A 138,909-nucleotide genomic window follows, 5' to 3' on the forward strand; every position below is an offset into this window, starting at 1 on the left:
ATTATAATTCAATTTACCTATAATATTATTTTTGTAAAAAACTTATTTTATATTTTATCATCTTGTGTTGCTATTCAAATTTTTTATATTAAATTTTGTATATATATCGTAGCTATTTTCAGGGTTGGGCAAATTTTCAGAAAATTGTATTCGGATACAGATACTTTATAAAATTTTGTATTTAAGATACAAGATACTTTAGAAAAATTTCAATAAGATATGATACAAGATACTTGTATTTTTTTTAAAAAAAAGTATCTAAGATACAAGATACTTTTTAAAAAAACTTTAAATAGTTAAAATCAAAATGTATAAAGCTTTATTTCTTATCTATAATATAAATTTATAAAAAAATATTTAAAATAAATTGTTGAAAATAACAAATTTATTATAAAAGATAATGCGATATTCCATTTAATAATTATATAATTAGTAAATAATAATAAATCAGCATCATAAATCAGCATTATTTTTTAATATTATTAATTTTTCAAATGATTTATCGTTCAATCTTTGACGATTTGATCTATTAACCATATTAGCAAAGCTAAATAATCTTTCAACGGGGGCTGAGGAGGGTAATATTGTGTTATATTTAATAAATATTTCTTTTATATATTTATAACTATTTAACATATTTATACTCCGCATGTCATCTTTCATATAATTTAGTACCTCTATTTCAATATCATTTATTGAATTATTAGAATTGGATGTGGTACTATTAAGGCAAAAGTAATCATCATCTTCATCAATTGAAGATTTTGTTGAAGTATTAATTTCAATATTATTTTTAAAAACAATTAAAACTTCATGTAATAACAAATCCTGAAGGTATTTTTTTTTCTTTTTCACCATCAATCCAACTATTTTTAAAATAGGGATGAGAAATAGTTGCCAAAAATGCACTTTTAACATTGTTATCAAAATAATATATATTTTTAAATCTTTTATTTAAATAATTTTCTATGGCAACAGCTAATGGTTTGCAAAATTGTAGATTGGTTTGAATTAAAATTGTGATTTTATTTTAACGACATTTAAAATTGGAGCTGATTCTCCATAATAGCAGTTGATTTCACTCTGTATTTTGTCAATCGCTATAGCCAATGGGGCCATTATATTGCAATATTCTTCTAAATATTGAATTTCAATTTCTCTTAATTTAGGAAATTCTAATTTTTGACATAATTTAGGAAGTTCGCCTTTAAATTTTAATAAACTATGAAGACTATCATACAAACTATTCCATCTAGTGCAACAAGGTGTAACTAATTGTATTACTAAAACTGCTTTGATAAGTTCTGCAGTTTTAGGCCTATTATTTGCATTCCATAGCTTAGTACATTTAGCTATTGCAGGATGATGAATTTTAGAAATGTTAGGAGAATCCTTAATAGCTCTCTCGACATCTGTTGTGGCAATTTTATTGTATGGCACAAACAACGAATGTGTTGAGGCAATGTTATTGAGGCTTCTTTAGACCCTTAAATAAACAAATAAATAATTTTATTTGAATAAAATTTTTTACAAAATTTACAAAATCATAATAAATTTTAAAGAAGTATTAAATAATACTTTCAATGATTTCGAATTCTATACATTCATTATCATTGATGTCAAAGTCATTCTCTACAGCTTCCATCTCCTTGAAAGCTTTCTTAAAGTTAGAGCCGTTATCTGTATGCTATAACTTTTTCGTCAATACCAAAGTCACGTTGAATTTCTTTATTATGATCATCTTGAAGTACTTCAAAAAATTTCCCAATAAGTATGCTTAGTTTAAATTTATTGTTATAATTTTCGGTTGAAGAATCATCTGAAGACGAAGATAAACATATTATTCTATTTTCTTCTTCCATAATTTTAAAATAGACAGATATAAAAAGATTCAAATATGGTAGTTTTAATTGTTAGCAAATTGCTATATGACGACCAACGTCGTATATCAAAAATTATCTTAAAATATCTAAATTTTGATTAAATTTTTCATTTAAATCTTAAAACAATATCATTTTAAATTTTAATACTATTTAAATTAACCAATATAAATTTTTTAAAGTATCTGTATCTTTTTGAATACAAAGTTGGTTAAGATACAAATACTTTTAAATAATATGTATCTTAGATACTGGATACAAGATACTTTCCAAAATTTTAAAGATACAAAAGTATCTTGTATCAGTATCTTGTATCTTAGATACAAATATCCGCTATACTGCCCAACCCTGGCTATTTTGTAAAATCATTATAATATATTTTAGAAAATAAAATAGTATTATTTATTTTACCTTTACCTTCTTTTTTTTTACCATCATATTAGCACTAGAATAATAATAGTATATTTTAGAAAACAAAATAGTATAATTTATTTTACCTTTACCTACCTTTTTTTACCACCATATTAGCAATAGAAGAATAATAATATTCTATTTTATTATTATATCATTCATAAAAAACAGAGTTGTTAAACGCTACTTTTAAAAGTAGCGTGCTACTGCTATCGCTATTTGTCAAAAAAAGTAGCTCGCTATTAGCTACTACTTAAAAAAAAAAATTTACAAACTTATTTTTTGCTTATAATGTTATTGTTTAGTAAATATATAAAAATCAACATTTATAAATATTAAAATATAGTTAGTTTTGATTATAAAAAAATTTATGTAATAAAAATAAATATTTATGGTAGTTTGTTGCATTTTAATAAATCATTTCAATATTATCATCCCCAAGTCTAGAGCGACGATCAGAAAGTATAAGTTTTGCCTTATTAAATAATCTCTCGACACTAGCACTTGAGGGTAAGGGCGTATTTAATCTTATATACATATTTTTAATATAAGATAGATTATCTATAATTTTATTTGTAAGTACATCGTATGTCTGGCATCCTATTATCATTTTGAGGGCTAATGCCACAGATCTTCTTTTTAAAGTTCTATGGTCTAGCCAATGGCCTGATTCCCAAATAGGCTTAAAAATATTTAATCAGATCAATTTATAAATATAAATAAGTTTTTACCTTCTGTTATGTGTTCAACTATCTTCCGTGGTACACATATATGATATCTCTGATAACTCTACTATTAGAGCATCTTTCGTCATTTTAAAGTTATCTGCTATTTTATTTTATTCGGGAGATGATAGACTTACGCCAAATGGCGTATTAGCAAGATATAAAAGTTATATTTTTTCTTATTTATACGCATTTTCCGAATCGATAAAAAAGTTACGAAAATTTAACGAATCATTTAAAATTTGTGTTTATAATAAAATGGATGTATAAATAATATCGTGGACAAAATTTAGTAAACTATAAAGCAATATAAAAATTTAAAATACATAAATCTTTATATATCAGATTTTAGAATGTCATCAAAAAGTACTACCATAGTAATACCTTACTTATTTCCCAATATTTAGTTGACCCAAAAATAGTTCATACCAAAGGTAAATTGTTGATATAAACAAATTTATAAACCTTTTTAATAGATTTAAAAACTCTTCTTTTAAATATGAAAGAAGGAGATATATTTTTATCCTATAAAGAACAAGATGCTATAAAGCAATATGAAAATTTAAATTACATAAATCTTTATATATCAGATTCAAAAATTTTAAAATTACCTCTTTTTGAAAAATTTAGATATAAAAGCATAAAATTTCTTTGTATATTTGGTGGAAAGTACAACACAAAATTTACAGGTCTACGCAATTACATGTCTATAAAACAAGGATGTCAATTCCATTTGCAAATTACATTCATGAAAAACAAATTATTTGTCAAGGATATGCATGAAAATCACAATCATCCCCATAATAAAGGCACATAATCTTGAAATTATTAAGATAAATATATAATTAAACTTAGTTATATGGATACTGGATAGGCTTATAGGGTTAATTTATTAAATTTTGATAGAATATATATAAGATAAAAGTATGAAATAATGTTTTTAAAACAAATGAAAAATGCATTTTTTGATTAATTTTAGATAAAAATTTATACCAATCATTACCCAGACAAAGAAAGCTTAATGAAGCACAGTATAAATTTGTAGTTGAAGCTATAACTACAGGAGGAAATAAATCCAAAATAAAAAATAAACTATTTTCTGAAGGAAAGTTTATAACCCTAAGAGATTTGCATAATATAGACAAAAATACAAAAAAAACTTATGATAATGATTTAATTACAATGATAGATAAAGTTAAAGAAGATAATGATGCTAATATGGAATTATATACTGTAAATGGGAATCTAATTGGTATATATTATCAAACTCATCAAATGCAGTATATTTTTTCAAAATATCCTGAAGTAATATGTGTGGATGCAACATATCGATTAAATAATAGGCACATGCCAGTGTATATTTTGGTATCAATTGATGGAAATAATAGATCACATATTATATGTGTATGGATTGTCAAATCGGAATCATTTGATGTAGCATCACAAATGCTTCAAATTTTTAAAAAACTGAATTCAGCTTGGACAGACATAAAGGTCAATGTTAGTGATAAAGATTGTGCTGGGAGAAAAGCTTACATTGGGGCATTCCCTCATGTTCATGTAGGAAACATGTAACCAGAGCTTGGGATAGGAAAGTTACCCACAAAAAAAGGAATATTCCTAATGATATGATTAATAATGTGAAGCATCTGTTGTATAGCATGCTAGATGCACAGTCTTCTGACGTATATTTTGAAAATTATCACAAATTAACTAATTTAAATTTAGAATCATTAAATAACTATTTTTCTGGCTGGCATCATATTAGATATGAATGGTCCGATGCTTAGAAAAGATATCATTTAAACTTTAAACAATATACAAATAACAGGGTAGAGAGCATTAATAAATATTTAAAAATTAACATAACCAAATACTCTACCCTTCCAAATATGTTTACTGATTTAATTATGTCAATTAAAATGTTAAGTGCTGAAAAGGAACATGATAATTTAATGAAAAAAATTAAAATCTCATTTATAAATGAGGAAGATCAAACATTGGCTAATTATAGAAAATTGTTAACAGAATATGCATACAAAGAGTTAAAATATTAATATAATGTTGGTGATAACTGCAATCTTGTTTGCCAATCAAATATGTTTTATTGTGATTGCCCCCTTTTTTTAAATATGCGATTACCATGCAGACATGTATTTATGGAAAGGAAAAAAAATAATAGTGATCTTTACGATGAAAAAATATGTCATCAAAGGTGGCACAAAATCCATAGACATTTATCAATAATAATAATATAGATATATTAAATAACAAAAAGGGGATTAAATACAAAAAAACCCTTTTTAATGACCAAATTTCATCCTATAATTATTTTAAAAATCAAAATATGCGTTTTCACACCATATCATTATTACCACCTAATTTGAAACATGGGTTTGCTTAGGCTTTTGACAAACTACATGATTTTGCTATGAAAGGCATCAGTGACCCCTACACTTTTTGAGGGATAGAAGCAGAATACCCCCCTAAAGTACCCCCCCCCCCCATTGTAAATTGTTTTTTGACACCAATAAATTTCAAAAATAATTTTCAATATTTATTATAATATAAATATAATGTAAAAAATATATGCTTTAAAAATATTATTTTTAAATTAATAATTTAGATAAATTAGGGGAAGAGAAAGCAAAAGAATTTATAATTTCATCAATATTTAATTGTTTAAATAAATTATTTTCCATTGATAAAATGGTTAAATTATTAAGAAATGGATTTTTCATGACACTACGAAGTCTTGTTTTAATTAGTTTAATTTTACTCATGACCCTTTCGGCAGTACATGATGTAGTAGGAATAGTTAATAAATATTTATATAAAATTGTTAAATTTGGGAAAGCAGAAAAATTTATAAGCAGACTATAAGATAAAATAAATGAATAGTTTCTCTAGTCTGAATCATTCATCTCAGAATTATTATCATCATCAGAAGAAGCTAAATAATGTATTAGTAAAAATATTTTAATTAAATAAATTTACAATTCTCAGAATCTGACAAATCTTCTTTAACCTCTAGGTCACGAGTAATAATTACGTCCCCCGTTTTAGCCATTTTATAAATATTTCTAAACATCAACATTTCATCAAAAACTTGACTTGTATTTAATTTATAAAATTCACATATATCCTTGATATCATCTTTAACAATTGCCTTTTCCGCCATTCCCTTTGGGGTAAAAAATGATGTTTGAATCAAAAATTTTATCGATTCATCGTTAAATCTTTCACTAAACTGCATAATAATTAAATCAAGTGCAGCATAAAACACACTGATTTTAAAGCTAAAATAAAATATTATATTTAATGATGAAAGTATATATATACACCTCTCCTTTTTGGATTGTAATGTTTGAAGTCTTGAACTTTCAAAATCAAAAGGTAAATTTCTCTTCTTCATAACATCTTGGGCCTTTGAAAAGACATCCAAAAATTCAGTGTTATTATATATTTTAGGATTATAAAATAATAAAAGATAATAATTTAAATTATACTTCTCATATTAATCAGGCAATCTTTTGCCAATTGAATTTGATTTATTGCACCCTATATCCTTCGAAATGGTTTGCAATTTTGTACAAGCCAAGCTTGTTATCAACAATATTTTATCCAAAACACATAGTGATAAAATAAAATCAAATTTTTCTATTCTATAGACTATAGCACTAGCCATAGTGGAAGTGGCAGGATCTTCAGAATCCTTTAAATTTGCCAAAGCTGCCCTCAAAGCATCATAAAGTAGGAAAAAATTTACAATCACCTTATATGATGTTAGCCAGCTTCTATAAATATAAAATAAATATTATATATCGAAACAATTAAGATAATATTACCGAGTGGTATTCTTGATGCGTAAAAATCTATGTGATTTTGTCAGCAAATCACTCTGACATGTTTTGAGCACTTCATATCTTTTAACACCATTAAAATATACGTAAATTTCGTCTAATATTCCTAAGACATTTCGCAGCTCTTTTACTGATTGGCATAATTGAACAACTATTAAATTTAAACGATGACAATAGCACCAAATAAAAGCTGCCTTTGGCGCCTCCGCTCTAATCAAAGCCTGCACTCCATTAATTCTTCCACTCATGTTTGAGGCGCCATCATAGCTTTGCCCCACTAGGAATTCGAGGGGTAGATTCATGAAGCCAAGCTTGGATATTATATTCTTTTTAATATCGAGGCCCGTTGTATTTCCTGTACAATAAATGTCTATCAGCCTTTCAACGGGCTTAGGTGTCTCGCTATTTTCAACATATCTCACTATCAAAGCTATTGCTTCTGATTTGATACATCATATGTGCCATCAACTATAATTGAATAGCACCTGTTGAATACAATCTCCTTTTGAATTTTTTTTATATCCATATTTTTCATTGTTTCAATAAGAATATTTATGTTATTATATGATAACAGATTTGAATATAATTTAGATTTTAATCCCTTAATTTTTTTCTCACTTCTTCTTTCTTCATTATCTTTTATATACATTTTAAGAACAGGCTCAGAATCTGCAATAAGTTTAATAAGGCTCATCATATTGCCATCTTGTTGCCTGTTCCCCCAGAAGGCTTGATTGCGAGATAAGCATTTATATTTTTTTTGGTTAATATTTTTGGGCATATTTTGACAATGATCTAAAAATTATAAATGATTATATATAAGATTTAATATTTAAATTTTTACTATTCACTTTGATAAAATTTTAATTTTGCGTCAAATATTGAAAGTGGAAAAATAATTTTATGATAAAAAATATCTTATAACAAACTAATTTGCTAAACATCGACCATAAATATTTTTTAAAAAATTTTAGAATAAAAAATTAAAAAAAAAAAAGTACCCCCATAGAAATTTATAGAAGCAGTTGCTTCGGACCCCCCCCCCCCGTTGTAGGGGTCACTGAAAGGCATACTACCAATTATTTCCTCAAATAATTTCAATACAAGCTCAAATGAAAATAATGGTCAGATATTCTCCAATGATAGTATAGCAAATGTATTAAATGAGGATCTTACACACTCAAACGTGGATCCTAATATACAGTAAAATAAAAATAATGTCCCATTTTTTTAAAAACAGATGTTTATAATAGTCAAGAAAATGAATGTAGAAATAATATCATAAAAGAAATTCAATTACCTAAGAAATTAAATAAAAGCGGGAGACCATTAGGATTTACAATATTGGATTCACAAAAAAGTACATTGACTTTATTTATTGTTAATAGTATATTATATAAAAAAGGCATACAAATCCAAAGAAAATCATATAGATAAAAAGTTAAAATTTCAACAAGACCTTAATTCCCAAAACTTTGTTGACCCAAAAATAGTTGATACCAAAGGTAAATTGTTGATAAAGACAAATTTTTAAACTTTTTTAGATTATAAAAAATCTTCTTTACACCTTTTGAAGGATCTTCAAGTGAACTTAGTAGACTTAGTAAACTTTGTATACTCAGACTCAAAGTTCTAAATTTGTAATTTTATAATTATATACAGTTAATTGTAATTCTTAAATATCATGATTAATTTAATTTTATTTTATTTATATATTTAAAGCCATAGATGACCCACTCGTTAAAATCATTCAACATACATTTAAACATTTTTATAATCCAACTACCAATATTTGGAGGAAATATCATGCTAGTCGCTTAAATTTAGCGTCAGCAAAAAAGAAAGTCTCTCAAAATATAGGAAGGGTGCTAACTGCTCCATCACGATTGGAAACAATTGAGCTAGATGGGAATTGTTTTTACCGGTAATTTAAAAATTTAAAAATAACTTTGGTTGTATTTTTTTACTAATATACATAGAATATGATTTTGTTTCTTTCTTTACCTTAAATTTTAATGATTATATCCTATATTAATTCATAATATTATTTTTTTAAAACATTGATAGGCTTTTAGAAACAGTAACATGATTAAATTTTTTAAAAAATAATTAGATGTATAAGTATAGAGATAACAGGAAAACAAGACTCCTATGGTTTGATTAGATCACATATGGTCTTACTGATGCTGCAAAAAATAATGATAAAAAATATATTAGATTATACTCAAGGTCAAAATACGTGTGAAGATGATGTGCAACAGTATATAATAGAAAAGGCAAGTAAGAATGGTGAAAGGGCAACGGATATTGAATTGCGAAGTGTTGCCACACTTCTCAATACCCCGATATTGGTGTATGCTAGGTATGGAGCTTCATTTTGCTGGCAAATGTATCCACCATTTAAATATGATGATGGAAATATAAAAAAATTTGACCAAAACATTTATATTAACAATTCTGAATCCCATTTTGTAAATGTTATTGATTTTGAAGATTAATTACAAATGTTGATATTTTATATTTTTTACCAAAAGTATTTTAGTTGATTGTATTTGTTTTGTTTTTATGCATATTTTTTATTTATTTATCCTATTTTAACATATTATAAATAGATATATAGACTACAAAGATATCTTTTTTAATCATACCATTTTTATATATATTTCATTACAACACCAACACCATATAATCATCCCAATTATTATTTTACTTGGATTAATTTGTATTGCTAATACAATTTTTACATTCTAAAAATAAATTTGGAGATTTTTTTAAAATCTGAATTAATCCTCTTTTTTTAAAATCATCAACTCAAAAAAGACTATATAAAAAATTTAATATATAACATGAATATCATTTTTTTAAATAAAAAAAATTGCCATCAAATAAGTTTTAATAAAGTATTAACACTGTCGGGGGGGGGGAGGGTATATTATTTTTATTTTTTTTATGGTTTTTTTTAAAATCTTTTATTTTTGCCTATAAATTTTTTATGGTAAAATATAGGAATTTAATTGCGCATATTTAAATTATATTTAGGAGAATTTTGCATACAAATTTAATTTTTTTTGTGGTAAAATATTTAAGTTATTTTTTGGAGAATTTTTCCTACAAATTTAATTTTTTTGTGATAAAATATAGGAATTATTAATTCTTATATTTTAGGTAAATTTTGCCTACAAATTTAATTTTTTTTGTGGTAAAATATTTAAGTTATTTTTAGGAGATTTTGCATACAAATTTAATTTTTTTTGTGGTAAAATATTTAAGTTATTTTTAGGAGAATTTTGCCTACAAATTTAATTTTTTATTTAAATCTAATTTTTATTAATTTTGCATTAGGGATAAAATAGACCCCACCTTTGAAGTTTAAGTGATTTTTAACATTTCTAGTGAAGGGTTAAATCGAAATATAGTATTAAATGACGCAATTAAATATAGTATTAAAATTTATACACGAAATATAGTATTAAATAAATTTTATTCATTAAATTGAAATATATTATTGAAGTTAATACAATCATTTATAAAATGAATAAAAATGTCCAATCATAAATTTTTAAAATTAAATTAATTTAGGTAAATTAATTAAGAACATTATGGGAGCTCATTAAGAGAAATTTATTTTTTAAACTCTATTTAAAAAAATAATATCAAAAGATATAATTTATAAATTTCAACAAATTCAATAAAAAAATTTATATAAAAAATGAGTAATTGTTTGTAAATTTGAAGCTTGCTAGGGATTGTTGTGTGCCAATTTTATAGAATAAGTCATCACAAGGTAAGATCTTTAATGTTTCCAAGTAACCTTTAAAATAAAACATACATTATAATTTATAAATTCAATAAAAAAAATTATATAAAAAATGAGCAATTGTTTGTAGATTTGAAGCTTGTTAGGGATTGTTGTGTGTCAATTTTATAGAATAAGTCATCACAAGGTAAGAACTTTAATGTTCCCAGGTAACCTTTAAAATAAGACATACAATATAATTTATAAATTTCAACATAAATTTAATAAAAAAATTTATATAAAAAATGAGTAATTGTTTGTAAATTTGAAGCACAAGGTAAGATTTATTCTTTACTCAATCATTCTAAATTTCTTAATTCATAGCCATCTTAAGATTTATGTAATTTAAATTTCCATATTGCTTTATAACATCTTGTAAATCTTTATAGGATAAAAATATATCTCCTTTTTTCATATTTAAAAGAAGAGTTTTTAAATCTATTAAAAAGGTTTATAAATTTGTCTATATCAACAATTTACCTTTGGTATGAACTATTTTTGAGTCAACTAAATTTGGGAAATAAGTAAGGTATTACTATGGTAGTACTTTTTGGTGACATTCTAAAATCTGATATATAAAGATCTATGTAATTTAAATTTTCATATTGCTTTATAGCATCTTGTAAATCTTTATAGGATAAAAATATATCTCCTTCTTTCATATTTGAAAGAAGAGTTTTTAAATCTATTAAAAAGGTTTATAAATTTGTTTATATCAACAATTTACCTTTGGTGTGAACTATTTTTGAGTCAACTAAATATTGGGAAATAAGTAAGGTATTACTATGGTAGTAATTTTTGGTCACATTCTAAAATCTGATATATAAAGGTTTATGCAATTTAAATTTTCATATTGCTTTTTAGCATCTTGTAAATCTTTATAGGATAAAAATATATCTCCTTCTTTCATATTTAAAAGAAGAGTTTTTAAATCTATTAAAAAGGTTTATAAATTTGTCTATATCAACAATTTACCTTTGGTATGAACTATTTTTGAGTCAACTAAATATTGGGAAATAAGTAAGGTATTACTATGGTAGTACTTTTTGGTGACATTCTAAAATCTGATATATAAAGATTTATGCAATTTAAATTTTCATATTGCTTTATAGCATCTTGTAAATCTTTATAGGATAAAAATATATCTCCTTCTTTCATATTTAAAAGAAGAGTTTTTAAATCTATTAAAAAGGTTTATAAATTTGTTTAAATTTACCTTTGGTATGAACTATTTTTGAGTCAACTAAATATTGGGAAATAAGTAAGTTTGGTGACATTCTAAAATCTGATATATAAAGATTTATGTATTTTAAATTTTTATATTGCTTTATAGTTTACTAAATTTCGTCCACGATATTATTTATACATCCATTTTATTATAAATACAAATTTTAAATGATTCGTTAAATTTTCATAACTTTTTTATCGATTCGGAAAATGGGTATAAATAAGAAAAAATATAACTTTTATTTCTTGCTAATACGCCATTTGGCGTAAGTCTATCATCTCCCATTTTATTCATTAGTGTCTGGCGACATAAAATTGTTGTACGTGGATAGATTTTTAATCATCATGGTAAATGATGGATTATCAACTAAGGACATTGGCTGAACTGTATAAATTATAAAATCAACAATAACTTTATCAGCCAATTTCTGAGAAATATTGTCATTTGCATTATTAATTAATTTGGTTTGAATTGAATTAGTCTTTTTGGATGTAGAGTCGCTTATACCAAAATTATTTAGATGTTTCTCCATTTCCTTAAAACTCATGAACAGTCTTATAAAATAAATATTATTAGAATGTAAAAATGACAATTTACCTTTAGGTGTTTCTTGAGGTTATAGCTACTGGATTGATTTGAGGAAATATTTTTTTTGGCATTTTAAACAAATAAATTTGAAACCAGTTTTGGTTATATATTTATTTAAAAAAAATTTCAAATCTAGGGAATGGGAAATTTGTATTATAGCTATTAAGAACATTTTCTTCCCTGGTATCTTCCATTTCATTAACATCATTGTCTGAATCACTTTCAACGATTTGGATATCCATAGGCGATGACATTTTAAATTATTAACACGTGATTTAGGTTTATAATACAAATGAAAATATAAATTACAAATTGAAATTATATTTTAATTTCAAAATTAAATAATAAATCATAAAAATTATATTTAATTATGATATTATATTTAAATTTTCATGTTTACGCTTACCTTCATTATATTTTTCAAAAAAGTAGCGCGCTAAAAAATTAAATAATTAAAAAAAAAGTAGCCGCTATTAGCTATAGCTACTAAAAAAGTTAACGGGCTAATTAGAGCGCTACAAGTAGCGCGCTACTTTAACAACTCTGATAAAGGACAATGATTTTGGAGATTAAAGAATATAAAAATCATCTGCTTTTAAATTAAAATAAATAACAGAAAATATAATAAATGACATTCATAAATGTTGACATCTTAAAAACACCAGACCCTTCAATATGTCAGATTTAACTGACATGTAGCTTTGACAAATGCCTGTCCACATTTTTGGAGAACGGCAACATAAATTTATTAAAAATTTTTTTTTTAATGCTAGCAAAATATCCATGGATATTTGTAGACCTGAAAATTTATATAAAATATCACATAATTCTAATCTTATTCGAAATATATGCCTATTAGCTCATGTAGACCATGGTAAAACTACGTTTGCAGATCACATTATTGCAAGTAATGGCCTTATATCAAACAGGACAGCAGGAAAACTACGATATATGGATAATAAAAAAGAGGAGCAAGAAAGAGGGATCACAATTAAATCCAGTTGTATTTCATTGGTTCATAATGTCAATAGCATGATAGGAGTCATTCCAACTTTATATCTAATAAATCTCATAGATTCTCCAGGCCATATTGATTTCAGTAATGAAGTCTCTGTAGCTGTCAGATTATGTGATAGTGCAATAATTTTGGTAGACGTTATTGAAGGCATTTGTCCCCAAGTAAGCAATACAAATAATTTAAATAAATTATTATGCATAATTATATTTATTGGTTGCAGAAATATTTCTTTCTATACATTTATATATAATTTTTTAAATATTGTATATAAGACTCAAACTGTGCTTAGGCAAGCTTGGAATGAAGGCATTAAAATTCTTTTAGTATTCAATAAAATGGATCGGCTGATCATGGAAATCAAAATAACACCAATTGAAGCTTATGAACATTTGAGAAAAATACTAGGAGAAGTTATAATTTTTTAGTTTTGCTATTTAAATTTATTAATATAAGTCATTTTAGGATATGGGATTCAAAATCTATCAATTTTGAATCCTTTACTAATTGGTGATTAAATTAATTTACATAAATATATGTCCAGCACCATAATTTGTATGAACCATTTTGCTGTTAACTTTTGTACTATTAATTTATATTAATTTTTTGAGATTATTTATATAAGTTAGTAAATACAACAAAGCTTATAGGAAAAAAAGTCTTCAATGCATAAGGTAAGAATTCTAGAGTCCTAAAAGTTGGCTTTAGGTGTGGACCAATCCTATAACTAAATTTGGGTATATAATTTTTAAAATATGAGTTGGGTGCATTTGCTTAAAATTAAAAAAAAAATTGGGCCAGATGTGAGCTTGAAAAATATAAAATAATATAAAATGATGTATTCTCTTGTTTTATCAAAATAAAATGATAATTATATTTTATCTGTGATAAGGATAAGGCAATAAATGATCTTCACTTCACTTACCTTAAATAAATTTAAAATTTTTGGCAGGTCTCTGACCTATAATAATTTGGATGATGTAGTCTCAGACCTAAAAATAATAAAATTTTCTAGTCAAACTTGGGCCTAAAAATTAATAAACATGTCGGGCTTTGTTTCTTTAAGCAGGGCTTTAAGGTTCACTATACATGCTGGAATATATTTTTATTTAAATATTGCCCCATTTAAAATTGAAAGATTCCATATCTCCATGGATTCATATCCTAATAAAACCTATAATATATCAATATATTATTTTAAAATGTTTATTTTAAAATAATGATTTTTAAATCATAATGATCATTATTTAAATAATTTCTCTTTGGATCATTCCATGTTAATTCGACAGAAAAAAGGTAATATTTGCCTAAATAATTTGCATGACAATGAATTATATTCAAAAATTTACACAAATAATATGTCTATGGCATTTTAATGCAGCCAAAGGCCTTTTTATTTATTTATTTATAATATTGAAAAACACATTAATTGATTTTTATAATTTTTTTCATCAATCCACATCATATTACCCATGAATAGATTATTGTAGTGGTGTAAACATTTCTAAAAAAATCGAACGCGTTCAACGTTCATTGACAAAATTTGAACGCGTTCAAGTTCATGTTCAAGAAAAAAGGAAGACGTTCACTTTCACAAAAGGGTTCACGTTCATAAAACCGTTCAAAATTTTGTGATAAATTTTTTTAAAATTTAATTTAATATAAATAAACTTATATTTTTTAATACAATATATTTTATTTAGCCATGTTAAAAAATAATATAGTTTTATTTTGATAATATAATTATAAATAAAATATAATATAAATAAAATATAATATAAATAAAATATAATATAAATAAAATATAATATAATATAGCGAATAAAAAGATATTTTTATTTATAAAAAATTTTTCTTATTAAATTTTAATAACAATTGTTTTCAAAATATTTATCTGATAGACAGGAACACTTCGCAGTTAATACGGCATTAGCTATACTAAAAACGCATTCTACAGGGTCAGATGAGGGGATTGCGGTATTATACTTAATAAACAGCTCTTTTAAAACGTGGATAATTAATTAAAAACATATTGTTTTGTTATTTGCAAAAAATTGAAATAAGTTATCCTCCTCCAATCCATTCTCTACTCTCGACAAAAAAAAGGATATCTCTAAATTAACAGTTCTCTAGGGTTTTCATAGCATTTTTTTCAATGACGCTATAAGTTTATTTTTAATAGGTTCGTTCTGTGGTTTATCCATGGCCATTGAAGTTTGAATGCTGGATGTATAATTGCAAATATATGTAATTAATTGAGAGTAAATACCATTTATTAATCCCATTTAATACGGCGTCTATCAATGGCTGACCATATTTGAGACCACTAATTTTTTTGATTTTAAAATAACTATCGTTATTGTTGGGGTCAAATATCCCAAATGCATTATTTCTTCAAATTTAATGATTTAACTTAGTTATATCATATAAAATCAAATAATTAATATTAAAATCAAATGTCGTTTTAAATTGGAACCTGAAGGACAATATAATACTTTTTGGACACATTTTACACTTGGTAAGCATTGGATTAGTTCCTTTAATATAGGATGTTAATGTAAAACATTTATCATATTTGACCATAGTAATGATAATTCATCTTTTTGGATTTTCAGAATCAGATGATGAGGATTAAATAATAATATTCATGCTTGTGATAATCTATTAAATTAAAATATAAACAACAATATTCAAATTAATAAACTATGTGTTAAAACAGTTGAAATGTGAAAAGGAAATACACAGCCGATTAAAAATATAAAATAATACATTTTTTTAAAAAATTCGGAAATATTAAATTTTTCAAATAAATAAAAAAATTTTTTTTTTAAATTGAACGAACATTAAATTCGAACGCGTTCATCATAAAAAGGAACGCGTTCACGTTCAAAGTTCGTCAAAAATAAAAGGAACGCCGTTCATCATTTTTTTCAAAAAAACGAACTTTTAAATCGATTCCAAAATGATTGCTCTTTAATCCTTATTATCTCAGGTAATATAAAAGCTGGCATGTTCAATTATTTATTCTATTTATAATATTTATAACCTTACTTAAATTTTTTGCTGAGAATGAAGAAGGTAATTGATGATTAGCGATTTGATATGGGGAGATTTCATTTTTATTTATTTTTAAATCATTATTCAGTTTTTAATTTCCAATAATAACATTTTATTATAAGTCATTTTACCATATTTTTACTTTATAAATTTTAATTAATAAAAGATTTTATATGTTCTGCTAAAGCTCTAATTTTTTTTTGGTATATTTTATAAAAAATTAATTTATTATTGAAATTTACAAGATCGAGTTTGGACGCATTATAAATGTGAAATTTTTTGGAACCACACCCATAGAAGATCCATATATTTTTTTATCCTGTAAGATTAATTTGGGTATAGTATATAACAGAGGTCGACCTCAGAGTCCAACTCAGTACTTAGGAGGAAATTTTCAGACTGAACTGAAAAACTTGTACAAAATATTTTTATGGGACCAGGTCAGAAGTTTATTATTTTTTATCTAGGATGTTAGGCAAATTTACGCTTTTTTTTCCATCATAAAAATTATTATGGGCTGGGCCAGCCAACTTGTATAACATTATTTTACAGGATGGGCTGAGCCAAAATTTTTTATGAGGCCAAAAAACCTTTTAAAAAATTTCCTCGTGCCAGACTGGAACAACATTTAGTTCCTGCTTAAAACTTGTTTTAAAATAAAATATTAATTTTGGTTTATAGGTAATAATTAGACTTCTATTTTAGTTATTCATAGTTAAAATACTTTTTAATCAATTCAATATTGCCAATTTGATAATAGTTTATTCATATAAACTAATATCCATACATAAAACTCATGATAGTGATCAGTATAGGTACCTGTTGATACTTAAAACAGATGCCATTGGCCAGTGCTGTTAAACGCTACTCTTGAAAACAATGCACTACCGATACTGCATTCTTTAAAAAAAGTAGCACACAAAATTATATATATATATATATATATATATATATATCTAATCTATGTCCACAAATAAGAAAAATAGTGGTATAAAAATATGACTAAAAAATTTTAAAATATACGTTAATTTTGTAGCATTTCAATAATATATTGTCATCCCTAGTCTAGAACGACGAAGATAGTACTACCTTGCCTTACTAAGTAATCGCTCAACAATAGAATTTGAGGGCACAGCACTATTTTTAATATAAGAAAATAAATGAGTTTTTTTTAGATTTAAAAAAGATGTCTAAGGGATTTTCTATTGTATTTTTAACATTTATTTCAAAATAATATCACTTAGGTGACATTCTTGATGTATATCCTTGTTTGGTATAAAATTATTCAATATTATCATTAACCTATATCTAGTTGCCCTTTTGATCTTTTTAAAAGCTGTTAAATAATATAACATTATCAAATTACCTTATCTTCACGAAATAAAAAAAATATAATAAAGCTTAAAGGCTTTGAGAAAATTGGATTCATTCTATTAGCATTTTGCTAACCTTGCTCTGAATTTTAAAAGACCTATGGATTCCTAAAATAATGTTTGTAAGCACATTACAGCAATCATTCTTTTCAGAGCAGATGCAGTATATCTCATTTTTAGTATCTTAGGATCTAATATTGGCCAGTTATTCCTAATAAAAATTTTAATATTAGATTAGAAATGAGAAAATAAATACTTATTTTTATCTTCTATCATGAGTCCAACGATATGCTTTGTGCAGATGTAGGAGATATCGAAGATCAAATATTAAAGAGTTTCATTTAAAATTAGCCAAAATTACTGCCACAATGTCTGCTTCCAAAATATCTTAATACCTGGAAATAATGTTTATTAGATTGAAAAATGATGTATTATCAACCAAGGAAATTGGTTGAATTATATTAATTATATTATTGATCATGACTTTATCAGCCAATTTTCGTGAAACACCTAGTACTAATTTTGTAGAATTGATTAATTTAGTTTTAATTAAATTTGATTTTTTTATTCTATGTTTTCCTTATGAAATTTACTAGTAATAATTGATTTTGACCAGTGTCAGTCCGATAATGGCTGCCGTAGCTTCCCTTAATAACCAAAATTATTAAAATGTTTTCAATCTTTCCGAAAAAACATTAATAATTTTAATAAAATTTGTATGTCTTTTCATTTTCAGGTTGAAGGTGGGATGATATATTCTCCAACATTTTTTACATATGAACTTAAATCCTGTGCTAACTTTAAAAAAAAAGTAAGTTTAAAATATTTCCCAAATTTAGGAAAAGGAAATTCCACAATATCATTTTACAGGGAAATTTCGAAATTTTATTTCTATCTGTCTCTAAATTCTATTTCAGATTATCCATTGGTGGGATTTGATATAAATTTAGATTTCAAAATTAAATATAAATATTATAATTATAAAATTAATTTTGAAATCATAAATGGATTTAGTAGTAATTTTATAGTGTATTAATATTATAAAATTTAAAGCAGTGAAATAGCGCATCACTTACCGCTATTTTTTAAATATTTGCTATGAATTTATAAAAAAAATTTCTAAACCAAATTGGTTCAATAAAGAAAGCAAGAAGGTGCCTTTTAATTTAATTTAATGAATTTCATAAATTATTTTAAATGATAAATATAATATTACTAGCTAATAACCCGTCAAGAATGATGGGGGTTGATGGGTAATTAGTTAGTTTGGTACTAAATATACTTTATTAATATGTTTTATAAAAATATTAAAATTTAGGAGGAAAAGAGGTAAATTTGTGAATCACATCTCATAAGATATTCTTAATTTCTGATTCATTTATCATCGAATAAGGGAGAAAAGTATGATGACTCGTATTTCTTGATGGGCAAAATGAAGAGTATCTGAGCTCCCGTCTGAGCCCGTCAAAAATGACGGAGAATGAGAAATTTCTCCTTACTTTTATAATAGTTGGTACCTGTTATTTGAAAATAATATCCAATTTTTATTCTTTTTAACCCCCTCCCCCCTTCAGGTTAGGTCCAATCCATTAAAACTAAGTGTAAATGCTATGTTTTGAGTCAAAATATATTTAACTTTTTTACTTGATACCCATATCAATATTATTTGTTAAGATCACCTATATCTAATATTTAATATTAAAAAAATTCCCAAGCAAGGATTAAGACTATAATAATTTTGAAAAAATTTTCTCAACCAGGCTTGCAAAAAAATTTGTTTTAGGTCAATGTCTGATCCATAGTTAATAATAAAAAAAATTCCCAAGCGTCCAAGCTGATAATAATTTAGAAAATTTTTCCCCAAGTCTAGCCCAATATAATTCATAAAAATATTTTCTAACCCGACCCATAATAATCTTAAAAGATTTTTCTCAAACCTAGCCACCTATGATAATTTTGAAAATTTTTTTTCAAGCCTGGAAATAGGTAAATCTTTAAAAACCATTTTATTCTTTTTAATCCTGACCAAATCTACTTCAGACCAAGGCCAACCCATTAAGATTAAGTGAATACTATTTTTGAGTAAAAATATATTTAAGTTAGCTTTTACCTGAGGCCCATATAAATATTCTGTGCTATAATTATGCCTAATATCTAATATTAAAAAAATTCTCAAGCCAGGTTCATGCACATAATAGTGTTGGGAAAATTTTCTCAAGCCCACCAAAGTAATAATTTTGGTAGATGAGAACTGAAATAAAATATATGAAAGTCATAATTTAAAGATACAATCAGAATATGCATGGGACTTGATTTTTTGATAAAAATTTTTAGGTCAATGTCAAGCCCATATTTAGAATTAAAAAATTTTCAAGCATCTCTATTTTAAATTTTGCCCAATATGATTTTTTTCACAAATTTAAGTTTTATTCTAAATAAAAAATTAAATTTAAGACATTGTTATTAAATTACAATAGAAATAAATGGCAAAATTTTAAAAATATCAGCTATGCTAACGGCAATTGAGTTGTATATTAATATATACTAGGCCTATTCAAAAATAATTCGATTCGATTCGAATAATTCGAATCTAATCGAATAATTACGAATACGAATAATAAATTATTTGTTTTATCTGAATACGAATAATCATTTATTCGATTCGAATAAAACGAATTATTCGTAATATTTAATAAATTGTTTAATAAATCTAACATTTGTCATAAAAAGAATGGGAGGATCTTATAAAAATTAAAGCTATACTATTGCCTTTATATGAAACTACAAATATGGTATGTGGGGAGAATTATCCTACTTATAATTTGGTTATACCTTATTATATTTTAATTCTTGAACATCTAAAAAATGAAAAACCTGGTTTCCATAAATCCTTTAACAATAGTTTCAAAGTAGCAGTGATAAATTGTTGGGCTATTATAATTTAACTGCCGATGATGCAATAATAACCACAATATTAGATCCCAGGCTTAAAGTAGTATATTTAAAATCAATATCTGTTGATTATGAAATTGATATATCCAAGTTAATGGACAAATTTGAAGAGATTTACAATAGATATACAGGTATTTAATTTACCCCCATTTAAATATGATTTTATTTTATAAGCTCATAATTATAACTGTCAAACAAATAAGGATAAAATTCAACAAAACAGGCTATACATTGTTTTTAAACAAAATAATATTCAACTGTGTGAAATAGATTTTTATCTGAGTGAACCAAGAGCAAAGAGTGATACTGACCCGTTAATGTGGTGGAAGGCAAATGCATATCGGATCCCCATACTCTCGAAAATGGCAAGGGATTATCTATCTATACAAGGAACATCAACTGCTTGTGAAAGGCTTTTCTCAGTTGGAACTAATTTATTGTCAAAAAACCGCATGTCATATAAGGAAGAAAATATAAGAAAAACTCTTTGCCTTAAAAATTGGCTTAAATTATAAATTAAATGAATAATATATAATTTAATTTTGTTTATAACTTGATTATATATTAAATATGAATAATGCACTATTCGATTCGAATTCGTTTTTGAATAGGCCTAATATATACATAATAAATATTTTAATGTAATTATAATTCAAGTTGGTGCATGCGTAAAGCTGAAACGGAAGGTTTGTGGTTTGATGCTGATAGACGGCAAAAAATTAACATTACACTATATAGTCTCCTTAAATTTTAATAACGTTAAGATGATACGAAAACGATCATATTTTGATTATGGAGATTTTATATATAGGATATATCTATTTTTTTCCCCAATATATATATAATATAATACATTATTTTTGGTATTAGTATCAGGTCTCAGTAGTAGTGTTATTTAAGGTTCGATTTGAGTCGATTTTTTAAAACGGCTAGCTCAATATTTTATCCAAAAAAATATAATGCAAGCCTGAAGATTTTGTTCATAGATGCCACAAAGGTTTGGGAATATATTTACGAAATCTCGAGGATAAGACAATATTTTTATGGCAAAAATATTGAGTTAGCCGTTTTTAAAAATCGGCTCAAATCGAGCCGTTTAACAACACTAGTCAATAGTATCAAACCAATAGTATATTTGTACGAATGGTATCAGTTAGGTTGGATTTTGGCTAAAAAGGTGGTATTGGTATATTTCTGTTATTCGTTAATTCCACAGGACAGATGTGACACAATAAAATGAATACATGTTTGACTAATAACTTTCCCTCTGGGGCTATTTACCTCCGAGGGTTTTGTTAAAAAAAATTTTTTCATATTAATCCTGATTTTTGCACAAACTTAATATAATATATATATATTCATTTTTTTTATTAGATAAATTCGTTTTACAGTGAATTGGTAGCTTCAGCTTTGTTACAAGAGGAAGAACAAGTTAATTTAATTATTTTCATTGTCGATAATAATAATATACATTTAATTTAATTACCTAATCCAGTATATATTTAATTTCAGAATGCAATAGACCTTCCTGATGAAGATGATGAATTTATTGAAGAAAAAGTTCATTTTTCACCTGTTAAAGGGAATGTATTATTTGCAAGTGCATTAGATGGATGGTGTTTTAAGTAATTTTATATGTTTTAAAATTTATAGCATATTTATTTATCGAAAATTTAGTAATCAGTAGGGGTGTACCACCGATACCACTTTTTGGAGGCCGATCCGCATTCCCGATATTAAATTGATATCGGCCGATTACCGATCTGATATCATATCTAATTCTGTATTCTGTAAAGATACCAATGGTTTTAATTTTTAATATACTTTTTATTAGTATAACATCTATAATTTAACTATACCATAACTTATGTCATTTAAATATAATATAATGATCAGTTATAGTTTGTGTATTCAATCCAATAAAATATTTTTATTATTAAATCATTTTTATATAATAAGTAATACATTAATTATATACATAATAAGTAATAAACAAATATATATGAAATTAGAAATGAATATTTATAGTGATATATAACATTAATATATCGAAGATTTCTTTTTAGAAATACCATAATTTCCAATTTATCAAAGGTCAGCCTGCGGCGATAGTAACTGTTAATATCACCAGCTTCACTAAAAACTGATTCTGAAGAGATTATCGCACACTTTTATAAACAGTAGGCGCAAAAAAAATAACAATATGGCAGAAAGTTTATTAATTAATTATTATTATTAAAAAAATATATAAAAATGGATTTCGATTTTATTTATAAAAATAAATGATTTTAGATATAACTTTTAAAAAAATTTTTATAACATTTTATTTTTGTTAAAGACGCCATTTTATATCGGATCGGAGCGGAAAATTTTATAATATTAGCCGATCTATATTTTAAAATGGGTGAAATATTGGCCCAATCCGATAAAAAATATCGGTACATCCCTAGTAATTAGTATAATGATATATATAGGAATAGCCAGGATTTTCTCCTAAAGTGAGTGAGCTTTGGGTGCCCCCCGCCTCTACAAATGTTATTGAAAGACTTTAGGTCTACCTTTTTATCTATTTACTCTTTATAGCCTATGTCCAAAGCTGGGTTTTAACTTTTCGTTAGTTTAATAGGAACATAGAACGGAACTCGGGTAAAATAATGGAACGTTATTGGAATAATAATGGTGTTTGAGAACGTTCCCTGAACAGTTTTAAAGAATCATATGGAAATTTTAATTTACCACATAATTATATATATAATATTTATACTGGCTCAATCATTCATAGATATTCATTTTTCTTCCTTTTATTAGTAAAGTGGAAATAAATAAGATATTTTTTTTAGAAGCGCGTTCTGAAACGTTGAAAAAATTGGAAACAGAACATAATTTTTTGGCCAGAATTAGAAAAGAACAGCAACGCGGAGATGATTTGTTCTGAACCCCTGCCTATAATATATTTTTGATTCAATTGTTTTAAGTATCAGTGAAAGTCAATAGTCCTGTTGGGTTTAGACTGCTCTGCAAACCGAAAAAAAATTCAAAAAAAATAAATTGCTGGCGGCAATTAGATCGAGTTAAAAACCAAATGGAATCAAGTTTTTTGTCTCATGGATCGTTCACATTCACTAGTCCTATGTTATTTGTCGAACAGTTTCGCAAAAATTGATTAGAGCTAACGAAAAATAAAAATTAAACCAGCCCTAGCATAGGCTAAAAAAATGTCCTATGTCGTATTCATTTTTTTTTCAGAGTAGGGGATGGAGAAGATGCACGGTATAATTTTTATAAGTTAATGATATTTATAAAAACATAAAAATTGCCAAGGGGTGATGATTTTTTCATGCCCCCCCCCCCTCCCTGCTACGCCTATGTTGAAATATATAAAATAGCACAAAATAATTCAAATTTTACATCAAATATTTTTATATATTAGTCCAATGTGTTCTGTTTTTTCTATTCAATGTGAGATTTTTAACTTTAAATAGTTTATTCAATTTAAGTGAAAAAAATAATATATTGTTTGGCAAAGACACATTTACGCTAACATATAATTAAAATATTTATTTGTACTTATTAACATAAATTTTAGCTTATCAAAATTTGCTTCTATATATTCGATCAAGTTGGGATTCAATGAAAAGTCTCTCAACAAAACTCTATGGGGTGATTATTATATTCATTCCAAAGAAAAACGAATCAAAAAAGGGGCCATGGTTTGCATTTAACTATTTAATTTATTTATGATATTATAACGTATTTGCTTTGAACCAACCATTTAAATAAAGATCTTAGGAACTTTCTAAAATGAGGATTTTCTGAAAAATGAAATATTAGTAATATTTTTTAAACAATTTGGTTTTTGTCATAGGATTTACTATTTATTGCCATAAACTGCTTTACCCTGAATTCACAGATAGCGCGAATTCGCGGTGAAGTTTACAAAAATTAGGGCTGCGCCGATCCACATATTTTTCACCGATCCGATCCGATATTTTCCGATATTGGTTCAAAACATATCTGATATTTATATTGATTTTTCACCACCCCCATTTGAACCAAATGTAAATAATAAATTAATATTTTTTATGCAAAAAATCGAATTAATGAATTTTCATTATTTCTCCTCGTGAAATTAGAATTCCGCAGATCTTATTTTGCAAATTATCCTTGTCTTTTGTAAAATATTTCCATAATTCAGATACCATATTTAAAAAAATTCTTTTATTTAAAGTATAAATAATAAAATTAGCTTTATTCTTTAAGAAGATTTGAAATAAATAAAATTTTGGGTGTTCCTTTCTTTTTATAAAAAACTTTTAAAATACTATAAATCTATTTAATAAAATAAAAATTTAGGGGATTTGTGCATTTACATTGTTTAAAAAAAAATATTTAGAAAATATTATAATAATGTAAAATAAATATACAAAACATAAAATAACAAAAAAAGATCCGATCTGTTTTTTAGAAATATCGGTCCTATCCGATATTTTTTGAAAACACTAAATATCATATCCCATCCGACCCTATATTTAATATCGGCACAGCCCTAATAAAAATAAATTATGTATTTTATTATTTTTTTAAAACTATTTTTAATTATATTTAGTTTGTTTTTTTAATAATTAATAAATATAAAAAATTAAATATCAATGCTTAAATTTAAATTAAGTCGCTATTTTATTGGATCGGTAAACGAAATCGGCCCTAACGGATAAAAAATATTGGTACATACCAACGATTTTAAACAATAGCGTCATGATAGAAAATAGTGATTTATATAAATATATCGGGTTTATACTTAATAGATAGCCTCGTGAAATTGCAAGGGGCTTATTGAATTACGATAAAAAGGGTTATTTTACATATTATAAGATATATTTATGTTTTATATTGATTATTTATAGCTTTTATAAAAAAAACAATTATTTTTTAGAGATAGCGTCCTCTATATTTGGTTTTTTCATTTCCAAAATTATGAAAAACAAAATAATTTTCCTCAATTCTAATTAGTGTTGTTAAAGTTACTTTTGAAACATAACTAGTTATTAGTTACCGTTACTTTTCAAAAGTAACTAGTAACATTATAAGTTACTTTATACATCATTCATATAAATATAACGCATTTATTCACTGAACGAATTTATTTAATATAAAAAAATTATGATATACAAATTATAATCATTTCTTTAAAAAAAAATTTTTTTTATATAAAAAAATAATTAAACCGAAAAAAATATCAGAAAATAAGATATTTATATTTACATCGAATAAAAATATCCTATATTTATTTTTCATAAAAATTAGAGTTTAATAAATGTTTATTTGCTTTTAACAACAAATTGATTTCAAAATTTTTATCTAGGAGACGCGCTCGTTTCTCTCCAAAAATGAGCTTCCCTAGACTGAATAAACGCTCTACAGAAGCACTTGATGTAATTAATAACAACATTACATTTAATAAAGAGTATTTTTAAATTTGGAAAATCGTCACATAAAGATAAGTGTTGTTATTGGATTTAATAAAATTTTCTATAAATTCATTATCAATAATATTTTGCCGCTTTAAGTCAAAAAACATTAAATGATTTTTGTTGCGAACATGAGTCATTTGTGTTAGATTCACCGTGAGGTATTAAAGTATTTATTAAATTTAAAATTTCCATCTTTTTTGATCTATTCTTTTCTTGCCTTATCCAAGCCCAATCAGTTTTAAATAGTGGATGAAGAATAGTAGCAATTATGTTATCATTATCATAAAGAAAACCCATATCATTATATTATTAATTTATAAATAATTATTTAATTTAAGTTACCTTTTTCCAATACTAGCTAATATAGCATCCTTTAAAGGTTGACAATATTTTAATTCTTGAACACCTTCCAGACGGATAAGTATCTGTGTTATTGTTGGGGTATAATAACCCAGATACATATATATTTCACCTTCAAGTATGTCAATAGATTTAGCTATTGGTTGCATAATCTAATTTTTTAATTGTAAATTATTTATAAGACATTAATTTAAATTTAAACTACAATATTCTTTTATAAAGTCACGATCTTGTGATGTAAATCTACACAATTCATCACATAATAAATCGAATTCCAAAAGCACTTCATTTATAAATGATAATATTTTAGATAGAGATGTATAAAAAAACCCATCTTGTTACAATGGGATATGGCAGCTGAGAATATAACCGCCTTTTAATTTGTTCGGCTGATGGCCCAGATTTGTTTTGTGTATTCCATAAACGTTGGCATTTAGATATAGCAACCTTATACACTTTCCTATAATCCTCATTGTTTAAAAGTATATAATTGGCATCTTGTGTTGTCACTAAGTTTAATGTTTGACAAGAACATCTTCGATGGGGAAGGTAGTCGAAGTCATTTATATTATAATTGGTTAGTCCAGAGGAAGACATTATATCTTCTATTGAAATGTATTCAATACCTGAATCATTATCTTCCTCAATTAAAGAAGATGGGCAGCTAAATATTCTAAGAAAAATATAAAATATAAAGTAAATTAGTTACGCAAACCGAAACGCTTTTGAAAAATTGCTTGCTATTTTTATTTTGAATGTGGTATTCCTTAAAAATAGCAGTTAAGGCTTTGTTGATAACGTCATATGTATGCCTACCTTGTAGTCTTTGGCAGGCTAAAATAGCTGAACGCCTCTCCAATTTAGCCATATCATTCCATTGTACTGTTACACCAATATAGGAGATATTATTTATTTAACAAAAGATAACCAAATGTATTGTGTGTTTTAGTAAAAAATAAATATAATATTTACCTATTAAATGCTGTCCAACAGTCAGCTGATGAAACAAAATTCTCTAATAATTTTTCTATCAAAATATCCTTCATTTTAACAAAATATTTAGATATTCTTGAGGTTAAAATTTGTCTGCATATAATCTTCAGATTAAATTGCAGAGTGTTTATTAGCTCAATAAAATCTTCATCATCACAACTTGAATAAGGATGATTTTTATTTATTATATATTTAATTATTTGTGAATCAAATTTGTCTTGGCTGATAACTTTAGTATTTGATTTTCCACCAAAGTTTATTTGAGTGCTTTAACTTTTTTGATGTGGGTGAATTTTTCTTATTAACTATGGTTTGTTTAATATTTATGAATTGGTTATGATGCTTTCTTTATAGATTTATATTTTATATATAAAAATATTTAATTAATATTAAATATTCTTATAAAGTTAGTTCAATTAATTATTCTATATAATATTAGGTAAAACAAAATCATGTTACATATTAAAATTTATAACTATTTAATATAATTTTAAACTTACAGAGATATGTTTCCATAGATTAGCTATGGATGACTTAGATGCTGACATATATTTTTTATTTGGAAGACAAAGAAGACATTTGACAATAATATTAGTTGTATCCTTTCCTTGTGGAATTCGAAATATTTTTCAAAACTTGGCCAAGACAGATCCATTTTTTTTGCAATTCTTGTAGAAGGAGAAGGTATAATTTCTAAATCATCCTGAACCATAACAATATCATCCTCATAAAATGATAAATCAGACTCAGAATTCATATTGTATTCTGTTTCTATCTAAGAAATAATAAATAACACCTATTTAGATTAGGAGGAATAGAATAATCTATTAACAGGTGAAACAGCAGTTCTAAAATGGGTCTAATTTATATTAAATTTAATTATAAATAAAAATTCAGGCTAGGCCAAAAAATAAATTTCAGGTTGGACTAAATTCTTGGAATTCAAGATGAGACTTAAAAAAAATTGAATGCAGTTCTGCTTGACAAAATTCAAAAAAGTTGTTCTTAGTTCTTAAATCTGATATATGTTTTCAAGGTTTCTAATTCCAAACTCTGTTCCTTTTTAAAAATTTGAGCAAAGCGCTCTTACTTTAGTTAGATCTAGTTCTTAAATATTAAAATGGTATATTAATTCTAAAAATGGAACTGTATATGCAATTTTTTTTGTAAATGTGATAATAAGAATAATAAGGGAAAGGTATTAGAAAATTTATTACTTATTTAAGAATTTTAATTTTGTAAAATTAAAAAAAAAATACATTTATTACTTATGAATTCCAGAGTATAAATATTGCCATCAACTTGAAGGAAAAAATATGAAATATATTGTACTAAATTTGTAAAGACAATATTAAAAAATAGGTTTATTTATTACTTGAAATTTTATTACAAATATTTAAAAAAATTATTTATTTTAAATAAATTTATCGCAATATATTAAAAATAAAATGAATTATTTGAATATATTATTTAGACTTATACATACATATTTTTAAAAGTAACTAGTTACTTTTGGCAGTTACATTGGTAAAAATATAACTAGTTACAGTTACCCAGGTGAGATTGTCCCAAAAGGGGGCAAGCTCAAAATAACACATGTTGATACAGGAAATACGATTGACAATGAGGTTTTAAAAATATATTTATAATTTCTTAAGGAGAATTTTAAACAAAATGGTATATAAATTTAGAACATAAAGTCCTTTGCCTGATGTAGAATAGTGGGGTTGGTATGTATTAATTATAGACGAAGGCCTGATTTTGGCCAGGATTTTGCTTTAAATGTTTAAATCTAAATTTTATAATTTTTTAAATTTGTTTTAAATATATAATATTTATCTCATCAGCTCTATTCCTATAAAACAATATATGAGGTAGGATTAGTTTTAAAATAAAAAGAAACCATATATATATATATATGGGGTTTTAGGTATCTTTTTAGCATATAGCCAACAACTTCTTATACATTTAGACCAAATATTTTCAAGTAATTTGAGATTATTAAAACTGAGATCGCACATGTATTCAACTTTGAGAATTTATAATTCCTGATCCATTTGAACTAGAATTTTAAAATTTTGATTCATATTATATTTACAACATATATAACTAACTCGTCAAGTTTTATTAATTCTAAAAAAGGTTGTCTAAATCATTAGTAGATTTGATATTGAATCACTTCTTTTCTAAAAGCATTCTAAATATATCTCGTAAATATGGAGTATTTCTGTCCAGTGCCCTCCTGCGTTATATTATGATTACTATAATTTAAAAAAGTTATATACTTGATGTCCCAACATAATTAAACGGTAGAAAAGTGTCCCCAGCCCATTTTGCGAATCACGTGGTATCTTTCGTTAAATAAATCACCTATCATGACAGAATGGTTATATAATTTATTTAAAATTTTTATCGAGAGACTAGAAATTGAAGAAGTAAAACCCGAGAAATATTAGTAAATTTTAGGGCTGTGCCGATCCACATATTTTTCACCAATCCGATATTTTCTATATTGGTTCAAAACCGATCCGATATTTATTTTTCTTCACCCCCCTTTGAACCAAATGTAATTAAAAAATCAATATTATTTAATTTTTTTATTTCTACAATAATTAAAAAAAGTTTACGGATATTGGTAGTATTAAATGAATTTTACATTATTCCTCCCCATGAAATTAGAATTCCGCAGGAAACGCATTTTGCAAAATTTATTTTGTAAAATATTTCCATAATTTAGATACCATATTTAAAAAAAAATTCTTTTATTTAAAGTATAAATTTTTTATTCTTTATTTGAACGTTGGTCAGACCTGCCCAAAGGTGAGCGTACGTGAATTATATGAAGGCCCATCCTTCATATAATTATGCGGATTTTTTTTCTCAAGGATACTAACAAGCCTTGTAACCCAAATATGAGGTTATATGAGGTTGGAACACCTGAGCCATATATATATGCTTAGTAATTAGTATAGCAAAGAAAGAAGTAGAATATAAGAATTTAAAAAGAAAGGCTCTTCTTCCAAAAAACTTATAAATTTTAATAATTATTTTAATTTAATAAATTTAGTTAGAAATTTGTAAATATTAAATTATAAATAATAAAATTGGCGTTATTATTTAAAAAGATTTAAAATAAATAAACTTTGGGTGTTCCTTTCTATTTTTATAAAAAAACTTTTAAAACTATAAATCCATTTAAAAAAATAAATAAAATTTAAGGGGTGTTGTGCATTTACATTGTTTAAAAAAAATTATTTAAAAAATATTAATGTAAAATAAATATACATAAAATAACAAAAAAAGGAAAAGTAAAAATATCGGATCGGGTTTTACAGGTATCGGCCCGATCCGACATTTTTGGAAAACGTTAAATATCGGCACAGCCCTAACAAAAATAGAATATATTTTGTATACTTTATCGCGAATCTGTGCTAATTATGAATTTAGGGTAACAAATCGAAAAAATGGGGCGCCGCATTGATTTGCTTTTTACATAATTTAACATCTCAAAATATAGGATTATTTAGAGCCCTGCACTGAATTATCCGATACGATTGGTTATCAGACTTTGACAGACATTTTCTCTGTTTCAATCATAATTTTCTATTCAAATCGAATCGGACTAGGGCCAGAATTTTTCGGACAAGGACCTATTTTAGAAAAAATAAATTATTTTACGAATTATAACAAAATTGCAAATTTTTTTTTGAGAGCGACGGTAATATCGCGAAGCTAATTCAGCTAATTCCCTTTTCCGCCAAACATTTTTACCGAAGCCAATATCGCTAACCATCATCGTGAACTTATTTCCGCGTTTACTGGAGTGAATCTATTTTAGCTAAACTTTTATGACGAACCCTTTATAATGGTTTTTTTTTTCACCACGATTGTATTTAAGTGGAGCCATTATCGCGAGAGACTGTGAAACAATGAATATATTGCAAATGCATTATTAAAAGAAAAGAAAAAATATTCAACAATAATTTTCCCACATAATTTCTTAAATCATAAGCGCAAAATGTTTTAAGGATATTTCGTCACTTATTGTTTTAAGTAAGCAAAATAATAAACAAATAATTATTATTGACACATTGAGAATGAGCCCATTCTTACAAAGCATCCATTCCACTCTTCCCCTTTCTTGCTCTTTGAATATTCCTTCTTGCATATAAAGATTTAGGAAACTTTAACTCTTATTTTTTTACTAAATTATGTGCAAATATTATCTAAAAATAAATATTAAACATAAAATAAATATAAAAATTTATACAATTAAATCCATAACTAATTATCTAACAGATAATTCAAATTTGTAATTATAATTAAAAATGCTTTAACATATTTAAAGTTTTGACTATTATAGGCTAAACAACACGAATTTAACTTGTATTATAGAATCTTTTAAAATTTCCTCCTGAGGTTTAGTGAATATTAATCTATTTGAATTCCATTTCCCATATGGGAATATTACAAAGTTTACTTGTATTTCTGCTTTGCTATAAAGTTATTTTATATTTCATATATAAAAATAAAATCAAACTATACCATACCATGATAAAAAGAGATAAATATTTTACACATGTTACATCATAATCTATAATTGAATCTTCAGTTTGTTCCTAGTACTTCTATCACAATCGCCATATGATGATATTACATTATTTGATGATAAAAAATCACGAATATCAGCAATTGAGTTTAAACAATCATGTTTTTATTTTATTCATATTATTAATTAATGGCTTATTATTTAAAATAAATAAATTTGATTTTGGAGGATGTAAAAATTAACCAGTAATATTATTTCAATTGAAATCTACACAGCATGTCGGAAAGACCCATTAAACTATTGCCTTATCAAAATTTAAAAAATAAGTATTTTGCGTTTTTTAGAAAATATTTAAAACGCAACACTAGTTATGAATATGATTCCCATTGATTAGCACATTTCTATTTGGTCAGTGAGTTATATTTATTTTAAAAATTGAATTTTTTATTAAGATTATATTTAAAATTAATTTTGTTACCTTTGATTTCCACTTGAGATTTTAAAATATAAAAATAATTTTTTTAAAAAAATTAAATCGAAATCTTCATATGCGGCAGACGAAAAATAAGAACCCGTTATTCGTGACCTTGATTTTGGATAACATTTGGAACGTTTACCAAGCGATATTAATCGAAAAGTTTATTTTAAAAATAATATTTTTACTGAGGTTGTTTCCTATTTAATAATTTTTTATTTACAAATTTCGATACTGAAATAAATAAGGTTAAGCATTTTTTTAAAAAATAAACGTGTTCAAAACATATTTCTAAAAATTTAAAAAATTGAACATAGGATTTCATTAAGATATCAAAATTTGGGAAAGTTTTGAAGTTTTAAAACAGGTTTTTGACGCAATCTTTAAAAAAAGTAGAATTAAATTTATGTAATTTACTATTGAAACAAATCTATAATTCGTTTTACAACTTTTCGGGTCATAATGTCAAACTACTTCTTGGGGAGCTATTTTATTTTCGCAATTTTTTAAAATCACATTGTTCTTGTAAACTTTGGCAAAAAAATTGAACATTTCAAATAGTTTGCTAGGACGTAGGTAAATTTAAATTTCGGATCCTATGAGAGTTATAAAATGGATTATATTTTTATCTTAAATCTGAATATTATCATGTCCACGACCATCTCATTCCCTCTATTGCATGATGATAACCTGAGTTAACATTTTAAATAGTTTGCAATAAAAATTATAATAAATTATTTTATTCTTTAACACACTTTGAATCCGCTAGTTTACATATCAAATTTACGATAAAAACATCACTCACTAACATTTTTTATTTTATTTTTTTCGAAATGATAGATTTGATAACTTTTAATTATAATTCAATCTTTTTAAAAAGGATCATTGAAATATATTGAAAAACTTATAAAAATAATATTAATTTGTAGATTTATTAGATTTCTTTAAGTATTTATATATAAAAAACTAATCAATATAATATTTGTTTATTAATTACAGTTAACATTGCGCAGATATATAAATTTTAAATAATAAAATATGCCTAGAAAAGATCGTTAATGACAGCCAAAGCAGTTATATATAAAAAATTAACGCCGGGGGAAAAACATTTGGATGGAAGGGCAAGTAGTATCCTTAAGCGTCAGAATAAAATGAAGCAATATAATCACCAGAAACCCAAAATTGGCGCTTTAAAATTAGATTACTGCAGGGCATGAGGAGAGTTTATTAAAAAATATATTTGGATTCTACAGGCTGTGGTATATCTGATGGTAGTGCCAGTAGAAATGCTATTCTATAAAGTTTAAAACTTTGATTCGATAATTGATTTTCAGTATAATTTACAAGTGATTTTGGCACAGAGAGGAATTCAAAATGCCCTCATTATTAGCACGAATCGACTAAAGAATCGTATGTATTTAAAGAAAAGTCTTGGCAGTATTATAAAAAACGGACTCATATCAAATAGGGTAAAATTAGTTACTGAAGTAATCTGATTATCGTCGATAAAATCTACTTAGCAGCTATGTAGGGACAAATTTATTAGTAGATGTCCAACGTTTTCCCATTAAAGCACGAAATCATATTTGTTAAATCCCCCGCTATGCTATAGTTAGGCGTTACAATAAATATATGGATGGAGTAGACCTTATGGATTCGTGCACATATAAGGTCCCGTAAACTAATTGATATTATACCAATTACTTCTTGGCTATTACAAAACGAGGAATTTATAATGTAGAAATAAATCTTCTATATTAAAAATTATCCTTTACAAGTATAACTTGCAATCGAGGGTTAAAATGTTCATCTGTGATTTAAATTATAAAATAAAATACAGAAAATTGTGTAGATGATTTTTTTCCCCTCATTGAAATATTATGAACTATATTTTGTTTGCTAGGTAAAACCCAGGAGAAACCCTTTTAAAACAATAATATTTGCTATTTGGGTTCTTCCTTAGTAAAATGAACAAAAGCATATTATATTTATAATTATTAGGTCTGCAAATGGCAAATTTTTCAGGCCCAGTCTGGTTGGAATGTAGCTTTTGCCCGGCCTAGCCCCTTTTTTTTACTAAAGTTGCCTGGCCTGGATTTTTTACATACAAGGCCTAACCTGAAATATATGTAGTTGAACACTAAAATAAACAACTATTAATAATATCGAGGAGTGGTTATATTAAAAATACTACACTTTATGGATTATCACTTCTATCTAATATCAGAATTCATCAATGATCCATCCCAATAATTTATGCCCAGCTCGACCCTTTAATTTACCGGGCCGAGCATTGCAGACCTCTGATATATATTATTTAACAATTTTTATTTAGAAAACAAGAAAATACGCTTAAAATATTTAAAGCACTAAACCTCAATTTACCACCGAAAGATTTCAATTATTACGAACCTCGACATCTCTTAACTTCCCTTCTCATGCAACAATGGCTACCAATATCCACCATATTTTTAAGTATAAAGTAAAAAAATTTAATATTCCAAAATAATTTGAAATTATTTTTTCTAGACGCTGTTTGTTTGCACTCTCCCAGTCCGTTAGAAATTTCCAACAAAAGACTCAAAGCGTTGTTTGTTCAATCTTCGAATAATTTAATATCTCATTACCAACATTGTAAATATATTTTAAATAGATATAAAATCAAATTTTTCCAAAAAGGTGAAAAGTCACCTATTCATATTATATAAGTTTTGTAGTACTGATTTAATAAAAATAATGATTGTTGATAAGAAACGGCATTAAACGATTTAAATTGTTCTAAAATTAATGATAAGAAAATTATTGGTTACGCTTATTAGTTGTGCGAAAGCCATCATTCCACTTGTATAAGGATAAAATCTTTACTTACCAATTATGGGAATATTTGCCATTTTTGTTTAGGGCATTATAGGTTAAATATAATATATCGGTATATAAGATAATGGCGTAGTGGGGGGGGGGGGGTCAAAAATTAAGGAGCAGTGTTTTTTGATTTTTATTAAAAAAAATTTACTTACCACGGAGTTAAATTTAATTTAATCAAATATTCTTTTATCAGGTATTAAAAATTGCTCAGTGAATAATTTTTCCTCTTCTACTAAAAATGATAATCTTGCAAGAGATGACCTAAAAAATGTTGAAAATGTTCCGACCATAGCGTTTGTCTGTAAAATGTTTAAAAACGATACCTTAATTCTGCCCGCACCTTACATTCCAAATTCTACGAATGCCGAAGAATGTCAACAGGAGGATGAGACAAATGGAAAGAGTTGCTTGGAAAAAATCAAAGAGCGTAAATTGAAAATTCAGCGGTATAAGTTACGTTTTTCAAACCCAGATAACGCGAAAGGTTGCATAATTATACTGTATAAATTTTCTAACCTCGTTTTATTCTGGAATTGAATATTGAGTCAAAATCAAAATTGTAACTTTAGGGGTCTCCCCACTCACTTTTACAATTAATTTTAAGAAAGATTAAATATACTTCCTTTATGATAATATATAGAATATAGTTCTTAATTCACGCTGTGCTAATCCACAAATTTTTCATCGACCGGATGCAATATCTTTCTATATTCATATAAAACCGATTCTATACCGATCTGATATTTGGGTTGATTTTTATTTACCACTTATCTTTAAATTCAAACCAATGTCGTAACAATGTTTTTATGCAAAAGAAATAACTAACTGTAAACTATGAACAAAACATGAAGCACTTTGAAATTTTCGGTTTCTCATGGCCAAGGAGATACTTGATTCATTATCATGAATGATTATGTGCATCTTGTTTTCTTTATTCCCTAAGGTAAACTATCTCATTTAAAATATAGGCAATGTTTATGGCTGAATATTATTGGTTAAATATTTTTTAAATATTTTTAAAATTTTTTTGTTAACGAAAAAAAATAATATTACATATTTCTTTAAAAATTACATAAAAATTGAATCTTGGTTCTTTTGATTCATTTATTATTATTATTATTATGGATATATAATTATATATACAAAATGCAATCATACGAAAACCAATAATAATATCAGATTGGATCGGTTTTTTCAAAATATAGGCTCTATCCAATTTTTTTAAAAACGTAAATATCAGCCAGATATTTATTACCGGCACAGTCCTAGTTCTTATTATAATATTAAATAGATGGATTCATGTTTTATTTTTTAGAATCGATATAGTAAGTGACAGCTGAACATTGGAAATTTATTTTAAAAATAAAAAAATTAACACAAATGCACTGAGTAATTAATTACGTTTTGTTCACACTTTATAAAAACGCTCACTTTTTAATAGGGCTGTGCCGATCCACATATTTTTCACCGATCCGATCCGATATTTTCTGATATTGCTTCAAAACCGATACCGTTCCGATATTTTTACTTATTTTTAATCACCCCCGTTTGAACCAAATGTAATTAGGAATCAATATTTTTTATGCAAAAAATCGAATTATGAATAATTTAATTTTTTTATTTCTACAATTAAAACTATAATAAAAAAATATATATTTAATAATATATCTTATGTTGGAATTATAAAATTGTAATATTTTATATATAAAATTATAATATATTAGATTTTTTTAATAAATATGAGATCTAGATTTTCTGGAAATAAGCTTCTACGATATGGACTATCTATATCTCCTGCCGTACTGAAGGCAGACTCAGATGATTTCGCAGATAACGCATTTTAATTATCTTTGTCTTTTGTAAATTATTTCCATTATTCAGATTAGAGGTCTGCACCCAATGTTTTAAAAAAATTTAACCCTCCCACCCAGCCAGCCCATTGTTTTTAAAAACATATATACCCACCCACCTATTTGTCTAAAATTCCTTACCCGCCCGCCCATTAGTCTAAAATTTTTTACCCGCCCGCCCATTATTTATAAAAAAATTTTAACCCAAGCTCGTTTATAAAATTTAATTATGGTCATTTTTTCATTTTTTTAAGCATCTAATAAAAATATTTCAGCATTACACCTCTACAAAAAGTTTATAATTTAGGAAATTAATATAAATATAAAAATAATTAATTTAAATTATGGACAATTTATTTGATCAAATTGAATATTTATGAAAAAAATATAAATGTAAAATTAATATTATATGTAATTATAATGCAAAAATAATATTGAATCGACATTTTCTGGATTCAAACACGTTTTTCTTTGTTCTAAAAATCTGCCAGTAATGCTAAATCCGCCTTCGGAAGAAGCACTAGAAAAGTTTTATTACATTCCCATAAAAGGAAATTTTTAATAGACAAAAATGTTTATTTATTCTAAGAAAAAAGTTTTATTGTTTTACATAATATAGTTAGGTAAATGTTCTTCACTTAAAAAAACGATTGGTACAATAAAAAAATTAATATTGTTATATATCATTTAAACAATTATTTTTTTTAGTTTGTTTTTGAACAAAAATTTTAAATTTCCTTAACCCGCCCGCCCATTGTTTAAATTTCTTAACCCGCTCACCCAGCCCGCCCATAGTTTTAAATTTTTTTAACTTGCCCGCCCGCCTGCCCATTTTCGAAAAATTTTTTACCGTGGGCGGACGGGCCAAAACCCCGCCTAATGCAGACCTCTAGTTCAGATACCATATTTAAAAAAATTCTTTTTTTTAAAGTATAAATGAAAAAATTGGCGTTATTTAAAAAGATTTAAAATAAATAAAACTTTGGGTGTTCCTTTCTATTTTTATAAAAAAAACTTTTAAAATACTATAAATCTATTTTAAAAAAGAAATAAAATTTAAAAAAATTATTTAGAAAATATTATAATATTATAATAATGTAAAATAAATATACATAACATAAAATAACAAAAAAAAGAAAAGTAAAAAGATCGGATCGGTTTTTACAGGTATCGGCCCGATCCGATATTTCGGAAAACGCTAAATATCGGTACCGATCCGATATTTAATATCGGCACAGCCCTACTTTTTAATATGTTGCATAAAAGCATAAATTTGTTTTAACATAATTTAAGCAACACCTTTTTTTAAAATATGCATTCATTCTTTAGACATCAATTCAAAGATCCCTGGGGATTATAGGCCTCAACTTCTAGATGGTCATCACGTGGTTGGACTTATCAAAGATAAGGAGATATCCGAGGAAAGCGCTTCAGAATCATATAATAAACATGTAAATTCATCCAATATAACACTTGTACACGATAATCTACCACTGCATTCCATTATTCAGAACAAACCTGAAAATCAAGTTGATATTGCATTGGCAGTCAATAAATCGCCTGATCTAACAATGCGTGTTGGTAAGTTATCAGACAAACACGTAAGCTTTTTTGACCAAAATGAATCTATAAATGCGTCAGTTAAAACAATGGGTTTACGCAGCGATGATCATATATTCGAAAATAAATCAGGTAATGAGACTGATATTGCGGAATTTTCAGCTAATGATGATAAAAATGGCGGGAAAAAAATTTCAATAGCTATAAAATTGCTAGAAGAAGTCGATGTCCAAGCCAGGCTTTTAGCGCTTTGCAAGGTATACAGTGGTGTTATTAAACCAGGGGCCTCTTATCACGTTATACTTCCGCATCAAAATTATTCCAGCCATGAGGACGATGATTCCGAAGATAATTTTGGTTTTAACAAATTTGACGATTCTATTCATAATAATATAAATGGCAACCGATCGATAGTTAAGGTTAAACGCGTTTTTCTATGTTGCGGAGGCAATGAAGACCTGTACGATATTACCCGTTTGGTAACCATAAATGGCAATATTGGAGTCACGCCCGGAAATATTGTGGCGCTTGAGTTGGATTACGAGAAATGTTAATATATCCATTTTATATATTTCTTTGAAATGTAACTACAGATTATATAGGTCCTGGTAGAATATAGAATATAAGTATCCTCACCGTCACACCAACGATTTGATATTAAAAATTTGTCTATTTTAGAAATTATGGATCTATTCAAACTTGTCATTTTGGGTCTAACCTTCTCGTCCATTGTTTTAGAATTTTTGGCCCGCCCATTTTATTAATTTTCAAAAAAAGATAATTATTAATAAATATAAACCCGCTCTGCTCATTTCGCCTGAAAAATACTCAATTTACTCGCCCGTCCCTTATTTTAAATTTTTATTAACCTGCCCGTTGCAGACTTACACCTGGCATCGCCTACTTCTGACTACATAATATGCCTGAGTATTGATCATTTATTTAAGTTATAATGTAATTCGTAAGATAACCAAAAAAATAAAATTTTTATCGTTTTTTGAAATACCCTGAATATGTCAAATCATACCTTAAGCGTTGACTTGATACTTGCCTGGGGGATACTTTTTTATAAAATAAATTCATAACTTTTTGTTAGGTAAACTTACAAAATTAGAATCAAATTATACTAATCAAATAATGGTATTATTCGGATTTAGTTTTAAGAATCAAATAATTTCACATATGTTAGGACGAATGATATCATTATTCAATTCGTCGAATATTCGATTTGTAATTTTTATTTTTATAATAATCAAAAAGAATAAAAACGGATTATTAAATTAAAAAAAAAAGATTAATAGATGTGGAGATAAAGTAAAAGAATTTTTTATTAATATTCAATTCTATATAATCCATTTTGGCCGGACACGTGAAGGTAGATCAAACGTAAGGCTCTAGTTTAAATAATATAATATCATAAATCAAATGACGTTATTTGATTCACAAAAATGATATTTTATATATGATTTTTTAAAGAAAAATAAATCTTATTAATATTAAAAAGATGATGGTGCTCTGAAAGGAATAATACCGAAATTCATGACATTATCATCTGATCCGAATTGTCCTCCTTTGATGGGCCTTTATTACTATGCTCAACCCTTGTTAGAAGTGGCCATTGAGCCTAAGAGAATTGGACAATTTGCGAATCTTCATAAAGGTTTATCTTATATTTTACACATATAATATATTAGCGATTATAATGAATTAGTTTGAGTTTTTTATATCCAAATCAATTTCATATCGGACTAAGCAAATCATGCGTTGGGCGGTGAAATCCTTTTTTAACCTTTTAAATTCTTTTTTAGATTATTTCTTTAAAAGATTTATGATTATATATTGGAATGAAACTAATTTTTAAAGCCCTCAGAATATTATGCAATTCTGACCCATCAGCCCGCTACCTTTTAGCCACCACTGGACAATTAGTATTGAAGGTGATGGGAGAAGTTCATTTAGAACACTGTTTATTGGAGTTATCCCAAATTTTATCTTGGCTCAATCCCGAGAACCCCCAAAATAAATCAGCGAATGATGGACTAAATTTCTTAAATACTAATAATCAAGATTTGGCCGAATTTTATTCTCAGTTTTCCGTGTCCGACCCGATCGTACCTTTTCGCGAAACCATAGTCGGATCTTACAAATTTAAACTATCTCACAACAAAGAGTGAGTACTTACGCCTCTTTTTTTTGAAAGTTAAAAAAAAATTTAAAGGTGCTCCTTTCTATACCAGCTAGTGCTCGGAAAAACAAAGAATTGAGTTTTTTTTTGTTTCTGATTTTAAAATACCCTTTTTGTTTTGGGATTATAAGTTTTATTTGGTTTTTTAGTATTAAAAAAGAGAGTGTTTCTTTGGTTTGTACCGAACCCTAACATCTGCAGGAATTTTTTTTAATCCTTACATTTTAAAATATATAATGTTACAGATCAATATCGGCTGAACACCACATAGCTACACTCACAAAATATGAGACCATTTTACGCGATTTGGGAATTTTGCTGCCCATTTTTTGTGAGGAAGGCAAAGAAGGGAGAAGTGAGGTCAATGGTCTAGTAGATTTTGCCGTTCAAGCTCTTCCCATCCCAGAATCTATCATGGAATGGATATCTCTTAATCGAACGTTCCTGAAACACTTGTTCAAAATCGTCGATAATGAAGTAATCGACTCCAACCAAATCGATTTCGGGGAAGCTCTTCGAAATTTTGCGGAAATATGTGAATCCCTTTGCCATTGCAATCGGGCTAAACTTACCCGCAAACTAAAATCTCGCACGAATTACGCTGATCGGGTTGCCAAAATAAATATGGACATGGTTAACGTCCCCGATTTAAGCGATCTGAAGGTGATTGATCTTGACAATAATAATAATTTTAACGAAGACGAGACTTCTTCCGTACATTCCACCTTTTCCAAAACATCTTCGGGACTTAACTTAATAGCGCATAAGGCGAATAACGGCAAAATGAGTTTCAAATCGACCACTGGAACGACCGAGGCTCCTCTCAAACTCTTTGAAACGCAATACCAAAAAAGCCCGTTTTGTTGGTGTCAAGTTACCCTTCCTTCTTACGATGCAGAAACTTGCGTAAACGATGTAAACGAAAAAAATATGGTCACAAAATTTAAAAACAATGTTAAGGAAAGTCTGGTATGGTCAATGGGCCTGGATATTTCTGCTCCTAACTTGTTGATTAACAACCTTCCTTTCTATATCCAAAGTGCCAAAATGGAGCTATCTAATCCTAAGAAAGATGGTTCCAATGACACTGGGCCAATATTATTGAGGAATATGGCCAGGAAAAACATAGACGGATGCGTTTTAGGCGCATTCAAGCAACTTTCTCAACGTGGACCTTTATGCGAGGAAGCGCTGAGTGGTGTTTGCTTCGTCCTCAACGATATTTACATTCGTTTAGACGCCGTTAAACGTCAGCAGAGTGACTTACATTTAGAAACATATTATCCTTATGTGTCGCTCGACGAATTAGCGCTCAGGACTTCTAAGGTAACTCTGTTATCACCAGTTCATCATACTACCAGTGATTTTAATAGTGATTTTTCTGCACAAACGGAACCGGTAGAGACTCAAGCTCTCAGATTCTGTCTCCAATCCATAATCAACAACACCTTTAACAATTGCGTTAGTTATAGAATCAACCATCAGGAAATAGAAATCGATCCTAAAGCTGATCAGCAAGATTCTAATATTGGTTCAGGAAATGGTGATGGAAAGAATAACAATGAAACTAGTGGACCCTTATTCCACCAGAGTAATTTTATTCGCCATGATATTAACGACCGTTTAGAAGGAGAAATCAACCCTGCTGAGAAAGATACTGATATTTATTCACCGGAAAGTAGTAATCCTTGGCTTAGTAAGAAAACGAGTGGACTTTTATCCGGCCAGATCTTATCCGAAACCAAGGAGCGATTTGTGAAAACATTTTTGCATTCATCTCCTCGTTTAGCGTTAGCCATGTATGCTTGCCAGGTTCAAACAAAAGTCGAGGCATTAGGTTTTTTAATTTTCTTTATAACTATTTTATTTTATGGGCCAACGGAAAGAGAGGAGAGCTAATTACCAGGATAATTTAAAAGAAAAGCATCTTGATAGAATTATTATATACAAATCAGATAATCATAGTTAATTGTTTGAACATTTACCTCTACATCAATAAATTAAACTTAAAATAATATCAGGTAAAATGTATAGTGTTCTTAACAAACGTTATGGAAGAGTTCTAGGCGAAGAATGCATCGAGGGGACTCAGCTATTCAATGTCAAAGCCTCGTTACCCGTGATAGAAAGTTTTGGGTTTAGCCAGGAGTTAAGAACTAAGACCAGTGGGCTGGCCAATCCTCAGCTAACGTTCTCTCACTGGGAAGTAACGCAATATTATATTAAACACCCCACATTAAAAAATATTCTTAACGAGAAAATTGAAATTGCCTTCAAGAACTCGGGTGTAACCCTTTTATTCTTTGATGTTTTTTATAATATATATTTTTTTAAATTAACATATTGTTGGGAATATGCTATTTGATAAGGCCAGGATTATAACATCCTTTTAATATAGAAACAAGTTGAAATGTCTTGAAAAGTATATCGACATCAGTCACTCACCATCATTACAGTGTTGGGGTAATATCCGACAATTTTAAAATTACAAATGATATTAATCCGAAATATGTTAATGTCAAAGTCAGTAAATAAGATCATATTACATAATATATTTGTCACTAGCGTTAATATAATTTTCAGTGGTGTATTACTTAAAAACTTGGCTGGGAGGACTACAATTTTTATTTATTTATTATCAAAAATATTTTATATATAATCGATTTTTTTATATTAGGTATGAATAAATTCTTTATATTATATTTTAAAAATAATGCAACAAATTTAATACCACCGATATCCATACAAATTAAAATATGTATAAATTTACTTCGATTTCTTTGGGCTGTATTTTTCTTTGAAAAGATTTCATCCACCAGCGAATATTCCTTTTCGATATTTTGATACATAGATCCGAATCCATTCCGATATCGAAGGTCTATTAATATTTATGAACATATAAGTATCCATACCATTAAGGAATTTTAAATGATTTTTATTAGGAATATCTTCATCAACATATTGCTAAGCCAATCATATTCATTTAATTTGAATCTTTGGCATATTCTTTTTATTTTTTTTTCGCCATATAGCGCATCTAGGTTTTCAGACCAATCTCTTTTATTTAATAATGTATATATCTGAAAGAATTTCAAAAATAAAAAAAATAATTTTATTAATATTTATTCAAGTTATTTTTTACCCTCTTTTTCAAAATTATTTATTAGACGGAACTGCGGGATACTTTCTAGAGAAATTATAAATTAATCTATTTTTAATCTTTCTAGTTTTGGGTTTTTAAAGTATATTTTTAGATTAGTAGAATTTCTAAATCGAGCGACATCTTTAAATATTTAATACATACAAACATTAAACATGGGGCTAAGAAAATTTGCCTCCAATTTTTAAATTGGTAAGGCAGTGGGCAGCCAAAGAGGGGAAAGGTAAAGTAAAAAAAATTAATATTTGTAGATTAAAGATAAAAATGACTGATAAAAATGTTTATTCTCATTCATTTACAGATAACATTTTAGTACAGTTTGAAGTTATACACGCTTGTGGCTAATATTTAGAATACGTAACAACCAGTTGAATATCATCAACTAATATCTTGTTATTCTTAGCCTAAATAATCACGAGGCCTGAAAGAATTTAATCAGAATTGTTTTGAGGTTATAAATAGTGGCTCATTATAAGATTTTTTAAATTAATATCATGAGGTTTTTAGACAATAATAGTGGGTAAATATCGCCACCTAAAGTCGCGCAAATTTTTTAGGGGAGTAGTAGATTTTGGAGGAGACTTCCTCCGATGAATTTTCTGTCATGTAGACGCTACCTACTTAATATTTTATGGTCAACATGTTCCTAATGTTTTATTTTTTTATATAACAGTCAATCAATAAAAAAATGATTAATTGGGAAAAGGGCATCGAAGAACCTGATAAAAAAATATCCCGATTTATTATTTCTTTCATAATAAATACAACATCCTACCTATTAGAAAATTTATATTTAAACATTTAAAAGATTTTGTTGAAATTGGACTATTTCTTGCCTGTAATGTTGTTAAATCGGCTAAATCGTAACTAGACAAAATTTACTAACTCTTATGGCAAGAGTATATTATTTTCAAGATATAGCTATCCTTTAAGTTTAACTTCGAGCTAGGCTAAGATGATAGTTTTCGCTTACAAATTTCGGTTAGCCTTTTTAGAGTTGGCTCAAAAACTATTAAAAATGGATCTATTTATCACCAATACTTGTTGAAGGTGAAACTCACTTTATACTTTAATAAAAATAATGAAAACTATAAAAAAAAATTTACAACATAAAAATTAATTTTTATAATAATGCAAAAAGGAATTCTAATTTATCACTTTTGAAAGGGTGGATGGACGATCCTCCTCAAAATCTGGAAAGGGGGTTAAAAAATAGCGGAGGGGGGGCCTTCTCTCGCACTACACCCCTTATAATTTTGTACTTTCTCTTATATACTATATAAAGTGAAAATTTCAAACTTAAAAAAAATAAAATAATCCAATATAAATTTTTTGAAATATATCACAAAAATATAAAATCGATTTTTTTAATTTATAAACAACTATATTATTCCCACTCAATGCATACAAAAAAACCTAACACCTCCCCTTCTCCTAGAGGCCAAATTTACCCATAAATATTAAAAAAAAACTAATGCATAAATATCTGATATACAATTGAACGTAATATACATATTTTTTTATTTAATTAAAATAATTTTTTTTAAAAAAACCTCCATAAAATTTACGCGCTGGTTTATTGATAATCATATCCTCCAGTTCGTTTTGACTCTTATTGTCCGTTAAATATCCTCCTTGGGTATAATGCCCCAACTGCCATTTTGAAAACAACGCATCGCTTCTTGTCTCCTCGGAACTATTCTCGAATTTGTAACTTGCTGTTCCTGTTGCGGCACCACATTGCCTCCATCTCTTGTCATCATCATCATTTTTCCTCTTGATACCGGACGAGCAACTGCCATGATTCTCCGGGACGGTTCATTCTGTTACCATCTGTTATGCCCATTTGTCATCCATGATGGTGATTGAATTATTCCTCTCGGACATTCTACTAACTTGTGACCAGTCCTCCGCATGTAAAGCAGGATAAATTAAGTCCTCTATATTTTTATATTAATTCCCTTTATCATCCCAAGGTTTTTTCCGTATAACATAATTTTATCAAAGCCAATTCCTTGTCTTTCAAAGTACATTCTTGTAGTAGGACTACCCTTTAAACCCCACGTTATGCACGAACCAATGCTTCTTCACCAGATTTATCATCCACCATAATATAATTAATTATCTCTTCACCAACTCCTATTCTCGATAAAATGTCAGGTGAATGATTTTCTTTTCTCTCCCTATACTTTAATTCCAAATCAAAACAACCCACTAACAATAAGCTGAAGTCATGGTGACATCATTAATTTTTTATTATCTTTTTTAAACAAATGAATGAGAGATTGGTGATCAATTTATAACTTAAATTTCCTATCAATCAAATATTCTCTACATTTTGTCAATCCAAATATAATCACCAAAGCCTGTTCTATCACTGAATATATCGTTTCCACCTCCTATACTATCGAAAAAAATATCAATGGTTTTTCCATTCTTTCTATCCAATGTAATAGAGCTCCTCCCACTCCTTTGTTGGATGCAGCTACTGCTAAAATTACCTCCAAATCGGTTCTTTACTAATTTCTAATCTAAAGTTTTCAAATAATATTCTTGAGCATCTTTTCATTCAAATTGAACATTTTTCTTCAATAATTCATATAAAAAGCGCAACGGACGAGGAGATTCAAAACGAACTGGAGGAGATTATTATCAATGAACCAGCATAATTTTTATGCAGAAGGTGTTTTTTTTAAAATATATTTTATCAGATATTTATACATTAGTTTTTTTTTATATTTATGGGTGAATTTGGCCTCTGGGAGAAGGGGAGGTGTTGTAGTAGGTTTTTTTTGTATACATTGAGTGGGAATAATATAGTTGTTTTTATAAATTTAAAAAATTTCGATTTAAATTTTTGTTTGATATATTTATTATTATTATTTTTGTAAATTCGCGATATATATTTTTTTTGTGAAATATTTGGTTCGAAAACAAAATAAAATATAAGAAAATATTGTGTATAATTCTGTCCAGCGTCCAATTCTATTTAAGTAAGCATTTTAGAAAGTATCTTAGTCAATATCAAGGAAGTTGATAATATTCTTTTATTTTATTTTCGAACCAAATTTTTCACAAAAACAAATATATATCGCGATTTCTTTTTAATTTTTAAATATATCAAACAAAAATATAAAATCAATTATTTATTTATTTATAAACAACTATATTATTCCCACTCAATACATACAAAAAAATCTACTACAACAATTATCTCATTTGAAAAATAATGGTGTAGATTCCTCACTTCAACACTGATGTGGCATACTATAATTCTTTAGCTTATAAAGTTTAACATTTGATATAATTAAGCATATTTTTATTTATTCTTAAATTTATAAAAGTTATTGGATGAAGATCCTTTATCCGCTTTGGTACAAACCAATTTATCGGATAATGACCACAAAGGTTCCCAATATAAAAGTTCTCATAAGAGTGCAAAATGTTCACTAGAATTGGAAGCGAATAAAGAGGATGACGAAACAACTCCCGTCAATAATAGAGCCCAAAATTATCTGTACGGAATTCGTAGAAGGAAAGGGCTAACCATCAAGGAAAAGTTGGTTGAAAAGGCCGAAAAGCAACGTACACTCAAGAAAAACAAATGAGAAATAAATTTATAATATAACAATGAAGTTCTGTTGCGAATCTTATCTTCCAGAGAGAGATTTGAGTCATGTTATAATGTTGCCGCTTTTTGTATTCCATTAAAATTATTGTTTGATTGAATGAATATTATAGGTTTTCTATTTATCTTTTTTTTGTACAATATGTGTTTAGAAAATAAAAACCGGTGTTATATTTGTATTATGGATTAAATGATTTTTTTAAAAAAATACTCCCATTATGAATTAATATGAGCTCAGTTTTTTTCTCCATATTAATTTAAAGTTTATGGCAAATGCATAACATTTTAATTTAAGTATTTTTTTAAACAAAACTTTAGTTTTATTTTCAAATATGAAATGCAAAAATAAAATTTAAACGGTTAAAAATTTCAATGCATCCAAAATTTTAAGAAAAATTAAATCAAAATTTATTAAAAAGTTATAAATTTTTTTCAAAATTAAAATATCTGTTGATTTAATAAGTAGTCTATCCACTTTTTATAAAAATTGATTTTTCTCAATAAATCAGTTCTTCAATTATATTGTTCCATGTCTTAATTTGCTTCATAATAGTATAGTATTATACTATTACATATCCTATAAAACCAATAATGATTACAAATGTCCAGTAATGTGATTTCTAAAATGCGGCTTTTTCAAAAAAAAATTATTATAATTTTATAACTAAAATATACCATATTCATTTTAAACTTGAATATTTTTCTTATCTTTAAAAGAAACTACTATTTATAATGCAATTTTTTGGATATGCTTCACTTTATTTATTGAAAATAAAATTAATATTTTATTTTATTTCCATTTTTTTGGTAATAAAAACAAATTTTCTGGGAATACTATTTTAGTGCAAGCTAAGATAAGTTTCTTAAATATCATTTCATACATTATCAATTTGGAAATAAAAATTTATACGTCTATGTTAGCTGAAAATAGACTATGTAAATATTTAAAAATTCTCTCCTGAACAATTATAAAAAATGGATATGGAACACTATAATCCTTAGCCAAAGATATTTAAATTCAGGTTAGCATTCACACTGAGCAAATTGTGCAACAGTCCTTATCATATATGGTAATATATGAGGTGACGATTAGTAAAGTAGAAAAACAATGAAACAGGCAAGAAATAAATTATGATGTCATACATTCATTTAATTTTTTTTCGATATAATTTTCATACATTTATTTCTTACTTTGTTATTATTGTGGTTGTAAAAATTGGAATAAAAACGTTTTCTCAAATTTAAAAATCTTCTTCAAAAAATATTACAACGGTGGAATATGATTCTTCTTACTGACATCCCATTTCGAATTGAACTATGGCAATGTTAAGGTTCGTGTAACAAGAAATAAGAAGAGAACCTTTCATATTGATTGTTTAAAAACTAGAAGGTTCGTGTAACAAGAAATAAAAAGAGAGCCTTTCATATTGATTGTTTAAAAACGAGTGTTGTAAAATGGTCAGTTTTTTCTACCCTGACTCCCCCCTAATTGGCAAAATTTGCTAGGGCGGGTCATTATTAGATAGGGTTTTCTCCCATCAATTTTTATTGGGGAGACTTTAGATTCACATAATGCAGGGCTTTGGCTATGTTAAATTTTTATAAAAATAATTTTAGTTTTTCACTTTTTTAAATTTTTCTTTCAAATTTGTTTATAGTGATATATTATATTTGGGCGAATGGGGGATGTGTAGGGTGAAATTTTTTATTAGCTTAAAACGAACGGACAATATTCCGAAAGCGGATTTCCCTTGCCTTATCTCCACCCGCTACGTCTATACGCCTTAAGCTAGAGTCGAAAAACAACCACCCATCGAGTTACCAATAACCAATTCCTAACAACCACAACCCAATTAGTCGGATGAGCCAACCTATCGGGCTGCCAATATACCTGCTAATGTCAAAAATTTTAAATAAATAAAGTAATAATTATACAAAATTTAAAATATATAAAAAATATTTATTTTATAATTTGGATATCGTATTGAGATTTGAAATCTCAATTTTAAATTATTTAGTGAGAGGTATTTTAAAATGTTAAAATGGGATTTAACTGGAAATATGTTTCAGATTTTAAGTAAAATTTATTTCTACTAAAATTACTAGTATGTTTTCAAAATAATTCACCCTTTAATTCATACAATTCTATCTTAAATTCTCTCCTGCGAAAAAACTTTCAAATTATCAATTAATATATTAACTGAATCGTTCCATAGTTTAAAAATTTCACACAAATAATAGTAAAATTTATAGCTTTACAAACCCATATTTATTCTGGCGAAATTTTAAAAATAAATTATTAATGCTCTTACCTATTATTTAAAAATGTCTAAATTTATCGATAAAATTCTTAATATTTATTTCGTAACAATAAAATTTTTCAACATTTCTAAATTTCCAAATACAATTATTTATGTTATCTCTGTAACAATTAAATATTTCTATACAAAATACCCCTTTATGCTCATTTGAAATCTATATATCTTGAGAAATTTATAAATTTACATTTATTCATTCATACTGAAAGCAATATTGAAATATTATATGAAATTTATTAAACAGTCAAAACCGGATAATTTAGAAAAAATTTATTTTTTCGCAATTATAAGATCAAATATAATTTTTTATTAATATGAGCCAACTTAGCTTTATTTTTAATAATATATTATTATATACATTTTAAGCATTAAAGCTATCAAATTTGACATCTTTAATGTATACATATTATGTTTATTAAAATAAATTCAAAATTATTAAAAACATTTTTTTCCAATTTGTGTCTAATCTGGATATTACCATTTGTTTTTTTTAAATTTTTTTTAAATAACAGAACTAATACATCACCACTTTCATACTTCTACCTCACTTTGTTAGCTGGCTACATAGTGGTACCGTCCACTATAATAAAACGGGTAGGCATCATGTATGCGATCGATATACTAGTGAAAATAGGTTAATGATGCTTACTACCAAGTGAATGTATGGAAATATTCTAAATACCAACCTAATTTGCTAAATACTGACCAAAATTTATTAAAATGTAATAAGATCCTTATTATTTAATATATTAATACGGAATCACGTGGTCGAGTCCGGCCTCCTATATATTATCCCCCCAAGGATGGAACCACCAAGTTAGAATAAGAAAAAAAACATGATCATTCCCGGGATTCGAACCCGGGAGCATGGGATAAATAAACCAAGCTGTTGCCTACTAGGCCATAGAAGCTTTCTAAAAATCACGATTTTTCAAATATATATTATAAATATATTTGATAGTGCCTATCCAAATGAAAAATGAACAAAATTCAAATTTGATAGATGGTACCTTAAGGTACCAAGCATCATTAACCGTGAAAATACATGATGCACGCGTCAACTCCTGGTGGGTGATGAAATTGCACTTCATGCAATTTACGTGATACGTGATATATAGCGCTTATGCCCCCTAGTGTTGAAATGCAACAGAGCTACGCTAGGTTTTCCTCATTTCCATCTTATTGGAACTAATTTAATTTGGGTATAAAAGTCAAAATATGAGGAGCCCTCCACACGTTTGTGAGCAAGCCGCACGTACTTGTAAGCGCAACATTTCAAAAAACATTACTTAAACCTCTATAGCCTTATTTGAAAGGGAGTGGGACAAAAAAAGAGCCTATACCCTAGAACTACAGTGAAAGTTAATTACTTTATGGTGGGTTGAGGACAATTTTAAATTAAAAATCTTTACTATATTAGAACAATTTTTAGTAAGGAAATTCAAAAGAAAACTTATAAGAGGATTTAAATGTTTGTTGATATTGGAAATATTTGATAATAATGAGTTTAAATTTTTGAAATTTATTACGATAGGAAATATAAGATAGGGATTATTAGATAATGATAGTGAACATTGAATTCTGAGATGTATTTTATTCTTATTAGAGGTAACTTTTCTTGATGCGAAACAGCTTTTTAATGGATCTTTTATTGTTATTTAGTTTAATGAATTGTTTCTCACGTTTAAGTCCATTATATTTTTTAATGTTTTATAATACCATAATGTTTTGTATTTTGTGTATTGTTTTCCATTGTATGAGTACAGCCATGTTATGGCATCATGGACTAAGTTATTATCTGAATTTCTTATTATGTGGCCAAAGAACTGAATCCATCGTTTTTTAAGAGTAATATTTATTGGTGTGTGAGTTGACTTCCTCCAAAGATTTGAGTTTGAGACTTTGAGATAACTCTTGGATAGAAAATACCGTGTATAGTGCGAAGACAATTATTTATAAAAGATTGAAGACGCCTTATCTCTGTTTTATTTGCCTCCCAGATATCCCCACCATATAATACAATTGGAACTATCAACGAGTTGAATATCCTCAATCTAGTAAATACTGAGATTTGTCTAGCTTTCCATATTTTCCTATATCTATAGAACGCACCTCTAGCTTTTTGTATTCTCATCTTTACAACTTCCTTTATTATCTAAGATTACACCTAAGTATTTTATTTTCTCTACGATTTTTACTGTATTCTCTCCAACTGTAAAATTTTGAATTGAAGGCGTGTTTGGGGAGGGAAGAATAACAGTTTTGTTAAAGTTGATCCTAAGTCCAACTCTATAGCTCACAGTCTCAATTAGATAAAGTAGATTCTTGGTTTCTTCAATACTTTTCGAGATTACTGCAATATCATCCGCTACATTATCCTATTTACAAAAAAATCTTCTCATTTGATCCTATATCAACTAGATCAGCAGCTCCCAGTACTTCTTTTATTATTTTAATGATTATTATGTTAAAAAGGAGAGGTGAGAGGGTGCAGCCTTGTTTTACACCTTTTTTTATCCTGAAGAAGGGAGAGATTTTATCATTAATTTTGAAACAAGCAAATAAATTTGAATAGTGATTTTTTAAGATTCGAATTATTTGGGTTTCAATATGGCATTCTGCTAGCGTTTCCCAAAGAGCTACATGGTTAAAGTTGTCAAATGCTCTGCTAAAATCAATGAATGTGTAGAATAAGGGTATCTTGTATTTATGACACTTCTGCATTACTGGCATGATAATGAATGAATGAATGATATTTGATAATCCAAAATATATAAGAAGATTTCTTTCCAAATTTTAAATAATCAATATTTTTAGAGAAACATTTAATAAATATATAAGAAAGAAAAATATTGTTTGTCTTACACCTTTACAATGTTAGGTATATTTACATCTTTACAACACTAGATTCTTATAAATAATTATAACAAAATTTGATATAGAAAGGTACATAACTTAAAAGTTGTAACAAGAAATAATATCTACACCTAATTTAAAACATATTAAGATAATCCTTTAATTTATGTAAGTACATCCTACTAATGCTAAATAAATCAAATGAGTGAATAGTAGATAATTTATTTTACTCATTAAGAAATGTTTTTAATTACTTATTTGAAAAAGCTATTTAATATTTAATTTATGAATTGCTAAATTAAAATTACACATATGATACTTTATTTTTCCTTAATTTATGTAAGTGGACCCTGCAAAATATATCAGAATCAATCAATGATAAATAAATCAAATGAGTAAATTGTAGATAATCCACCAATTTTACTCACTGAGAAATATTTTTAATTTCTTATGTGATAGCTTTTTAAAATTTATTTATGAATTGCAAAATTTTAATTACACACATTATATTTTAATTGTGTTATATTTCAGATCTGTTTTTATCACTTTTTTTGAATTGTGTTTTCGAGATCTCTTTTTTTTCATATTACTTATTTTTGATATTTCTTACATGCTTCTTTTACATTTTCCTCCCACAACAACTATCTTATAAACGTTCTTATAATACATTGTTATTATTTTTCACACGGCCAGTAGCCCCTAGAGACTGATCAAAACCAGATTAACGCGAGAACATAAGATTGTTTCGATCAAAAATAAAATATATATAGCGAGGATAAGATTACGAATTTTTTTTATGGAATATGTAATAAATACAAATATCTCTTCATTCTTTATCTTTTAGAATTTCCTTTATATTCCAAAAATAGTGCATGCCTTTTGTTCTGCTCCGCTTTTTAAATTCCTTGACATGTATTAGATTTGTACCTTAAAGTTAAAATCTCTCTTAATCAATACTTAACCTTAAATTCTTGCCCAGTTGCTGTATGAAGCCGCTCTCTCGTGCAAATTTGGGGTTAGATGCTTCCCCTGCCTCATTGAGTATTGCAACTTTTCTCTCATCATACACCAAGAGTCAAAATAATTACTAACATTATTACCACCTCTCTGGATCCCCATCAGAGATTGGCACTAGACCTATGGAAGTCGAACGCCCCAAATGCTCCCTTACCTTTATCCTCCATTACATTTTTTAATATATATCATTATTTATGTATTTTATTTTTATATAACTTGCATCTTTTATTATGTAATCGTTTTAAAATCGAATTTAAAAAAAAAATTTAAAAAAAAAATTGGCCTAGTAAAAGGACTTGATTTGAATATTAAATAGTGATTTTTACGATTATTTTGTTATTTCAATAAAAATCCACGGGTAGCGCCATGTTGTGGTACAAACCTCTCCTTGCTAATAATTACCCAAATTAACCATATATTTACCCCACCACTTTTAAATAACGTGAATAATGTCCAATTCTGGGAAAAACCATGGGTTGCATCATAGTGCGGCTTAGGCTGCCATGAGTTAAACCCCCTTTTTCTTTCTTTTACCATTTTATGAATTCAACATTGATTAATGTCAAAGCGCCCTCACGAAAGTCTGGTTGCCAAGTCCTCGCCCTTGAAAATCTCGATGGAACAATCTTGATCGAACCTTTCTCCACCTCAGTGCTCTGGAAGCCTGAAAAAACGGCCTCAAACATTTTAATAATGTTCTTGACTTTAAAAAATTATTTTTTTGTCTCAGAAATTTTAAAAATAAACTGTGAAATACATTTTCGAAAAGGTACCAACACTAACTTAACAAAACTTGTAAAAGAAATCAAAAGTTTTCAACCTAAAGCTGGCTTTAACCAGATTTGTATATTTGGTAAAAATATTAGCCACGATCTGTTTGTGTTAGGTTCAAGGCAAAATAATTTAATTGAACTCGATGCAGGTTCTGTTTGAATTTGGGTTTGATTCCGGGTTTAGCTTGGGAACAAAATTATGAATATAAATCAGATAAATTACAATTCCTTTATTTAAGATAAAAACAAGTTTGAAAATTTTACTAGTTGAATTTTTTTTAGTAATTTATTATGTTGCTCTCCACATAATTATTTAAAAAAATATCATATGTCTATGACATAAAAAATAAAATATAATGAAATTTTAAGATTTAAAATAATTAAGTAAAAATAAATAATGATTATTTGCACTGAAAAGGTTAAAGAAAATATTGGTAGACTATATTTAAAATGAAAGTAGCATTGTAAACTTTGTAACAAAACACTGATACATATTTTCCTTGAATATTTTAGAATTTCTTCTACGTACCGATGACATGACATCATGAATGACGTATGATGATATCAGAAAATTATAATATATATCTTTATTTATGTTATATAGAGATAACGGTGGTGAAAGATAACAGTGGTAATTTTTTATTTATAACAAATTTATTCCAAAACTAAAAAATGATACTAAAAATAAATATAAAATAAGACATATATATGTATGTATTATAAAAAAACAATTTAAACGAAATTTATAGTTAAAGGTTATAAAAACAATTGAAGTTAAAATAAAAATCTCGATTAACAATTTAATAATAATGCTTAGATAGATTTTATAGTTAGATATATCTAAATTTTTATTAAATTTAATTTGCAATTTTGACGATTTGAAAAATATTATATAAAACAGCTGATAAAACTCTATTCTCCAGTTAACCTGATTAATGTTGTAATGTGTTCTAAATTTATCATACATTCATTTTATTTAACTCATTTGGATTTATTTTGGATCCATGACGGATAAGTTCTATACTTATAAAGAGAGTTCAATTAAAATTGAACCAGAGACTTATGAACATGATAATTTATCACAAGCTAGTAATTCTCTTTCATCATTTGATCCTGATATTCAGCATTTGCTAGATAATTCCTCACAGTCAGAGTATAAATATTTATATTTATTTATATATTTGCGCTATTATTAGATATTTATTTAAAGAAACCTATATATTTTATAATGTTCTTTTTAAATAAATCGATTTCATTGTTATAATTATAATGGTTATATTCATGTCTCATTTTAATATTTTCTTAAAATTAGAAGTAGCCTGCATAATAAAGTCTGCAGTTTTTGCTATCTAGGAGAAAACAGTTGGTTGGGACAAGGAAACCTTTTAAAATTTGAAAAATCTAATGATGATTTTGATGTTTCTAAAATGGATATTAAATATAAGATGGAAGATAATATTAATAATTCAAATTTATCTCAAATATCGACTAATCAAATCCTCAAATATTCCAGTGAATCTAGTGGATCAGTAATATCTGTTGGTAATTCTCAGCAAATTTTAATGTCATCTATTAGAAAATCGAAAGGAACAAATAGGTTTATTTTATTTTAGAAAATTATTTAAAATTATCCTTGACTCTTATTCCAAATAATGTAAATATTTTATAGAAATAACCCTAAATGCAAAAGAAAAAATAATTTTTCTCAAAATGTCCCTGGTTTAGATGAATTGAATGCAACAGGGTTTCCTATATTTACTGAAATATCCGTTTTGTTTGATAGCTCAGGTAAATATTATCGATATTTTTACCTATGCTAATTACTCTAAAATGTTATAATAAATAAAATAAAATATATATTCTTAAATTTATCGTATATTATAATATCCATATTATATCATAAAAAAATATAAAGGAGCAACCTGGGCACATGAACTTTGTATAGTATGGTCAGAGGGTATTATACTAGACTCATCTTATAATCCTGTCAATGTAGATAAAATTGTTATCAAATCCATGACCCAAGTTTATGATAATGAATTTAAACATTTTCTTTAATTAGTGATTTTAATTGATAGAAAAATATTCATTTTTTGAGAGGTTTACAGCATACAAAATTAAAAAATAATTTAAAATATTTAGATCTTTACTATATAATGGGACCTTTTTTATCAACTACATAGCTATTCATCAAAATATATTACAAAGAAGATAGTTAAAAAATTGCTTATTCTTTAAATTTTTTAAAATGAGTAATCAAAAGAGTATGTTTACAAACATAACAGTTAAATTTAATTAATTAATCCAATTAACAAGTCGGTGTTATTAAACAGCTCGTATAAGCCATTTAGCATGAGTAGAGTTAGATTGAGAAGAATAATAATTAAATAGAATTATTTGGATAATAGTTAAACCAAAGATGGTTAACTTACCAAATTTAAAATCTAAAATTGTTTAGCAATGTTATCTATGCAAAAATTATGGGGCCAGTTTACCTTGCCAAGTCCATGGTTGCAGCAAAAAATTTCATTTTCCTTGTGGAACTAGCTTTGGAACAATCTTGGACATACATAATAATCGTCTCCTTTGTCGTGATCATACACCCTTATCTGTTTTAGAAGGTAAAATTTTATACCATTATTGCTAACATTATAGTAATGGATATTTGCATTTTCTTAAGTTTAAATTCACATTTTTCTCAATTAATGTAAGACCTTTATTGGTATTTTCATAAAATACTCAATTATTAATACAAAGGCAACATTGTTTGTTTAACTTCCAGATACTAAATAGGTGAATACTAGATTAGATGTTACCCCATTACTTGAATATTCAATTTATTTGCAATATACTACATAATTTTTAATTATCTATATATTGTATATTATAGTTTAATTTTATTTTTTGAAATTGATAGAAATGTATTTTTTTGTATTGAATGTACAAAATTCACTGCACCTGACAGTCCAGGGTTCAAACAATTGGAATTGATTTGTTGAGAATTTTGTACACACAAAACAGATCCATTTTTTGACAACCATTCAAATTAGAGGTGGGCACGGGCCTGATTTTTTACAGCCCGCCCGCTCATGGTGGCAATAAAAAAAATTCACGCCCATTCACGCTTACCACTAAAAAATTTTCGACCCAACCAGCTTGCTCACGACAAATTTTGATTCACGCCCGTCACGCCCGAAAATTTACTGTGTTTTTAAATTTTTCCAAACTATTGCTATAATTACTTTTGAATTCATTCTATTTATTTCTCTAATTTCATAATCCATATTAATAACAAAAATAAATACAATCTATAAATTGAAATTTATTTAGAAAAAGAAGAATGTCCATCTTTTTTTATTTCAATTGTGTACGCCTTTCCTCTTATAAGAGATTGGCTACAGAAAATAACCTTTCACTAGAAGTCAAAATTGCAGCTGACAAAACTTTACTCGATTTCTCAAAAAAGGAAATGAATATCCCTGCTTCCAAAACTTCAAAATATTGTCTTGTTATTTATCTTATATGAATTTTTTAAGTTCATCCTCACAGCTTTCATCGATGATGTTGATGCTTCATCAGAACCATCTAGAAATTCTCTAAATTTTTTATTTAGAATATACGGTCTTTTATGAGTGTAGGATGAATTAGGAAAGTGATAGTTGGTATTGACCATTTAGAATATACGGTTTTTTTGAGTTTAGGATAAGGAAAGTTATAAATGATAGTTGGCATTGACTTATGCATATCATCTAATTCATTTTTAAGATTGTTTTATATATATCATTTTCTTCTTTTATTAAAAACTTAAGCCTTTTGAAATTCGGATCTAGAATTAAGCCTACCTTATGTAGTGGCTGCATAATAATCTTTTAAAAGAAATCTTGTTCTGTATTTTAAGGTTTTGATTATTATTGTATCACGTTCAGAAGGTTAACAAAATTTTATTAATTTTTGTTTCCATAGACAAACTTCATTTATTGTGGGACGAAAATCTGCTCTCAGATTATCCGAGCATTCTTTAAATATTGATAAAAATTTATCTAACTCGCGTATGATGCTGATAACAATTGTGGCTTCTATTTAATTCTTGCTTGCTAAACATTTTAAGAAACTCTGCATCATGATATATACAGAGTTCCATCTCATTATTCTCGCTATTACATCTTGTTTAAGGGTGTGGCTTAGTTTGCTATGCTATTACATCTTGTTTAAGGGTGTGGCTTAGTTTGCTATTAGCTGTAGATTGTTTGAAATAATGTACTATTTTTTTTACACCATTTATATTTATGGCTATTTCAGTTAAACAATTGTCAAAAATATAATGCATAATATTATTTAGTATATGGCATATACATGCAAGCATGAATCCACTTATAAGATTTGCTCCAATATCACTCACAACACATTTATTTAAGTATTTTCTACTTCTGTATATTCTCCTAAAATTGAATTGATTACACTTTTATTTTGACGTTTTTTTCATCCATTGCCCTTGTGGCCAAAACAAATGTTTTTAATTTAAAATCCTTAATGATAATATGTCTTATAATGGTTAAAAAACTTAGATTTTTATAGTCATCCGTCCAAATATCAGTGATTATGGACAAGTAACTATTATTGATCATGCTTTTAATTTTAAATTTTATTTCATGGTATATTTTTGAACCTATAGTATTCATGAGAGTTTTCCTGACAACTTTTATATTTTGTTATCCATATGTAACACCAACATTTATCTCTTGGCCTAGCTTGTAAAATCCTTCACTTTCTGTTGCATTTAAAGATTGAAGATCTTTATAAATAAAATATAACTGACTTTTCTGTAAAAAGTTTAAGCAAAATTTAGCATAAAGTCTCACGACAAAAAACACCTAAACATAAAAAGAAAATAGAACTAACTAAATGAGACTGGATGTTGTTTATAAAATGCGGAATGTTTTTAGTTTTCATAAATTATTCTTTTTTAAAAAAGAACTAAATTAAATAAGAAATAATATAATATAATTATAAAATTGCAAATTTATATTTATAAAAAAACAATTTAAAAAATTTAAATTTCCGTGATTCACGAGAAATTTATGTTCACGCCCGATCACGCCCGGGGAAAATTTTGGGAAGGCCCGTCACGCCCAGTCACGCATTGGAATTCAAAAATATTCATACTCACGCCGTGACCCACCGTGACACGATGGGTCACGCCTAATTTCACGGCCCGCGCCCACCTCTAATTCAAATCCAGCTTATTTTGGGATTTAACCGGGTTCTAATCCACTTTGAAAAATTGGTGATATTAAAATATCAGTTCCATAACAAAACAATATCTAATTTTTAAATCCAAAACAAAAATAAAAGATTCATAAATTTATTTTTTAAAGTTCTTAGATTCTTAAACATCTAAACTAAGAAAAAGTTTATCAGGGGGAATATTTATAAAATTTTCAAAAATTAAATATAAATGATATTATTCATTTTATTTTTATTATAAATAGAAATTTTAAACTACATTTTTCAAAGAAGAACCCCCCCCCCCTTCTTTTAAATAAATGGATTTTTTATATAACAATTTGAAATTGTTTGCTGTACCAACCATGCATACATCACAAATACATCGATTTCTATATAAGATGATGCCTCGATATGTAAACTATGCCAGAACCATATTACTAATCTTTCCCATTTACTGACTTGCCTCAACTGTGGAAGCCATTGCCATAGCACATGCGTCAAATCTGGTCATAAAAAAGTCGCTAACGATGCCAGAACAAGTTTTTTTTAATTCAAGAAATATAGTGATTATATATTTAATTTTTAAAAGGTACATTTACCACTTTTTATGTAAACTTACAAATATATTTCAACTCTATAAATGATATAAGACCATTTTAATCTTATTCTAAAAATTTTTTAAATTGTGATTACCAGAGGAAGAAGTAATATGATTTAATTTGGGGTAGGCTCAAAATTTTTAAAAAATCAGAAATCCTATTGGGCCAATTTTTTAGAAAATAAATTAAATTATATCAATTAATCAGTAGAAAAATTTGTAATATTCGTTTACTGCTCATATTTCCAATTTCCATTAGAAATAATTTGAAAAATATCCCAAATTATTCAAAATTACAAAAATTTTAAAAAATCCAGGCCAGGTTAGGCTTGAAAATGGGAAAAAAATTTAAATTCTTGGTCGATTGTAAAATTTTAATTCTCTACAAGTTATGTTGATAATTACTAAAGTTTATGTTAACATAAATTGATCTTTTATAGCATTTCAAATTTAATTAAAATTAAAACTCATCATTTTATAGCAAACAATATGGTTGCCTCGATAGAAAATAGCGCCGATAATGAAGGAATTCTTGTTTTAAAGCCCCACTTCAAGGCCGGATGGAGATGCACCGATTGCAAAACTTGCCAGATTTGCAAGTAAATAAATTATTTAATTAATTTATATCAGCCTTACCCCATCACTTTTGGTATTTAAGGAGAAATGCCCACCAATATGTATCACTTTAGATATTCTGTAATCCAATTCGTTTATCGTTCTTAGCTAAGTGATTTTATAAGGAAAAACGCTCTTATACAAAACATATAATGACCATTTAGGGTTCCAAATTGGAATGAACTCCAATTTCGGAGCTAACCTTTATAATTTCCCGAACAATGATCGAACCTTTGCAAAAATCTATAAATAACGACCTTAAGCAACATAAATATTTGTAAACCGGTTTATAGCGGTTTCTATTTTAGAATTTAGTGGCTTTTTTTAAAAAAATTTTTTGTTATTTTCCTTAAAAAAAATATTTATCCTACTTTTGCTTTTTTATTGAATATGTAGTATTAATTATAGGTTTGTATATTATATAACTATCGTCTAGTGTTGTTAAAAAATCGAGTTCATCCGATTACGACTCCGAGTCGAAGTCGCAATAACTAGACTCAAAACTCAAGTCGAGTTTTGAGTCGATTAGTCGACTCATTTTTACGACTCGAGTTCCGAACTTGAGTTTTTATCTTGAGTCATGAACTTGAGTTTTAATCTTGAGTCATGAACTTGAGTTTTGATCTTGAGTCATGAACTCGAGTTATGAACTTGAGTCGTGAACTAGTCATAAACTTGAGTCGTGAACTCAACAGGTTATCTTAAATTTTATGAAACTTGATTACTTATATTAGTATTGTTAATTGGTTGGTTGTGTAATACCCAGACCTGGCGCTTGGCTCTAAAATTAGACTAAATCTGCTATGAGCACGAGGCCCATGTATCTTAAGTTATTTCTTATTGAACTTATTAGTTAAATATATGGTTATTTATTACAGATAAATCGATAGATAATTAAAAGACCTATTGAATGTGCAACAGTTCAAGCGCCACTTTTTGAGTGAAGCTATTTCGACGTAAACGGAAATTTTAATAACATGAATAGAAAAAATAATTCCTAAAATTATATTTTGAATAAAGAGGTTGCTCGTAGCATAAACTCCTTCCTACAAAAATTTATTTTATTTTTATACTGTAATTATAAAATTTAACTCATATGATTTATAAAGATTTAAATAAATAAAATAAAAATAATTTCAAAGCGAAGTTGAAAAAATAAAATAAATAAAACAATGAATTAGATGCAAAAAAATTTAAAAAATCGCCCACTCCTTAATTAGGTGCCAGATAGGCGATTTGGTTTTTTTATTTTATTATAAAATTAATTTCTTTTTTTTTATTTAAGATTTTTTGAAATATTAAATAATTTTTTATAAAAAAATGTATAATATTGCCTACAAATTTTTAAAGGAGATGGAAATGGAAGTTAAATTTAGGGGAAATGTTATTAGCCTCTTTATTTCCAAACAGGATTAATTTTAGGAATTGATTTTTTCCATTCATGTTATCAAAATTTCCGTTAAAAAGAATTTAAAAATCTTAAAACTTAATTTGGTAATCTAGCAGATATTTTTCTCTTAATATTGTACAAAGTTAAAAATAAAATGTTAAGATCCAGACATGCCCATTAAGTGCAATGATAAAAAATATTTTCACGAACAAATATGAGTAACCATATTTATTTTTTATTCCCGTTCAAATTAATATATACCATATAAAGGTAGTTAAAACTATATTTATTTGATACCCATCCATTATCATATCAATATTTGATTTTGATAAAATTATTCCTGACCTACGTAGAAATAACTTCACTCATTGAGAAGTGGCGCTTGACTTTTTGCCTATTCAATAGGTATTTTAATTATCAATCGATTTATCTCTAATAACCATATATTTATATACTATAATAAGTTCAATAAGAAATAACTTAAATTAAAATATATGGGCCTGAACCACGGATCTGTGATCGGGGTTCGTGCTCATAGCAGATTTTTAGAGCCAACCAACCAATTAACAACACTATATAAGTAATCAAGTTTCATAAAATTTAAGATAACCTGTTGAGTTCACGATTCAAATTCATAACTCGAGTTCACGACTCGAGTTCGTAACTCGAGTTCACCATAACTTGAGTTCACGACTCAAGTTTATGACTAGTTCACGACTCAAGTTTAGTCTGGATCTTAATATTTTATTTTTAACTTTGTACAATATTAAGAGAAAAATATCTGCTAGATTATTAAATTAAGTTTTAAGATTTTTAAATTCTTTTTAACGGAAATTTTGATAACATGAATGGAAAAAATCAATTCCTAAAATTAATCCTGTTTGGAAATAAAGAGGTTTCTAGTAACATTTCCCTTAAATTTAACTTCCATTTCCATCTCCTTTAAAAATTTGTAGGCAATATTATACATTTTTTTATAAAAAATTATTTAATATTTGAAAAAATCTTAAATAAAAATAATGAAATTAATTTTAATTAAGGAGTGGGGGATTTTTTAAATTTTTTTGCATCTAATTCATTGTTTTATTTATTTTATTTTTTCAACTCCGCTTTGAAATTATTTTTATTTTATTTATTTAAATCTTTATAAATCATATGAGTTAAATTTTATAATTACAATGAAAAAATCAAATAAATAAAAAAAATTTTTGTAGGAAGGAGCTTATGCTACGAGCAACCTCTTTATTTCAAAATATAATTTTAGGAATTATTTTTTCTATTCATGTTATTAAAATTTCAGTTTACGTAGAAATAGCTTCACTCAAAAAGTGGCGCTTGAACTGTTGCACATTCAATAGGTCTTTTAATTATCTATCGATTTATCTGTAATAAATAACCATATATTTAATTAATAAGTTCAATAAGAAATAACTTAAGATACATGGGCCTCGTGCTCATAGCAGATTTAGTCTAATTTTAGAGCCAAGCGCCAGGTCTGGGAATTACACAACCAACCAATTAACAATACTAATATAAGTAATCGAGTTTCATAAAATTTAAAACCTGTTGAGTTCACGACTCAAGTTTATGACTAGTTCACGACTCAAGTTCATAACTCGAGTTCATGACTCAAGATCAAAACTCAAGTTCAAGACTCAAGATCAAAACTCAAGTTCATGACTTAAGATAAAAACTCAAGTTCGGAACTCGAGTCGTAAAAATGAATCGACTAATCGACTAAAAACTCGACTTGAGTCGTAGTTAAACCGACTCGGATGAGTCGTTTAACAACACTACTATCGTCAATTAAAAATAAATCAAAATTTATAAAATCTACCATCACATTCCTAGCATCCTAGTAAAGTGGCTTCATTTTTGAATTTAGTATTTTCTTTTAGTTTTTTTTGAAATAAATACTATATATATTTTAAATCTTAATTTTAGGAGCAGAAATGATATATCAAAGCTGGCTATTTGTGAAGATTGCGATAAAGCATTCCACACGTTCTGCCTTAAGCCTCCCATTTTAACCGTCCCGAAAATGGGTTGGAAATGCAAAGTTTTTTTAAAAAATAATAAAAAGAACATTGATTGTAATAACATAAATAGAGTTGAATACCAAAAATTTAAGCCCTGCTACTAGACCTATTTTATAGGTCCAACATAATCTGAGAAAAGATTTAGAAATGTTTGTGACTCATTTAATTAGAATTTTTTTTTGAAGATCCGAGGATCCAATTTTATTTGAGAAATCGGTCCATAAATTTTTTTAGATTTGACTTTTGAAAAATACGATATTTAAACGAAATCAATAAGTGCAGAAGTATAATATAAATAAACAACCTTGTTATTTTTTAAAAATAATTTACATAATTTTTAAAACATACTCAAAGATTTAATTTTTATAAATTTTTTTTAATTATTCAATTTACGTTAGAATTGTCGGATCTGTTTAGATTGTGGTACGAGGACACCCGGGGCTGGGTTGAGCAGCCGATGGCACTCCAATTACACCCTTTGCGACAGTTGTTACCAGCAAAGAAATAAAAGTCACAAGTGTTCCGTTTGCAAAAGGGTAGTTGTTCGCATTGAAAAGGCGATAAGTGTTAAAAACGGCGGAATTAACAATCAAACGGAGAGAAACAATGGCGCTTCCATGGTCAAATGCGGGAAATGTGACAAGTAATTACAAGAAAATTAGCGATAATTTTAGTTGAATGCCAAATTTGTTCAGTACTAATTAAATACCATATTTTGCACGAAAATTTATAATTTATTTAAATGGGGTTAATTGAATTAACTACTCCAAGAGTGTATAAAGTAAGGACTATAATAGGGCAGGAAAAAGTATAAAAACTTGTAAGGGACTTTTCCCAAATTTCTTATAAGTTTAGGAATTTATCAGGCAGTTTTAAGTTTAATTAAAAAAAATTAAAAATATAATTTAAATCTACTTCGCTTCACATCCTTTAACATCAAAATTATTTTATTAAATATTTGTTTGTTATTTTATGAATTCTCTTGTATATCATAAAATTGTTAAAATATGTTAATATAATATGTGGCAATGTTATTTTGACATGCTTAGAACAATAAATAAAATGTTTATGTCCAGTTTATTTTCATTTCCCATTAAATTTTAAAGATTTGTTCATAACGAATGCGATACCAAGGCGGCCGAGCACAGTGATTTCTTGCTTAACAATTTAGCCACAAACACGGAGGAATTTATTTGTTCAACATGTTGTAGCGAAGCCCACAATTTTTTTAAAGTTTCCAACAGAATTAAAGATGGCGGCCGGCATGCTAAAAAGATTGGGGTTTCTTGTCATAATAGCAATATTATTCATAGACCCACGAATAGTCCCGATGGGGATATTGGAATTGTGAATATCGGACCTGTAAGTATTGAAGTGAGTGAGGTTCAAAGATATCAAGATAAGGGTAGTGGTGACGATGATTTATTGAAAGTAAATGTATATAATAAATTGTTTGAAAATTAATTTTTGATTGATATTAAATATAACATGATGCGATTGTGAATGATCCATATTTTACAATGATTTATTCAAGCATTCTTGTTTATAATATATAAAAAAATTTTGTTACTTTTTGAATGTTGGGGATGTGAAAACTCAGAATAACACGACTGAGGTGTACTAGGTTTGAACCCAACTGCCATTAATTTTTTCTGAAAAAACCTCTTGGACATGTGTTAGCTTTAGCTTAGGAAAAGGGAAGATTAAAAGATTAAGAAAATATCGGTTAGAGTTAGTCCATAGTAATAATTGGTTGTATATATATTTAAAAAAGTTTTGGATGTTGTCTAAGAAATTGATGTTAACCTTGTTATAATTAATAAATCAAAATTTATTATCAAGTGTCATGTTTTTAAAATTTGATCTTTTAAGATATTTATACACCCTTAGAAAACAATCCATATTTCACAAGGTAGCAATTTGTCGGAATGAAAACCTATTTTATTATCCATTTAACATAAAAATCTTAAATAGTTTGATTATTCTCATTTGAAATACATTAATTTTAAAACCCGTTTTAAGACAATCTCATAAACTGTTTCCCCAACCGAAAATTTATTGATTGTCAAAAGTGAATTTTTTATATAAATTTTTTTTATATAAATTATTTGTATATAAATTTTTTTAGAAAACTAAATCTTCGAACAATCGCGATTATATCAGCCCTCCCGCTCTAAAATTAACTCTTAAAAAACATGTGGAAAACAACCAATACACTGTAGTGGTTCATGACACGGCCATCAATACGTTAATCAATCAGGTGGTGGGTCAATTTCGACAAACACCTGTTCTTATTCCTAGTGGAGGTTATTATATTTGATATGATTTATTTCTGATTTCTGATTAGAAAGATGGTTTATTTGTTCAATAACAACCGAATTATATGTGATTTATGATACTTCTCCTAATTAGATTAATTTAAGATATAAATAATAAATTGGCATATCTTTCACACATACAATCAAATGTTGTTCTTACCATCTGCTGACTTCCCTCTCCGCTATACCATTTATGAAACCATTTCCCATTGGATACATTTGATTGAATTTCTAGTAATTTCTTTGCTATATGCATCACATTGCCAAGCGCCTGTTTCTTTCATATTTAAATCATGCTCTAATCATCACAATAGTCTACATTTTTTTTCCACACCAATACCAATCTGTCATCTAAGTATCTTATCCTTAAATCCCTTTCACTTCTCGTCATTAATATAAGATCATCTTTATAAAAATGTCAATGGTTATCCTTCACCCATCACTTTAGCCACACCCTCATCTGACCTTTCGAAAATAATAATGGATCGATAGGATACCTAGTATTGGTGTTGTTAAATGGATTAAAGCCAATTTTTAAAAACGGCAAACTCCACATTTTAGCCAGAAAATTTATGCCTAAGCGTCGAGATTTCTCTATTTGATGACAAATCTTTGATAATATTTTTTTGGATAGAATATTAAGTTAGCTGTTTTTAAAAATAGGCTCAAATCGAGCCGTTTAATAACACTACCTGGTATATTCCCAACACTTCTTCTGACTATCAATGTTAAAATATGTCATTTCTCATCTTAACCATAACCTATCAAAGAGTAAATCTAATTATCAATAGCCAAATGAATGGTTAGGTTAAAACGGTTTTAAATGGCTATAAACTTTTAAACCGGCTAATAAATATGGTAAATAATTACATTTTAGAATGAACCGTTTTGATATTGTCTAATATTATATTTGAAAAAATATTTTGTTTTTATTTCTTTTAATATTAATTAAAATTCAATTATCAATGGATAGAAAATTCTAACATTAAATTTTTCAAAAAATGGATGGTCTTCTATGTGTGTTCCCATCGAGGTAGCCTATATAATTGGCGTTGATGATGAACCTCTATCTCCAGAATAGGGTTTTCAGTAAGCTTGTGGGTGCAAAGAGACGACTTCCCAAAAATGGTTAAATGGTGTAATTCAAATAAAACGTGATCTTCCGAGATTTCGAAAAAATTGACATACAGGTTTGATCAAAATATTTAGCGTTTGGTTGTTTGGAGCCAACGAGTCGTTAAAAAAATAGTTTCAGATTAGAAATTGACGCCTCTTCTAATATGATATCACCTAAGCTTTTCTGGTTACATCTAAGGAGGAGGCCATATAGTTTAAAAGTTGAGGATATTTGAGCTGGTCTAAGAATCGAGTTATATTGGTTGTATCTAATGATTTGGTCATTACAAGAAAGCGAATGTGTCATTATTGAGTCGACAAAAAATGTTCATATAATTAAATTAATTAAAATATCAAGTTAACAATCATAATCCTCACAATATAAATTATTTATAAAGGTAACGAAATTGGAACGGTAATTGAATTTGATACAAAAACTCTCAATCCTACAAGTGGTGAAAATCTTAAATATTCCCAAAACACCAAAAACAACCAAATTCTCGAAAATAACAGCAATACATCAAACTTTTATAATGCAAGTAATAATGACAGGGGAGGTGGGGAAAGGATAAATAGTTTTAGCCAAAGACAGGATGATGACGTAATAACATTTTTAAAATTCACTTATATTATTTATTTATGTAATGATTCGTTCTTCATCCAATTGATTTATTTATTTAATGATTAACAAATATTTATTACCGAATTAGGCAAACAAAAGTCCCATAGTATTTGACCCTCCTTCAGTTGAAGATGATGATGACGAACCGGCTTACGTTCCTATCCTTTTCTCCAAGCAGGATAAATTTACTTATTATAAAGTATAATTTTGATAATATATTGTTATAAAATTTGTTTATTTAACCATAAAATCTAATATTTAGATATCACATCCTAGCCCTGAATTCAGCCTATCTCCCCTTTCAATTTATTCCACACTTTTTATCTCCACAGAAATTATATTAAATTTTACTAAAAGAAACGTGCCCATTTAATAAATTTATTAATTTTTATATTTCATAAAATTAAAATGAAATAATTTACTTATGGATATGTACATTTTAAAAATACATTAATAATTTAGGATGTATGTGCGTGTTGCGGAAGTTTTGGCGCCGGAACAGACAGTCTTTATGTGTTTTGTTTTCAATGTGGTCAGAGTTATCATCCTTTCTGCGTTTCTGTGGAGGTTTAATTTTATTGTGTGTAAATTTTTTGAAACTCTTTTCTTTCTTCCTTCTTTTCGTTTCTTTCACACATACGCCGAGATATACACCCATCATATTTTATCTTACACCATTTTCTGGAACGGTGCATAAATTTAAAAATTAAATTATTTTTTTTAAAAATTATAAAAAACAGTTCGAGTAAAAAAAGTGATCATTTTAATTATCCCATGTAAATTAATTGCAGCACTGCTCTTTATATAGACCGCCATCTCCTTAAATGTAAGAATAAAAGTAATACTAATGTATGAATTCATATCTTTCAACTTAGAAACTAACGATAAAAATGTTGGTGCATGGCTGGAGATGCTTTAAGTGCATAATATGTGAAATATGCGGTCGCGCAGATGATGAAGCTAGACTTATACTTTGTGATGATTGCGACATAGCTTACCATACATATTGCCTCAAGCCTCCTTTATCCAGTATCCCTAAGGGAAGTTGGAAGTGCCAAAAGTAAGACGAAACATATAATCCGCATTAACAACCCCATTTTTTGAAACCTTTTATCACTTTAAATTTCTTGTCCTTTGAAAAACATGAACATGTTTTTAATTGAACGGTTGCTATGATTGTGAAAGATTTGCAAGATTTATTTTATAGTTTTTATAAGATTGTATCATACATTCAGGTTAACTCATTAAGACTTATATGGCCTTTTATAAGCTATCAGTTTGATCATTTGAATTGAATACTCTAATTCATTTCTATAATATAATAATAAATGAATTCATGACTTATATGGCCTTTTATAAGCTATAAGTTTGATCATTTGAATTTAATACTCTAATACATTTCTATAATATAATAATAAATGAATTCATATATTTTACATTTATCTTAAAATATGGTTTTAAATCGCATTTCCATTTTTTGATCCAATTGTTAAATCGCATTTTACAGAATCCATAGCCTTGGAATGTGTCATTACACTTTAAATAAATGTATTATACCACCACCATTCACTTAAATTTTTTTTTTACAAAAATAAATAGCTGCATATGTTGTGAAACATGCCTTTCTACTTCCCCTGGCAAAAATTGCTCCTGGATAACATCTAAATCTCTTCCAAATCCTCCTTCCAATATTCCCATTCATCTTTCTATTAATATTCCCAACACCAGGAAAAATAAGAATAAGAAAAGCACAAAACAATCATTGTCCAATACAGTTGGTTATGAGTGCGGACCTTGCTCTAGCAGGGAAACCTGCCCGGCGTGCAGAAAGAAATACTCGGAAATGGATATAATTATGGAATGTGGGCAATGTGAAAGGTTTTCTTTTTTTTATTCCTTATATTTGAAAATTTATATTAATATAAAAGCATATAAAAAAATAATATAATTAATAACATTTCAGATTATATTTTGTTCTTGTATAAACTAGGTTTGGGCAAAACTAAATTCAGTTGTAACTGCCATTATTTAAAAAATTTAAAATTTACTGGCAAAATAGGGATTATGGAAAAGGGACCGGCAAAAGGGATTTTATACATAACCATAAAATAAATATAATATAAGGGGAGGGGAGGGGACATGGGTCGGTAATTATAAAAATATGTATAAGATAATGCTTATATATATATATATATTAAACAACAAACAAAAATATAATAGAAATAAAGGATTTTATGTATAAGAAATTTGGGGGAATATTTTTTACAATCAACTAAACCTATAATGGTAAATATGAAATATTACTTAAAAACACCTGACTTGGCATAAATCTTCGGATCAAATCTCGAAATCTAAATAGCTTCCTAGGAATTTCTGTTCTTTTATCTAAAATCGATTAAAATTTAGAGAGTTAATAGCAACTGCTGACCTTTAAGCATTTGCAAGTCTCAAAGTAGTCTTTTAAGTGTTCTTTTAGTTTCTAATGATACGGAATGTCCATATGTGTGATTGATTCATGTTTTTTTTCGTGGGAGGTTTAAGAGATTTTTCCTGATGATAATTATATTAATGGTTTAATTAGACTTCATAGCACAGATAGGACTATGCAGACACCCATCATTTAAAAAAAATATTATTACTTAAAATTCTTATATTTTTGTCTGGATTTTATAATAGCTTAATATTTTTAGGTAAATCTTGATTTTATTTGATAGTTCTTGAATTATTAGGGTTTTTTGTGGCTTGGGGTCATAGGCCCACCTATCATGTGTGTTGCTTTTTTCATCTGTTTTAACATTGATATATTAAACATAAATAAACACTTTTCTATATATCATTTTTATTATTAAAAATGATATTATATTAATATTTGAACCTTAGATAAACATTTATACATCATCAAATAAATTTTTCGTTTTTTGACTCTCTTGCCAAAAAATGTCATAAAATTTTGAATAAAATTTTAAAATAACGATTAAAATCAAGATTAAAAATGAATTTGATTCTAAAATATAGCATATCTAAATTGGTGTTCAGGGGTCCCCATCTAGTCTTTCTGTTTTTTTCACCTATTCTAGGAAGGGGCTTAACACTTCTATTTTGTCATTATTTTTAATTTTTTTATATAAGGGTTTCTATATTTTTTACATTTAGTAAACATTTAATCTCAAATATAAGTGACGTCCAAAGACTGTAACCGGCTCAAAATAAAAAGACCGGGTTGAAAATTGCTCCATTTATTTTTCTGGCTCAGATCGTTGATTTTTTACCATGATAACTCAAAGACTGGGCTGACCTAATATTAAAAGACTTGAACTAAATTCCTTTTTTTAAACTAGTCTTCGGATCATTGGCATTCATTATAAAAATTATCATCAACCTAAATTTTTTAAAATATCAAGCATTATAAACATAATTTTTAATATTTTTTCGCGCTAAGTTATCTAAATCACACGCATATATTTCGAATGAAATTTTAAATGAACAATAGTAAAGGAATGCACCGGTTAGGGTATTTCTCTCACCCCTATTATAAACACTTAATTTAAAGGAGTGAAATTTTTCCACTTTCTTATAAAACTTACTACATAATACCTTTTATCATTATTTGTAGGACCCCAAATTATGTTTGATTATTTAGTCTCCACATCTCAATCCATTGTTATAAAGAATTACTATATATTATATTAATTTAACTCAAACTTAAATTTTAATTGTAAAAAAAATGCATGTGAAAGGTGGATACATGGTGCTTGCGAAAACATAAAGGACGAGTGGGAAGCGGGCCACGCCCTGGAAAAGGGCTTTACTTGCAAGCTTTGCAAAGCTCTTATCAACAAGCATTCATCGTCCCACACCAATTCTTACCATCAACTATGCAGCGATAGTTGTCATATGACAGGCAAAATTAAAGAACTAATCAAAGAATTTAAAGATAACAAAGGAAATAAAGATAATAATTGGATGTTTACACATAACAAACCCATAAAATCGACTATAGAAGAGGTGAACCAAGGCATAAGTATTAAAGGTGAAAATATAAACCAAAATAGTACTTTAAATGATAAAGAAATGGCAGGGATTAAAGAAGTCAAATGTAAAGAGTACAATAATAATGATAATACGAAGGAAAAAAATGAACCAGCCGTTTTAATTAGCTCTCAAGGGGCTTCAGAGACTTCAATATACACATTTCAGGCAGATACTAATCCCCTAATCACTAAAAATAACGATATTGGTAATCCTATCGTTGCGAATATATTCGTTGATTCCAGTAGAATGAAAAATGTTCATAAGAATTACGATGTTAATTCAATGACGTCATGCTCTTATAACACCGAAGTTGCTGTACTTTCTACCCATAGTTCTAGTTTGTCCCCTTGTGTGTCTCAAAATGTTTCCCAAGATTTCGAAACCACAACTATAAAGGACCCATTCGATACCACTAGTCAAATTGATATACTGAAATCGGTTTTGAAAAGCATGGAAATGTTAAACCCCGATTCGACGGGTTCATTGAATATTCCATCATCATTGAGTGTTAATGATAATATTTATGGTATATTTATAAAATCATCAGAAAATAATTTCTATTATATTTTATTATTCACTCCCCTCCCCCTTCATTAACGATTTTATAAAAGAAGAATTTTTTAAATATATTATTTTGTCTAGCATTGTTTTTTGAATCACTGCTGACATCTTATAAAATTTTATAATTAAAATTTTTTGTTTCAATAAATTAAATTGCTTTGCATTACTTCTAAAATCAATCTTTTCCTTTTATATTACAAGTTATAAAATAATTTGAATAATAAATAAAAGATAAATGATGCATGCATACTAACTTTATTAATTATGTAAATTATAGGTGGCGGGAAAGAATTTGATGTGAATATTAGCGGAAATTGCACCAGATTAGATATCATCTCTAACTCCTCAATTAATAATTTTTCGAGGAAAGATGATTTTGTTCTCTCTCCCCAAATTAAGACGCTATCAGAATTAAGTGAGAATTATATTAATCATATGATTATTTACATATTACTTAAAAATAGGAAATTAGGATCAGAATATAGTACATTACTCTGATTAAAAACCTTTAAATGAGAATTTTTCAAAATACGATAATAGTAATTCGCTAATTATTTGTATACATTTTTCTGGTTTATTAAAATATTTCATACTGGAAATAAACGCAAATATTACTTATAATTTATGTTCGCATTTCGCATTAACTAAACGCTTCCCCTCCTTTTTTCTTTTCAAGATTTTGGATCGACTGACATTGCAATATCAAAACAAATTGGCGGCGACTATCAAGATGACCATCACGTAACAACAAAATCTGCCCGTCGAAATTCTAACAAACTTGGTTCAGGCGTGGGCGGTTTCTACGTCAGACCTAAGAAGCAAACCCCGATATTTCCACCCAACGCTACGCTCCAGCATGAGCCAGAAGGTAATCCATCTTCCATCCCTCAAGATGACCACAGTAATACATTAATGGGTAGTGAACTAGATATGAATGCTTATTACAATAGTGAGGACAAAAGTGGATCGGGTTGTGGTGGCATCAAGAGGAAAAGAGCACCCAAAAAGAGGGGGTACTTAGCAGAAAATTATCCTTACTATTTGCAGGTTTTCATTCTTACTCGAATTCCTAAATTAAAAATTATAAACATAGGAAAATAGTTTTTTTTTTTATCTATCATGAAAATATCACATTACCATCTCCATTAAATAAACCTTTAAAATTATTTTACACAACTTGGACAAATTTTTATTTTATCCTCTTGTATCACCTAGGTATATTATCATTTATAATTCTATGCCCCACTATTTTACCTTAAGACAACATTCCAAATAAACTTAAACTCTCTTTATTTTTTTAAAACCCATTTCTAGTTATACTCATTACATTTTTACCTGCATTATAATATAATTTCAGGAATTATTTTTCGGCGAATCGCTTCTCAAATGCCAAGATCTAGAACGACGCCTTCTGATTTTTCGCTCCATAAATCCAAATTTCCCCTCCCATTCTGCAGGGAATCCCAATTTTTCCATCTTTTCGCCTTGTTCGGAGGATGGTAATTATAATTTATCTTCCCTAGAAAATTTCTTTCTAACACACCTTGAACCTATTTCGAAAAACTCATCCAACGATAGCGAAAATAATATCCAAAATACGAATACCCTCGACATTGCCTTAAAAAAAGTGAGCAAACTAACGCTCAACTTGGAGGAACTTCTCGCATTGGACGAAGATGGGAAAAGGCGAGAAATTCAAGATAGCCTTGGAGGGAATTCCGACTTAATGATGATGTTAGCTCACGATTGCTTGCTCGAAGGGGAAACCGAGGATTATCACAGCTTTCCGTATATACCTGGGTGGAAGGGACTCAAAAAGATCATGAGTTTAGGCGACAAGGTTTATTTTAGACTGAATTTTTTTTTGTAAATTAATATTACATTGAATATTGGAGCCTAGTCGTCATTTTAATTTATTTTTGATTTCGATTTTAAAAAAATCACATTATATAAACACAAGATTAAGAACTATATTGTATTGCATAAAAGTTTTTTATGACATTCAATTATTATCAAATATGAAGTTTCATGCACCAATGGTTAATCATTACTAATAATGAAATAAAATTCTCACTACGCTTATTAATTTATTAATTTTACGCTTTTAATAAAATTTTAAGGATTGCGATAAATAAATTAACAGAAGGTATTTTAAAATAAAATATAATTAAAAATCTGAAAGAAAGAAAAATACTAAAAATTTCATAAGACTTAAATCACCACTAGTCTAACTAAAAACAATCAAATGCATTCAACCAGCGTCTACATGACAAGATATTCACTGGAAGCAACCCCTTAAAAACCTATATCTGCCCCCCCCCCACTTAAAATGCAGGGAAATTCTTACATTATAATTATTATAATATCCCCTTCATAGTTTTTAAAAAGAATCGCTTAGATTATCAATACTCTACTACCATAAAAAAAGTGAAGATAAAAGAGTTATTATTTAGATATTGAATATAATTGAAAACCCCCTCATACACAATGAATGCATAATTATAGTATATTGTTTGACATAAATTTAAGTTTGCTGAGAGAATGTCTAGCCCAGCAGAAAATTATCTAGATAAATTTTATTTGAAAATTAATTATTATGTATAAATTGGTCGATGTTTAACAATATTTTTATATTATTATAGATCTATAATATAAGTATGAAATAATTTATTACAGCAATATATTTTGCCCTATTTAATCTAAAAATTAAATCGATAAACCCACCCCCACCTGCTCATATAGACGCTGCACTCAACTAATGCTAAAAACATTAGGTAAGAGGAAAATTTTTTAACTATGGTAATTTGATTTAAAACACTTAGGATATAACAGAAAAAGGAATAATGGATATCATTTTTCACACGAACACAATTTCCGACACGAAAACGAAAGTTAATCGTCAAATTTTGAAGCCCTCTGGTTATTTCGAAATAGCGGCCGTGCTAAAGAGGTTGTCCCGGCCTAAGTTCCCATTCAAATTCCTCCTTCCTCCACAGCCGACAAGAATCAACAAGTCTAAATATATGCCAGAAATAGCCGAAGACGCTAGTATAATTGCAGTGAACGGTAATGTGATATACAATATAATGATTTGATTCTTTTCTTTGAAATAAATTTTTAAAAAATAAATATTTTAAGCTAGTTTGGAATTTGGGGATGAGGAACCGGAAACCCATTATAAAATGAGTAATGTTATTTTTAGAATTTGATAATGCAAAAGAAATACTAATTTGAAAATTATTCCCGTTTGGAAAATTATTAATATATTATAAATAAATGCAAATAAATGGTTGTTTTTTCAATGACAATTTGTGGGTTGGGAGTTTAGTTTAGCCGTTTAAGTCAATTTTTAGTCGGTTAAAAAATTGGCGAAACCGAGTTTTTAGTCGGAAACTATCACTTTTGCCTCAGGGGTTTTCTTAAAAATATAGCAGCTAAAAAGTATAAATGAAAACACCTTAACAATTTTCTCCGATACGCGCATATATAATGTGCTATATTCCGATATTAAGCCATTACCCAACTCTAGCTGATATCAAATGAATTAAGGGATTGGTCGACTTCTGGAAGAGTTATTATTTTATGACCCTTTTTTCCCAACAATTTACACTAGATTTCTCTGTGTAACGAGGTTAATATATAGAAGATACGGGGTAGGGCATGATTTGGGGGTAAGGGGAAACCTCTAAAAGGATTTTAATTGATCCTAAACCAAACCGTAAATATCATCTTCCTTATAAATTTCAATTTTTTGAACTCGCATAAAAAATATACTATAACTATAATAAAATATTCAAAGATGATAAAAATAGTAAAGCCCTAAACCAGAAAGACACTAACGTCGAAATATCTAATAAAGATGACCACCGCAATATAATCGATTCTATCTCTCAAAACGCCGAAAACTCGAATACAGATAGCAACCATCACATTACTATCACTAAGGATCACATGCACCTACCTAGAGGAAGGGAAAGGTATCCTTACATCTCAATGCAAAAGCGAGAAGATGAAGCTATGATTGATGTTAAACAGGTGTAGCTTATGGTTTATTAAATATAAAAATATAAGATCTAAAAAAGTCCTAATTTCTACATTTTCAAATGATATTTCAACCTTTGCTGAATTTCATCTCTTATATTTTAAAATTATTATCAATTATAAAATTGATTATTTAAAATATATTTGGAACTTGTGGCCTAGGTAGAAAATAAGCGCTCACATTATACATTTAATTTATAAAACTACTTAATTTTTTTTAGAAACCTGGACCAGAATCTCTTTTTTTTAAAAAAAACCTTTGGAACCAGAACCTTTATTACGAAGTTTGTTTTAAATTGGCTTAATTCATATTCTTTAATTTTGGGCTAGTCTCGACCCAAAAAATATACATTGCGATTATCTCAACAAGCCCATTTTGATATTATATAATACTTTTTTCATTATTCTTTATATTAAGTTAACGCATAAACCATCTTATCACCAATACCTACAACCCCAACATGCATCACCACAAGCGGGATACAAATTAAATCAACAGACCAAACTACAAATCAATAATAATCAGGAAAGACCTCAGGCCTCCTCCTTTGTAAAACAAATGCAGCCATCTCATAACATGTTCGACGGCGAACCTCGGATTATTAATAGCTTTATCAAAGGGGAAGGGATAATGGAAGGTATTATTGATTCTTGTCTTACTAATTTTATAATAAATGATTTATAAAATATTATTCTTTATCTAAATGAGTGAAGGAAAGGATAAAGAATGAAGTAAAGAAAGAAGATAGAGGAATTTTTTTTATATTGTATATTTTAAAATAAAAATGGTAGCGTTACCTCAAATGAACAGTAACGACGTGGAGGAGTTATTAGGGCGCGAACCAAATTTCGATAATGGCAAGGAATTAACTTCCAACATCATCTATCCTCCGAATAATTATAGTTTGCCACATTTTATCATCTTGATTTTTTTAATTCGAAAACATTTTAGATTTTCTAAAAGTGCATATTCATTTGGAAAATAATGTGTATGAAAATAATTTTATTGTTTAATTTGAGGGCTTAAATTATGTTTTATTCATATTTGAAGTGATCAAATTATATTTAACCTAGTACCAACAAAGGATCATGAACATAAATGCTTAACTACCCCAATAAATTTTCCTAATTTTGAAAAACAGTTACTTCTTTTGCAAAATAATTAATGACACCTCAATTTTTACTATCTTATAAGTTAAAACAAATGATATCTCCTTGTTTAGGTCTATGCAACCAAATTTACGTTAGTCATGCCAATTTAAGTCAGCGTTATTCGTCGATGTTCAATAATCGAATGCAAGCAACAAAAGAATTCTCCACCTTTTTTAGACAAGATGTGCCTCCCCAACACGCCTTAGCTGAGTAAATTAAATTAAAAATTTAAAGTAACTTCGGATTGGAATAGGATGGGAGAGTTCTCGATAGTAATTTTCAGAGTTTTGAGTTAATTACAAAAAAATATCTAGACCAGCTTGTAGTATACAGTTATGACGCAGAAAGTTTAATATACAACTCGAATTCATGTTCTCTAGTTTACTTCGAGCCTTTTTTTCTTCGGATGTATCGTTTATTACAATATTGACTAATATCCTGGTAAAAACTTAATTTTGATGGAAACGCGATAAAAAAATTTTAAATCCCCTTGGTAAATAAAATATGAAAAGTCACTCATTTTTTCAAAAAAAATAATTAGAAATTGAAGTTTTAGGAACAAAAGGAATCATTTTTTAATCAGGTTTGAGTCCGCCCGAGTTTTAAAAATTGTTTATATAGATCTTTATACTCTACATATTATTTTGAATAAAATGAACGATCTTACTGGTTTAACATAATTTAACGGCTTGATATTTGAGTAATAATAAAGGCAAGTTTAATAGAAAATAGTTCTGTATACGTTACATCTGAAAAAGGAACGCGTTACCATTACCCTTTCCCTTGTGAAAAAGGAACGCGCGTTACTGACTATTCAAAAAAGTACTTTACACTATTATATACAAACAAGAATAATATATTATAGGATAAGATATTTTTTATAATAGTTTATTCTTCCTATATATGATATAAATGGAATTATACAAGAATAATATATTATTTTATTACAAGATGAGATACATATTTTTATAATAATTTTAATTTATTTTTAACAATTGATTTTCAAAATTTTGATCAGATAAACAAGAGCGTTTAGTGTTCAACACAACTTTCACAGTGTGGATGGGAGGGTTGTGTTAGTGATTTGCATCGGGCCTAATTTTTAAAGCCCGGCCCAACCCGAGTTTTTTATAAAGTTTGGCCCAACCTGAACCCGAAATTTTTTTAAAAAATTTTGCCAGCCCGACCCGAATTTTTTTAAATATAGAAATTGATTTTTATAATTACTCAAATAAACGATATATGTTATATGGCGTCTACTTTCTATAAATAAAGTCAATAAAAAAATTCAACATAAAATGGATAAATTTAGATATATTTTAAAAAGTTTCTAAGGCCCAACCCGACCCTGCCCGAATTTTCTTAACGGGCCGGGCCTACATTTGCAGAGCTCTAGGTTGTATTATATTTAATAAATAAGAAACTTAATAGAGGGAATTTATTAAAAATTAAAGAATGATCTTTATTTTGAAAAAAGCTTAATAAATCATCTTCAATAAAATTTTTATTCAGATCCTCATCGAAAATGAATTTATCTTTATTCAGAAAAGTATCTAGTATGTGTTTTGTTTTTAAAGGAATCAAACCTACTTTTTCTTTATCAAATTTCTCAAACTGAAATAAGTTCAATCTTTTTTCTTTCTTTGACCTTTAATTTTATCCAGCGCCAATCCAATTTAAATAGCGGGTGTATTATTGCTGAAAGTATATTAATCTTTATAGAAATTGTAAGCACCTTTTATCTATTTCTTGAAGGATTGCATTAATAAATGGCTTAAAACATGTGAAATTTTTTACCATTTTTTAACTTATATTATAATAGTGAGAGTGAGATATCCCTAAGCCAAATTTTCTTCGCAAATCGAAAGAGTCGTAGCAACAGGTCCATAACCTTTAAAATCAATATATATATATATATACATATCATATTTTTTAATTGACAATAATAACCATATAATATTCATCTATGAAGGACTTGTCATTACCTGAAAATATCTGTAATTTGGATTTATTATTAGATTCGTCAAATTTGTGGCCATTCTCCTTAATTATTTAATAATTTAACAAAGTTATAAAAAGAGCTCCATCTTGTGTAACCGGTTTAATAAGATATCTTCCCACTTTTCCTTAAAAATAGCTGAACAATTTGCTGCCCATGTTTTTAACCACAATTGAGGTTGAAATATTTGAGTGTGGACACAATTTACACTTACAAAGTGTAGACTTTGCACCCTTAATTTTCTTTATTGATGTAAAAAAATGGTTAATATTAGGGACAGGGCAGAGTTAAATCGTCTCCATATGAAAGAATTATGTACAATTGACATAATATACTATATAAAATATAATATTAGAGAAATATAAATTAATATACCTTGATTGATTCAATATTAATTAGATTAACAATCTTATCTGAAAATTTAACAACTAAATTTAAAATAAAATGAAGGAATTTGATGTTTGATCTGAATTAAAAACTCAGCTTACATTATTTACAAAATTTAAAAAATAAATAAAAGTAATTTTAAAATACAATAAAATATGTTTTTCCATATTTAAAAAAAATTTTTTAAATGACATTTTTTGCGTTACCATTACTCAAAAAAAGAAACTCTTTATCTCTAGAAGGTAACGAATGCGGTTCCTTTCAAAATGGTAGCACCGTTAGTAACGACGTTACTTTTTTGGCTTTACTTTACAGCACGAATAAAAAATAATTATTAAACTAATAATATCACAAAGTCCCTATAATGTTCATGGCCGTTCTATCAGACCCCCTAAAAATGTTGACCCTCCTCCCTGCCCCACGTTTCTTCAATCACATGCTTCCGCAATTTTTTCTCGCGACCTCGATGAACTGTGCGATAAGGACTCTGGGCCCAGTCACACTCAGAGGAATTTAGCGAGATGGCAAAGGGACGAATCACTCGGTATTATGGCAACTATATCACCCGTCCTCTACGCTAATCTCATGTATCCGAGCCTTAAAAGGGAAGTTCCAGGTAAATATTTTATCCGATATAATTTCCAATTCACTATCCAGCTTAAAATGCTTTTATTGTGATTCGACATTTTTTTTCCACAAAAGATATTTTAGAACGTTCTAAGCAAATGGCCAAACTTTGGAGAAACGTTTTACCAGAAGACAGAATTCCTTATTTGGTATATAATAATCTTATACATATCTCTTTTCACCTTGTAGATAAGTCTCTTTACAATAATCTAAATTTCATTTTTTTATAATAGCAAAAAGCTCGCGAAAATAGAGCCTTTCTTAGACTCCAAAAATCCCAACAAGTATTATTACTATTCAATATGATTTTTTTTTGAGAAGTTTTTTTTAATATCTCCTCTAAAATTGCTTAGTAATTAATCATTATTATTAAAGTATTAGTCTTTGTTTTTTTAAATTTTTCATTTCACTTCTTGCATTATTTCTTTTTTTTAAAATTGTTTTATAAATATATAAATTTACCAAAAATTATGTAAACGAAGCTACAAAGGAAATCAAAAAAATGAATTTCTTTGAAAATGAATTTTATGACAAAAAAATAATTAAATATTAGAAATCGTTGGAGCATCAATCCATAGCTAGCGTCACTACTTCAAATAAAGTTTTTATACATTTTTACATTAATTTTATAAATATTCTTCAGAATTAAACCAAATGTTACCAATATCAAGTTAATATTGGCAGATTCGATTTAACATATGAAAAATATATATAGTGAATATAATAAACCAAAAATATACCAATAAGTATATAAATTAAATGGGCGAAAATATAATTACCACATCTAAAAAAAAAAATTCCATGATTCAATATTTTATAAATAATTTTTTATCCCCCATTTTGAAATATCTGGTCAACCTATTTAACTATATCGGCCAATTCGGTTCATCCCTAATTAAAAAAAATGTATAAATTATATAAATAAATCTTGCATTTTTTTTTCCTTTAATTTAAGAATACGACATCAGAAGATCTCATTACCCCTTCCCCCATTTTCGTTCAGCCCCAAACATCGAGCAAGGTAACGCATTTAGTAAAGGATAATGGCGACGATGGTCTATTTAGATTGGAATCAAGTCTGCCAATAAAAATAGAGAGAGAAGATGTTAGTTTTTATACTTTTATGTTATATATATATATCAATTAATTTCACTTGACCCTCCGGACCATTCTTGGGATGTTTAATTTCATTTAGATGATGCAATATTAACTGAACGTTCACTATAACACGGTGGTGTTTATTTTAAAGTTTATGTATATTTTTTTATTGGTTAATCAATTTTGTGATTGAATTAATTGATTCCAGGTTAGAGTTGAAGAATTATTGCATCAAGATGTTAAAATTTATGTATTTTTTTTAAAGTTATAATCAATTTTGCTATTGAATTAGTTGATTCAGATACAGTTGAGGAGTTATGACATCAAGATGTTGAGATTTATTTTATTTATTTTGAGACTTCATCCAAGTGAGCGAGAGGCAGTTAAATGGCGACGATAATGTTATTTGGATTTAGTAATAAAACCACGTCTTTCCCTTTCATCTTTCATTAAAGCCTTTAACCACTCACTCAAGTCAGCTCTCGTTTGATGGGGATATGAATATTATTGGCAATCAAAATTTCAATACCACCTCTTACTTTAAAGAAGATAGTATTGCGATAACCCCAATCCAATCTCACACAAACTCTAATCACGTTATCAAAGGTATACCGATTATATTTTAAGGCTAATATTTTTTAGCTCTAGAAGTAAAGAAGTACAACATGGCCATTTTTATAATAAAGAATATTTAAAAAATCCTTTTAAAATAGGGTAACCATGGCAGAAAGATAATTGCTATTAATTGGAATTATCAAAAACTCTAAATTTGTAGTGACCATTTATATATTTTAATATTCATATTTATTGTTTTCCCAGTCGAAATAAACTTGGATCCATCTCTCACCACAAATTCTCCTTCTCGCACAACTAATTCAACTTACGCGATAAATCTACCATCTGCACCGTCAATTCATATAGATGCAAGTGATACGCTAACAGAATGCCCCTCCATCACTGCTGCCTTATTATCATCACCCCGGATATCTGAAATGTGTTCTGACATAACAAATTTAGCCACGTCTCAATACCAGAATAATTTTGATGAACACGATTCCTTATTTCTCTCAACCAAAATTATTTTCGATGGAGAAAACTTCAACTCTAGCGATATTAACAATAGCAATATCGCCCTTTATGAAAAAAATAACCAAAACTTAGTCGAGGATCCCGTCATAACGGCTTACGAAAGTGACGTATTGACTGGTCAAAATCTTGAAACAGCTGATAGTCGTTTCCGTTACGATGACTTTTGCAATGTAAATAAGAGATTTTTCACAGTTATTATCTATAAAATGAACCATTCGAGAAATAGAAACCTAAGTTATCACCAATACAAAGTAGGCCTCCAAAAATGCAAATCGAATAGTAATATTATTTGTATGAGTCAAATAATAATAATTCGATTGTTTAAATTTATTGATTTTTTAGTATAGATTTTATGCTTTATTAAGCATATTATTGCCAAAGTTTCTAACCGTTATGTTTAACGGCTTAGTAACATGAATTAGAAAATGACAAATTAAGTAACATTACATAACCACATAGATAATATCTGTATTATTACTTTAAATTATGCAATTATTTAAAATAACTAAAATTTAAAAAAACTGAACTTGAAAGTTTTTATGACTTTTACTTACTAAGGTTTTAGTTTTCTTAGTTTGATAATAATATTTTAGGTTTTATAGGATAGTTTATCGGGGATCAAGCAAGATATAAACATAGAGATTTCTTCTATTTTATGGGAGAAATTGGCAAGTGTTGTATAAAGTTTTTAATGATTTCATTCGTGTTTTTTGAGAAAAATAAATAGAATTTTACTAAAATACATCTTCATTTTTTAAACAATAGCTCTATTTTTGATAATTATAAAATTGTAATATATTAAAAAAAATTTGCACACATAATGGTTAAAAATAAATAATATATAGCCTAAAGAGATAAGATAACATTAAAGAAATATTATTTATTTAATATTTATAAAATCAAAATCTATATGAGCCTATATATACAGGTTTATTTTTAAAGGTTTCGGTTAGCTTCTTTAAATTTAAATTGCATAGGTTAGATTCATTTTCGGTCTGACACTCTGGTTCAAACCCGGTTATCGCGTAGACACAGCTAGGATTTTCCTAAAACACGGGGTTTCTTTTGCGTGACTTCCCCCATAAATTTTAAGGGGCCTACTATTTTCAGGCCCTTAGTCATGTTATTATATTATCTTATAAAAATAATTTGCGTTTTACAATTTTTTTTATTTTAAAAGACTTTTTTTTAATTTATATTGTCGTCTTCGCTAGCTATTAAAAATATTCATATTCACACATTTTTTTACAGGCATTAATAACAAAGCATTGTTTTTAAAAAATGATCGCATTTTTTAAAACTCAGTCTTAGTCATTATTTTAAATGATTATTAACCTATTATTTAGATACTGATGATGATTCACAAATTGGGGAATAAAATTATTTCAATTTAATTTTTACTAAACATGATATATCCTTAATTTGTATTTTTAAATAATAAACAACATAATAAAACCAATATTAATAATAATATTTATTTCTATAAATAATTCTAATGAGTTATAATATAACAATAATAACTAATAAATAAAATATTTTTTATTAATCAGAAGACTTGATCATCAATAAACACCTCTCACTGTGACCTTTTATAAAGCATATAGAAATTTTGAAATAAATTTTTTATTTTCTCTTTCATCTAAGAATATTACATCCGAAGATCTCAATACCACTTCCATCCGCCTCGTTCAGGCTCAACTTATAAACAATACACCGGATTTAGTAAAAGATAGTAATGCCAATGATCAATTTAGGACAGAATCAAATTTGAAAATTGTAGATGTTAGTTTTTATATTTTTATGGTTATTGCTAGAATCTCCTGCTAGAACCCTCCAAGGGTAGCTGATGTACATTTTATGATAATTTTGTTTATAAATAATGTGGTGAGATTTTAAAGTGTCAGTTAAATGTTATCTATAACTAGGTGGTGTGTATTTTTATGTCTATGTTATTTCTAATCATATGTTTAGTTTTAAATGACCCGATTAAGATTTTAGCCAAAATAATATTACGCAAACCTCGAAATTTGGCAAATAGAGATCCAAACCTTTTTGACATATATGAGCAAAATCTTCGGTCGGTTAATAGAATATTATTTTATCTAAAATCTTAATCTGTCCGTTTTAAAAACTCGACCCAAATCGGGGTCTTTTAACAACACTAAATACGAATTAATTATAGGATGGAATTGGCGATGTCAGTTTTAGACTTGTATTGTTATTTTATGAAGATTTTATTTATTTTGGATTCACCCACATGGAATCAGTTAAACTAATAATGAAATTAAAAAAATACTATAGTCCATTATTTTCCAAACGAAAATCATTATATTAAAGCATTTAGCTACTCCATCATGCCAACCTCCGTTTGATGGGAATATGAATATTACGGACGATCAAAATATCGATACCACCCATGATACCAAGGAGGATAATATCGTAGATATCGCGGGAAACCAACAAATCCAATCTCTAATAAATTCTGATCACGTTATCAAGGGTACGATTATTATATTTTCAAGCCAATATTTTAAGAGCAAGTGTAGAATATTTCAACATATATCACTTTTTGACTAGAATATGCCACATTTATAATTCTTTAAAATAAAAATTTAACTTTGATAATAAAATAATCAGGGAAATGGAATACGGTTTCTACTAATAATATTAACAAAAATAACGGATAAAAGCTATCTTAATATTTTTTTATTTTATCAGTCGAAATGAGTTTGGATCTACCTCTTATTGTTAACACCTATTCCTCTTGCACAACAATGTCAACCAATTTGATAAATTTGCCATCTACGTCATCAGATCATATTGGCACGGCCGATAAACTACCACAATATTCTTCTACCGTCACCCTATTAGCGATGGAGGAAAAAAATGTTAGTTAAAAAAATTTTTTTAATGCTTATACAAAAATTTCCCCTGGTGAACCCTTCAAGGGTGATCTTGGACAATTATTTAGGTAAATATGATAAAATATTAATATGGTAACTATAACAACAAGATGCTGTTTAGTTTTTAATCTGGGCTCTTTTTAAAAGGTATCTTAAATCAATATAATGATTGAATTAAATGATGTTAGATTAAATTTAAATAATCCGACTGTTTAGATTTATTTATTTTGAAACTCATCTACCTGACTGGGATGTAGTTTAAAGGTTTTCTAAAAAGATTACTTTACATCTTTCTTTTTTTCCCAATGATATCATATATAATCACACATTAATTTATATATTTATTAAAGCCTTTGGCTAATCCTTCATGCCAGCCCTCTCTTGATGGTAATATGAATTTTAAGGGCGATCTAAATATAGATACAACTCATCACTTTAAGCAGGGTAGTATTGATGATGTCCCGATAAACCAACAAATTCAAATCAAGGGTAACGATTATATTTTTCAAGCCAATATTAATTATAAGCCTAGCTCATATTCCATGATAAAATAATATTTTAAACTCTAATTTATCTTGATTTAATATTATTATTTCTTGTTTTCTAAGTCGAAATGAACTTGGATTCGCCTCCCACTGTCAATACTTCTTTCTTTTGTGCAACAAATTTAACCAATATGATAACTCCTCCAACTACGTTATCAATTCTTATAGACGCACCACCTCAATATTCTTCTATCACGGATACCTTATTATCGCAATCCCGGATAAATGACATGGATTCCAAAATAAATAACATAACAACGTCTCGATATCAAAATAATTTTGATTCGTATGATCAACACACCTCTTTTTTTTCAGCCAAAAATATTTTAGATAACTCTAAAGATATAAATAATAGATTCGCTCGATATGAAAGAAATAACCAAAATATAGTCGGAAATATTCCCGCCATAACGGCCAATGAAAAGTACCCAGGGACTATAGTCGATAATCGTTTCCTTTATGACTTTCGCAACTTAGATAGTGAGAGGGGAGGCCAGTTTAATGACCAAGACGAAAGCATGTTTATGGGTGCTCAAATAGGAATTGAACAGCAACCAAAATACCCTTTTAAATCCCCCGTGGCACACTTCCATTCTCTCCAACACAGTGGATTCCCGGCGCCTTCGTTATCTATCCACCATTCAGCTGTTTTACCGATTGTACCTCCCCCTTCTTTTTCTCAACATATTCGCCAATTTTACGAACATCAACAACCTCCTTTTTATTCGGCTAAACATAAAAACAACGCGTTGTCCCTTAACCACCAACTAAATAACGTAGCAATATTCGATAATAACGCTTCCGCCAATAATAATATGCTATACGGTACCGTTAACATTGACAATCTTAATTCGACGAATAACATTATCAATAACGAGCCTCTTAATCTGACTAATAATATACTTAAAAATAACATTTTAATGCATATCAACAATATTAAGACGGAGGAGAGCGAACAATTCGAATACAACAAGTATTATCATTTCTCCAACCGGTCTAGCCAATTGTTAGATGATATTCTTAGTAAAATTATAATTACTTTCATATTTTTTACCTCATATCTTAAATCTTAGTTTTTATTTAGGAAATATTCATTTAAAAGATAAGTTCATATTTCCATAAATTTTCAATTTTTGAAATTATGTTTACCGAAATCCACAAAAAAACAACGGAATCTAGTTTTTTACAAAAAATTTTAGCTTAGAAATGTCTAAGAAATGGCATAACCTTCTAAAAAAAAATTCACATCGGAAGGCTTAATTCGGCACATATCTTAAGAATGAGCCGATTCTAAGACACTTTAAAAAATATTTACATAAATAGAAGTTATTAATTTTTTATACAACCCTATTAAATTTTGAATTTGTTTTGACATTATTAATATATATTTCTTTTTAATAATTTAAAACGTAATTTTTTAAAAGGCGATTTAAGTTCTATCGAAGAAACTAAATCTATATTCAAAGACGTTTCCCAAGAGCCGGGTCCCTATAATCCTGGCCCGATCAATGACAACAACGCTTACAACCTTCAAAAACTTCCCCCTAACCCTTGGGCCCCTACTTCTTTTGATCCTCCGCCCGTCAAGAAAATGGCCATTGGGGGAACCGCTTGGAACAACCATAGTCCTTACAATTATAATCATTACAACATGGGTGACGCCCCCCTTAATTACGATAAAAATAATGACATGCTTGATACAAATAATAATTTTTACAATAACCCCCGAGGGCAAGTCTTAGTTGGGCCAGATACAAATACAAACTATCCCTCTGATTTCATTCACCCAAATTATACCCATCCTTGTGTTAACCCTAATAATTCTGCCAACGATAAATTCAAAGAGACCAAACCAACAGTCATTTATAATGCCGGGATCAAAAAAGAGTTCCTCCAACAGCCCCAGCAAGAAGGGATGAGCAAGCTAGATGACGAGAACATAATGGGTCAGATTGATTTCGAAAAATTGAACGAGGCCTTTGCTACTCGGTCCTTCGCCACTCCGCAGGGTTAGTTGAATTACTTAATTTGATCAAATAATGGTTTTTTATAAAAAATTAAGATAGAATAATGATTTGATATGTATGTATATTAAAATTTAGGTCTGTTTAAAAATATATATATATATGATTGTTTTCTCAGACCGATCATCCCAAGACTCTTTTTCCATCCCCGGAACCCACCTCATGCTAAATCAATCTTCACCCACTTTCGATAGCGACTCCCCCCAGAAGCACCACCGGTCGAGCGAAGAATACCGGTCTTGGTTATATAAGAAGGATCAGACTTTACAAAATTCACTATCCAATTTATCCTCCGATATCGCCAAAGTTAATAATTTTGTATGGCATAATAATCTAAAGTCTAATGTTTATGCAAAGGTATTTCAAATTTTAATCATCGGTTACATTATATAAAAAAATCCTATTTTTCAATGGGCCAATAATGAGCTACTTATATAATATTTTTTACTCGTTAAGATTTAGCAACCTGAATAATTTCACTATATTTTATTCTTATTTAGTTAAGAAAACGCAAAAAGAGCTTGGCCTCCAAACAACGACAACTTAAGAAAAGTGGGGGAGGTATTCCCATTACGCTTCCGCTTCATGAGTCCCGTGAACTTTTGGCTCTTGTTAATGACATAGGCGGGATGCAGAAACGAATAGAAGGATTGAGAAAAGAGATGAAACAACACAAGTCTTTATTGTCCGATTGGCAGGGCAAAAAGGAAACTAAGGTATTTGAAAAAAATTAACAAAGAGTCAGAAAGAAACGAAAGAATTCTGGTAAATCAAATTAAATTGTTAGTAAGAAAATGAAAATGGTCATGTTTGCTAAGAAGCAAAGAGTGAGAAAATCGAAAGTTGACAATTTATCTTTAATATGTCAACTTTAACTCAGGCGTTTTAAAAAACAACTTAATTATTAGTGTATAATATATAGTATAGGATATATTTCACCAATCAAATAATATATATTTATAAAGCCAGAGTATATTTAAGAGGGGAATATTTTTCATATCATAGTTTTAGCCGAATTAGTAATTTGTACCCATGTAAAATAATTATATACAAGTTGTCCAGCTTGGCCCATAATAATCATTTATTAAAACTATTATATATAATAGTTTTAATAAATGATTTTTCCAGCTCCCCTGTAAAGATATTTTACTTGTCTGCCCAGCTTTGCCGAGCTTCCAACCAAGCCACGCCAAACTCTATTTTGTTCACGTTTAGCCAAATTGATGTTTTATAAACTTAATTTAGTGTTTTTAAGACCTATCAGGCAATTAATTATATTGCTCTATCTCTCCTACAAAATTAAATCGAATTATTTCTTCATGTTCAATATTCCCTAATAAAGCTGCACCAGCCTCGAACCCCCAATCCTAACCTGTTTCCTCCTCTTAATCCTAACCCTTTCAACACGAACCTCGCGAATAATCAAAATAACGAAATCCAACTGGCGCCAGTCAATAATATCCCTGTTCAATCAAGATCCGATATAATTATCGATTCCCCACTCGTGGAAATTCCTTCTAATCCTATTAACCAAAATCAAATAAATCTTTCTCCTCATCAAATGCTGAATATGCAAAATATGCAGCACAACGAAGCTATTGTGAGAATGCAACCTCAGCCTTCTTTCCAACACGGAATCAACTCAAATTTGATCAGGAATACTTCCTTTGTTCCTTCCGGATTTGGGTGCGGAGATAAGGGTGGATTTATAAGGTTTTTATTAAAAAAATACCTATTTTAATATTTCTTTATTTTTAGTTAAAAATTCTTTATATAATATTTTTTATGATTTGAATATAAAGTTATCATGTCTAATATTATATAATAATGTATTATTGTAAATTAGTTATAGAGGTCTTTGTGAATTGAATAACTTATAAATTATCGTTTATATATGGAGAGAATAATTATTAATAAAATTGGATTGTTTTAGAATCTTAGAATATAAAATAGAAATATATATAAAATATTATACATAAAAAGCATAAGAAATAATTCAAAAATTAATAAAATTTATACTGGATAAAAAAATTATTAGAATTTATAAAATGTGCCAAATTTATCCTTATTTATATATAATTAAAAAAAATAAATAGCTATTATTTGCAAAGCAACAACCGTTTTCCTCTTTTTTTAAAATTCCGGTTTTGATTTTTTTAATTTCTTACTGGTTTTATTGTCCGGTTCTTTAAGGTGTCTATACACGATTCGATTATAAAGTTATTTCTTATTCTGTCTTTAATCAATATTGAATAAAAATAACCTTATTTGTTACATTACATTGAAATCTGAGAGTGTTTGATAAATTTAAATAAATATATATTCAAACAAATCAAATATCGGTTATAGGTTCAACAATCCTGTTAACGCTCCTGTGACGTTGGGAAGAATTATGGATAACACTAAATCCCTTGCTGGAGGCCCTCTTATACTCCCGCCCCACTCGGCTTCCACTTCTAAACAGCTCCAGCAAAATATGCAAAATCTCCAACATTCACAATATCACAATGATCAAACCATAAAGGAGGATAGAAAATTTCTTAATTTTCCTAATATTCCCTCTCATCTTAATACTCATATTTCTCACCCTACTTTGAATAATCTCATTAATCAAAACATAAAACGAGACACTCATAATAATAACAATACCAGTATTACATCGTCCATTTCATCGTCTCTCAAATCTCCTTCCTTCAAGAAAAGTCATAACCTCCTCTCTCCCTCATTCGTCAAAACTTGTGTCGGCGGAGGTTTTAACAGGATGATGGTTATGGAAGGAGGTGCAGGAGAAACGATGCAAAACTCTCAAATGCTGCCTCGCAATTATATCAAAATTATGGATGGAGGAATGCGCTTGGAAGGAAGGATGGGGCTAATGAGACCGCCCGTGTTTAATAATAATGCAGGTACGCTGCTTTTTTTGAGTTTATTTAAATATATTTATCGACATCTGAAAGTGACGATGTCTTTAAAACTCGAGAAGTATATTCCTTTTAGCTTTAAAATTGGTAACTCATGAAAAAACTTAAGTTAAGTTGATGTTAGCAAAAAGGGTGAAATAATCATTATTTAAATTCAATATAAAGATATACGATTAAATTTAGTATATTGTGCCCAATATCTCGAGTTGTTACGGCAATGCAATTCATCGAATGTTCTTTAACATATTACCTCAATATATCTTATGATTACTTCTTAGTACCCAAGCCCATAACTAATATTTTTCGAACAGAACCAGATCTGAAAGTGCTAAATTTTTTTTCGAAAACTTGTAATAACAAAGTGGAAAAATCTTTGCTATTGAAGAAAAGAGATTTTTGATCAAAATATAACCTAAAAATGCCCAAATCTTTTATTAATAAATTTTTGTTATTTCCAAGCATAAAAATTTTCAAAATGAATCAAAAAATTTTTGAAGATTTTTGTTTCAAATTTTGAAGTAAAACGGCCGATGACATCGTTGAAAATTATATAAATTTTTGAAAGTGCTATTTTACGGATCAAGTTTACTGATTTATTATAAAATAATATAATACACATACTTCTCCTTTTTTCTGGAAATTAGTCGGACCCCGTTTTATGCATCACAGCAACCATAATCAATTACAATTGCAACAAATGAATTTCCAAACCAATCCGCATCAACAGTTTCACCAATATTATAAAAGATTGCCACCTCCTCACCAACCTAAGCCATTAATGCACCAAGTCCAGAGACTTCCTAGTAATCCTATTCACAGAAACAATGATAACACTCCCAGAAACACTAATGGTGGGGTTTCAAAAGGCTTAGGTAACTTCAATATGGGTGCTGGAAGCGAAAGATACCTGACCAGGTTGCCAGCTGCTTCTTACACACCTTTTGGTCTGGGGAATGTTGATAAAAGTTTGTAGAGAAAACATTATAGTTTTATGTTTATAACTCTTTTTTTTCCACAAGACATTGAGTTTTTCATAAGAAAGAAAAGGAAAATGAATGAAATATAATTTAAAAAAGGAATGAAAATAAAGTTATTTAGATAAAAAAAATAAGATTATTCTTAGATAAATTTTTACTTCTATATAAAATAAAAAATTGTAATAAATATACTAGGTCTACCACTATTAGACAGGAGATTCGGCCGTTTTAAGCTAGCCATTTTGCCGGATTATTATGGAGAATTCCCTTATGGTCGTTACACTCTCCCTGCTTGTCATGCTATGTTGACTGCCCGGAATCAACCGAAACGGGACTCCCTCTTAAGGGAATTAGCCAAAATTCTCCCACTTCCGGGCGATATTTACCAGAGCGTTCAAGATAATTATGGTAATATAGGAAAATCTTCCTTAATTATCTTAATTTTCTTTCAAGGTCTAGTATTCTATTAATCTTATTGGCCCATTACATTTATTAAATCTTTCCTTCCTCTCATTTTTTTCTATCTCTTACATTTTTTAATGACATAACAAGCAATGTTGTTAAAAGTTGCGCGCTACCACTACTTATCAAAAAAATTACGTAAATTCCTATTTTATATTTAACCTCATAAACATAAATTATTATTTTAAACTGGTAAAATATAATTTCGAATTTCTAAGGTATCAAATTTAATAAAAAAAACTCATTTTTATATTATCCTCAATTCTAGCACGGTTATTTCTAATTATTGTTTTTTTTTAATTATTTACCTAAGGCAATATTTAATTTTATAAATATATTTTAATATAAGAAAAATTATCGAAAACAATGTGTATTTTTTTGATGAAAAAATAAGTTTCTAAGGAATTTTCCAACAAATTGTATAATTTAAAACATCTTCTATAAAAGCGAATCTCTTTGAAGTCCTAATCACTGAATTTTTGTTGGCTTTAAGATTTTTAAGCCTTTTTGAATCCAGGTCAATAATATTCAATTAAAAATTATAATTATTCCATAATTAAAAAAAATGATTTAATAATATTATGAATATAATAATTAAAAATACCTCTGTAAACTCTGATAAAAGTGTGCTCTTCATCTTAAATCCAGTGGATTTCAACTTGTCACCTAAAATACAAAAAAATTTACCTCTTATCTTTTATCCTTAAATATTAAACAGCTTCATAGCATTTATATACTGAACATCTCATATTGTTGAAAGTTAGTAAATAATTTCCTACCATTTTGGCTTTTGAGCGCTTATTGTTAAAAACAAGCAAGCCGAAATATCGTTTTCTAAAGAATTTTAATATTTCGAATGTTTGCACGTAACAAATTTATTACCGGCTCCTAATAATTTCTATTATGAAATAATAGGTGATATATAATATATTTAAAACAACTCTATATTATTTATAACTATATGTATACTTAATTTTTTTCTTCTAACGTCTACCAAACCGTCAATTTTTCGAACGCTTTAGTATGGACAAGCTTTGTTGTATTGATGCCACGAATCTTAGAATTTAAAAATGTGAATTTGGACATCCTCTTGAACTCTTCATTCATTAGAGATTCTGCATCAATAAAATAAACATGCTGAATATTGATTATATTATGATATTATTATTCTAAAATTGAACTCAAATATATAAATAATTACAATTTCTTCCAAATCATTCATTTCCAAATGTCAAACACAAAATAAAATTTTAAAAGTGCCTGCTAGTTGGGGAACTAACTCCAAACAAATTATATGAAACTGGTGGTGGCTTTGTTTCTGGAAGATAAGAGATTTTTTTATGTGATAAATTTGAAATCCAGTGGATTAAAAATAAAGAGAGTAAATACTTTTATCAATTAGTATAACATATACAACGGTAATTCTGGTTAATATTTTATTATAAATCATTTTTAAGAAATATGTCGTTGTTAATTTAAATACTGTATATCGAGGGGAATATCTAAATCGGGTAATATTTTCAAAATTAAATAAAAGCATTTAATCTAGACCCTAAGTTGCTTAATAATGATAAAACCACTAGAATCATAATAGGATATAATTTCCTCCATCTTAAGCATTTAAATCTCAATCTTATTAAAAAACTATATATACTTACATATTACTCATTTTTTTAAAAGTTGAATACAAAATGTTTGAATTTCAGAGAAGGAAAAGCGATATACTTAATGTTATTATCAATATCATCTCCTTTCAAATATATAATCAGCCTTATTTTTTCAACCTTTTTAAATATTTTAGATTTATATTTAAATAAATTATTATGAACAAATTATAAATTAATTTTTATATTTATTATATTTAAAAAGTAACGAAGGAGTAGCGTGCTCTTTAGCAACTATTATAGATTGTTTTTTTAACTTGATTTAACTTTTTTGATTCAATATATATATACAACTTATTTTAAAAAATTTAGAATAAAATACCGATTACTATAAAATATAAAAATTTTAATATTATTCCCCTTTTTATAGAAGATTCACACCTACTTGACAAAGAGATTGCTGCAATAACTAAAGAACGGGATTTCCTAAAGATTTTCGATATGTCGCCCCAATATTCGCCAGAGTATATAAAATTTATACAAAAATTGCTCTTTTAAAACCCTTCATAGCCCAGATAGGGTCAACTTTTAAAAAATCTTATTACTTAGAATTGATAATGCTTTAATAATTTAGGGTAATACTGTTTTAAAGTTATAATATTAATTTGGTTAGACCCCCATAAACTAATCAGTCTTTACTAAACTATATATGTTACAGGTTTTTTCAATCGTTAATAATACATTCACAAGGTTTTTAATCATATGGGATCGATTGCAGAAATTATAAATATAATTGATGCCATGGGCGTTAGGTATTTAACCTCACCCAATATTATATTAATCATAAGTATATATATATATTCATTATAGCCATATCTAATTGACGAATATAATAATTCATAATGTATAAATAGTATACAATATTCCTACATTTCGCTTATTAATTGAGAGGAACGCCTACATCTCTTCAATCATCGTTTTGATGGCTTGTGTGCCAGCCCTCGTCTTGGCGTCTCATCCCACTTCCTATCATCGCTGCTCGCCATCACCCGTTCAGTAGTATCTGCTACCACACGTCCCATAATTGGTCAGCATGTTTGCATCCGATCTGGTGTCTCTATTATATATTAATATAACCCCTTCATCTTAGACTATTACTTCCTCCAGCCCTTAGTGGTTTCGTTCCTTATCCATATATGTTGATCAACATCAAATTCCCTAACACTCGAATGTGTGTCATGTTCTCAACTTTGTTTATCATTAGATTTATTTATTTTATTTTCCACCTTTGGTCTAGCCCAGTTTAGACTAGTTCTTATTTGACGACTGAACATAACCTTCGCTGGCGACCTACGCGTCAAATTATTTTCTCCCAGCCTATACCCTGCTGCCGTTGAGTCATTGCTTATTGCGAGTCATTATTAGATTCTCGACTGGCATAATACCTTCCTTTCAAGGTTCGAATGGTTTGTTCCGCCTCCCTGTCTTCGGGAGGTATGGCGTTGAACGAATATGACAAATGTTGTTTTTCTCACAATATAGCTTAAATTTTGTAGAAATAAATTGAGGTCCATTGTCAGTTACAATACTGCCCCAAAGGTAACAAAACACTTTCGTTATCATCTCCTTCGCCGATGTCTTCTCATCACCACTGCCCATTTTGAATATGAATCCACTCCCTAACCAATATAGAGAGTTAACTGGTGCTGCAAATCTAGTTGTATACGCTCCCATGACTCTTTAGTAATATCTTGAGTATAAGGTTAACTCCATTACGTTTGTTAGATTTTTTTGACTCCCGACACAAAACTTTATATGCCATTCGATGTTCTCTTTACACTTAGGCCACCAACAATAAAAATGAATTTCATCGCATTTATTCCAGGATGTCCCCGATGTAGTGTCTCCAACACTGCGTTTAGTTGTAATTATCAATCTACCATTTTGACTTCCTCTGTCTTCTGTTAAATCTTCTCGATGGGTTTGGAAAATTAGGCTGCATTCAAAGTGGAGACGGATCCGTTTTTTACATCCGTTCCGTCAAAAGTCAATCTCTTCATTTTTAAAAAAATATAAGTAACGTTATAACGCTCTATAAAATTTTCCGGATCAAAAAGTCAAAATGTTTTGACTTCAAAATTTGCCGGATTCGTTTTTAAGACGGAAGGTATCGGAACGGACGCATTTTGAACATATATCAATTTTAATGAGATTGACCTTTGACGGAACGGATGTAAAAAATGGATTCGTCTCCACTTTGAATGCAGCCTTACTAGATCTTGTTTTTCCTTCCGATTAAAACCGCTCCATGTTCAATATGCCATGCCACTCGTTTTAGTATCGGATCTTGTACTGAATTCCTGTGCAGGTTTTCCTCTGCTTATCCTCTAAATTGATATTACGAATCGTCAAGAGTGTTTTTATCACGATTCCTTATAATATCGTGCAACGGTAACTTAGATAAAGAGCTGGATATAAGATTCTCACGACCCGGTATTTATTCCACATTAAAATCGTACGCGGCCATCTTCCAGTCCTATCGAGTCAGACAATTATTGATATCTTGGGAAGATCCCTCTTTTCTTTGAACAACCGTTCCATAGGTTTATGGTCTGTCCGACTATGAAATAAAAATCTTCGATCGTAAATAAAATTATGGAGTTTTTCTATTCCGAACAACCGTGCCTTTGCTTCCTTATCAATTAGAGCATACTGTTTTACAGACTGCAACAACGTCTGAGACGCAAATGCGAAGTGTTTTTTCTGGTTTTGTGATGATGAGGTAAGATTGCTCCAAGCCCTGTATCTGAAGCATCAGTGTCTTAATTTTGTCCTCTTGTTCCACTGTTGTCCAACACCATAGTGTTTTACGCTAGTTATTTGGTATAACACTGATACCTAACTATGAAGATTGGGAATGAACCATTCATGATACTTGACAGGACCCAAGAAATGAACGTAACTGATGAACATTCTTGGGAATAGGCGCAGCCTGGATTGCTTTTCCTCGCTTGCATGTACGCCATTTTGGTCGATAACGACACCTAAAAATGAAACAGAATTTGTTAAAAATTGAACTTTTTTAAATTTGGCTTTGACTGCTCTCTGCAGCCTATCGAGTACTATTTTTAGATTAATCAGATGTTCGGTGTCATTTTTACCGAAGATAATTACATCGGTCAGATAGTGGCAGTCTTTCAAAACATTGTTCATGAAACGCTGGAAAGTAGTTGGCGCGCATGAAGGCCCAAAAGTCATCCTTCGGTATCGAAAATATCTCTTATGCGTCTAGACGACCAAATATTCTTGGTGCTCTGGAAAGGGCCATTTGTAGATACGCGTCCTTTAAATCTATCACTGTATATCGGTTTCCCCCTTGAATATTTTCCAGTAGGTAATACAACGTTGGAATAACATGATGATCGTATATGGGATTTAACTAACCTTGAAATTTGCGCAAATACGAATCTCGCAATTGTTCTTTGACATTTACCGTTGGGGTTGCCCATTGCATCCTTGTAGTGGAGAAATCGATTGGTACCAAAATCTCCACAGCAACAAGGTGTTTTAGGGCACTCGACGAGCTGAGTCTCACCTCGTATCAACCCTGGCTTATCGTCAAAAACGGCTTTGAACTGTTTAGCTAACAACGGCCTCATTGAGTTTTCCGTTAGTGACATCTCGCGGCCCGCGGGGGCACCTGTTTTTGAACGGCCTATCGGGCCATCGTTCGACTGATAACTACTTGATACCATTGGTTTTGAATGGTCTACGGGAACCCCATTCGTTTTGTTAATCTGTTGCATACTTACCTGTCTCGACACTCAAACCCAAATGCCAAAATCAATGGTAATTCAAACAAAGGTAGATCATTCGACTTTTTTATTATAACTGATAATCTACGAATTTCCTTCACCACTTGTACACGGACCATGGCTTCCACCCATTAAATCCAAGGGCATATCTCTATAGGCTAATAATAAGTTTGTGGGGAAAGTGGTTTGCCAATTTTCTCTCAAATATTCAATCCTATAATAGAGACTTGTGCTCCCGTATCATTGTCGAATGTGACGCTAAATCCACATATTTTGGCTGTAATCTTTTTTTTATTTAATAAACCTGTCCTAAGATTATTTATTGAATCACTTGAGTGAAAGTGTTGCTTCACTGAGTTTAATTTCCGATATACGGGCTTACTACGGCAGCACGCTGCAAAGTGTCCGGTCCTTTGTCATTTAAAGCACTTTTGTCTTTAGCTGGGCATAAATATTTTTCATGCCAGCCGGCACAATTCTTACATTTATTATCGTAAAACTTGCTTAGGCTTCCTATAATTATTATTAACTCTTAGCACACTCTTATTATGTTGTGGCCTGATTACACTATTTACAAGGTCTCTTAATTGCCATTTCGTTCTGAGCTCTTTCCGTTGCCTTGACCATATCTAGCTCAAACTGGAACGTCAGCGGTTTTTGTTCACATCCAATGCTAACGGATATTTAACCCTAAGATCAATTTCGAAGCCTGGCATGTCTATACCCGCAACCAATTAATCTCTTAAACGGCTGTCAACTTCTGTCAGCTTAAAACAACACGCTTTCGCAAATACTTTGATCTTATTAGCGAACTCTTCAATTGGTTCAATGTTGTTCCTAATTAACCTTATAAATTCTAATTACTACCAAAAATGGTTTTATTCTGTTCAAAAATTTGTAGTGAAATATTTCTTACCTTATCAAATTTAGTCGTTAAAATGATTTCAGGAAATAAATATTTTTCAAGAATGTCAATGCCCTCAGCGCCAAAACTCACTATGAACAGGTCCTTAATCTCCTGCTCGATCGATGTCCAGTTTTTAAATCTCAGTGTTATGTCCCATAACTGAAACCAACGCTCGATCGACCCATTTACCAGGAATTTTTCCATCTTATCTAAATTTATGACAGTATTGGTTTTCGCTTGTAATATATTTTTACTTGTTTTAATTAGAATACTAGAATCATGTCCACTGCGCCAATAAACTAATTCGCTTATACTAAACTATGCATGGATAGGTTTATTCAATCTTTAATATATACATTCACAAGGTTGTTAACCATATGGATCGAATTCGGAAATTATAAACACAATTATGGGTGTTTAGTTCACACCCAATATTATATTAATCATAAATATATATAATCATTATAACCATATCTAATTGACGAATATAATAATATATAATGTATAAATAGTATATCACAATATATTGCTACATTGCTACACCCCATTTCTCCCATTTTTTGTAATTAATTTTTCCATCTGTGCATGAAGGGTCAAACTCAATAAAATTGGTGATTATTATTTTTAGAGTTTTTTCTTATGTAATTATTGGCCTCTTAGCTTTTAACGATTGTCTCATTTTCAAGATCCTGGTTACAAAATGCTCTGATATATATCATATAGTCTAGGGTTTTCCATTCTCAAACGATGATATAATGAAATGCTATATAGGGAATATTAAAATTATATTTTTATCTATGCCATCATCTCAAGATCCGCTTCCATAAAGACTCGATCGTCCGTTCTTTCTTTCTCGCGGTCCGTTAAGGACTCCGAATGCCTATCCGATAATGAGGCGGAAAATGATTACGACATTCTGAAGAACAAATCTATCGACGAAATTATGTTCCCTAATTTGTTTTCGTCACAAGAATTACAAAGTCCATTAGACGATTCGATTGCCGATACAATAAAAGCAGGTGATTTTACGGAAAAAGCAAACAATGATATTTGTATCTTAAAAAGAGATTTATTACACCCGGAGGAAAATTATGAAGAACTTCAAGCCATGTCACCTTGCATACCTCTGTGTGTACCTTTAAAATCAATTGGTCAAAGAGGATTCGAAAATGTTAACAACTCTGATATCATAGGTTTGATATTAACAAGTTTTCTAATACAAATCTTTGGTAGATAATTGCCAAATTTTTTTTCAAGAATATGGAACTGACATAATATGCTAAAATAGCTATATAATAATTAGGAATAAGTTAAATGAATAAATTTATTTATTTTATCCCCACAATTGATGTTTTCCATAATAATTATAAGTTATTACTTTAATATAGTTATCATTCATTATAAGAATTTCATTATATATTTTTTTAAAGAATTTCCGAAATTAGAAAAAATAGATGCGAAAAATGAGGAGATAATGACGGACGATTTGGGTTTCGACGAACCGCCAATAGCCGATGAACAAAATTGGGACGAAACAGACGAGTTAATTATTTTTTTAATAGTTTAATATCATTATTATGCAATTAAAGAATATCCATCGAAAATTTGGTAAAATATTTCAATTTCTTCCTAATAGAAAAGTTTCCATAACCTTGACATTGGATGTCTCATCATCAAAGGCATCCATCGCAGACTACAAAACGTTACTTGCAAAATTGAGCTCCATCTTAGGTCTCAAGACACCAGTTTCGGATTATTCTATCGAAACCGGTTTGGTAGAAAACGATATGACAAACCCTGTATCCTTCAGTTTATCTTCTATAGACTCTCGTAACAATGGGGAATTAAAAATGAACGAAACTAAAAGTGCAGGTGGTTTAAATTTCTTTTAAATCGTATAATTTTATGTTTTTTATTTTATTTAGTGATTTAGGAGCTAACATCAAAATTAATTACGCGATTTTTGTTTAACATTCTGAAACTTTAATAAAATCTGAAATAAAATTCTGGGCATAGATATGTTATAAAAATGGGGTTTTAAAAGTTACGTTATTATTATATTTAATATACTCGCCACTAGGGATTCATGTGGATTTCTACTCATCACTCATATAAAATAAAGAATTTGAGTATATTTTATAATTTTTTATTCATCATATATTCTTCGAAAACAAGAAGTCGACTCCAAAATTGGTGATCAGCAAAGACTTAACCATCTCACCTTATCATCTCCTTTGCAAAAGTGCGTTCAGTGTAAGAAGTTTGTATTGCTACCAGGTATCAGCCCCCATTCACTTTACAATGCCTCCTTTTGCGATTCGAATTGTGCTTTTCTTTATAGACTTTCCATGGCTTCCCGTAGGGTGACCCGCACAAGTTCTAACTTTTTTTTATATTAGTCTTTGCAATTATATAAAGATTAAGATATTTTTATGATTACCTTTTTATTTTGGTTAACTTTATTATAAATATTTCAAAGAAATAGCGAATATAAGATCCGTGAATTTGGGTGAAATATTGTATATAAATTAAGGTACATATAGGGGTAGCATTCAAATTTTAAAATCCTAGCACTTGTATTTTTAGAGATATCAAGAATCAAAGTTTGAAAAATGACTTAATTTTATGCCTGATTGCCATTCAATTTAAAGATTTATTATAAACTACAAAATTTAACATATTTTCCATTTGAATATAAAATTATTTGTAAAATATTTATTATCATCTGATATTTGCCAAATATTTTAAATAATACTAGAATTAGTGATCTGCATCGAGCCTAATTTTTCAAGCCCGGCCTGGCTTGAAATTTCGGCCCGAACCCGAATTTTTTTAAAAAAGTTTTGCCGGCCCGAACCCGAAATTTACTTTAAAAAATTTACCCGCCCGGCCAGGCCCGAATTTATTTAAATATAGAAATTAATTTTTATAATTACTTAAAATAAAAGACATATGTTATACAGCGTTTAGTTTCAATAAATTAAATCAAAATTTTTTATTTTACATAAAAAATTCAATATAAAATTGATAAATTTAGATATATTTAATAAAATTTCCAAGGTCCGACTTGACCCGGCCCGAAATTTTTTAATATTAGGTCCGGCCCGAACCCGATTATTTTAAATAGAATTAGGCCCGAAGCCCGTACGGGCCGGGCATAACTTTGCAGATCTCTAGTTAGAATATTATTATGACAATACAATTTATAACAGTTGGTGAAGCCCTATTCATGCTTTTCGATGAAGGCCCTGGTGATGAAATAGATGTTGTAAATATACCTCCTAGCTTTAGTTAGTGATGAGGTAGATGTCGATGAAAACGATCTAACCGACGCACTTAATCTTCCACTAGATACTGCAGGGGAGATCAAGATCGATAATCCAGCAGACATTGATATTGTCTCAGAATCCTCAATATCTTCAAATCAAGAAATCAAATTAAAATTTTGAAATAATAATGGAGAAAAATTTATCCAATTTCATCTAGACCTACTTATAATGATAAGGATATTATCGAATCTTCAATTTGATTTGATCGGATAATAGAAATATTTGAATTATTTTTTGATCAAAATATGTTTTCACTGCTGGTGGATCAATCACATATTTATTCCAAGCAAAACAATAGACCAAATTTTATTACAATCGAGTCAGAGATGAAAAGATTTATAGGAATTCTTTTGCTGACTAGATATCATTCCTTACAGAGATAAAGAATGCATTAGCGAATACAATGAGATTACTATAACAATCTTTAAGCATTATGACACAACAAACATTTCGCTATATCAAGGGATCTGCATTTATCTAATAACTCAACTCTTGATGAAGAGGATAATCTTTATAAAGTCTGCCCATATTTAAATTTACTAGGTAAAAATAAAATTCCGATGGCTTCGAATCTCCGTATGAAATACGGTTGTTACAAATATACTCAAAGTTGTTCAAGTTCCTTCTTTGCATTCTATTTACTTCGATAATTTTTTTACGTCTCTAAGGTTTTTATCGCATTTGAAGCATCTTGGATTTTACTGGGAATATAAGAGAGAATAGACTTGAAAATTCTCCCCCAGAAACAATTAAAGTTATGGCAAAAAAGGAGAGGGGCTATTACGACCACCGATTTGAAAAGACATATGAAATATTTGTAGTTCGATGGAATGATAGTTCAGAGGTGACAGTTGTATCAGCATGTAAAGCTCTTAGTCCTCTATACATATCAAGATTCTCTAAAGATTTTCTCAAAAATAAAAATTACACAACCTAATCTAATTTGTATGATTCCAATATAGATGGCGTTTTCTGTACGATAACCTAATGTCAACATAGTTAATAAATATACAAGGTAAAAAATAGTGGTGGTCTATTTTTAGCAATTTTATTGACGTAGCAGTAGTAAATTTATGGAAGCAATGGAATCGAGTGAATCCTGGATAAAAAATTATTACTAACATTTTGGCGAGAAATAACTACGACACTTTTGAAAACTCTCCTGGTAAATCAAAAGATGAGCGCAAGTGGAGGCCATACTAATCAATTTTCCTCACTAATTAAAAAACCTGAAAATTATTCGAGATATATTTGTAGTGTCAAATACCAAATACATATTGATTGTTTTAATTTCATAAAATAAAAAAATTACCAAATTGTGTCTTATAAATGTAAAATATAAAAATAAAATTTTGCAATAATTTAATTTTATCTTATTTTAATACCCCTAATGGTCAACGTTGTAGATATACAACGGTTCAGATTTCCTATTTAGGATGATTTTTTCATACCGATTTTTTATGCTTTCTTAGTTAGACTAAAATAAATAAAATTTGAAAAAATCAAGAATTTTTGTCGGCTGGAAAAAGTGTGATCATTAATGGGTTAATACCACATTTTCTTGTAAAAAATAATAAGTTTATCTGATTCTTATAAAATTTTATGCGAAGATTGATTAAAACATTTTAAAAAATAAGGGATATTTTTTTAAATCAATATATAGCATATCGTCAGTCTCACTGCAAACCGCTAACTAACATTTTAAAAATTTTACAGGAGAGACAAAAAATGAATTTTTTATATTGATTATAAATTAAAATAATATTATTACTTGATTAATTATGTTATATATCTACTTATTTATACTTAATTTAATATACATCTACTTATTTATACTTAATTTAATATACATACCTAATTATCGCTAAAGATTTTAATTTTACTCTCAATAAAAATCCCTCATGTTAATAACTTGTTTTTATGTAATTTTTTAAAATACTTTTTGTGAGTTATATGTATTTGTACAATATTAAAAATTAATTATCATTCAATAACTTTACAGTGTGCAATTATTATGAAAGGGTTATTAATGTTTTTTTTAAATTTATAGACAATGTTTGCATGATAATTTTGATAAAATTTAAGTTTTAAGCCTACGTATTAATTCAAAGTACTATATAATAATATTTACTAAATAATTTTGTTTTGGAAAAGATTCAGTACATTCTGAGAAAAATGCTAAAAATATGAGGGTAAGGTTTCTTACATATGTTAACATTTTTCTTTTGTAATGTTTATTGTTTTTATAAACCATCCACCTTATAAATTCTGCAATTTTAAAGAGATTGGCATTCACGGGTATAAAATTTGTAATTTATTTAACTATCCTTAAAATGTTATAACATCGAAGATCTTTGATTTTTGAATATTCAGTTTTATAGACGGGTTAATAGATGCATGCTATTTAATATTTCGCCAAAATATTTAGTAGCGTATTTAACAAACATGCCGACATATAGTCAGTTGGTTAAAAAATATACCTCAATTTTTAAGCCGCTTTTCAGTCACGCTAGTGGCCGAATCTACCATAGGTGTATATATTCTAAGAAGTTTTGAATAATCCTACTCCGCTACATAACTACAGCTCAAAAATGGCTATATATACTAAAGGCAAAATTACACATTTGTAATGTAAAATATTCTTCTCTTATATAACTGTTTAAGAAAATTAATTTTATCAACTTTAAAAGACCTTTTATCTTTTTAAAACTATAATTATATATTAATCATATTACACCGAATTTTATAATTTTTATTCAATATAACTTTTTTTCACAAAAAATATTAAAAAAAATATCAAATCTTTTTATATAAAATATCGAAACCTAAAAAAACAATAATATTCGTAAAAAATAACAAATAAAATAAAATACAATTTAAAATTATATATTAAATTTTTTTTAGTATTTTTATCAAGCCAAATATTGGCATTTTTTTTATATAAGTGTTAGTGACCCTCAAAAATTTATATTTCACAAGGATTTTAAATTTTAGAATGAGGTAAATGTACCTTCACTTTAAAAAAAAGATATTTTTCAAAAAATAGAGTATTTTTTTGATATTGGAGTTATTATTTATAATTCTGTAATTTTTAGTCAATTTTTAATTGAATGACAGTCTATAAGGGTAAAATAGGTCATTTTTTTTATACTTTTACCCTTCATATCTCTAGAAATATATGAGTTATGATGTGAACAACTGCTTTACGTGCACTTTAGTTTGTATACAAAATTTATGCAACTCCTAGGGTTGTGGGCAAAAATCGTGTTCATTTTATCAATTTGACATGAAACGATTCAGCACTCAAATTTCTAAACATCGATATGCATTTACGACATTTGTTATATAGTCACTTATTGGTAATTAAACTAAAAAGATTTTTTGCGTTATGTATCAACTGAAGGAAAAGAAAGTTTCAGTATATAAAAATTTTTAAAAAAAAACAAGGTTGGGCAACGCTTCGTTTGGATGATAAAGGTAATAGTAATTCCAAAGAGAATTACTTTAAAAATGAAAGCTTCGAAAATTTATCTCCCAATCAACGACATCTATTTAAAGGTAGAACCGGAAATCAAATTTATTCTGATGACAAGAATAAATTGGGACCCATAATGGCTGACGATTACACTGCTAAAACCGGCAATGAATTTTATACCCACCGAAACACAAATAACTATGATAAAATGCCATCGGTTATATCCGACGATTATAACATTGCCAAATCAAAAATTAAGGCCGGAAATGATTCCTACAACAGTAAGCATTCTACCACTCGGCATATAATGAGGTTCGAGTTTCGGTGTTTAGCAAACGGCCGAAAGTTCAAAGTGTGGAGCTCCAAAATTTCACCGCCCTATCACGAATCTAAGATGATCGCTCTGACCGGATACCAAAAACTGGAAGTAGTTGATAAATTCAAAATGGATGCACTCGACACTAGCTTGTTAAGTTTAACGGCGTCAAGACCTTATCACTATGAAATTCGAAAAGCGGATAAGTATAAGGTGGACGAAATATCCAAAGCAAGCGATCACAATTCGCCATTTAATGATAAAGAAAAGGAAACATTAGTAGACACACGGGTATGTTTATTTTGTAGGGGCCTTGGAGACGGATCGCCTGAAAGCACATCTAGGTAACAATTTAACGTTTCTAATAATTACATTTCATCTTCATTTCATATCACAAATACTTTACATCTATATGGTTTATTTATCGTGATTCTGCTATTATCTTCTTTTGCACATAATACTCATTAGCCTTTCTGGCCAATTATCTTCTTTTATAATTATGATTGTTTAAAAATAATTTTCCTCCCACTCTATTACTTCATAAGATCTTCACCATCACTTTATAATTCTCTTGAGTCTAATTTCCTATTGTTTACTCTATTTAAACTACTCTAAAGTTTGCAACACTAGACTCCTTTTTCTCTATCACCCAAGATCTCTCGACAATATCCTTCTTAATAGGAGAACTATTTGCTGGACTATTTCCAGTCTTAGAATATCTGATTTCGATTCCTTGAAAATATTCTCTGAACCTAAATATTTTTTTAAATCATATTGATAAGACTCCTGAATCTCTCTCCCGACCGTTGGGTTCACCTTAATTGCGCACTTTGGTCTAGTCATGTTTATGAAACGCTAGGCGGGGCACTGGTCAACGTTCCAACAGCTTTAAATCACGCGCTCTCCACTAAATGTCACTTTTGTGCTTCGAGGAACGCTGCCGATAATTTGGAAGGGTTATCACCTTTGCCATATCCACAAATAAATAATTCGCTAGGCGCAAGCTGTATTTGCCAAGAGTGCGAGAGGACTTACCATTTCGCTTGCGCCTTGATGGATGGATGTCTCTTTTTCTCCGATAAAGTATAATTATTTTTCCAGTTGTGGCATTGATTGGTTTTGTTTAATTAGGGTAAGTTGAATATTTGATAGATGTTCTTTACGATAATCAAATATTCCAATATCTAACATTTTTGAAATTTTTTAGACCATTATTTGCCCGAAACATAAGTCGATTACTCAAACACTACTCAACAACGCTAAATTCAATGAGGATACTAGAACTCCTCTTACATCTCTGGCTTGTGATCGAAGAGTCTATATTGACCGAGACTTTTCTAAACAATTATCAGAGTAAAAATACCTAGATATATATTTATAAAGATATCTATCCTTATCTATATACATTTTTAGCCTTAACAAATAATAGTTTTTATGAGTTTCTTTATGTTTAGATTAAGACTGAGTACGTCACTAGTGGTTTTGCAACTATGAATTTTGTAATATCTGTACTCAGAGTTGGGCAGTACGTATCCGTTTATATCTAAAATTCAAAATTTTATTATAACTTTATTCAAAATCAATCAGTATAAGTAAATTATCATTAGGAAAATATAGAATAAACACATATTACTACGATGCTAGGGGTAGGGGAGACTTGGGTTAGTTAAACCCCGGAGCTTGGCAAACCACTTAATCTCATTTTAAAATTAAATACATCAGAAGATTATAATTTTATTTTTTATCTGTAGACAAAAAATCTTTTGAAATAATTTTTAAAAAATGAAATTTTCAAAAGATTTTTTACATGACAGAATTTTTATTAAAATATATAATTATATATAAATTAAATTTTATAGCAAAGTTTAAACATTCATCTGTAATTTGGGAAATTTTTATGAGTATTTATTATAGAGGTCTGCATTGGGCGGGGTTTCGGCACTCTCGCCCAAGCCCGCCATCTAAGTGGGCTGTCAAATTATTTTTTAAGAACGGGAAGGCGGGCGGGATAAAAAAATTTATGGGTGGGTGGGCGGTTTAAGAAATTTAAGCAATATGAACTTTTTGGATATTAAATATTAAAATGTCCTATTTCACATTTTTCAACCACTACACATGGAGAAAGTGCATGTGAAGATGTTGGAGGCACAGTGAAAAGACTAGCAGCGAGAACCAAATTACAGGGACCCTATATTTATTTGTTGTCCTATCCACAAATAACAATTGTTTATAAGTTATAAAATCTACCCAGTTTAATTGAATATTTCCTCAAGTCGCTTTATTTTATATTCTGGCCCTGGGAAGTTCTTGCAGTTTCTAAAATAGCAAGAATAATTAGGTGAATTACATAAAATTTTGGGTAAAATATGGCTTGAACAGGGTTATTCATCGTTTTTATTTAAATGTGGTAAATTGGCACCAATATTAAGAATTAATATTATTTGTATTTTCGTTTTCCCCGTCTTTTCTAAATGCCAAAGCATCTTTTATGTAAGACATTTCTCAGGTAATCTTCGTTGTAATAGAAAAATTTTACAGCATTAAACAAACTTACCTATATTTATTCTAGATTTCGTATTAGAAGTTGATAAAATGCTCTTTTCACTAGAAAATTTTTTTGTGGCTCTTGCTACATGATAAATACTTTAAATTAATTTTGATTTTTTTTCTGAAGTGCGGGGCTTCAGTTACTGGTAGTATAGAAGGTGCCACCTCGCCATTCAGTCCAGGGATCGGGTATGAGTCATTATAGATTATTTAAGACAACTAAAACGCTGGAATAAATAAATTACACATAAATTTTATTAGGTTATAAAAAAAATTATCAATCAAAGATATCTTATTGAAAATAATATTTTAAATTTAAACTAAAAAAAAGTATATCCTGTAAACATAAAAATTAGTCCCTTTTATAGGGAAAATAAAACGCGCAGTTATAGATTAAAATAAATTGGCGCAAAGTGAAAAAATAACGTTTGTACGAAATATAGTTGTGTTAGTTTGTCTTACATAATTGGGGATAAAATCTACCCCCCTACTCAAATTATACCTCGTTGAGGGCGATCTCCGAGACCTAAATATCTAACCTATATTTGTTGGGCACCTCACTAAGGACTCTAAATGTACGAAAAACCCCTAAGTAAAAGAAAGCACAAAACCCATATGTTTTACTTTTAATGTACATAACTCAAACAAAAGAGAGACCTAAAAAAAACTTTATTTAATTTTTATGTATTTAAGACAAAACAAAAGAAGGGTAAGAAAACTATTTTTAATTGAAGTGTACTAGATTAAAATAAAATATGGAATAACATATTCAACATTTTCAAATCGACCAGATATCTTGTATTCGGTTTAAAAATTTACATTTTTTGTTACATGATATTTGTGAGAATATATCATTTATGTTTTCATTTTTATTAGAATTTATTACCTTCTCTTTAATGTTTAAACTTGTGGAAATAGTTTTTTAAAAAATTTTATCAAGTTTTTTGGAGGATAATGACATGTAGAAGAGGTGAATGCTCTTCCAGACCTCGAATCTCATGAGTTTAACAAATTGTGGATTTTATATTTATTGATGAATTTATAATTAAAAATATTTATATTTATTTAAAATCTTAATACATATACATAAAATATTTTTTGTATTTGAAATAGTAAATTTCAAAATTTTGGAATAAATACCAAATATAAAAGATTTAATATTTTAAATATAAATATTCTATGCTTCGCAGCTCTAGGGTATCTGTTTGATTTCCTGACGAACCTATTTTTTAAGAATTTTCTGATTATGATGTTACATAGCGTCGGGCAACATATAATCATTTTTTTATAATATATTTTAAACCCTACTCCATCTCTAACCTAGTTAGTGCTACGTCTTATTGAAGGTGTCTTACCTTTTAAGCCATAGTGGCCATTCAAAAATTCATGTTTTTTGAAAAGTTTCTATATAAGGTTATGACGTTATCTAATATTTTGTGAAAGCCCAATAACTTCCAATGTGATGTATAGATTTACTTATATTTTTTCCGGTATTTTCTATTACTTTTTAAAAATTAATATTGACCCATACTTAGAAAAAGATATTTCATTGCCATTTGATTATTATGAAAAGATTTTTTTTTAAATATAAAATTAGGATGATGCAAAATTCGGACAAGTACACACTAAGGATTGGAACTTTAATATTTTCTCAACTCGGTTATCTTTTGCCTGAGCATATTCCCAATTTTCACGATCTCGATTACATATATCCAGTAAATAATTGCTATAAATGACATCTACTTCTAATAAAGATATTGATATTAGTGATCTGCATCGGGCCTAATTTTTCAAGCCCGGCCCGAAATTTTTTTAAAAAGTTTTGCCGGCCTGGCCCGAACCCGAAATTTTTTTAAAAAGATTTACCGGCCCGACCCAAATTTATTTAAATATAGAAATTAATTTTTATAATTACTCAAAATAAAAGACATATGTTATATGGCGTTTATTTCAATAAATAAAATCAAAAAATTTTTATTTTACATAAAAATTCAATATAAAATTGATAAATTTAGATATATTTAAAAAAAATCCGACCCGACCGTGCCCTAATTTTTTTAAAAATATTAGACTCGGCCCGAACCCGATTTTTTAAAATAAAATTAAGCCCGGCCTGAAGCCCGTTCGGGCCGGACTCGGGCCGGGCCTAACTTTGCAGATCTCTATTGATATAATATTTTACAATAAAACTTGACTTTGACTTTATTTAAAAGGTGAAATACAAAGCCATTCGTTATTATTGGGATTACAAAGCCATAGACAATAAACACGTGATACCAAGGAGAAGGGCTTACGAATGCTGTATTGATACGAGTGTTAAGTCTCCAGAAGGAAAATATGTACCTGAATTTATTGTGAACTCCTTACAAATCGTAATCACGTTAGATGAAGGAATTGATATAAAAATTTTGGAAAGTTTTAGGGGAGAAACTGCGAAAGGTTTGATTTTTTTTACTTTTTATTTAACTTTTTTTTCACTCTTTATATTTATGAAACTTAATTTATTTTTTGTTTATATATAAATTTGATAAACGGAATATATTTTAAAACATTTGTATGATAAGCCATTATTTGATTCAAAATTAGGGAAATAAAAATAATGAAGAAAGGAAATATTAAAAAAACCTTGAAATTTCAATTTATTTCTTTTTTTATATTGAATTTATAGCAAGCACATTTATTAATTAACCTATCTAGCGGCCTGGCAACCTTTTCTTACGGCCATCTCCGAAATTCGCTCTACCCCATCCATAGGCTCTACATCTTCTAATTCTACTATTCGCTTAGTGGACCGAGCCCTTCGGGGTGAAGATCTCTTCGGATTAACGGACCCTCCCATTATAAGACTTGTCGAATCTCTTCCACTTCTCGTGAATTCTATAACAATAGATTACCGCTTTAAATATGGGCGAAATCAAGGGGTGGAACTACCCCTCATGACCAACCCTTCAGGTTCTGCAAGGACTGAACCCAATCTTAGAACACATTTTAGAAAGTAAATTTACTTTTAATATTACTTCCTGGTGACTTTTTGAATCATTATTTTAAATTTGATAATAATCAGGTCTGATATTTGCCGTATATTTATTTTATTATAATGAACGCAGGACTGCCACCCATTGAATATTTTATAAACATTTTTATTTATAATAAAATGAATCGAGCCTTATTTAGTAATTAATCTTGAAATAAAAAAAATATGGATATAGATCGGTTAATATTTAAGCCACGATCTATGTATTCGTTCTTTCCTTTTGCTTATTATATATTTTTTCTCTTTATATGCTTTCATTTGCAAATAACTTTCACTAAAATTCTTGGAATTTTGTAGTTTGGCAAATATTTTATTAGTCAAAATAAAAAATATCTAATAATGGCATGGCGCTCTATTTTATATATCATCTTTTCAATTTTTTTATTAATATTTTATATCGTTTACATTCAAAATAAAAAGACCGCTAATTTTAATGAACGCTCCTTTGCCTCCTAAGCATCATCTCCAGTGTTTATCATCTTCTCAAGATCCATCTGAATTTTTAACTCTCAACCCGACCCTCTCAGTTCCTGCCTTAAATGCCTCCCTGACCCCCCAGGCAACTTCTTATCTCTCTGCAGCCCTCGTTTTTGGGCCAGGCACTCATCCTTCCATATTAAACTCTCAAGCTGCTAACAAAACCTCCCTCTATCGTAAAATGAAATGTGAATGTCTTAAAAATGTTTACTTGGGAAAATCTAGGATTCAAGTTTAAATGAATATTTACATATATTATTATTATAAATTTTAGGGGTTCTTTAGTTAAATTTTGACAAGATTATACATACCTATCTAATTGTTAGTTATCTTTAAAAAAACTCTATTAACATATAATTTGTGTTACCCATTAGACACTTTGTAAGAATTAAAGGGATTATAAATATCAGAAAACTGTGGCCCAGGTATACGGTCTGAGCCATATCTTTTTTAATATATCCGGGCTGGACCGAATGTTTCAATTCACCATTGTTATCTATAAAAAACAGAGACCTGCAGAGGTACCATTTGTACAGCCCGGCCTGGATTAAAAGATTTTTTGGGGGCCAAACCCAGCCTTTAATATAAAAAAAAAATTTTTTTTAAGCCCGGCTCGGAATTTTTTAAAATTATATTCGACCTGGTATATACAAAAAATTCATCTATTTGGTATTTTAACATATTTTTCGGCTAGTATTATCATTTAATAGCAAGCATATTAGTACATATTTTATTTTTTTTATATTCTAAACAGATATTTAGTAAATTACAAATTGATACTATAAAAAATTTGTGTAAATAATATTTTGGAATATACTATATTAATTGTATTTATAAAAAAAATAAAACTGATATTTTAATTAATAAAAAATATAACATATATTATGTAATAATGTATTTAATCCTTTGCGTATTTATTCCATGCCAGGAAAATTATAATTAACTATGAGTGTTAGCTAGTGTTAACTTTCACCAGACATTATATTAATCATAAACCATATCTAATTGACGAATATAATAATTTATGTTGTATAAATTTTTTTAAAAAATACGGCCTGGCCCGGGTATTTAAAAAAAAAATTTCAGGCCCGGGTATATTTTAAAATACGGCCCGGCCCTAGATAAAAATAAATAAAATGTATATGAAAATTGTGTGTTAGAACTCAACTAATCATTATTTTTTATATTCTCTCAAATTAAAGGCAACAAAGATACAGTCAATATTCAAAATAATATACATTTTAAAGGGAAAAATTTATTTTAGATAAGTATCATTTTATCTCCTTTTCTATGTCCTAAATTTAGGTAATTATATATGTTACCAGGGAGAGAGTACAAGATAACTGATAGTTATATTTAAAAAAGGACGATATTAAATTATAAGAGGAACATGAAATGAGGGAATTACTATCGACCAGTAGAATAAAAAGTGGATATTTCAAACATAATATAAGTTAAGTTATATATGGATTTCATATTCGCTGAAGAACGATCCGTAAAATGCCTAATAGATTTTAATTTATCTTAAAAACCAAAACCGTATAATACACCCTAGCTAAAAAATCCTGGCCGGGCCTGAAAATATAAAACCAGAGTCTTTTCGAAAATTTTCTTTCAAAAATCCGGGTCTAGCCGTGCTAATGGTAACTCTGCAAATAAATATATAAATAATTATTTTCTAGGAGCTAAAAAATTTCAAATTGATACTTTTCTTTCCTCTTTTCTTAAACATCCATTGTATTTTTATCACATAACATGTGTATATATTCAAGGGTATGGGGCTTTTTGCGGCAAGAGATTTCGATCGTGATTCTATGATAATCGAATATGTAGGTGAACTAATCCGTTCCGAAGTAGCAGAAGTTAGAGAACGTTCCGCCTTGCTAGCTTCCGCTTTCGCTTCCACTTATTTCTTCCGCCTCGATGACCATAGCGTATTAGATGCTACAAGGAGTGGCGGGCCAGCTAGGTTAATATATAAAGGCTTGACCATCATTAAGCCTGTCAATAAATAAATGAAATGATATTGTAAATGATGGTAATTTTTTTTGGCTATTCATCAATTATTCAATTTTTTTTATAATAAATTATATCAAAAAGGTTCATATGTAAATAAATAATTTTCAATTGATGGGTAATCATAAACTATTAGATTTTTTGTTTCTCAATTTAGAAAATCATTTTTTGGGAGTTTTGAAATCATTTTTTCTTTTAAATTATTAATCTTTGACTCTCATATAATTTAAGGTTGACTGCTCCTAAAAAAATCAAACTATTATTTTTTTATGGTATCGATTACGCAAATCTTCCTTAAAATAATTATGTTTAAAAAAATTGACATTATTTTTGTTGAATATCAAAATAAATAAATAATTTTTCTTCTGAAAACAGAATTTAAATAAAATATATCGATGAAAATACGTAATTAGGATTCTAAATAATTAAATTTGATTTTTGTTAAACTTTGAAAAATAGATAAATTATGAAAAAATAAATAATGATCAGTTTTTTTTGCTATTTAATATTATTTTTTTTGATTTTTAAGATAAATCCATATAATATTATAAATTTAATTTTTTAAAACAAATTTAAATTAAAAATTTTGAAAATCGCTGTATTACACCTATTATAAAATAAATAAATGTGACGACAAGTGGAATTATAATGTTTATTAAGTTCGGTTCAATACAAACTGCAATTTTTTTTACTAATACATTTCTGCATTATTATAACACAAATGCCTCAAAATCGACTCTTTTTTTCTTCTTCATACCCTTGATTAATTTTTTTTACCTTAAAGATACATCAATCATTCTTGCGATCCCAATTGCCGAGCCCAGACTATCACCATTTTTGTATCATCTGCTTCAACATCTGTACCCGACGATTCCGATATTGGTGGTGCTATCTTAAATTTGCCGACCCAAAATGGGAGCGGACAAGGAAAATTTTTGGCCAAGACCAAGAAAATCGTCATAGTAGCGAATAAAAAAATTCAGAGGGGAGAAGAGGTAAGAAATTGTGTAAATTTCCTATATATAACGAGTATCGAATCCCGGTTAAGGGCTTATGCTTTAAGCATTCGAATACCTTGAGACTTTTAATTAAAAATGGAATCTAATATAAAAACGAACCTAAGTATGTTTGAATCGCTAAAATCTTGTTAAATAGTGCAAAGATAATTTTTTTTTAAAATTTATTCCAATAATTGTAAAATTTTTGGATTTACAAAAGTAGAAATATATTGAATAACTTATTTTAAGAAAATTAAATATCGTAAACTAATCTAGTCATGAAAATATTACATGATTTATTTTTTCCTCATACTTATAAGCTCTGTTACGACTACAAATTTGAATATGAAGGCGAAAATAACAAATTATCATGTCTTTGTGGTGCCCACAATTGTAAAAAATGGATGAATTGAATACCTTTTTTTTAAAAAAAAAATGTTTGATACACATATTAGATAAATTATATCCATAATTTTATTTTTTTTAGATTTTATAATATAAAAAATATTCATTATAATATATATCCCCCCCCTTAACTTAAATTTTAATTTTGACACCATTAGGACCTATTTATACAAAAAAAATTACATGTAAATATTATTATTGTATATTTGTATCAAAGGATTCATAATGTTTTGTACGCTATGTTTGAAAGCTTATTTATTAAATTATATTCATAATTCAAACTACCAAAAAATTATATACGCTTATAAAACAAAAAATTAAGGTGTGGTCGATTTATAAAAACAAACTTCTATTTATATGAAATATGTTTCTTTTTTTTTTTATATTTGAAGATGCTCAGGCTCATTTTAGACAACGATTTGTTATGATTTTTCTTAAAGTATATTTCAATATTTTAAAATAATTTAATAAACTAGAAAGTCAAGTCATTATAAAGAGTAAAAGCTATTGTAGAAAGGTTTTATTCCCTTAACATTATTGCATCATTGTTTTCGTTTTTTAAGAAACCATATTTTTGGAACAAAATTTTTAATTATAAATTAAAATATCCGGGATGAACATTAAGGCAGCAGTTGATAATGAATTTATAAAGATTATTTTTGATAAGCGCAAAATTTTTGGCATTCGAAGCATCATTTTGGTAACAATTTTTTCTTAAATATTATTTTTCTACACCATTTTAAAAACAATGATGGCATAGTTTATGTTTTATCTAGCAAAATATTTGGCAGATATTTATGTATAATGTATAATAAATTAAATGATAGATATAGCCTTGAATATTACTTTTGAGTTTTTAAAAGGGGTATATTTAATATAATTGGCTGGATATATTTTTATAAACAAAGCTCTAATAACATAAATATATTATATATAATTCTGCCTATGGCTAGATTTCATGAATTACTCGTGCTAAATGGCTAAAAGCATTTAAAAATATTTTAAGAATTTTTTTGAGCCCTTGAAACGGCACTAAATTTTAAATTAAACAGGTTTGTCCTATTTCCAAAAAATTAATTAATTTTTTTTCAAACCTAACCCATTTTTTTTCTTTAAATCCGAGCCTGATTAAAATTTTTAGGCCTGAGTTAAGCTTTGGGGATGATCTTACCATATATTTCACTATAAATATTCATAATTTCTCATGTTAGATGACCTCACTTTATTTTGAATTGGCGAAGCTTGATGAGCTTGGAAGCAAATAAATGCAGCAAAACGATTATAAATTCATTTCATAAAAAATAAAATTAGTTGATACTGATTCTCACGCTTCGATCTATATTTTAATCCTTAGCTTAGCAATAGGCTGCAAGAAAATTTCCAAAAATCTAATCTGAATCATTATAAGCCTACTTTAAAAAAATTTAAGAAATTTTTGAAAGATTTGTGGAAGGAATTCGCAGATGTCAGAGAAACGCCTTCAGAAGAATCCAATAATTCCTAATAAATAAATCACTAAAAAGCCCGTTCTACGATCAGCTTATATTATTAATTTAGATAATTTTTTCTTATTATTAGACATGTCGTATTGGGATAAGAACATGGGGATTCGGAATCTCAATTATGCATCATTTCTTAAGGGCGATTTTTAAATTTTAAAAATCTGATCTGACAGGAATTGTATATCAGCATGTATAGAGTACCCAAACTGCAAATTTCGAACAATTTTGCCATAGACTTTAGAACTACTCCTAATTTATATTAATTTTTATATAGATTTTTCATATAAATTAAAAATACTAAAATGTCTGGCACAAATTGGCTAAAATGAGTAAATACTCTACACCATTTCCGGTTAAATCGGATATTTTTAAAATCGCCCTCCATTAAGGATTTAAAATCGAGAGATTTCGATTCCAGACTGATTTTATATCCAGATACGACATACATATGAATAATAGATTTGCAGAGGTCAAACCTGGCCCCGATTTTTTTTTGCATTTTCAAGCTCAATCCGATTTTTTTTAAAAATATATTTTTTGCTAACCCAGATTTTTAAAATTTTATTGCCCAAATTTTAATAATATTATTGTCCTGATTTTTAAATTTTTGTTAAATAGGCTTTAAAAAAAATTACCTAATTTACTTTACAAGATCCGACAAAGAATATCAATCGTAATTTGTCGATTCAACTGTAACATACATGGGTCATTAAGCCCCACCGACCTAACCTAAATATATATTTTTTTATATAGATATGGTGTGTTAATATTCATAATCTAAATTTTATTATATTGTAATCTTTTTTAATATTGAATCTGAAAATAAAATTTCAATCTATAGAAAGAAAAAGAATCCTTTACTATGACTAAAATTTAAAAAAAAACGTTACCTCATTTTTTAAATATTCTTTCTACTTATTAGATATAGTATTAGGGCCAAATATTGTTTGCAATTTATATTATTCATTTTAAAAGTTTGTAAATTCTAGCCCGCTTCTGTTCGTTATTTTTATTTAAATTTAAAAAGTCAGCCTCGACACGTTAACTTTTTTGTACGAATTTTCCGGTTAACATATTTTAATATTTATATCTAATTTTTTCCCAATGTCAATTAAGGCCCATATATCTCTCCTCTATGGCTATCTATTTACACAACAACAGACTTTTGATGTCTGTATTGTGAATTTGTAATTAAATCCTAAATAAATTGTTCAATTCTTTGTGAATTTTTTTTACTATATTATTTATAGATTTATTATTTTAGACTGCTCATAAGATATAAAGAAAGCATAATATTATAATCTATTTTCAAATAATATTAAAATATTCGCTAAATTAAAAAAATATATCAAAATTTAAACGTCCAAAGCTGGCCTATTAAAATTATAACTAAAAATTAGGGATTAGCGAGACCCTGCCTCATTTTTTATGCATGCTGCCTGACCTTTTCCGAATTTTTTTAAGTCCGAATTGTCTGCCGTTAGATTTTTTTGCTCGGCTCGATATAATTTTTAAAAAAATACCCGCTCCTGGTCGCTCTTTCTAGCTGGATAGTCTGGAAAATTAAAACTTGTCAAATAGCTTGATAAGAGATGAGAACTTTAATCATTTTATTACCATACATTCTGGAAAAATATTTTTTAGTTGAGCCACTAAGAAATAAAAATCGAAATGTATTCAATCATAATACTACGAGCATGACTATCCAATTCAATGTTACTAAAATGAGATTAATTTGAAACCGACTTAAATAATAATGGCCTTAAGATTCTTACAAAATAATATAATGAAGTAAAAAAAACTTAACAATTAACATAAAATATTTTTACAATTTTTTTATGATAAATTTAAAAAAAGACAATTTTTATTATGATAAATTTTAAAAAAGACAATTTTTATTATAACTTCAAGGTAGGTAAAAAAAAGGTACTTTTTTAATATAAAAAAATATATATCCAAATATTTATTTACCATTATGATCTAAAAGAAAGAATATTCAGACGAAAAATATTTTATTTAAATGATATAAAAACTTATCCATTTTTTAGATATTAATGTTAGATAAATCTAATTTTATACCCCAAAGGAAAATTTGAAATTTCAGTCCCCATAATGTGCAAATTTAAAATATTTATTACGAATCGTTTTTTTTTTAAAAATCTCCACCCTCTCGAAAAATTGCAAAATATGAAAATAACGACTAAAAATATTATAATCGATGTTTAGTGCCACATTAAACTTTTTTTAAAATATTTTTCGAATAATAAATAATCCACAATAATTAAAAAAAAATTTAATTGAAATAAATTTTTATCAGAAGCTACAATAGGATACACATGGAAAATATTAATCATGAGACATTTTTGAAAATAAAAATATAATTTATAAAAATAGAGTATTTATTTTAAGATAAGTCAAATAACATATTTCTTTATAACTAATAGCATTTTTGCCAAGTTAAATCAAATAACATTATCCTTCAGCGTTTTTTTAAAAAATACCGAATCTATTTCGCATTTTTCCCATTATTTAATCAAAGAAACATAAAAACAATTGGGAAAAATTTTGGTGAGTTGATAAAGAAATTTTTTTTAATAAAGGAATTAACTTTATTTGCTAATTTTAGGTAGAATTTTTCTTCAATAATGCTGATGAGTTATTTAAATATTACAAAATGAGGATTGAATTTTTTATGAATTTTTTTTTGAAAAAATAAAACATTTTAAATTAGAAATTATATAAATATAGAATCATGATTTAAATATCTAGCACAAAAAGATCTGAGAATGGTACACAGGACAAAAAGACACTGTCAAAAAATTAAAAATTTTCTCAAATATACTTTTTAAATGGATCTAGATGCATATATAATTTTTATTATAATTATTTAAGGTGTGCATAATATTTAATTTTGAATTCTATTGTTAAAATTCGAAGTGAGCTAAAAAAAAAATTATTGAGCTGATATCACATCTATACAAAATATATAATTAAATGATTATAAATATAATTAATTGTTTGATTTTAAATAATAAACATTCTCAAAATTTTATAAATAAGGAACCCCTGTTTATATGAAAGACATTTTTAGCAACACTTAACTTTTTTCTACTGTGGCACTTATGTTTATTTAAAGAATAATAACTTTATATTGGGATAATCATTAAATATAAACACATATTTTTATAAAAATCATTCAAAATTTGATGAGTGACAAAAGCTTATATCATCTAAAAGGTGCCTAAAATAATATAATCAAATAATAAATTATTTGATTTCTTTCCAGAGATTATCTAAAAATATTAATCTAAAAATTATGATATATTTTTTTAAAATTAATATAAATAAAAATAAATTATAATATAAAATTTACCATGTTGGCGTAATCCAATTGCCTAAAATTTGTCAAGCTTAATTTTGTAATGAAATAAACTAGAACATATTATTAAAATTTAATTCATTATTATTTTTAATATAAAAAAATGTAAATAATATATATCTAAAAATAGACATCTATATCTATAAATAGTATCTAGCTATAGATACTTTAATAAAAAGTATCTAGATACACAAATTCTGGAATTTTTGTCGAATGTTCCTGGGTACTTTTCTCTGCGTCTTTTTGACCAGGAACAGGGCCCTTATGTCAGTGATTTTAATATAATACAAGCTAAATAGCACATTACAGTGTTCTACCAAATCACATTTGAATATAACTCCAAATTCCAACGCCATAGGTTAAATTTTAATTATTTTCAAAAAATAAAATTTTTTATTAAAAGATAACAATATTTGTGTCATAGAATTTGTTTATGTTTCGGAAATTAGTCATTCATATTTAAAATGTGAAAAATATGTTTTTTTTGTTTATTTTTTTCACATTTTTTCGTTGACAATTTTTTTTGAAAGATTATATTTCTTAGAAAAATAAAAAAATATTTTTTTAACCAAAAGAAAAATTTCGCATTTTAAAATTCGCAATTTAAAAAGGAATTCAATTATTTTTTAAAAAAAGGTAAAATTTTTATATTTCTGATGATTTAATTGTTCTTTTAAAAAAATACTTTAAATCATTAAATTGCCACTTAGATTAGATGGAGTTTTCGGAAACTTAAAAATGGGTTGTGGTAACAAATATTTCATTTTTATATAAATTTGGGAATGAAAATGAAAATGAAAATTTAAAAAAAATATATTTCTTAGGAAACTTTAAGTCTGAATTTATGATAAATGATGATAGGTAAAAAAAAATCAAATTTTTAAATCATTTAAAATGTAAGACTTTAGAAACTGAACCCGGAATGATGAATTAGGTCCAGTTGTTTTTTTATGAACCCAAATCTGAGCCCATTTTAAAATTCCATGTAATCCTTGTTAAACCTAAATTTTTTCAAAAAAAAGGTTTGATTTCAGTTTATAAAAGTTATTTTACTTATTTTTTATGAAATTTTATTTTATATTACTCCTTATATTCCACGTGGTGAGTGGTATGATAACGATGCCGTTATGCAAACTTTAATTTTTCCCCTGACTTCCAGTAAAAAAAAATAAAAATTTGCAGCCTTTGGATCATCTTCCGAAATTTAATATCATCTTTTTTAATTTATTTTATATAATTATTTAAGTTTTCGGATTTGATATTCTATAAGATTCAGTAATATTATAAGAATCGGATGCCTACGGTCTTTTTATAAAATTAGATGAAAATACACACAAAAATGAAGGCAACACAACTAAATGATCTTTCTTTTAGTCTTATAAACAACTTATTATCATATTATTAGCACATTGATGTCATTTTACCTAGAAGTGTCTGCAATAGGCTAGTTAAAAAAATTTAAACATTAAGCCGGTAGCTTAAAATTATTTTTAAAACGATAGGTGAGCGGGCCAGTGAATTTAAAATATTTTTAAAAAGAAATTATTTCACAATATTGCACATTTTATAAGTTTGATTTATATATTTAAAATAAATGCCAAACCAAACAATCAAAATAATTTTAAAAAATTGGGCCAACGGGTTAAGCAAATATTTTAGATAAATGGGTGAGTGTATCTTTTTTTGAAACCATAGGCGGGCAAGCGGGTTAAAATATTTGTTGACTGGGTTGATGGGTTTTTGAGTTACTCGCCAAATGCAGACCTCCAAATCTATAATGTATATACATAGATCATGTTTTTATAATGGTAAAATCATTTTCCTTCAGTAAAGATAATTTCTCTAAATTACAACTTTGAATTCAATGTATAATGGGCTTCTTAAATTCCTCAGCATTTTCGTTTTACGCCATTTTATTTTACCAATAAAATAGTTTAATTTTGCCCTTTTAAAATTTAGTGTCATCGATTAACATTTTTTAAACCCGAATTAAGTAATCGAACCCGTTTTTATGCCTTGATATAAAATTTAATTCTGTTTCTAAAAACCTGACTACTAATTATTTTCACGATAAATATAACAAAATATCTTATCAAACGATTTTTTCTCACATACCTTCTGATTTGTCTCATTTAATCATTTCTTACAATATTTATAGAATGCTAATGCTACATTTCTTACTATAAATTCCATAAGTTAAATTTAGGTATCATCGACACCGATATAATATACTATATTTTAAGTAATATTATATAAGTATATGCAACTTTTAAAAAATATATTTTAAATTTTAACCTATTCTTTCGATTTTTGTTATATTTTATTGATGTGTTTAAAGTAACTACTTAAATTTTTTAAAAAATACTGTAAAGTTAGTAGCAAGTTACTTTTGAATAAATGTAACAACTCACTTTTGAATAAATCTAATTACATTTATCTGGAAGGTAACGACTAAACTCGAACAATTTTTTTTGCCAAAACTGAGAATATATATTTATCATCAACATTTATTGGATGCAATTATGTGAATTTTATTTGAGCTGTAAGGCAATTTCTATGGCAAAGGATGAAAAATATTTTGCCAATAGAATATTTCCCCTAATTATGAAATTAGAGATAAATAAAATATAAGTATTTTGTCTTTTTGATCTGTCGAAAGAAGCTAGCTATATTAGGAATGAAACACGTCCCAGGGACGTTATACGTAGGAAGGGACACATTCCGACTCGGACATGAAACAAAGAATTTTTTTAAAAAAGTTTATTAGTCTCTATAAAAAAGAAATTATGAAATCTATTTTATATTAATAGGGAACAAGCTTAGAATTTCTGTTTTAATATTTCGAAATAAGAAATATAATTATAAATTTTGAAAAATTATAAATCGCTAAATAAGAGTTGAATCTATATGTAATTACTTTGTTTATTTTTTTTATAAACATCCTTAACCCAATTTTAAAAATATGATTTTTCATAATTCAGATAAAGAAAAAAAACTAGAATGTATACCTCTTTTAACGATACCCTTCACCTCTTATCTAATTTAGACGAAGAAAATCAAATTTATCTTCCTGGGATCAGATCTTGGACTGAAAATTGTGAATTGAATGAAATAGATATGAAGATAATCGACAATCAATATGTTAAAGAGGATATAAATGAAGTGTTAAAAATGTGTTTGGATGAGAAGGAATTCAATGAATTGCAGAGTCTAGCCCTCGAAATGGCTTTTAATGATATCGACAGGATATCAAGTCACATTCATATCCCAAAAAGTTAAATTAAAATAAAATTTTTAAATTAAAAATTAAAATGGAGGGAAGGGAAGGGAAGGGAAAGGAAAAGGGAAAAAAGATTCTGATTTTCTTTTTTTATATCATATTAAATAATGTTGTATATTACAAATGTATTTTTTATCTACATATGTCTGAAAAATTGATCATGAAAATAGATCCGTATCATTGGACTACAAGTGACGTTAAAACTTGGTTAATTCACATGTTCCAATTGGACCCGAGCCTGAATTATGACCTATTTCATCTGAATGGGGAAGATATTACAAAGATGTCTATCAATAAAATGTCCAGCTTTCTAAATATTCAATTAGCTCAAAACATCCATTCTGAATTGGAGATATGGAAAAATGGTTTTTAAATATATTTTTATATTACATAAAATGTTTGAATTCGAATCTAAGGGTATGCTATATAATATTTCTAATAGAAAAATTATTTTTATGATTTTTTTTAAATTTAAGTTTAATTATAAAGTTATCTTCTACAAATACAAAATGTTTTAAAAAGTATCTAATTTGATGGAACAAAATGGGACCCCTACATGCATAGAAAAATATTCCTTAATGTCAGTCGAAAATGAGATCCATTTGAATCACTTTCCCAAAAGCGAATCTAGACTTCATGATATTCAAACGTATAAATCACTCTCGAATTATGGTTGTGCAGAAGAAAATTTATCAGACAGCGAAGAAAGCGGATTTTATAGCCATTCTAGTCCAATAACTAGATTAGACGAACGATTTGATATGTTGGATATCAGGAAAATATCTCCAAATTTTAACTTACCTACAAGCATTCAACAAGATAAAACTAAATTTTTCCATCCATATCCCAATAGAACCTTTCAATTGCTCAGTAATTTACCTTCCCAAAGCTTGGGTAACGAAAATACTTGCAATAATAATATTATAAATGATACCCAATATAATACTAAAGGTAGTCCGCAAGATATATACGATCATTATGGAGATAGTTTAGGTTCTCAGAAAGTTATTAACATTAAGCAACAGCCGGCGTGCGACCAGAATAACGATAATAATCATAATTTAATATCAGAATTGTTAGGGTTGCCCGATAATTATTTTGAAGATGCTGGGATGACGAACACCAAAATCAGTTTAATTTTAATTAATATTATAAATAATTGTAAGAATAATATAATAATGTGCATAATAAACAGACCCTGTTTTAAAATAAGTTTAATGAAAAAAATAAGCGTTGTTAATGTAATAAGTTACATTTTTTAGAAGAGATAACTTTTACTGTAACTTGGGAAGTTAAATTTAAATAGTAACTTGTTAATACCTATAACTAATTACCTTTTCTGGAAAATAAATGTAACTCTAAAGCTATATTTCTAAATTTAATTTGCAACTAGTTACTTTTGATTTTTTTTTGTTGAGTAACTCAAATCCCCTACGCTAATTTTTTAAAAAAATATAATAAATATTTGAACTTATTTTTAAACGATGTAACTTGTAACTGCAACAATAAATAACTTCAATAATACTAATAATCATATTCTCATGCCTAAGAAAGAAAATATTATAGAAAATAAATGATTATAATCAATAAAAAAAATAATTTTGGTGAATTTCGTTAGAATTTCGTTAGAATTTCGTTAGAATTATGTTAAAAATTTTTATTAAATGTTTTATTTGCGATTGATAATTATTTTATTCAAGATATTTTGTTTTATTGGATAAAGTTCTTAAGATTTTTATCAGTTCACAATAGCTGACCAATTAAATAAAATCAATCAAATTGTAATTATATTTGAAGATAGAACCCTTTTTTTAAAAAAAAATGCAAATAAGTTTTGATTTTTAAAAAATTAATTAATGTCCACTCTTCACGGAAAGCACTATCTATTTTACTGATAATATTTAATTTTTTTTATTTAACATAAGAAGTTAACTCAAAACTCTATTTTTTTCCAAAAACTAAAAAGGTAGCTCAATGAAAGTATCTAAATGCGGGGAAAGATACAAAGCTAGACCCCCTCAAAATACCCACTTATGGTTTTTCCTTAAAGAACTCTTAGACAATTCAGAATTATACGGCAACTATTTAAGATGGTCGGACAGAGAAAAAGGTATGCTTAAAAGCCAATATAATTTCAATTTCAAAATAAGAATATATTCAGATATTTTTGCAAATATATTAAAATTACCCTCTGTTGAAAGTTTAAAATTATTTTAAAATAAAACTCTCATTCTTTGTAATATAGTCTAGTTTTCCTTGTAATATACGAGTATGATTTTAGATAAAATATCACAAGTATGCTTATGTATGCTAATGAAAAATATTTTTATTTATACTAAAAAAAGCTATATTCCGAATATATAATTCTTATGAAGTGGCGAAGCTATGGGGTAAAAGGAAGAATCGACCAGCCATGAATTATGATAAATTGAGCCGATCTCTAAGGCAATATTACAAGAAAGGAATTATGAGAAAGACTAAAAGATCTCAACGATTGGTGTACCAATTTGTTGGCAAATATGCACTTTGAAAATATGGATTTGATGTTTTTTTTTAAATATTTAATTCATGATATATTTGTGATTTAATTCACCTTTTAAAAAAATCAGCCAGGTAATATGGCATAAAGAGTAAACAAAATTTTTCAAACACATTTATATATATAAATAGGATATTCGAGAGTCGAATAAGTGAAATTGTGAAATATCCTTTTGAATATATTTAGCCCGATTAATAGTCTTCAACTTCGAAAGGATACTTCAACAATTTTACTTTTGGCTATGTTAAAAATACTTAGAAATCATTTCTTTTGCAAGTATTGCAAAGAAATCACGTTTTTATATTTATAATATTTATTGTAAACTGGTAAATCTAGTATTATAAACGCAATGATAATTCATATATTATATATTATGAATATTTATGATGTATCATTTATATTTTTACTCTTCTGGTATTAAGAAGAGTATTGAATCGTTTTTTATATAATTTTTGATAATATGAGAGGTATTCTCATTTACACGATGTTTAATTTACTCCATATGGGAAATTTTTATTTATAAAATATATTTCAATTCAATAAAAGTTCATTCTACATATGGAATCAGTATAAGGGGCGTCGTTAGTTTTTTTATAAAATGGAGTGCTAAAAGATGATAATTTATTTTTAGTGCCTAGAAATTTTTTTAAATCTATTTAAATAAAATTTATGGTGCGCTTCACCCACAAACCCCCTTTGGAGGACCTTCGGGTCGCTTTTGCTCTGTATTCGTCCGGCTGCATGTCCATAGATATATCTTCTAAAACATGTATTCGTTAATAAAAATTATATCTAACACAAATGTTTTATCCTTGATCATGACCAATAAAATAAATCCTAAAATAACCCAAATTTTAAAGATTTCGTTATCAAAAAAATTAGAAAAATATTTTTACTAAGTTCGTCCCTTGATTTTTTCTCCCAAATTAAAATGTGACTAATTAAAAATGATCATTAAATTAATTGAAAATTAATCACAACCTTTTATATTTCAAAAATCAGCGATATGAATGTATATTTAAATTTTACAATTAATATATTTTGATTCTTCACTATTTTGTTTTTGCTTAAGGCGAAAAGAAGGAATTTATAATGATAAAAATAATTTATGCCACATAAGGGAAATAACAATTATTTAAAATCAGGGATTCGAACCGAACCCAAACCCGGAGAAGTGAACCCGGGTTTTTAGAAAAAAACTCTGAACCCGAACCGAACCTGAACCCCATTTATAAAATTTTCAAAACCCCGAACTGAACCCAAGAATTTTATTTGAACCCGGGTTCAACCGGGTTCAGTGTATTATTTAAAATCATATATTAATATATGTAAATACAAATATTATATTTTCAAATTTCCAATTAAATGAAGTGTTAATAAATTTTAAACAACTTAATTCGTTTATGCCATTTTTAAATTTATTCTCGATTCCTATTGGAGTGTTAAAAAATTTTAAATAATTGAATTAATTTACGCAATTTATTTTTAAATTTTTATCTTATTATTCTTAAAGATTATTAATTAGAAGAAAATGGTTAACAAATCAAATTAAAAATTATTATATGTTAATTTAAAAAATTCTAAACATCTAACTTAAAAATTGTTAAATGTAGGGCAGTTTTTGTGAACTTATTAAAATGATTTTAGAGAAATTGATACAACTTAAAGAAAGGCAGGAGAAAATACTTAAAAGAGGGCCAACGATTGCTGAGAATTGGAACAATAATTACTGGATTTAGCGATTATAAAAGATTAGATAAGAAGGAAAATATTTTGCATTTTTGGGAGTCTGCTAAGCTGGAACACCCTGAATTATATATTTTATCTATAATCTTATTTGCTGTTCCTGCAACCCAAGTTAATTTATCATATTTTCACATATAAATACATTTAACATAGGTTAGCGTTGAAAGATCTTTTTCACATTTGAAATTCATTCTTTCACCACATAGATCGAGGATGAGTGAACAACTCTTGGAAGATATTATGCTAATACGTCTAAATAAAATTTTTTAAATTGATACATGACTATATGCTTTGTATTTTTAACTATATTTGCCTATAAATAAAATAAAAAATTTATTTTTTATATCAAATTTATGTCTAGTTTTTTATTATGATTTAAATATAGAATTTTTTTTATCAACTCAAAAATTCTTGAACCCGAACCCAACCGGAACCAAACCCGGGTTCAAAAATATTTCCCTAAACCGAACCCGAACCGAACCCACCTTTTTTTTATACCCCGAACCGAACCCGAATTGAACCCGGGCAAAAATTTTGTCGGGTTCGCATCCCTGTTTAAAATAGGCCCTTAAATTTCGTAAGAAAGTATTTAAAAAATATATATTAATGTATTTGTTTAAGTATTTTAAAAAATACATCAATATATATTTTTTTAAAAGGGTGTTAATTCACAAAATTAATGCTAATTTTGAAAAAGGGGTGCTTTAGCATCTAAATCACTTTGCTAGAGGCACCCTTGCACTGAACATTGAAAATATTGTTTATAACAATTCTTTTAAATCTGTATCTTTCTCTGCTTCCATTTCTAAAGTATTAAATATAATTTTTTTTTTTAAATTGTTTAATTGGGAGAAAATGGGGAATTTAAAGTGTGAATCAGGTTCATTTTCATGACTTAAACGTAAGCATAAAGATTACAACTCAAACATTTTTATCTTTAATTAAAATTTCTTTTAATTTCCTTTTTATCTATTCTATATACAAGCTTTTGACTTTTATAAAAAATATTTTTTTTAAACATAAATTTTGACAGTTTAAATCATAATTTATCAAATATATTGTAATGAAATATTATCAAAACTGACCTCAGACCTCAACTAAAAAATATAATTTATATATTTATATATACGTATATATAAAAAATGAAAAATTTATGTTTCATAATTTATTTTAAATATACTTTTCGCGTTGATCATATAAAGTATAATAAGTTCGCTTTGATGAACGTTTGCCATTGAACATGTAACTCGGTAAGATATTTTTTTTATAAATTATAACTTATTTATATAGTATTGTTTTAAGGTTTAAATATTTGTACATTTTCTAATTAAATAAAACAGTTCCATAACAGAGAAAACGGTAGGAAATTAACTTTCTGACTAATCTAAATTTTCTTCTCCATCTTCAAGTAGTGATCTGCCTCAAGTCCTGTCCGGTCCAAAAATTTTAAAAAAAAATTCGTACAACCCAGCTCGATCCTGAACAAATATTTTTTATTTGTCCCGAAAAGCCCAACCAAAAATAAAAAGTATTTGTCTGGTCGGCCCCAATTTATTTAAATATAGAAAAATATAATATTTTTCTTTATTGTAAAACTAGTATTCTATAAATAAAAAACATTAGCGCCTTGTTTCTTGCAAGAATTTCAAAAAATATCAATTTATTTGACAAAATGTAATGATATGATATTTAAAAATTTAAGAGAGACCCGGCCTGGGATTATAAATAGGCCCGACCCAGCTTGAACCTAAATTATTTTCAAAAAAATATATCCTGCCAAGGTACGGGTCGGCCGTGATTTGCAGATCTCTCTTCAAGTGTCATTTCTTCTATTTGTTGAGAGTTAAGCATTAATTAATAATCCTAATATATAACTTATTTTTTTATTCTTTCGTGCAATACAAATATATTTATAATCAATATGATTTTGTTCTGATTTAATGTAATCGGATCCCAAAGTATATTTTTTTCAAAGAGAGGTATACAGGGACCCGAACCTTTATTTAAAACGAATCTGTTTGGTTATGGTTCAGTATATAAAAATTCATAATGGTTACGGTTCGATTAAGGTTCTTAAGACAAAAGGGTTCATTACGTTTATTTGAAAAATTTTAAAATTATTTTTATTGAAGCAACACCATCTATATGATTTTAACTATAAATATTATTTATTACAATTTTTTCCATACTTAAGTTAATATATTGCTTATTTATAAAAAGGATGAGATGAATTTATTTATTTTTATTGTAAGTATCTATGAATAATATATAGAAATTATAACTTTGTACAAGAATTTATTAATGTATTTTTATCCATCTTAGCCCTGATCATAGTTTAAATGGCTGCTATATAGAAATATTATGATTAAATTTCGAGTATTGATGGTAAAATATATTTTTCCAAATTAGCTTCATGGTTACTTTTATAACAATACTATTCTAAGGCTTTAAATATACTCAAATGCCAAAATTAAATAAATAATATATAAAATTAAAGCCTTATAAATCTTGTCATTTTGAAATTTATATGGGAATAATCTTCCTTCTCTCTAATTACTCAGGGTAATCATATTATAATTAAAATTATTTTAATGGTTTAGATTATTTGGATACTAAAATAGATAAAATAAGGAATACGGTTCGAATACTATAAGAAGAAGGTAAAAGATTGAGGATTAATTTAAGTCATAGTGAAAAAATCAATACATACTTCTTATGGATATTAAACAAATTGATAATTTAATAATTATAAAAATAGAGTAATACCTTAAAACAACGAGGAAATAGTAAAATATATAATACTACAAGTTAAAGAATGTAAATAAAAAAATTAAAATTTCTAATACACCTTTATCTGGTTGATGTTACCTATAATCAGACTTGTCATAGCACCCTCATTAGATTTCATGCCTATATTTAATTTTATCTTTAATTACATTAGAAAATCTCATACCATCAGAGATATATTCGGATTCTCACATATAGCTTCTATTGTTTTACAAATAAAATATCTTATATATAAATTCATTTACATATTATCTTTCTCTTAACGTTTTTGCTTACATTATTTATACATCTCAGAACTACAATTAATCTTCTTTTATTTTCAGAAACATAATTTGAAATTGAAAAATTGTATTTTAAATGTACTTTTCTTCCCCAACACTTTCATTTCCTCCTCTTCTTTTGTTTAAAATATTATTAATATTGCTTCCATTTACATTATTTAAAGTAATTCATCTCAAGATCAATCTCTTCTTTCTACATTATCTAATAAATATAAAATAAATGAGTAAAAGATGTTTTTTAAAATATGTTGATCAATTCTCACTTTCATTCTTATTTTGTCTAAAATATTTTATTTTAAGGGTATCACCTTTACGCTTAGGATTGGGCTAGGCTCTGTATTGAATGCACATCTATTTCTTTATACTTATATATTTATACTAGCTGATAATCCGTCAAGAATGAAGGGGAATAATACATTTATCACTTATTTGATTATGGATGTAAGAAATCAACTTATCTTATAGTTTTGAATAAAAAATTTACTTTTATTTTGATGAAAGGTTATTTTGAAATGTTATATTATTTTTATATAATTATATTTGTAAATTTTAATTGTATCTATATTACAGAGTTGTTAACGCTCCTTTTTAAAAGTAGCGAGCTCCCGCTCCCGCTCCTACCTTCTCAAAAGGAGCGAGCTCCCGCTCCCGCTACTACATATTAAAAGGAGCGCTCCCGTCCAACTAATGGAGTGCCGCTCCATAACCGCTCCTGATTTTCATTTTTTTAGAAGGTACACGAAACAAAATAAAATCATATTTTTTTATCAAAACGTTTTATTTATATTATATGATATATCAAAATATTTATAATCTTTTATTAGCTTTTAAAAGTAATAAATTTTCTAAATTAGAATCTAACAAACACCCACGCCTCTCCCCTAAGACCTGTTTTGCAATACTAAATAGGCGCTCCACAGGAGCACTAGAGGGAAGTGGGGTATTATTGTATTTTATATAAATATTTTTTAATTCAGGGAATTGTTCAAAAATAGTAATTTTGCTATCATTATTTAAAAAATATCTATCCAATATATTATCTTCATGGTGATCAATTTCATGGAATCCAAAGAAATCTTCCAAATCATTGAAAGGTTCCCGTGAACTAGTAGTAGCTCTTTTTCCGTCGGGTATTTGTTTCCTTAAAAAATTAATTAATCTGCCTTTTAGTTCCATATTTTTTGGATTTTTTATCCATTCCCAATTCAATCTGAATGCAGGATGGACAATCGCTGCAATGATATTATTATCAGGAGCGGTGGAGCGGCGCTCTTCCGCTAACCTTAAAAGGAGCTACTCCCGCTCCCGCTCCTCATTTTTAAAAAGGAGGGGCCCTCCAGCTGTTTTTGAGAAAATGTAGCGGCGCTCCAGGAGCGCCGCTCCTTAATAACTCTGCTATATTACATATTTTCTAATAAAATTGTCTTTAAGTGCTCAATTAAAAATATTTTATACATTTGTAGTTGAAAAAATGTAATCTTGCTAGATGAGGGTTTTGCATGGCAATAATGAATCGAAAATAAGGTAAAACCCTCATCTAGCAAGATTCATTCTTTAGGTCTTCAATTGTAAATTCAATTGTAAATGAAGTCTAAAATATTTTTTATTGTGCACATAAATATAATTTTTTGATAAAATATAGAAACCTGTCAGTTAGCAGGATTAATTTATTTAGGCCTCAAACTATAAATGTAGAATATATTTATAAATTGGGCACTTAAAACAATTTTATTAGAAATTATGTAATATAGATATATTGCAAAAAAATATATACTTCACTAACATATATAAAAATAATAGAACATCTCAATAACCTTTTTTATAAATAAAAGAAAATTTCATATTCGCAACTCCTATAAGATAAGTTGATTTCTGGCATCCATAATCAAATACAGGGCAAATTCTGATTTATCCATCGTCAAATAAAGGATAAATGTATTCTAAATCATTCTTGACGGGTTATCAGCTAGTATATAATATTTATATAATGAACTTTTACCTTCACCCACTATACAAACTATATATTAGTAAGAAAATAGTCGTCTATAAAAATAATAAGTGGGATCATACGTTATTCATTATACTCACCCGTTACAAGCCTGGCCCGGGTATTAAAAATTATTTTTAGACCTGAACCAGTATATTAAAAAAAATTAGAATATGGGCCAGCCCGTGTACCTGGCCCGGGCTTAGGGCCTAGCCTGCAGGTCTCTGAAATATATTAAACAGACACGTGTGTTGCAATACAAAACCTTCACCTAGCAAAATTAAATTATTAGGTTATAAATTACAAACGTATTAAAATGCATTTAAAAATAATTTTATATTGTGCACATAAAAACATTCTTAAATATTATGTATATTTACATAAGTGGTATGCAATATCAGGCCCAAGCCCATACATCTGTAAATTTATTGGAGTAGGCTGTACTAAAAATTGAAGTGTTCACTTTTTCGATATATATTTGATGAATAGAATATAGTGTTTTTAATTTAACCACTATCTAAGATCATAAATAGTTATTTATGTTCAACAATTTGGTTTAGGACTTATATTTTAAAAAAATTAAAAATTGAGCTAAATCAGACAACTTTAAAAAAATTAAAACTGGCCTGAGATTAGCAAAAATTTGACTGGGCTGGGAATCAGCTAAATTTTCACTGGGCCGGGCTTCAATTGCCAACCATTGATTTACATTATGTTCCAATTATTTGTTCATATTGTAGGTACTACAAATAAATACTTCATTAACATATCTATAAAAATAATATTAAAAAATTTAAATAACTCTCATCAAAACAGATATAGATCCTGATTCACGCCTCATAAATTAGGTTAATTTATATCATATAATAAAGGAACATTTCTGATTACCCATCATCAAATAAAGAATTAATATTCCACATAAATTAGGTTAATTTATATCATATAATAAGGGAACATTTCTGATTACCCATCATCAAATAAAGTAGAAATTTAATATTCTTCATCATTCTTGACAATGGTGTTGTTAAAAAGTTGAGTTCTTACGACTTGCATCGAGTCATAGTTGTAAAAACGGCTCCGACTCAAGCTGATCAAAGAGCCGCATGAGCCAACTCGATTATTAGGCTGACTTAGTAAGCTTGCTTAGTTGGCTCACTTAATTTGCTTGCTTAATCGGCTCACTTATTTGGCTCGCTTATTTGGCTCGCTTAGTCGACTCACTTAGTCGGCTAGCTTAATCGATTCAGATGTCCTATAGAAAAGTGTTAATTGTCACAATCGTTATTTTTAAAGTTTTTAAATTTTTTTTGACGCAAATGGACAAAAATATAGATTGCTAACATGTTAAAATAAAAATTTAGTGATAAGTGATAATTGTTATAAGCAAATGCGTAAAAATAAAGATTGTAAACATGTTAAATTAAAAGCTCACGTGTTTTTATAACTACAAGTAAATATCTCTCCCCCCCCCCCCCCGAGCCCTATTATTTAAAAATAATTCGGTTCAGGCTGCGAGCCTAATATTTTATATAAAGTTTAGGACCGTGCCGGTGCCGGACTTAAATTTTTAATAGAGATATCATTATTTTTTCAAATAAATTGATATATTTAATTCTTGTAATAAGAAAGCCCTAATATTTTTTTTCTGTATAATATTTTTTAAAGCTTCTAACTCATGAAATATAAACTTAGAAAACAGTAAGGAATTTACTGATAGAGTTTAGTTCATTACAGAATCCTAGTACATATAATTTTGTTTATTAAAGACCATTTAGTTAAAATATCTATTTTATATTTTACTTCGATAAAACTAATTTATAAATTTAAAAAAAATTAAATATGGTCGCATTATTTTTACTAAATATTATTTTTATTTATGAAATAACATACACTTTATTTTATATAATATATAAATGATATATGCTAAAGTATTATATATTTCCAAAAATCTTCCTTTAAATTTAAAAAATTTATATCCCATGAATTTATCGATAGGCATTATTTGAGAATTGTAGACGACAGTCTATTTCGTTTTTTCGTAAGGGTAGCGGCAGCTCTGGAAAATAATCTTTCACTGGCACCGATGTTGTTTGTTACTCTAAATAATCTCTAACATTTTTACAATCTATATTTTTACCCATTTGCTTTAAAAAAAATTCAACAACTTTAAAAATAACGATTTGGATAATTGTTATTTATCTATGATACATCTTCACTAAATTTAATTTAACATGTTAACAATCTATATTTCCATTTCCGTCAAAAAAATTTGAAAACTTTTAAATAACGATTATGACAATTGTCACTTTTCTATATTACATCTTTATGAAATTTTAATTTAGCATGTTTACAGTCTATATTTTTACTCATTTACGTCAAAAAAATTTAAAAAACTTTAAAAATAACGATTATGACAATTGTCACTTTTATGGTACATTTAATTGAAATTTTAATTTAACATGTTAAAAATAATTTTTGTCCAATAGCGTCAAAAAAAACCTAATATATTTAAAAATAAGGATTAAGATAATTGTCAATTTTCCAAAAAACATTTTCATTGTTATAATTTAACATATTTACAATATAAATTATTTTTACCCTTTTGTGTCAAAAAATTTTAAAAAATGTTAAAAATAACGAGTATGACAATTGTCACATTAAAAGATTATCCTTAAAAAGATAATATAAGATAGCATAAAAAAGTTTAATATAAATATTTTTAATAAAAAATTTTTTTAAAAATAAACCACCTCTTTTAATATATTTAAAAAAATATATAATTTTACATTGATGATTAAAAAAAACTAGAAAAGATTTCACCTAAAAGATTGTTTATTTATAATAAAATTTATAAAAAAAGATTTATTTGCAAAGAAGATTTAAAATTCTTATCAAATCCAAATATATTCAAAAATCTTTTTGAACTTCAAAAAATATTTTTTGCTTAAAATTTTTGGCGTGAAAATCATTAATAATACGTAAGAAAAATAATATTACAATACAGCATATCATTTTTTTTATTAATATAACATAAATAAATAAATCCATTTTCATAATATCATATTTTATTTTATTTCATTCTATAATATAATAATATAATTAAAAAATATTAATATTAACATTAAATATAAATATAAATAAATAAAATAAATAAATAATAATTAATGCTAGGTAGAACAATAATTCTGATAATTATATTCTTTAAATGTTTCAATCATATATAAATATATTTCGGCTCTAATTTGAATTCAAGCTAACTCCTGATTGAGGCTCCCCATAAATTGGCTCTCTGTGATCATTCTAAGGTCAGATAAATTAATATTCATCATAGCCATTACATCCTTAAACCAGCCATGAACATCAAGATGAAGAAATTAATCTGTGATTTAAAATGTCCTCTTATGAATGTAACTGTATTTGCCTCTCTATGATTTTGAGATTATTGCTCCTACAAAAATCAAATATTTTCCTACTTTCATCCCCATTAGACTGTGCGTGGGCTGCATTACCAATAATGTTGCTTCTTATGTAAATTTCCTCTAATTTAATCCTGGTGTTTAAATCACCCATCAAAATTATATTATACCTCCTAGGTAAAGCATTAATTACGTTTTCTAGATTGTCTAAAAAAGATAATCTATCTCTCTTATTTGGAGGTGCGTAATATATTCACTAGTATTGTTTGTCTAAAATTTGGGTTAACATATAATAAGCCGCATCTTTCAGAGATTGGTTCAAATTTATCAATATAAGTATATATTCTTTTGTTTATCATGCCAGACTAATTATTTGAAGTAGTACCAGAGCAGTATAAAATAAAGTGATTGAAAGTTTATGTGATGTTACCCTGACTATGGGTTTCCTGTAAAGCGATTATGTCCATTTTCTCGTCCGTCATTAATCTTAGTAGAATAGCGAGTTTATCTCGTAGACCTATTATATTTAGGGAAGAAATAAGTAATTGTCCCTTGAGTTTGTTCATGGGCCTCACTAGATTATACTAATTTGAGTACGAGGATATTTTATAAAGATGACGTAATAGGAATTTTATTTGGTATAACAGATTTGGAAAGTACATCTATTCCGGTGTGCTCGCTTGGATTAGAGTTATTTAAGTTAAAGCAGCGATGTAAAATTTAAATGTTATAATAGGAAAATAATTTTATGGTATAAAGGAAGTAGAATGCGGCTTAAGTATAAAACAAATCAAAGATAAAAAATTAAATTTAAATATTAGTATAGTTGATTAGTTATTTTGAACTCAGCTAACACAATCACGTTATTAAATTAGATTTATTTTATTTCAAATTAAATTATATTTATTTAATTAGAGTTATAAAATAATTTAAATAATAAAAATCAATTAAGATTAAACATTTATGCTTGATTGATATTTAGACACTATTATGTATTCAAATACATTTTATTTGTCATAATATCGTCGGTTTAGTATTGGAGTGCCCCAATCGACATTTTCAAAATTTTTGAGTTAGAAGTGTATAATAACTTATTTATTCCCAATTATAGTGGGTGGGTGCGAACGGGAGGGCTGAAAATCCACCCAATGCAGATATTTGATAGAAATGGTGCTCATTATTATTAAATTGTTAAAATGTGTGATTCACTGAAATTACCAAACGTCTATCTCTTAATTCAGTTGTCGAAGAAATTTAGTATGAACAACATGGGCCATGCGGAAAGATATTTCCAATTTTCAAAAGATGAAAAAAGCCTAATAAGTTGTATTATAGAGAAACAGTATTGTGAATACTTTGAGTAAATATCCATAATGAAC

General features: G+C 27.6%; 3 protein-coding genes across 4 annotated transcripts; all 3 read left to right on the forward strand.

Annotated features, from left to right (window-relative positions):
- The first annotated feature begins 13,229 nt into the window (after window positions 1-13,229).
- On the forward strand, window positions 13,230-51,406 carry LOC135926747 (uncharacterized). Its single transcript, XM_065462678.1, has 17 exons — window positions 13,230-13,670; window positions 13,782-13,919; window positions 22,263-22,319; window positions 22,401-22,513; window positions 24,475-24,598; window positions 32,819-32,898; window positions 35,072-35,211; window positions 35,266-35,370; window positions 35,795-36,085; window positions 38,781-39,560; window positions 40,516-40,671; window positions 40,875-41,181; window positions 41,442-43,033; window positions 43,218-43,504; window positions 47,701-47,915; window positions 50,815-50,936; window positions 51,264-51,406. Exons 1-17 carry the CDS (start codon window positions 13,275-13,277, stop codon window positions 51,404-51,406), a joined length of 5,046 nt encoding a protein of 1,681 aa, XP_065318750.1. The 5' UTR covers window positions 13,230-13,274.
- A 4,546-nt stretch (window positions 51,407-55,952) lies between these two features.
- Window positions 55,953-117,306, forward strand: LOC135926748 (uncharacterized). The gene is made up of 59 exons (XM_065462679.1): window positions 55,953-56,101; window positions 56,261-56,545; window positions 56,618-56,736; window positions 56,864-56,973; window positions 57,407-57,569; window positions 60,573-60,713; window positions 61,254-61,371; window positions 64,722-64,836; window positions 65,215-65,459; window positions 65,923-66,247; window positions 66,945-67,122; window positions 68,649-68,851; window positions 68,961-69,071; window positions 69,335-69,439; window positions 69,748-69,932; window positions 70,472-70,750; window positions 72,610-73,430; window positions 73,743-73,880; window positions 74,142-74,512; window positions 74,823-75,305; window positions 76,288-76,531; window positions 77,265-77,500; window positions 77,925-78,144; window positions 78,299-78,409; window positions 78,730-78,868; window positions 81,401-81,660; window positions 81,747-81,820; window positions 81,905-81,955; window positions 82,225-82,272; window positions 82,627-82,776; window positions 83,225-83,375; window positions 83,589-84,028; window positions 85,503-85,640; window positions 86,196-86,358; window positions 86,577-86,746; window positions 87,112-87,250; window positions 87,370-88,329; window positions 88,731-89,315; window positions 89,449-89,636; window positions 89,831-90,046; window positions 90,673-91,043; window positions 91,680-92,236; window positions 92,896-93,216; window positions 93,424-93,636; window positions 95,725-95,818; window positions 100,830-101,209; window positions 101,447-101,558; window positions 101,653-101,888; window positions 102,192-102,392; window positions 106,793-107,480; window positions 107,919-108,219; window positions 108,344-108,489; window positions 111,281-111,398; window positions 111,897-112,122; window positions 112,381-112,678; window positions 113,138-113,426; window positions 114,967-115,163; window positions 115,995-116,205; window positions 116,529-117,306. Exons 1-59 carry the CDS (start codon window positions 55,953-55,955, stop codon window positions 116,619-116,621), a joined length of 14,379 nt encoding a protein of 4,792 aa, XP_065318751.1. The 3' UTR covers window positions 116,622-117,306.
- A 4,698-nt stretch (window positions 117,307-122,004) lies between these two features.
- Window positions 122,005-127,835, forward strand: LOC135926261 (transcription factor ets-4-like). Of its 2 annotated transcripts, XM_065462067.1 has the most exons (7): window positions 122,006-122,130; window positions 124,476-124,768; window positions 124,945-125,139; window positions 125,297-125,668; window positions 125,726-125,905; window positions 126,741-126,884; window positions 127,120-127,835. In XM_065462067.1, the coding sequence occupies exons 2-7, from the start codon at window positions 124,495-124,497 to the stop codon at window positions 127,302-127,304; spliced, it is 1,350 nt and encodes a 449-aa protein (XP_065318139.1). In that variant the 5' UTR covers window positions 122,006-122,130; window positions 124,476-124,494; the 3' UTR covers window positions 127,305-127,835. The 2 variants fall into 2 exon arrangements, with proteins under 2 accessions (XP_065318138.1, XP_065318139.1); XM_065462066.1 differs by having other exon boundaries at window positions 122,005-122,130; window positions 125,297-125,905.
- The last annotated feature ends 11,074 nt before the right edge of the window (window positions 127,836-138,909 follow it).

Source organism: Gordionus sp. m RMFG-2023, chromosome 3 (genome assembly GCF_954871325.1).
Source record: "Gordionus sp. m RMFG-2023 chromosome 3, tfGorSpeb1-WG-v2, whole genome shotgun sequence".
Taxonomy (NCBI): domain Eukaryota; kingdom Metazoa; phylum Nematomorpha; class Gordioida; order Chordodea; family Parachordodidae; genus Gordionus; species Gordionus sp. m RMFG-2023.

Coding starts and splice junctions, on each gene's coding strand:
- LOC135926747 (XM_065462678.1), top strand. CDS start 13,275: ATGGATATTTGTAGACCTGAAAATTTATATAAAATATCACATAATTCT. Junction 22,514..24,474: donor TTAGATGGATGGTGTTTTAA/GTAATTTTATAT, acceptor CATAAATTTTAG/CTTATCAAAATTTGCTTCTA. Junction 39,561..40,515: donor TGAGTTGGATTACGAGAAAT/GTTAATATATCC, acceptor AATATTAAAAAG/ATGATGGTGCTCTGAAAGGA.
- LOC135926261 (XM_065462066.1), top strand. CDS start 124,495: ATGTATACCTCTTTTAACGATACCCTTCACCTCTTATCTAATTTAGAC. Junction 125,140..125,296: donor ATTGGAGATATGGAAAAATG/GTTTTTAAATAT, acceptor TGTTTTAAAAAG/TATCTAATTTGATGGAACAA. Junction 125,906..126,740: donor GATGACGAACACCAAAATCA/GTTTAATTTTAA, acceptor AAAACTAAAAAG/GTAGCTCAATGAAAGTATCT.
- LOC135926748 (XM_065462679.1), top strand. CDS start 55,953: ATGACGGATAAGTTCTATACTTATAAAGAGAGTTCAATTAAAATTGAA. Junction 69,440..69,747: donor CTTTCTGCGTTTCTGTGGAG/GTTTAATTTTAT, acceptor CTTTCAACTTAG/AAACTAACGATAAAAATGTT. Junction 84,029..85,502: donor GTTACGATGACTTTTGCAAT/GTAAATAAGAGA, acceptor CTTTCATCTAAG/AATATTACATCCGAAGATCT.